The sequence below is a fragment of the Chironomus tepperi genome, unplaced genomic scaffold, assembly GCF_022539635.2.
Source record: "Chironomus tepperi strain 1889 unplaced genomic scaffold, CSIRO-AGI_Ctep_v1 contig_48, whole genome shotgun sequence".
NCBI lineage: Eukaryota > Metazoa > Arthropoda > Insecta > Diptera > Chironomidae > Chironomus > Chironomus tepperi.
Window position 1 is genome coordinate 229918 of NW_027226170.1, and position 108250 is coordinate 338167.

The window sequence follows — 108250 nt, forward strand, 5'->3', positions numbered from 1 at the left end:
TTTTTCTATATCTTATAGGGAATTTTTGTCTTATTAAACCTATTATAACATATCTATATCTTATTTTGTCTAATACCTTAATCGAAAAAAATTGTTACTTCATTATTACTTTTTTTTACATCCTCACATTTAATATGATCATTGAACAGATTTACATTGTAAAATTTAACGAGGTTTTGCTAATGTTTGTGTTCAGCTTGATTAAATTTTCAAATTATAATAATAAAAATATATGGCAAGTGAATTCTCATGAACTAAAATTATATTGGCACTAGAACATAAATAAATTGAAGAGCATTTTGCATAGCACTAAAAAAATTAAAATACTTTCCAAGAATCACTAAGTCGAATAATTAGGTACAAGAGAATTAACATTTTCTCACATTTCTAATATTTTTCAGGAATTTAGTCTGTGGAAACTTACTGGCTAATTTCTCATTGAAATTAAACGATTTTTTAGTGTCTTACAAGAGATCGCAAGGTTTCTTAATGTTTTAGGAATTTTGAAATTTAATTCTTTTTTATTAGCTCATCTCGAACCGCAATAAGTGTTCACTAGGACAACGCTATGTCACCGTATTAATGGTAAGATGCGAAGTTATCCTGACGGCAGATTTTGAAGAATTTCACGCCGCTCGGATAACTCGATTAAAATTTTAGAAATCTAAAAACTTTTTCCTTGAAGTTTTGAGTTTAAAAGTGTTTCAAAAAAGTCAAAAAGCATGGATTTATGGCACAGAAAGACCATCAAGGTATTTAAAAGCGGTCTCTTTGTCTGTTATAGATATCTTTTTTAATTAAATTAGTTCCCGTAAATTAAGGTCCACCTAGTGTCTCGATCAGTGTTGATATGGATTTCCTTTGAAAAAGGCATTGCCTTTGACCTTTTTTTTAAAGTCAAACGCAAGATATCAACACTTGGCTCGATTTACCAACCCATCATACGGCTTTAGGATTTTCAATAGCCAGAACTCTTAAAAACTCATATGAAGCAACCTTGAACAGCATCAAAGCACTCTTTAGTCTTTCTATACTTACTAGCATACAGCTAGTTTAAAAAGTATCTATTTAATGATCTGATGGATCTGATTGGTTTACTTTGTTCTCTTGTAGCAATGCAATCGTGTAAGTCTTACATGACTCTTGGAAAATATTTAATTTAGTCAAGATGTAATCACTCATAATCATTTTTAAATTATTTTAAAAAACTGAAGATTTGAAAAAATTTAATTTTAATTTTCAAAGAATTTGTAAATTTTTCTATTAAATTCTACGATGGCTTTTATGACTTGAATTTTAGTGATTGATTCTGAATGATCAAACCTTAATTTCAGCAATTGAAAAGTTCAAGAATAAGGATAAATTATGTTCGTATTCACAAAATAATAAATTTGTTAAATTTTGTTTCAGGGATTTTTTAAGGACATCAAATAGTCAAAGAAATTTCAATTGAGGAACATCAAATAATTTGAAAGTGAATCCTTTTCTATAGATATTGTCTCTTTACACATTTTTATGTTCATTTTTCTGAATTTTTAGCAAGATTTTTTAAAAAAGTTAAATTAATCAATTTCAACAATAATCTCTTAAAATGGATGGGTGGTTCCTAGACAATTTTAAAATTTTGAGTACATCCAAATTAAATTTATACAAATTTAAATATCAGATTTGATATTAAGAAAATAGAAATTTTCATTAGATCCATTAAAAATCTGAACTTTTTAGGTAAGTTCCACATTAATTAAATTTATCTACAAAATGTACAGATTTCACTTTCATCACTTCACACATTTGTCTCTGATTTATCACTTACAAATCTAAGAATTAATTTTCCCTGAATAAACAACTTCATTTCACATGAAAGCAAATATGCTTAATATATATACTCAAGTATCCTTGCTTGATCACATCTCTTGTATTTTAAATAAAAATATCGAGCATCATTTTGAATGATGCCTAATATTATTGTTGAGCATGCTGAGATTGATAATTATTATTTGTAAGAGTATTTGTTGGTGTATTATTGATGTTTATCATTAAATTTGAGGTATTAATGTTGATGGTATTGTTAATTGAAGCATTAAAATTAAGCAGATAATTTTGATCATTAGAAGTGTGCGTTGTATTACCATTTTGGTAATTCGATGATTGCTGATAAAAGCCGTTTTGTTGATTTTGTACGGAATTGGTCGTTGCTTGCGTTGGGATTATATTATTTGATTGTGGTGCTGTTGATGCAGCTGGTGGTGATGAAAATATTCCACGATTTTGATCCGGACTCATCATATGTCCATAGAAATAATTTTTATCTTGATAGAATCGTGAATTTTGATGATGGAAATAATTACTTCCATATTGATACTGGTAAGGATGGTATGGCTGATAATAATCCTCAATTGAAGGTTTCATTTGTGATGTAGGTGATTGTGACTGTAATGATGATGGATCAATAAAGCTACTTCCACTTTTTGTTGTATCTGTATAATTGGTGGATGATGAATCTACAGTAAAGATTGACGGTTTCATGTCTTCATCATCAACCTTTTCCTGCTTGATGGTAGGTGCTGATGTTGACAATGGAGTACTTTTCAACGCCTTCTCTGATTTGTCTCCTTTTTTAGACATCAACTTCTTTGCTTTATTCTCATGTGTCTTTATATGCTTTGCTAAATGATCTGATCTCATGAATTTCTTTGCACAAATCTGGCACTGTGGGAAGTAAATAAGAAATAGAAACAAACAAAATAAAATAATTAATAATCTATGATAAAAAATGTGTATTATTATTAATCATCTTACCGTGAATCTCTTTTCGCCGGTATGAGTTCGGAAGTGTCTTTGTAGCTCATCAGATCGTGTGAATCTTTTACCACAAAATAGCCATTTACACACTGTATTAAAAATAAAAAAAAAAGTTCAAAAATTAGTAATTGCGTAACAAAATAATTATATGTTATTTGGACTTACAGAAGGGACGTTCGCCTGTATGCCAACGCAAATGAGCCTTTAAATGTGATGTTTTACCATAAACTTTTTCACATCCAGGTATATGGCAGAGATGTTGACGCTTTCCTTTCTCATCAGGTCCCACAACTGGAGGCAATCCAGACAATTCATTTATACAATTAGGACATGTACAGCGTGCACAACGTCTTTGTGCTTGTGTCTGTGCATAATCCTCTAATTTAAAGCCATAAGCATCAGCGGCGGCTAAAGGAGGCCAACTTTGAGAATGATAAAGTGAAGGTGCTGTAGCTGCAGTCGTTGTATGACTAGGATCTTGAAACCATGTGTTGGGATAATAGTTACTTGCTGGATGATATTGATGATATGATGAATATGCATGTGACATTGACGATGATCTATATGAACAGACGAAAGACACGGTGATAATTGATGTTGCATTTAAAGTAACTTAGCATAACATTCATCATGCTTCGTCTTATTATGTATTTTATTTTTTCAAAATTCTTTTTTCATGTTTGAAACTCACCTTGCGGCTATGTCCATATGATGATGATGACTTGAATAAGGTGATTGATGAAAACTGTAGTTATTGCCACTTGCACCACTCGATGATGATGATGATTGTACACTATTGGATGGAGTACAATTATTTATTGAAACTGGTGATTCTGGAGTCGATATGACATCGGGACTAGCTGATGAAACATTCGATTGACTTGAGGTACTCGAAATTGACTGTGTCGGTGATAATCCAGCACTACCAATTGTTGAATGACCTAATGATCCGACTGAAGGTGCTTGTGGATATTGATAAGGCAAAATATTAAGAGGTGATAACTAGATTTTTGTTGGAAAGGATGAGAAGGAGAGAGAAGCAAGATAATTTAAAGTTATTATTATGGTTATAAAAAAAGCAGATAGATTTTTGTGCTCTATATAATTTATTTTATGGTGCGTCAATTAAGGATTAGAACTGTTTTATTGTTTATTTTTAAGGATTATTGCATATATTTTCCAATTAGAATGCTCAGCATTAGTTAATTAAATTGGAGCAATTTGTGAATGTAGTTAAAAGTATTAAATTGGATTTTGGAAACTTGGTTCCAAAAAAATAATTAAAAATGTCCATAAAAAATAATTACCTGATTATTTGAATTATTCCAATTGTACTGTGAAACGAAATTTGTAGCTGATGCCATTCTATCGAAAATTCCAAATAATGTTCCTTAATCGATGACTTTTTTTTTTGTTAATTCCCAAATGCGTGTTTGGTGTCTTATTATAGTTATATATCTAATATGCTTTAGCTTCTTAATAATTTTTGTTAATTTTCACAAATTGAATCATTTTACTGTTGCTTATAGTCTATAATTATCACTTTTATTTGTTTTATTGAAAATGCAGCACAGATCACGAGAGAACACTTAAATTTTTTTTTTTTTTAGTTCCTTATCCACAAAAACACATCTTATTTTTTGATTAGAAATTTTCTTAAAGAAACTTTCTTAATAATCCTTAATTGTCATAAAAGAACTAGCACGAGATGATCCAATTAAGTATATACTTTTTTTCTTTTAAATTGTGAGTAAGATTCCCGGGATAATAATTATAATGACGTAGTATAGTAAAGTTCGTAAAATATATATATATATAAACACTTTTTATTCGCCAACTGAATTTTCAGCAGCAGCAGCGTCTCATCGCACACGAAACTCGAACGGGTATAATTGAAAATAATTATAATAATCAAGCGAGTGCCGTATAATCGATTTCCTATTCAATCGGCAGACAAATTACAAATAAACGTTTTTTCGTAGTTTTCGAGCCAGAGAAAAAAAAAATCTCCCGAAACAGATTCGAACCACCGAAATAAAGTATATGTATAAGGTATGTATCTATGTATTGGTATGGGAAAGGAGCGATGATCATGTATGTATTGGTGAGGATTCTTTATATTTTATTTTATTTCTTCTTCATTTAATTCTTTTATGCTTCATAGTTAGCTGTAAAAAAAAGACGAGATGAAGAAGAAGAAGTAAAAATAGAAAGAATACAGATCGGGAAAGTGCCACACTCTCATTGAAGAAAAAAGTATATGTGTTCTGTATTTCTTTTTTTTTATACTATATAATAATATATTTTATTTTTTTCTACACTCATACAGATGTAAAGGCATGCGACACAACATGAAGAGATGAAATGAAGAGAGATCGTAAACACATCTTTGATACACACTGAGTTACTTACTTCAAAGAGAAATAATAAGACGAAGAACTAGTGAGACCTTAAAATGTGATGACACAACGAAAATAAGCAATATTAAGGTTTAAAGTATAAGTTTAATCATAATAATAATAAGTATGATATGGACATGCATAATATGACGATATTAACTCAACAGCATTTTATATGACCTGCAATTTCTTCCTCTCTCTCTCTTTCTGTGCGTAGTAATTACAGCTTTTTTCGACTAATTCATTAACAACCCTCAAACTTCCTTCATGTAAGAGATCGTTCCTTCATTTCGTTAGTGAAGCGAGAAAACAAATCTAAAAACTGAATTTAATATAATATAATATAACCCTCCGATTGATGATGAAAGCGCGCACACACAAATGTAATAATAATCAGATCCAATCGAATAATAACTGTTTTTAAACGGGCGTGGTTACGGGAGTTTCGCTTTTGCCTTTTTCTCGAGATTTTTTTATTTTTTTTTCTTTTCTCATTTCTTATTTTTTTTATGCTCATTGCGCCGCTTTTCCAAAATAAAAAATCAACTCATGGAAATTCTTTTTTTTTTTTAGTTCCTGCAATGTTCGCAGGATCAGCATTTTTTAGAAATTTTCTATCCCGATTTTCAATTTCTACGCATTTTTCTCGTCACTTCTTTAAAGTTTCTCTAGCTTAAATCCGTTAATTCACTTCCAATGTCAACGATTAAACGATACCTGTTTGAACTATTGTTACAACAGTCAGTAATAACATGATTGTTTCAAATAAACAAATAACAACAATATTCACAAGGTTCAATGAATAATGTTCATGTTTGATCATAGCCAATAAATCTTTGAAGCTCAATAATATTTAGGGTAGCCATCTGACATACCAGGCTAGCGCAGACTGATTAATCGATTGAAAATCCGACTCTAGATCGACATGACTCTGACTTGGTGTAGGAATCGATGACTGAGTCTTGTCCACTTAATGGTAAATTTTGACTGTGGTTGTGTTGTTCAGGATGATGCATCAGAACACTTAAAAATTGAAATCTTTACCGAAATATCGAACAGCGTAATCCTAGCGTACACTTCGCTACTTTGCCTTATTAATACTTCAACGTAAAGTTGGCTTTTTGTGGATTGGGGAAGCCGAAGACTAATTCTGAATCTGAACAAATGCCAAGTGTATACCTTCTCATGGTATTCCCTGATATCGCTCATTACGCCGCTTTAAATCGAGCAATGAGTCCGAATAACTACATCAAATGATAAAATGTTGATCTGTACAGTCAGCGAAGTAAGTAAAGTAAGCAAATGATAAAATGAAATTCTATCCAAAGGTACCCTAAGAGGTGGGAGCCCTACAATCAGGCTTGGGATGATAAAGCTTACAACTGACCATTTCCTGACCATTAACTTGTGCAAATATAGAAAGCAACTTAAGCCATAGTTGCCTTGTCTGAACTATTACGGCTGATTTCAACCCATTTTTAGGGTGAAAAATTCGATTTATCATAATGTGCTGCTTGGGACAGATTGTAAATTTCAGAAAATCGTGTAATATTTTGGACTAAATCTGAACAAATCCTACTTAACATCAACAAATCGATAGTAATCCTAGCCGTACTCAACTCAAAAACTAATAAATACTTAAAACCTTATGAATGAAATATTTTGTAAACAAAAACAAAGATCAAGGACGCTATAAAGCTCAAAAATTATTGCAGCATTGATGGATATACATATTTATGTCAATAAAATAATTTGACCTGTTTATGATCGGACATGAATGAAATGATTTTTATCAAATGAAAATGAAAAATATGATATGACCTTCAAATGAATCGTGAGTACGGAAAAAGAATTTTTTCATCTCCAACCAACTGTAATGAATAATGATTTCTGGCATTTGAGCTTGTGTCTATCTCACTTTATTTAATTTTTCAAGCCTTTAAGAAAAATTTCACACTTTCTCGATATTTTTCATATTAATTTACTGCCCACGATTTCATATTCATCATATGCCAGCCATGAATCCTATTTCTTGTTTAAAAATAAACAGCTATGCAGTTGAAAGTTATGAGAATATGTGAGAATATGGAAATTTAGTGACGCTTGAATTAAGAATTAATTCGATTACACAAGGATTATTTCAGAATTCTAGTAAATACAAGAGACAATTGTCGAAAAATATTATGCTTCAGATTAAGACATACTGTGCTGAATACAAATGTGTAGAATCAGATTATCGACTTTTTCCTTCTTGTTCCTTTATGTCTACTTTTAAGAAAACAAAGACAAAATGTTTGTGACATTCCGAATTGACCAGGTTCATTTAAATAAAATGCAAAGGCACTCAAAGATTTTTGCCGAAATGTCCAAGATGTTACATTTTTGGGTTTTTCCCGAATCTATTGGCTCCGTTACAGGCAGACAGAATTATTTAACAAACGGAAAATAAAATAATTATTGATATGAAATTATTAAAATGTACATGACATTACCTAAATAACATCATGTCGTTGCATGCATCAACTGTTAACATGTCATAAATAATCAGGTAAACAAATGAAGCAACATCAGGCAGAAAAAATCCATTTTCAGCTATAATTTCAAGTTCAAATAATTAAAGTACAATTGAAATACACTATCAGCTATGTATACACGTGCATTTAAATCGAGCACGTTCGCATTTGAACGAGTAGGAAAAGCAAAGATGAGAGTAAAGCCTCTTCCAACCCACAATGTCCTCCCTCAAACGAGGAACAAAAAAAACAAAATCTTTAAACATTTAAAACATTTGTTGAATCAGAATCAGATCTTTAACTGCTATAAGGGAAGAAATTCTTCAGTTGATAATTGATTTTTGTTCCATTATGTACTTCTATTATATTTTTTGTTGCCTGCTGCCTCATTTTATTGTGACATCATGATGATGCATCAAGAAATGTTTCTACTATTTAATTAAATTTAACGTCTTCTGGGCCGTGACTTTAAACCACCTATATATTTGCTCAATCATAACTTTAGTAAACAGTTTACCTTTAAGGTGCCAAAATGGACCAATTTCTCTTCTCATTTTTTCGGTACACAATGAGAAATTTGTCGTGGACATTTTATGAGAAATATATAAAATTCTCATTCCCAAAGGTGGAGCATCGATCATAACATTTTGATTAACTTCATTCCATTTCGTTGGATATTTAACTACAGATTGAATATTGATGGTGTAGGAAGATAATGATGTAGGATATATTGAATATCCCACAAATTTGTTGTACTTTTAATTCATATTATGGTTATATAATTGGAACATGAGAGATATTAAAATTGTCTTTTGTCTGTGCTGTTATTGTTGAGGTAGATTCAAGCACTGCTTTCGTTTTATGGTTGTCTATTAGTATTTTATAATTTTGAAAATCTCATTTTTTGAAGCTAAATATGTGGATTTATTAAGGTTTGTCCAAAACTGCATGCATGCAGCCGCAATGCTAATCAAAGTAGATACTGTTTACCAAACAGAGCAATTATTTTTTTAACAACAGCAACTTCCTTCAACAAAAACTTGCATAGATGCATTCACTCAAACTTACATAATAGATGGGGAAGGTTCAATCAATTGAGGGAATTAAAAAGTACTGTCTCTAAAGCTCACTAAGGCATCGATTTCTTCAATGGTAGTTAAAAATTTTAATTTTCTCCTTACCTGTCGAATTAAAAAACTTGAAAAACTTCCGGATTTAAGTTGGCACTTAGATGTCAAACCAGAGATGAGGACTTCTTATCATTATGCTTCTCCAATGATTTTCTTCGGAAATACAGTTTAAAGCTATGTAGCTATGACTCGAATTAAAATAAAATTTCATCAACAAAAAAAAGATTTTAAATTCACCACTTTGTTTACGATATATTTTTGAACCTGTATTTCAAATTTTGAACTTCCGTTATAACCTAAAGATTTCAAATATTATAAATACGCTAATTGATATAATTGGTTTTAAAGTTTCAAAAATTGGATATTTTTTCTCTTAAATTCTATGTTAATTCAGGTAAGTTTTTGTAAATTTTATTCAAATTATATTCAATTTACTTATGTAACAAGAAATATCATGAAGAGATGAATATCCAAACAATCATTACCTGATTAAGAGTAAATTTCTGTAAAATCCACTAATTGAACGCTAAACAATTTCATGGTTTTTGATAATTTTTCAGGTGTACAATACCAAAATTTCACTGACGTAAGAGAAAATACATTTAAATATCATAATTAAACGGAAATTAATGACAATTCATGAAACTATCAAGTGGAATCAAGCATATAAAGATAAGATTAATGAATGTTTTCATAATTAACAATACATTTACAAATAAAATATTTATCAAACGCAGTAAGGCTTACTTAGATTAATCGTTTGCTTGCCTTTAAAATTTCATGGTATTTAAAATGTCTCATATATCCAGCCAGCAACAAAAGTTTCTTTACCCATTCTAAAAAAAATTTGATAGGAATTTTCTATTTTATTATAAAATGGGATATAAAGAAGAAAGAAATTAAATTAAGCAAGTCGTATTTCACCCCAAAAGGTCACAACAAATCGAAAGTCACAACAAAAGAACTGAATGGATTTCAATAATAACAACAATTCAGCGGGATCACTCAAGAAAAACTCAAACAGTCAGTTATGTATGTACATACATATCATTTTATGCCTTACAATTGAATTGTTTGTATCATACAAGCATCTCCGGCTGTGAAACATATTTTTATCATCCATCTCACTCTCCTCACGCTTATTGTTTCGTGTCAATACTTTAAATGACGAAACGATTTTATTTTTTTGGTTTTCAATCTGCCTTTTTGCTCCTCTCTTACTTTCCAATCATCTTTTGAGACTTTAGTAATCGAATCTTGAAGAATTTTCTTCTTCTTGTCTTGTTCTTCAAATAAATTTCATCTCGTATAATAGAGCAAGCAATAAAAATAACATACATGGACTCATTCTTGAATAAACCTCACATAAAAGGCATCAACAATCGGTAGATGTCGAAGAATAGAGAGCCATCTAAGATCATAAATCATTAGAGCCACAAAAAAAGGAAAGACGATGGGGCATCATGCTGCGACATTATTACAACCAATTTTTATTTATTTTACAATTTTCGGTCAATTTTTCTTTATTCTTTATGTCGGGATGGTGCAATAATAATAATGATGATGTGCCTTTTTTGTGGTGGCTTTTTAGCAAAGACGAACATCCCTTGTGCATTCTCTTTTGCAATTTGAGACATGGGCGCGATCTGTGTTTGCCAGAGTTGTAATGTTGAAATGAACAGCATTTATTGTCATGGATGCATTGAAAACTTGCATGATTGACGCGGATTAGACAGAATTTAAAAAGAAAATTTGTTAATTAAATTTTAAACGATATTAAAGTGTTTTAAAGTTGCGAAACAACTTCTTTCTTTGAAAAGACTAGCTTGTGAGCATTAAAAGTATCAGGAACAAGAATTTTACCGTCAAAATTATTCATATTTGAAAAATTTGGGAAAAGAATCGCGTTTGTTTACATTAAATTTTTATTCCTCAAGTTATTTGAGTGAATTAATGGACTTAAAGTAATCCGGAATGCATGACGCTATATCTCTGGGAACTAGGTAAGGCCACTTATTGTGATCAAGTGATTCTTATCAGTGAATAATAAATTAATTTTAAAAAATGTTCCAGTGATTATGGATCACCTGGTTTGGAAGGCTATAAAATAGTTTTAAGTAACTAGTGCAAAGTGGTAAGCTAGCATGAGTTCAACGAACAACTCTGCATTTCGCATTTCGTTAACTAGCTCCTATGTGTACTCAATGTTAATGATGTGTTAAAATCATGCTCGAATGATGATGGATTAGCTTTGATCTTCTCATTTTCTAAATAGTAAAGTGTATCCTTGCTTCTTGAAATACGATCTGATGCAGCAGCGAGTTTACAAGTTGCCTGGAAAAATTTTGTACATAAATTTAAAAAGGACTGTAATTTATTCATGAGTTGGAACCGAAAATTATGATGTTATTTATTTTGCTATGGCAATTGTCCCAAGAAAGGAGAAGAAGAAATGTCACACCAGAAACTAGCCATAAATCATCACGAAATTTTTTTGCTCTCTTAATATTTGCCGCATTTTTTGGCAGGCGAATAACAACTAAATGTGTTTGTTAAGATATAAGGAAAGTTGAGCATTGCGAAGCAGGATAAGGAGTTGACATCCCACTGTGCATTTTGGTTTTAAGTCAATGTTCCAATTATGCATGGTTTTATCTCTACTGGACGTCGGAATTGTTTTTACAGCACATATGTTATGTAAAAATTCTCGTAAATTTACATAAATAAATGGATTTATTTACTGGACATAGGTCATGTCTGCAATAAAGATGTATGAGCACAAATTAATTGATTGTTCTGCAAAATATTGACTGGATTCAGTGAGAAAAAATCAAGAAAAAAGGAGAAAAAGTTAAAAAAATGTAGAAACAATAGAGCAAAAAAGGCACCGACAGACCAACAACAGGGAGAAGTCCATAAAACTGTCCATAAATGTAATCAAACTGATAATTTGTGTGATTTTTATATTAGGTATTATGCCCTTAACATTAAATTTTCATCACATTATTTTTTAGAGATCGAGCACACAAAATTGTCCCATATCCTTTAAAGGTGCTTCTTATTTTACAAAGAAATCCAAAGGATCGATGAATTATGAAGCAGTGTATAAAATATAAAATCGGTAAAAATTGCCCTTGAAGATTCTTTATGACAACATAAATTTTCACATAAAAAAATGGATATACTTTGGATTTTTTTTCAATTTCCAAAATTTATCGATTTTTGATTTTTTTTTATTCCCATTCTATCCCGTGAAATAAATTTTATTGATATAGAATATCATTTTTAGGCATGTAAAGAAATCTATTTGAAACGCTTGTTGATGAAAAGAATGGAACTAGAAATGAAATTCACTTGATGTATGTCTCAAAATACCTGTACAAAAGAGGTATGGGAGATTATCAAAGAATAAATGTGGGAAAATTAGCGAAATTTGATATTTTTTACAAGTCTCATTGTAATCATGTCATGAATAAGGTGCTGGTTGTGTCATGCAATATGAGATCATGAATGAAATCACAGAAAGAAGAGACATTTGATGATTTTAAGATTATCGTACAGGAAACTTTTGAATGATATCCTCATGGGAAGTCTATTGTAGCATTCTATAAATATGAAATTGTCATAAAGTAACAGATTCGTCAACTGTCTGTAACGTCTGAACTTTTATTCATTTATTTACACTTTTCTTTTTTGCATTTATGCACATTTACTGCCCTTAAGTATGAATATTTGTCAAGAATAATAAATGGGATTATCATAATTGCTTTATTCAGCCTAACAATCACCTTTTTTTCTTTATGTCACATAGTAAGCATTGCTCTTTTGTCGACCATAAACATTTTTTGCGACAAATTTGTGCTCTTTTCTCTCTTTCAGTTGACTATAAACTAATTTAAATCATGAAATTTCCGTAAACAAATGCCATTGTTGTTTATACTTTTATTATGTACTTTAGTATAGAAAGTTATGCTAGGATTTTTGCATAGAAGTCATTACTGTAAATACACAAAAACAAACGTTTTCTTTTATTGTCTCAAAATAATCATAAAAAAATTTATGAAACGGTAAATTGTTTTATTATTTTTCGTTTTGTTCCAAACCTCATCAAATGAGAGGCACCGGCAATTTATTCTCTAACTGACATTTAAACGTGATAAACTGTTTCAGATTACTAACTTCCATGCTGGGAGTTTTATCACCATAATTGAATTCTTCTTGAGATCGATGATCTGTTGTAGCATCCCAAAGCCTGGGCAGAATGCCTGTGTTCTCGGTGAACTCAGAGTTTGTAGCACAAAAGTTTCGATAGAATAATCAGCCAATGAAAATGAATGTGAGTCGAGGTGGCTCGGTGGCGGAATGGTTTAGTACTTCGGTACATAATTATTGCAATACCGATCTAGCGATCATGGGTTCGAGACTCGGCATGGGAAATTTTTCACATGTCCTTTTTCGAATCATATTTAGTGGAAACGCGACTCACAGCCTACCTTTGAAGGCTACAGGCAGTAATGTCATCAAAGAAGTGGTTCGGATTCCACTATAAACTGTAGGTCTAAGTTTGAGTGAGAGATCTGTCGAATTCTCACTCGTTAAACTGCCAATAGCCAAGAAACGCATATAACGCGCAGCTATGGATCTTAAGGTCTCCAAAGCTAATGTTTATTTTATTTTTTTTTTTTAATGAAAATGAATAAATATTTTTGATCCTGGATCTCTTTGTTTATTTCCACTGGATCTTTTGTAGGTGTGTTTTGAACTTAACCTATCCAGTGAACATCTAGAATCATCATATTCATAATAATTGCATCCAGTTGACATACTAAAATTCACCTTGACATCGACGAAACGTTTATAAATAAAAAAAAATTGCGGTTCGACGTACAATTTCATTTCACGTCAATTCGGCGGCATTTTGTACTGCAAAGTTCATTAAACTAAAAAACGGTCATTTTTATTTTGAAGTTTTGGTTTTTTCCAAAAAAATCTGCACATTGAATTTTTGAACAAAATTTTAAAAACCACACCAAAGTGAGAAAGATAAAAACAGAAATATTTTATTAATTAAAGTATATTGCAGCTAATAAACAACATATAACGAAGCAAATACATGACATAGGGCAGCAAAAGCTTTGAAGAAGTAAGTAAATTAAGAGAAAAATCATTTTTTGTGAAAATATTTGATCTGTGGAATCATATTAACATCCAGTACGAAAATTTTTTTGTCCACTATTAGAGCTATCTATGTTGATAATCCTTTCCTAAACTTATCGTTCCACTTTTTTGACATTAGATTCATTAAATTTAAATCTCAATGTCATAAATTACTACAAACAAATACGATTTTCTAATAATAATAAATATTCTTTTTGTCCATAGGATGCTGAGACGAAGGTATTGAGTGAATTGAGACACGAAATCAATTCAATTAAATGCATGCTGGAGAAACAGACCGATTTCTTGGTGACTGTTCGAAATGAACTTCGTTCAATAAACGAAAGGATTGAACTTTTATCAAGAGGTGGAGGAGAACCGGTTGAGAAGATACCAAGACCGAAGATGATTACATGCGTCGAAGACTTCAACGAAAATGAGGAAAAATTTGCACTAATGGATGCCGAATATTTGAAAATTGTAAGTGTGAAATATGTTTTTTCAAATTATATGCAATGGATTTTTGGTTAAAATAAGAGCAATAAAGTGTAAAACAGATTTTAAGATAAAATCAGAACTACTAAATATATGTTTATTAACATTTTTATTTTTAGGTAAACTTTTACTCTTTTAACATTTCGCTCCCAAATCACGCATTCGGAAAACAGAATGGTCTTGTCGCTTATTTAATATGTATTTCGAGCAAAATTTTATAAAAAAAATTGGCTGGACTAGTATTAAGGGTAAAAATATAAACTTAAAAATCTTTAAAATACTAATTGTCATTTTTGCTTTTTTTTATAGGAAGAATCCCTTTTGAAAATTTCAAGGCACATATTAAATTTATTTTTGATATCTGCAACAAGAATTCACCTGGAACCTTCTTGAACTTGGACAGTTGCGCAGCATCTTGTCGAGAATTTTTCAAGAGATTTCATGCCGCGAAACGTACTGGAAAGAAGGAGGTCATTGTTGTCCAAAACGAAACATAAATCTAGCTTCGTTTACTTATTACGGCGACCAAATCGGTACGAAATCCGCCTTCAGATAGACGTCTCGGCGCCGCCACGTCAAATGCTCGGTTTTGTGTCACCGTCACGGTATTTTCCGTCGATTCGCAGTGCGTCGCGCCGCACTTTTTTGGACGTAGCGTCGACGTGAAGGCAAAGCTGTGCTGTTCGGATTTGCTGCCTAGTCAATTCTAATTATTTAATGGTCAATAGTTTTGTAGTTCCAAATACAATGGCTTTATGGGCAATTATACTGGACATCAATATGTTGTCATATGCTGAAAATTAAGAACAATTAAGCTACGAAACTTCGGTTCACATAATTTTATTTTATCACTTTAATCTGATATAAATTAAAAAATTTGTTTTAAGCAATTCCTATTTAACTTAATTTACTTACTGAATTAGTGACAAAAAAAAAATAAAAGAATTAACAAAAAGTAGTTAAGTTAAATAAACAAAAAATTTCTTGGCAGAAAAATAGGCCGAAAACTCGAAATGCATAGGAAAAGGCTTGTTGTTCAAATAATTTCTGTTAGTTAGGCAATTAAAAACTATTGGACGAATGTTTAAAGCAGCATCCTTAAGGTCAGAATATGTACAAGATTAATTCAGTGCAGTTTGTTCCAAGCATCTAGTTTAGTCAAATAAGGGTTTTAGCATGCAATCTACACCAGATTTCCTCTGACCCCACATGGAAGCCTTTAACTGTAAAATTTTAGGGGGTCAATTTTATGGTTATTAATGGATATAATAATTAATAATGCTCATTCACTTCAAAATTGTAATGGTTTAATGCATGCGAATTCGCATGCAGGAAAGCATTTCTATTTTCTAGTAACTCATAGAGCATGCATGCATGCAACTTTGGTTTTTTGAGATTTCATATCATATAAGGAGGTATCTATTTTTAGAAATTTTAAGGTCATTCATTCATATGTGATGTCATTCATTTCCAATAGAACTAGATGGGTCTGTTCATTTATTAAGTAACAAAGTAATTGAATTTAATTTAATTTTCTTTTTTCTGTATGGAATAAGTGAATATATGCCTACTTGAATAGTATCTAGGGCTCGTTCATAAATGATGTCATTTATGTCCAATTTCCTAGCTAAATCACGTAATAAACTGACATTCGAGTTTTCGGCATAATCTTGAAAATTGGAACCAAAAAAATAATGACGTACGAATATCGTCAATGTTTTGCATATCTGGATTGCTCTAAGCTCTGTACAAAAGGGTCATAAATAGTGATGTCTTCCTCCCTATTGCAAAATTTTAGACCAGATCAGCAATTACTATAAAATTTGACTTTCTGACTGAATTTCCTAATTTGATTTTTTTTAAAGATTAATATAAGTTATTTGGACATTGTTCAGTGTCATCGGAATTTGTCTTTCATACAAGCTTAACAAAATGTTAGCATAGTTTAGTAGAAAAAGAAGATTACATGAATATCAATGTTACATTAGTTATACAAGGCATAGAAATATTATTCCTGAAAATTTTCATTAAATTAAACTGCATGAAGTCATTTTTTGTGCACGTAACATTTAATAAGGTTTTGATAGTGAAGCAACTCTAATAATTATTATTCTTTTTAATAATAAAAGTCATGACAAGTGTTTATCGGCCAAAGTGTACGATAAGAAATTATTTTGTACAAATAACAACAGTAAAGTCGAAAGACATAAATTGGACGAATTAATATAAATGTGCAAAACTATTTTTTACAATGTCGAACTCAATGTCATATGCTGTTACTGAATTATAGTAAGGTAAATGGTTTGATTATTAATCGAATTTGGATTTATGGATTGAAAAATTTCTTAGACGTAAGAAGTTTATTTGTGACTTTTCAAAGGATCCAAACTTTTCTATGTGAAAAATCACAAAAATTGATCTACTTTATGTTTGATACCAAATATCTCGTTTAGACAGTCACACAAGTTTATCACGTTTTCCTCATAAAAACAAATAAAATCATTCATTTACAACTCATCTCTCGGAGACAAAATGGTATATCGTTGCTTTGATGGTCCGAGCTTCTTAAATGTTGATTCTGGTGGATTTGTTGGTCGTTTTTGATCGACATGTTGCAGATGTGGAGCTTCTGTTTCTTTCTGTTGAGGCTCATCAGGACCATAATGAAACTCTCTATAAATAAATTTTACATTTAGTGACAAAATAATTAAATTAATATTAAAAACAATTATTTACCTATGAAGCTTGCCACTATATAGGTCACTAAGAAATGTTTTAAGTTTGCCTGGAATGTACATATCCTTAAAATTTGGGAACAAATACATGTGTCTAAATGAATCGATGGCAATGAGTGGTAAATCTGATTGACTCTTTCCAAGATGATGAAGTGGATGGGCAAATCGGTCACCATCGGCAATTAAGAAATTGACATTAGCTGAAAAATGACAAAAATAAATTAGTAATTAAGACTTTTAATATAACATAAAACTTACATTTTTCTGATAACAACTCATTATCAATAATAGCTTTGTAGTCCTTAATTGTTTCAGTGTCTCCAGGACGGAAGAAAAGAATCAAAAATGGTAATCCTTCCTCCGTCAATTCTTCAGCATTTTCAAATGTAATTTCTCTGACTAAAGGAACACATTTGCCTTGTACCCACTTGCTAAGATCTTCAATATTGTTATAGTTTCCAGTGTACGTCTCGTCGTTTTCATGAGAAACAGCGACATCAGGTCGGAAAACAATGATTGGTTGTCCTGGTGGATGCATTGATTGAACAATTTCTCCAAAGCCAACATGGAATTGACAATCTTCTTTTAAATTTGTTGCAACACGTCGGAAAATATGATATTCAGGTAAATCACGGCGATCAAAATACCCAATAATGATTCTCTTCTTATCGTCTATTGTTTCGAGATCTTTTAAGCTTACAAATTCTTTAATTGGATCTTCTAGCTGCTTTTTTACATATTCTACAAATGCTTCAGCGGATCTTTGACCGCGATATTCTTTCTTTGCAGTTTGGCCATTCCTTACAACTTTAAGCGTTGGATACTTAGTAATATGAAACTTTTGAGCTACAGCTGACTCGACATCGCAATTTACTTTAGCTAATACAACTTTTCCTGGCTCTGGGAATGCTTCTTTTACCTACAAAAAAAACAACACAACACAGTTAATCAATCAATAATCATGTTCAAAAGAATGTAAACAAACCTTATCAGCGGCATCGTCAAAAATGGGCTGAAGTAAATTACTAAATCTACACCAATCAGCATAAAAATTTATTAACACTAATTCATTTGAAGCTAAAAATATGCAAAAGAAAGAAAAATTGGTGAAAGTCGCATCACAAGTCATTGTCATTGATGATTATTTAAAAATGTTTTACAGTGAGTGGATTATGAAATCATGATAAATAGGTTCAAAACAAGTTTTGAATTGCTTCTTTAACAAAACGATTATCAATTAAGGAAAAAAAGCATAAATTTTCGTATGCGCATTAGATAGTGCAAAATTAACACGTGTACTTCTTGATATATGTTATGATTCATAATCCACTAGTTATATTACCTAATGTCATCTCAATATTATCATTGGAAAGCTGTAGAGCACCCGAATTCACTGGATGATAAAATAAATATATGATCTAAAAAGAAAATTAATAAGAAATGAAATTAATACATTTTGAATGCAGAAACATGCTGTTAATAGGAAGAAAATCGAACAGAAAGATGACTTAATTAAGTTTAATACGAAAATGTTTACATTCCGGTCTTTCTAAGCCAATCAAATTGAGTTTCGTGGCAATTTGATTTTAGAATTTTTTTACTTTGTAAATCCTAGCTTAATTCAGTTATCTTTATGTCCAAAATGTTTCATCACAATTTATGTACTTACCGTAAGAAAATTGAAGAGGAAAATCTTAATACTTTTCAGGAAAACCATTTTTTATAGCGTCTTAAAAAATTACTAATAAACCAACTTTTCCTGTAATTTTTTAAACCAATTTTTCTACTGCATGATTGACATGAATTAGATGAGATTATGTATATTATTGTGGAAGTTCAATTTTAAATATTTTTTTAGCCGTTACATGATTGAGCACACTCATAATGAATTTTATTTTTAGGTCAGGAATTTGAATTGGACCTTACTGGATCTTGGTTTTTAATACACAAATGACTCAAATAAAAGAAAATTAAAATAATTTATTATTAATCATATCAGTAAATGTTTTTTTAGCATACAAAAGTTCTATTTTCACAACACACTGTTTTATATTTTCCAGGAAGTTCACCAGATTGAATGTGAAGACTTGTCTTTGAAGGTTTAAATTCGGGACATTTCATAATTTTCTTTTTCTTGTATAGTTTTGGTTTTTGGACAACTTTTCTAGGTAGCATTTTACTTTTTGTACACATAATTCCACCTATCGTGCAAATACTATCATCTTCCTTCAAACATTCAATGCATGATAACAGATATCCCATAAGCTGATGTAAAGAATCAAATCTATAAAGTGTAGCACGGTGTTGTGTTATACTTTTTCCAGGAATTTCTATGCCAAGTGGATCGAACATGAAATAAAAAGTATTTGATTTCAAAATAGTCCAACAACTCCATGACTTTAAAATGAAGCATGCATCATAACATGATAGAAGCTCGCATACAATTGGTTCTAGATGCTCAATTTTCAAATCTTCATGCGCAAATTCAAAACATGATTCAGCTTTTACGATTAACTCATGATTTTTTAACAGTATTGGAGTCACGATTGACGTGATGTCCACTTCAGAAGTTCCACAAACTATAAAAACAAAATAATATGTCACGAATTGCTTTAATTTTAACTCAAAACTATTAACTTACCTATTGATGACTCAACATATAGGCTATTGCCTGATATTATAATGCAGTCAATGACATCACTATTCCAACAATTCATATTTACAACTGAATGCATAGCTGTAGAATACAGGCAGATAGCAGGCGACTGTTTATAGAAAAATCGTGATAAGAACAAATGGATACGAATAAAAACAAAATGTCAATGCTTACATGAAACTTTCTTGAGATTTCATTGAAGCTTTTTGAGTTTTTGGATAATTTTCCACAGATGAAACCACCTCGAGGAAATTTGATGAATCCCTTATCACATCCAAATCTCTTTAAATTTTCAATCATAATTTTCAGATCTTGATTGCATGGCTCTTCATCGTCCAGTTCAGTATTTTCAATTTCTCTGTATGAAACAGCTGGCATGATTATTTCTTCACTGATGGCATGTTTCATCAATCTCTTGTTATTCTTTTTAGAACATGTCTTCTGACTGGAATCTCCAACATTATCTGCCATTTTGATATTACAGGTTCTTAATTCAAAGGATGCTGTTTGATGTCTGATGTTATTGAGAATATTTTTATAAAGATCATGAACAGTTTTAAATATGATCAGTGCAACATTCCCTTTGTCATTACTTCTTTTGCCATTTCCATCGACGCGACACGAATAAAACACATAATATTCATTATTATCCTTCCAGATTGAAATAATAAATTCATTTGTAACCAGCACACCAGAACAATGAAAATCAAAAAATTCTTCAAGTACAAAAATAAGATTTGGTAATGGACATGGTTCTTTTGTAATAATCCCACGACGGAAAATATCCATTTGAATTGTAGTGAAAGTGTCATTAAGTTGGAAATTCCAATTAATTTCATCCGGACATGATGTACGTTTGGATAAATTGAAGTCTTTAAAGCAAACTTCATCATTTGTACAGCACTCACAAATTAATTCATTTCCAAACATAATAATTCTATCAATTATGTCACTTGTATAATATTCTGCATCCAGTGATCGACATAAACAGTGAACAGCAATAGCATAACAGATTGTCATTTCAACACTTGTGGTATTTGGTAACGCTGATTTTCCATTTATCATTCTAAATTGAGGCATCACAATTTCTGGTTCCATGCTTTCAAATGTATCTTCCTCGCCTTCTTTGAAATGAGTAAGTTCAATCTTTACCTTAAATAGCTGAAATTTGTTGAATCCTTCGATTTCTTTAATATTATTCCAGAAAATCTCAACAAGATCAGATGAGTCTGTAAATCTTTGAAGGCTTGATAATCCAGCAGATTTTCGCTTTCCATCAGGTCCAATATCATGTGGATCAAACATCAAAAATGCTCCATCATTGCTTTTCCAAATTGCAACGTAATAACTCTTCGAAACTAAAATTCCTGTATTTTTGTCAATGTTAAGGAACTCGTTCACAACATTTTTGAGATTTTGTAGTGGAAATTCATCACCGTACTTAACAATCAAATCATCATGTATCATTTCATGATTGCAGTTAATAATGAATGGTCGTATGAATATTGGACATTCCAATTCAGAGAATTTTAATTTAAGATCTTTAGCACTAATAGAAGTTATGCTCAATTTCTTTGCGAGTGATTTCCGGAAAAGTCGATCACCAAACTTTAGAATCACGTCAAGAACTGTTGTATTCCATTCATCCTCATTGCAGAATTGTGTGAATGCCAGTGCCAATATACAGTTTGCAACATCCTGGTTATTTCGATGAGTAACTGGAAATTGTGAATCATTTTGAGAAAATGTTCCACGAATTATACAATGATTGTCGTGAATCTTTTCAAAATTATTCCACATTGAGACTTGAGTACACTCAGCATCACATTTTGATATTTCAACAAATTTCACTTCAAATTGCTCATCCAAAAATCGTTCAGGGATTTTATTGATAATATGTTCATGCAGAAGATCAACTGTTGAGAACCAAGCAACATAAGCACATCCTTTCTCACTTATATTTATTTCATCTTCACTATTCATTGCCCCATAGCTTGACGTATATACAATTTGCACTTGTGATGGCTTTACAGTCGCAGCACCAAATACAACTTTACGTCCAAATATCAGTTCCTCCATTTTTTCTTCCATTGAAATACGTTTAAAATTATTTGATTCTTTTAGTTTGGCAAGAAGCATTTCGTGTTCCTTCTTAAGATAATTATTAATAAAATCTTCCAATCTCTTCCGTGTCAACATTCCATTCATCGATGCTTTTGGATCAAATATATAGAAGAAATTTTCAATTTTGAAAATTGCAATTGTAAATAATGATGAGCTTAAAATGGCAAATGACTTGTCATTTTCTGTTAAAGTTTGAAGTACATTTTCCAATACAATACTTCCTTCTAAATGCATAGATTGGAATATTGATGAACGATCTTCTCGTTGGACATTCGCTTCAGCATTGAATTGATCATCATCAGTTGATCTATTGATTTCCGAAATATTTGTTATTTCCTCAACGACTTCATCTAATTTACTGAGACCTGACAAGATTCTTTCCTTGACCATGAAAATTCCTTGCTGTTCTTCTACAACTTCTAGTTTTAATTTGGATGAACAAACATCAACTTGCTTAAGCATTTCCCACAAATCATCATTTGAAGTTTTACAAAGGAATTTCCATCCAATCTTAAGAATTTCATTCAAATCATTCGGTGCCCAAAATCGAGGATTAAAAATATTGGCATAGCACAAGCAAGACATCAAGTTGCACATTGTTTTTAGTGATGATTCACATTTGTATTCATCGCAATCTTCATGATAATTATTGAATGCTTTCAAAATGGCACCATAAGGATCTTCTCCAAATTGTTTGTAATTGTATAGACATGGAGCTTGTGATGATCTCACAGATACATCTATTTTGTTGATTGTGAAAAGTGGAGCTTCAAAATTCATCATCAAATGATTCGAAAGGTCTTCGATGTTTATAAAACGAAGCATACATGCGGAACCTTTGACTGTGCATGCATCAATAGGATCTGTAAAATAAAATCAATGATTAGAATTGTTCTGTATGTTATTGAACTTTTGACTGAACTTACCAATTGTTTTGTAATTTCTTCCAAACTCATCGCGGCCACTGCTATCAAATAAGAAAAATGCGTCGCTGTATTTTAAAACAGCTACTGCTTTTAGACCAAAATTAATGATTCCTAAATCATCTTTTTTAAAGAACTTTTTGAGTCCATTTGTTAATGATGAATTTTCATGTGACATTCCTTCAACCACTGCTTCTTCATAAGTCAAGTCAACAATTATATTTTTAAGTTTTAATGTGCTTCCGATTTCATTCAATGACAAGTCGTGACTTTCAAACTTGTCATGCTGCTTTAGTTCTTCGATACAGACCGAATAAAACTCATCGCCAATTCTGACAACTTCATCAATTTCACTGGATGTCCATGAAGATAATCCAGTTTCTCGTGTTTTAGCTATTGCAGTAACTGCTATGCATACTGATTGATGATTTCGATTTACTTCTTCGAATTCAATAGATGAGTCAAAAATATCACCAGAGAGGATCCACTTATTATTTCCAATTGATTTAAAATTTTGCCAATCTTCAGACTTTTCAGTGTAGTTTCTGGAGTCAATTTTACAAATTTTATAGATGGCATTACGTTGACATTTAGCCAAATTCTCAATGTATAGTTTAATAAGATCATGGAGATTTTTAAAGCAATTTAAGCAACTGTTGTAAGGATCTTCATCTTCATCATTGTATCTTCGATATGATTTACATTGATTCGGATCAAACATAAAATAATGACCATTTTCACGCCATACAGCAACAACATCAGGTCCAATTATTAAGCCATAATCATAATGTTTAAAGAGATTGATGATTCCACATTCCAAATTCAATTCCTCCCGTTTTCTTGATTCAATCTTTCCGATATTTAATGTCTCAACACATACTTCATATTTAAGGTTGCCAATTGACACTGCAGGCTTAATTTCAGTTATTGGAATTTCTTCTTTAACTTTGATCTCTTTTGGAGGCTTTGCTAGTCTTTCTTGCCTCATAGCTCGTATTTGTTCTTTAGTCAATGGCTTTGGCTCATCATCATCGTCATCATCATCATCGTCGTCATCGTCGTCTTCTTCTGCATTTTCATCTATTAGCTCTGGTTCCTTTTCTTCCGGTTCCATTGCTTTCAATCTTTCAAGCAGTTCCTTTTCTCGTTCTGTTAGAACTTTCTCGACATTTTCATAATAAACTTCATTGCCAATTTGAAAAATTCTTTCCAAAGTTCCGGACATCCATAATGATGACTTGCAGATCTGCAACATAACAACTGCTACTGATGAAATAAATGATGCACGATCCTTAGTTTCTCTATTAAGATAATATTCACATGTTATAAACATGTGATTAGACAACGATGAATATTGGAAGCTATCACCAAAAGTTGGTTCAATTTTATGTCGAAATAGAACTGCTGCAAGTCCAGTTTTAGGTGCTGGAATTTCTTGTTCAATACAGTTTTTATCTTCAGGTTCATCAATTGTTTTACTGTCTTCATTTGCTACACCACAAGCTGTGCTAATTTCTTTTTGTGGACATTCCAAATCTTCAATCATTAGCTTTTGATTGACACGGAAGGAGAAAATTTCATAAAGCTGCTTTATAACTTTAAAGTTGTCAATCAGATAGTCAATAATTGTAGATAAGCTTGTTGAACGTATTGCACAGCATCCACCTCGATTTTTCTCAATTAATTTTCCATTTTCATCTGTATCCTCTGAATTAAAGATATAGTAAGCATTATCCTCTTTCCAGATGGCATAATTTTGTCCATTATACAAAATTATCAGTGATGTAAATTTATTAAAGATATCCTTCACATGAGAGTAGATAGCTGCAGCACTTTCTGGATCATAAATTCCTTTAGCAGTCATCTCGCCAATTTCAACTAGAAACTTTGCATATCTCAAATATATTTTATGATAGACATTGGATGGCTTAATCACGCTCTTATGCTTCATGTGCTTTAATTGACGTCGGAAATTGATGTCACCATATGAAATTATCTCATCAAGAAGACAGCTTTTCCATGACTTCATTGGATGTAGGTCATAAGTCGACAAGGCGACGACAGATATAAATGCACTCTGCAAAATTTAATAAATGATTATTAGTGGGTAAAAATAAATGAGTCATGCTTAATGGCGTACCTGTTTTCCATTACTAGTAAAGCTGAATTTCTTAGAATATTGTGAAAGCTTGCCGCTTAGTATTTGTTTTGTCGCCGATAAAAATTTAAATGAATTCCACGTTTTTCCAAGTGTTGAAACAGAAAATGGATAGAATAGCTTTGACGTTCTATAAATTTTCTTTTGCGACTTCTTTTTCTGTGCTGGATTCCATGGTCTAGTTAATGGAAACAAATAGTTGTATATATTATTGAGAATCTGTATACTACACGTCAGGGTTACCCGAATGGACAATTAGACATAATGTCTTGCTAATAACTTGATATGTGGTCAACTTATGACATTTTCTATCGTACGTTCCTTTTCCTCCCAGTCGACCATAGCTCTAGTTATTAGCTGGACTTTATGTCAAGTTGTCTAATACGGCAAACACAATGTGCTGTTCAGAATTAGTAAATACACTTACTTCTTTCTTAATTTCAAAGGAGGATATTCGATAACAACTTTAGGCTTTATTGGTTTTGGACGAGAAACTGGAACCCATTTGCAAGTTTTGAATGGCGGAATGACTATCACAGGATATCTTGATTTCTTTTTGTCTTCAGTTGGGACTTCTTCCTTCTTTGGTCTCATTTTCAATGGTGGAATATTGATGACTGGTCTCTTGTACTTCAATATCCCTTTAAGCTTGTCCTTTCTTGTTTTAGATTTCGAACAAGATTTTGATCTTTTTTTGTCATCATTGCATCGCAGGCGACATTGATATTTTGCCTCGAAAAGTTTTTTCCCTTCTGCTTTTCTTGAGCTTTTATCAGCTGCTCGTGACTTTGCAAGGGCTTTAATATATTGCATTTTGCGAGCATTTTCTCTTGCCTTTTCAATTTTCAGTTTTCTAATTGCTTCGTTAAATACCGTTGTGTCTCTTTTAGTAATTGTTGACACCTTCACCTGCTTTCTATTCTTCTCTCTTTCTTCTTGCTGCTTCCGAATTAGGTACAATTCAAATGGGATTTTAGTATTGCGTGTACCATCCTGATTATATAATGGATCATTGAAAATATCAACAGGAATTTCTAACGATTTTTCACTTTTTCTAGATTGTCTACTTTTAGCACTTTCTGATGCGTCTTCATTTACAGAAATGATACTTGAAGTTGCTGTAGATGGTCGAGTACTCTTTGAAATTCTGTAAAAAATTATCAATTAATTTTCTGTTTTCAAATTAAATATTTTGCTTTACTAACGTCGATCGATTGCTGATAGAGAGAATACTCGATTTTTGTGAAAACTGAACTGATGCTTTTGAATTTGATTCCATATTGCCAAAATTTAATTTTGATTCCAAAATTGTTAAATTTTAAAATTTTGATCCGAACAAGTTCATGAAAATTTTTAAACTGAAGAAAAATATTTTTCAAAGCTTGCTGAGGAAAAAAATAAGTTGGTAATTAATACGAAGAGATTTTCACTTTCGGAATTGAAAGGTTAAGATGTCTTTATTAAATCTCAAATGAATGTAGAACAGATACAGCAAATTGGTACATAAATAATCATAAATTAAAATAATTGAATTGCAATCAAGATGATAGCTGCAGAGAGAAGAATTTTTGAAATTTGATATTTTGATGATGATGATGGAGCTTCAAATAATTCTTGATGTTCTTCAGCGTTATTGGCATTTTCTCCTTCTGTCATTATATTAGAATTGCCATTTGCATCGACTTCCGAATTTGGATCATCTGTGGGTGAATATTCTTCTTCAGAATTTTGACTTTCAGTGAATTCAACACCTCCTTGTACTTTGTTCTCTTCCAAGCCAAAAGCATTGTTTGTTGAATTTTCATTATCAGATAAAGGATTGCTATTTTCAGCATTAAGATCAGGGTTTTCAACATTTCCAATATTTTCAGCATTTCCAGCATTGTCTTCAAAATCTTCTTCCTGAACTTTTGGTTCAACTGGTTCCAATACTTCTTCAGTGGCACTGTTAGTATCAATATTTTCTCCAGTTGCATCGGCAGTTATATTTGTAGCAGTAGCTGTTTTATTGTCAATGCTAGTTTCATCAGCAACTGTTTCATTGTCAGGAAATTTGTTTGCAACTTCTACGGTGGCATTGCTGCTTGCTTCATTTTCAGTATCTTTTTCCTCGTCGTTATCGGATTTTCCCTTTGGCTCCTCTACATCTTCTTCTTCTTCTTCATCAGCTTCCTCTTCTTCCTCAGGTTCTTCTTCCTTACTCTTGGACTTTTTGCTTTTTTTATTCGTCTTTTTCTTTTTGTCTTTTTCAGCTTCTACGTCTTCATCATCTTCTTCTTCACTTTCTTCTGGAGTTTCATCAGTTTCATCTTCATCCTGCTCATCATCCTCTCTCTTCTCCTTTACTTTTTTGTCTTTTTTGGTAGGTTTGACAATTTCAACATCGTCTGGAATGGCTTTAAGAGCTTCATCTAATGTGTTGCAGTCATTGTCTTTGCAACATGTATAGCATTCTGTATTGTCACTGTTTAAAAATATTTACTTAATTACGTTACAGCTTAAAATTTGCTTGAACTTACTCATCATAATTACATTCGTCTAATCCATCTTTAAGAATAGGATCTGCCGTACATTTTTCTTCTGAGGCACAGGACATTACAACTGAATAACTTCCCTCAACCTTTGAGACTAGAGTCTCACAATATTTAACTCCTTTATCGCATTTATATGACAGATCACATGTCTCATCGGTATTCGATGTATCACATGCTATACATTTAAGCGCAACTGATTGCTTGGCAAATATTAAAATTATTAAAATTGAAAAGATTTTCATTTCAATTCCTCGTTTTTTTCCTTTAAGTTAATCTTTTCACTTTGAATTAAAAACGCTGACTGAGCTAAAGTTTGAAATTATTCAAGGAAAATTTTCCACAATTTTATTAGTCACGAGTAAGTAGCAATATAAAGGAAATTAAGCAATGGATTCATTATTAAAACACATTAAAATTGACTTCAAAATCATGACTGAGTTTATTTTAAATGTATTTATTTATTAAAATTGTCATCAATGTATTCACAGATCTATAAAATAAGATCAGATCTAATGGAATGTTAAAATCTTTCTAAAATCTAAAGTTTGGACGGAATTGATTTTTGAGATTCTTGTAAAATTTCTTAAATTATTCTACTGATTATGTACGTTGTGATCATCATGACAAATGATGCTATTATCTTTGAGCTTCCACTTATTACAAAGTAATTGCACCGATCGCCTAGACAGCATTCTGAACAGGACCAATCTTCATACCAAATATGAGTACAGTATGGCATATACTTCTTTCTTATTGATTGACACTTTTTCTTTGTTGAACAACTCTTTGATACGTAGTATTGCTTTGGTGCTCCAAAATCCCAATATGGTGTTGAACCTGAAAAGGGAAATGGTCACATAGAAATCAAATGTTGATATTATTTCAAACTCGACCTACCCCATCGAATTTCTGTTTTGCATACATCCTCATCTGGTTCACAAGTTTTAATTGTGTTAAGGCACTTTCCAGCATTATCTGATTGATTTGCGCAAACATAACATTCAAGAGCCGTTGCTGAAAGATCATGTAAAATATTTCATTAATAAACAAAAAATTCAGATTTAATATTTTGAAGCTTCCTGAACTTACTGGCTTGAAATAATGATATTAATAGGATTATCGTGGCGCAGGCTTTCATAAAATCCATGTTTATGCTGGTATAAATAACTTAAAAGCCTAAAAAATTAAAATAAAAACAAAAAATACTTTTGTTGATTACACACCCAACTTGGATTAAGTAATTTACATGGCAGGGTTTGATGATTTTCAAAAACAAGTGTTTGTTACTTGTAGAAAACTGAATATTCCTGAAAATATAGATTTAGATGATTTGAAATCATGATTATCATCAATTAAATTGATTTCTGGATCTTGAATTGTATTCAATTAAGAATTCAACCTAAAAACGCCAGGAAGTTCCTGCAAAAACTTAAAAATTCATTTTTATACGCATCTTAACATTAACAGCGACTTGAAATAGAGAACATGCTGAAACTGAAACATTTCAAAAATATGAGGAAAGCTGAAAATTGAAGGAAAAGTCAGGAATAACTTTTAAAATTTGTTTTATTTTTAATTTTTATATGTTGAGTTTTGAAAGTGAAAGATTTTTCATTAAACATAACATTCTTCCAATGACATATGTATATGTGTGAGCCATAATAAAATATCGATACGCTAGAACCGATATATGTTAAATATAATAAGATATATGTATCTCAATCACATCAGGTGTATTTAATTGATTTAGATAAACATTGTGATAAAAGTTTTTATTCTAGACAGTGTTCCATTCGTTCATGTTGTGATATTGATCTAGATTTAGTAGGTATGTATTGTATGTTAATGTATATAACGTACTGATATAAATAATTATCATTAGTTTATGTGTTCAACATAATTAATATATTTATTTTAGATAGTATGAATTATTGTCGTTTTTAAGTTGATTAATTGGTAGAAATACTATGTGATGCTATGTCACGTATGCTATGGCAAGCATGCAGAAATGTTAAAATGGCTGTAGATTACTTAAATTTCAATCATCAATGTGATTAATTTATTGTAGGCATTCATACATAATAGATCATCAACATGATAATTATCAGACTGAATCTGCATACATAAATCAAGATTAATGATAAGGTACATGCATGTCCTAAATTATGAAATTTAAATTCCATTCTCGCGAGATTAAAAAATTCTAGGAACTTAAAATTGTGGTTTTGTTGCCGCGTGATATTTAGTGAAATAATTTATCTTTTGACTGTTGTTCCATTCGTTAAGCATAGGGGTTGTCCACTTATTACGTAACATTCTAAGGGGTGGGTTGGTGAAGTGCCCTCAAGGAGTGGGTCGTGATTTCGCTACGCTTCACTTCTATCCTTAATTTCTTGGATATTTTTGAGAAAGGAAAGGGGGGAAGGGAGGTGGCAGCCAAAAAGTCGTGTTACGTAATAAGTGAACGTCCCCAAATTTGAAGTAATGAATGTTGATGGTATTTTTAATGACAATTACTAAAAGCTGTGAAATCAGTGACAGAGAGAAGTTGTGCATAAATATGTTTAGAGATAAAATGTCAGATAATTTCAATAAAAATTCCTTAAATTTGCGGTTGTGCTTGTAAATGCCAAAATAAATTTTCTCGGTATGATTTTTGCTTCCATAATGCCTATAGTTTGGTAACAATTAACATAAATTTTTGATGTTTATTTAATCATGTATGAATATGTATTTTGCGTATATACGAACAAGATTTCATGTTGATACATTACATCATGTAAAACATTTTGTAAATAAGTGGTTGAAATACTCGAGTCGAGATGGATATGCGAATGTGTAATTAATTAGACATTTAATCAACATGATATTCATTTCTTTTTGCTACTTATTGTAATACTTTTTTTTTTGTTACTTTATTTTATCATCTAAATGAAGATGGGATGCTTCGTCTCTCATAACGGTGACACAAAAAAAATATGAAAAGAAAGTATATTATATCCTTCTCAATTTACAAGTTTTAAGTTGCTGTCACTTATACATACATTCTCTATCATGCGCTTCATAAATTTATGTTCTATGTAGAATATGTTGAATGCACTAATGATTTATTATCAGTTATATAAATTCTGCAAAAATTGTTATGTATTAAGATGATATGACTTCTTATTATCAAGTACTTCCACTTCGTTTTTAGATATCATTAATTATAACATGGATTTTATAATTTATAAGGAGACTTGCATACTAATTACTTTTTAAATGTTGCAGGAATAAAACACTTAAAATTTATTTCATTTTGATGTTGCGCGCTTTTGGTCACGTTTACTTCCTATTGAAATTAAAAACAAGTGTACTGTTTTATTGCAGTATGATGATGCTGTTCTTGTTGTTATTCTTTATGTAATTAGCAACTAGATTTTCTTTATCCTTATTAAACTTAACTTTTTTAATAAATTAATACTTTTTTCAACAAATCATCAAATTTTCCTAATTCTTTTAAAGCTCTTTTATAGCTTTACATTTTTAAAAATTTTCTCTAAATTGATCTCATAAATTAGTTCTTAGAAATAAACACAACAATGTTACATATGTTATAATTAGTGTTATTATCATTTAATTTTGCAACAAAATATTTAAATATCACATGCAAGCATGCAATCACATTCACATATTTTATGTTTGACATATTTTATCTATAATTTCATTTATCTTGTTATCTTACACTTATATTCATAATATCAGTACTGTCCAACTTAATCCTATAACACAGATACTTCTGAACGGATGCTTTTCCTTCCTTTTGATGCTTTAAGGAAAGGACCACTTTGAAAAACCAAAAGCTTTGTTTAATTTTTAGCTAATTTATTTATTTAGGTTATTATTGGTTTTGGATACAAATCCCGAGCGACGACACAAATCAGAACTCGAAGTTGACAACAATCTTGTATGGAAAAGTTGATTTGACTCGAATTAAAATTTAAATCAAATCGACTTAACTCCATACAATAGTCACATCGATTCAAGCTCAGAAACCAATAAAGAAGGCTTCTCCACGGAGTATTAAATTCTGTCCTCCCCATGAAGCGTCCATATAGTTGCTAAATTTACGCAAACAAATTTAAAAATTCCATGACAGACTCTTCTTCATTTGATTCGCTCGGGATTTATGAAGACTCTACATTTTGTGTACACGATGATGAGTATGGTTAACAGAATTTTCGATAATGGTTGTGCTAAGCCACAGATTAATTGGTAACAGATTGCTGATATCATTTTGATTCAATACAGATTCGAATGATTCAGTGTTCAAAAATGACATAAATTTTTATAGTAATTGACGATGTAATTGACACCAAAATAATTTTTTGTTAGGGGTCGTTCACTAATGGTGGGATGGGTAGGGTTGTGTTTTTAGGAAGTTTGTAACAGCTTAAACAAAAGAAATTCTTTTGTATGAACATTTTGTAACGAGGGAGGGAGGAATTCGATAGAGATGGTAATGCACTTGACATCGCTGATTGGCAGTCGATTACCAGCGATAGAGCCAGCTTCGAACCCAAACTAAGGGAGTCCATGAATCACAATTGATCTGTACGACCAGCAAAGTAGATAAGGAAGTAATAGTCTAACAGCCCCTTACTAAAACCATCAAAATGCTGTGATTTAGTCGAGAATTCCGAAAATAAAATTTAGTAGCATTAAGTTCATTACATTCATGAACTACATATCTGATTGGAAGGCAAAACAAGTTTGGACAGCACTGATTGAACTAATAAAACAGATTTAGAACAGACTAAGTAAATATTTGGTGTAAAAGATAATAATGAGAGAATTATACGAGATAAAATACTGAAGATTACACCACAAAATAAATACATAAAATTTCAATTAAAATTGTTCACATTAAAATTAGAATCTTATGGAATTAAGTTGACAAATTATGATATTTTCATTTCCCACTACCAAGTATTGTATAATGCTATAGTAATTTATTTTAACGCCCTGCAGCTCATTAAATACTTTTTTTCTTCCTCCTATAGGGAATATTGTAATAGAAAATGCGATTTATGTATTCATCGTATAATAAATTTTCCGTTCTACACAATATTTTAATTAAATTAGTTCCTCAATTTTTTTTTATTATTGTCGACAATCATTGATTTGAGAAAAAGGAAGATAAAAAGGAAAAGATCTTAGAGATTCCTTTTTAATTAATACTTCCTTAAACGAACCATTCCTCTTTTTGAGTACGGTGTGATTCGTTATCATTTAAATGATTATTTGACAATAAGGACGGATCTCCCCTGTTAATTTTCGTTGTAAAATGTGGAGATAATCTAGAGGGAATAGAAAGAATGGAGGGATTAGCATTGAGATTTTATATAATCAGATAGCGTATTGGAAAATATTGTTAATTAATTATCGATTCAGGTCGTATGATTTTCTACTTAATTCTTTAATGAACTCATTTGTTATGCTTCTATTTGTTGTTAAAAATGTAGGACATTAAAGCCATCAACATGACAAACAATAAATCATTCTGTTTAAAATTTAATCGAGTACTCACCTAATACTGCAGGGCGATAGAAGTTTAAATGTTTCTGACCATTGACATCATGTGATGTTGTTGTAGTAGTCATCTGACTTCCTTTCATTATTATATTTCGATTTGTATTTCGTCGACAAATACAAATACCGATGCCTACACCGCACGCTACCATCATTAATAACAAGCAAATTGTTATCACAACAATCCACTCCGACGTCATACCGAAAACGGTATCATTGATAGGCGCTAAATAAAGGTTCAAAAAAGAAAATTTCATTTAAAGCGCATAAAAACGATGATGAAGGAAGCATGTAGGAATGAGAGAGAAAAAAGCAAAGAGAAATAAATCAAGACATCATCATAAATTTTCCAGCACATCCTCACTACCTTGCTCACCTGTTATGAACGTTAGGGTAGGAAAATAATGAGGAAAGGAGAGTGAGAAAGAAGTACAGTACGCACTCAACAAATTATAGCAATAAAAGCATAATAATAAGCAGAGTGCGGCTATCTGAAAAATTTCTGTTATTTTTTTGTTTGAATTATTTTTTTCGTTACTTTTTTCAAAAAATAAATTTCCGTTATGAAAAAATAACCGATTATTCCAAAACACATTGAAAAATTTTTCAATGTTTACAAAAAATTTTTAAGCAAATTTATGCACAAAATAACGTTAAACCACGTCAAGTGAACTGTATTAGGATATTAGAAGCTTCAAAATTTGTATTAGAATGAGAATTTCTAATGAAAACTTCGTAAATATTTATTTTGTTACAAAATTGCTAACTGTCAAATTATTTTTAAATTTTCTAATGAAACATCGAATTTTGAGAAAAAATTCGACAATCAAATGTCGAATTTTCGATTTTCAGGTTGCCGCACTCTGATAATAAGAAGATATAGATGGATGGAAAAACTTACCTTCACATAACGTTCCGATAGCTTCATCAGACCCATCTTCACAATGATTCACGTTATCACATAGCAAATCAGGACTTATGCAAAACTCCTTTGTTACACAACGAAAATCTTTACACGAGTGCTCTGTTGAGTATGAGTAGCATGTAAGAAGGAGTACAAGAAAAAAAAAAAAAAAGAGGAAATTGATGATTGAGACTTATAAATTTTCAGCGTGCTCCAGTAAAGCACGCTTAATATTCATCACGCATTACTTCCATCCTTGATAGCTGTTATTATCAGCTTGAAGCTATTGTCACTACCCCAGTTATCTGTCACGTACTTTAGTGTGATATAATTTGTGCGAGTAAAGAGTGTTCCGAGATTCTGTTTTGTATTACGACAACTAACATCCGCTTTATGTATACCAGAGCTATGTGCACCATCATAAATGTACAAATGATCATTACAATCTAGCTTTAGTACTTCAAATCTTAACATAAAACGTTGCAATATCGAATGCGTTTGAAATGTCAGTGTACAATCGAGATTTCTCTCATTTTTCGATATGATTTCGGCGCCATCGATTTTACGATATGTTGATAAAAAGTTATGTGATCTCTCACATAATTGACCGATTTGATCTATTAGGATATAATAAGGATATTTAATTCAATAAGGACATACAATAAATCATTTATAACTCACATGTTATACTCGGATCCGATGAGCATTCTTGCACAAAGAAGCTAAGTAAAAGTGCAGGTATAAAGTATGAACATAATGATGCCCAAAGGATATTGCGATGATGGCAATTAGGATGAAAATACACTTCCATTTATTTTCACTAAAACGGTGATTTGTTATTTTTCTCTCTTTTTTATCGTTCCTTTTCTCAACTACGACTACGATGCCATTTAATACATCAATTTCCGTTTTGATGAATGCTTTTCTATTATAAAATGAAATCCCATCTTTTTCATCATTATCATCGATGACTTTCAGATGCTATTTATTTCCTACAGTTTCTCTTCCTATTTTCCATATTTTTGTTGTTCACAGCGATGACATTTTATTGTTATTGTTGTTGAAGTTTCAATGAAATAGAAGAAAAATTACTTATAAAGAGACATTGTAAGAGCTTAGAAATGTATTCTTTAAATGTCCATCAAAAATCACGGGGAGTCATAAAGAAATAAGCTATCATTTACATTTCGTTTAGAATATTTATAAGCCAGAATGTCTGGATTGACATGTTTTGCTGGAAAATGTCACTAACGACACAAATGAGGTTAGATTGAGGAAGCTTCCAGAGCTGCGCTCCTTAAATAAATTGAGGAAGCTTCCAAAGCAGCGAATCAGCAACCATTTCTAAGTGGTCAGAGCAATTCTGTCCCAACTTATTCGTGTCACGGCACACTTTGATGGCACGACCAAAACCGTACATAGCACACGGTTCATGGCAATTCCAAAAAAGTTCTGCGACACACAGTTTGGAAAATAATGAGTTCGAGTATCACCCAATCTACCTTAACGACCATAGTTCCCCTTAGTTAGTTCCACAGGGAAAGTCTAATGAATTTGAATGCTTTTTCGATGTATTTTCCTCATTAACACAGTTTGTGGTTATGTACATTACATTCATATACCCTGGGTCATTACAATCCCTGTGTCAAAGGACAACAAACAGCACAAAAAAAATTTCATGATGTCAATCACACTAATATCGATTCCTGTTCATTTGATAGATTTCAAGAATTCGAAAACACATGAATTTCAGTACTATCTTACTGTTAATCTTTTAGTTACTGCTCTACTCTGACAGTTCAAACTTTTTATATCTGAAATAACTAACTATCTACAATTATACACGCCCTTGCAATCAAAAACTCATTATTTATAACTAGCCTAAAGCTAGCGGTCAATTTGTTTCGAGATAAATCGTTCACAATGCTTCCTGAATGTCACTCGACTCAAATGACAAAAAAGTATAAAGAATACATTAAGTTATTCTCATCACGAATAGGCCTAAATTGCTTTAAATTCCATATAAATTTATTCTCAATTACAGAATTTTTCACATCCAGAAGAACTGGTTTATATCATTACCAAGGAGCAATAAAATAATAATATCAATAACATGTACATGCTATTGCCTCTCATTTTCTATTCAAAATCTGTTGAAGATGAAGAAAGTTTTTCGTCTATTATGTCAAGGTTTCAGTTTGATTGAAAAACAGCGAAGTAAGAAAATTGATCAATTGAGGAACAAAAAGGAGAGAGAAGAAAAAAATTAAGTGAGGAAGAAATATTCACGGATGATGATGATGACATGTCGCTGCTTTTTGATAAACTTTTCTTTCCCTTTCTATCCGTTTATATTCAAACAAAATAAGAAAGAAAAGGAAAACCTTTTTCTTTTTTTGATGAGGGTACAGTGCACAGTTTTGAATAGAGAATGTTTAAACAGAATAAAGGAAGGAGGAAAAATCTTGGACAACTCTGTTGATGACTCATTAAAATGCTATTTATCAATTTTCATTTGCATTTCATGGTGACAATTTGCAATTTGTCGCTCACTTTTTCACATTCATGACCATTCATGAGAATGTCTTTTTTTTCTTCTCTGTGTAGCTTCTCTTCTGCCATTTTAGGATTGCCAGTACATAGATATAAAATTTACGGTCATAAATTAACAAACCCTGAATAAATCAGAATTAATTACTGACAATCCAGTTTAATAAATTCAAATTTCTACAAAAAAAAGTCTCAATTAGCTATGGAAAAAGTTCTCAATGGATCTTATTTAAAATGTAAGAATTGCGAGGGGAGTTTAAATCTTTTTTCATGACGGTAAACATTAGCATTCAGATTGAATTCACTTTTTTGTTTGTCAGCAAATGGAACTTCTATTAGGGATTTCAAGTTCCAGCTTTAAGAAAAATTATACAGGAAGGAGAGAATTTGAAACTTGAAATTACATTTTCTGGGAAGTTTTGAGAAACTTCAGGATGTGTTTGGATGTTTTTGACAGCCTCATTATTGTGATTTTTTCATCTCAACATCAAAGTTTCAAATTTTAAGGAAGTTCTTGATTTATTTTCGGAATTAATTGTGACTAATTTAATTTGAACAAGTGAATATCACTTCTTGGTAATGACATGAGACAAAGGAGATTTGCGTTTCATGTCTATAATTAATCCGAACAGACAAAGAGCATGCTCATGAGTATACTTGACTCTATTAGCGGCTTGATGACGGAAGCACAAGTCGTAGAAATAACAGAATATCCGGCCACAGACCAATTTGACTCTGAGCTAAGGCCGAATTTCTTCGAATCTGGCTTGGGAATAGAGTCGTGCTGGCTTGGAAACGGATTTTCGGCCATTTCTGCATTGTGTGCTTTTCGGGTTTAGTAATTGGAACATGGATTCGAGATAATTTGTGAATCATATGAAGTGGAATGTAACTTACAGTCTTTCTCAAACTGTAGGTCTACTGAGTACAGAGATCTGCTGCACATTCACTCGTTAAACAACCATTATTAGCCACGAAACAACTTAGTGCAGCTCTTAATCTCGATGATCTGAATAGCTTGAAGTTATTTCATTTATGATGTCCTCAAAAAAATATGTTTGCATTGGTTTTATTTCTTTTTTAAAAATGTCATGTTTTACATCCAACCTCTGTCCTATCAAAGTTACACGTCATGAAAACATGTGTTTTTGCATTTACACGAATGTCAAAAGTTGGTTATTAAAAGATACGAGAATGTTTATGAACATCAAATCTTAAGATCAAGGCTTCTAGCTAAAGCTTACGACGTTCTGTATTAAAGTGTCTGTTTGTGATTAAGGATCTTCAATATAAGTTGTAGACCAAATCAGTGATAAAGTTTTAGGAAAGAAATTTCATATTTAGAGACATAAGACTGTTGAACCGAACTAATGAAAGCTTGCTATCAGATGATTTATGTGATATTTCATTACATTTAAGCTGTTTGTTCAGAATAGTAAACAGATGAATGACATAATAAGTTAGAATTTTGCCTTAATTCAATTATGAGTTGTCTGACTAAAAGTATGTTGTCATTTGAAAAAGTCGGCATGAAATGAACAAAGTTTTCCTTTCGAATTTGTCATAAGCAACTGCAATGAAGACACGAAAAAAAAGGAAAAAGTTTTCTATCCCGAGTGTACAAAGAGCACGCTAAGAGCATGCTCAAATTTTCGCTGAGCACGCTAGTGTGAGCATGCTCTTTCATACAAAACCTGATGTCACTACTTTACGCTTCTGAGCACGCTCAGAGAGCATGCTCTTTTAACGTGCTCAGAGCACATCGTGAGCATGCTCTAGAATGTGGTGTGACATAAGACATTTTTTGAAAAATGTCATGTGACATAAAGTTGAGCATGCTCAGAGCATACTTATGAGCATGCTCAATGAGCATACTCAAGAGTATGCTCACTGAGTATGCTCTAGAGCGTGCTCACTAAGCATGTATAAATATGCAAAATTTAAAAAAATTAATTAATTTCACTTAGGGGAGAGAGAGAAAATGCACTTTTTTAATCCTATAATATTAGTACTCTTAGAAAATGTTATTGTAATGAATCCTGTTTAATTAATAATCTGAAAAAACCAAAGTTAGAAAATTTCGCTTTTACCTGGATTCGAACCTGAGACCGCTTCGTTGCTATATGAGACCATCGCCTTAACCATTACGCCACCGCTGTATTTTACCTAATAATTTATATATGGCAAAAACCATATATAAAAGTTTTTTACTGATTAATTTTAAGAGTTTTTTGGTTATTTTTTTCGGTGTTTCACTGTATTTTCAGGTGGATAATTTTCATAGATTTTTCCAAGATTTTCCACATTTCCACGTTGTGCTCAGAGTATGCTCTTGAGCATGCTCAACGATGTGCTCAGGTGAGCACGCTGAAATTTCATAAATCACATTTCCTCGTTGTGCTCAGAGTGTGCTCTTGAGCATGCTCAACGATGTGCTCAGGTGAGCACGCTGAAATTTCATAAATCACATTTCCTCGTTGTGCTCAGAGTGTGCTCAAGAGCATGCTCAACGATGTGCTCAGGTGAGCACGCTGAAATTTCATAAATCACATTTCCTCGTTGTGCTCAGAGTGTGCTCTTGAGCATGCTCAACGATGTGCTCAGGTGAGCACGCTGAAATTTCATAAATCACATTTCCTCGTTGTGCTCAGTGTGTGCTCAAGAGCATGCTCAACGATGTGCTCAGGTGAGCACGCTGAAATTTCATAAATCACATTTCCTCGTTGTGCTCAGTGTGTGCTCAAGAGCATGCTCAACGATGTGCTCAGGTGAGCACGCTGAAATTTCATAAATCACATTTCCTCGTTGTGCTCAGAGTGTGCTCTTGAGCATGCTCAACGATGTGCTCAGGTGAGCACGCTGAAATTTCATAAATCACATTTCCTCGTTGTGCTCAGAGTGTGCTCTTGAGCATGCTCAACGATGTGCTCAGGTGAGCACGCTGAAATTTCATAAATCACATTTCCTCGTTGTGCTCAGAGTGTGCTCTTGAGCATGCTCAACGATGTGCTCAGGTGAGCACGCTGAAATTTCATAAATCACATTTCCTCGTTGTGCTCAGAGTGTGCTCTTGAGCATGCTCAACAATGTGCTCAGGAGAGCATGTTAAAATTAAATGTGACATAATACATGAGCATGCTCAGAATGTACTCATGAGCATGCTCAACGATGTGCTCAGGTGAGCATGTTAAAATAAAATGCGGCATAATACGCGAGCATGCTCAAGATATGCTTAGGAGCATGCTCAAGAGTACAAAAAAAAAGATTGCTCAGATGAGCATGCTAATATTTAAAATGCCATTTTGCATGAGCATGCTTAAGATGTGCTCAAGAGCATGCTCAGCAGTGTGCTCAGGTGAGCACATCAAAATTTTGATTTTGAGTATGCTCATGAGCATGCTCAGGTGAACGTGCTCACCTGAGCACGCTCAAAAATTTTTTTTATTTTTCGAGAGCACATTCAGAGTGTGCTCATGAGCGTGCTCAGTTGAGCATGCTATAGTGAGCACGTAAAACGATGAATTTGAGCATGCTCAGAAGCGTGCTCACAAAACTGAGCACGCTCTTTGTATACTCGGGTATCTTTCACATCCTTTATGCTCGTGTCGTTTGTAGTATAATGGATATACACTTACATTTCAATTTGTGTCATTTCATTTTCGAATCCTTTCACCACATACAGAATGATTCTAGGATGCAATTTCAATTAAAATCTCGAAAATTGTTAAAGACCCACATAATGAAAAGTTTTGCTAATTTCTACCTTATTTAATCATTTTCATCCTCGTTATTTAACCATAATTCTAGTTGAATCGTCTCAATCATCATTAAAAGAAGAGGATCTTTTGAAGTTTTTCTCTCTCTTTTTATCTAAATCTCGTTTGTGTGTACTTAAATGTGCGTATATGCTCTTGACGTTTACCCAAAAAATGAAAAAATGAGCCAGTTGCATGGATTCTTTATGGGAATTTAAACTGTCTACAATGAAAAGATGGAATGAATATAATACGGAAAATATGCTTATAAAGAGACATAGACAGAAAGAGAGGAAGGCAGGCAGCACAAAAAAAGGTCAAAAGAATTTTCATCGTCTTATCATCTGAGATTTTATTTCCATTTAAACAAAGTCATAGAAAGCATTAGTTTAAAGAGACATGAAATAAAAAGAAATCATTACATGGATGTCAGAGAATGAGAAGTAGCAGATAGATACTTAAGCGTGCTAAACCCAAATATTTTTTTTGCCTTCATTTCCAACCAAAATATCCTCAAAAAAATGGAAGAGAATGCAATATTAAATCATAATATCTCTATTAAATAAATACAATAGAACAATCTCATGGTTATAAATTTATGGAAAGCCTTATCCATAAAATTGATGTTTCTGAAAATTATTTGGAGAGACACGCTAAGAATATATATATTTTGAATGAGTAAATGTAGCATCCATTTCACTAAATCCGATTGAAGAGATGAATAAGAAAGAAGAAACGAGGGATTGTTATAAAAGAAGCCTCAAGAGGAATTTCATCACATATGAATCCCTTCTTTAAATTCCACCATTTTTGCCCTTGCCTCATTCCAAAATTTTCTCAGTCATTCTTGCTTGCTTGGCTTAAAATTCTCTTTCTTTTGTTGATAAGAAAACCACAGAATTATATTTAAGAAAAGAGGCAAATGAGATTTGTTTATGGAACATTCAAAAAGACTTAAATGTGTATGGCAATATGAATGGAAAGCTCGTTAGTAAGCATAGTTCTGGGGTGGTTATGTGCTTTGAAGCAATCTTTTAAAATTCTAATTTTCAAGAATAATAGTGAAATTTATTTTGAATATATTCATGTAGTGTTTGCATTAAAAAGGCTTTATCTATGAATAGAATGATGAAGATACTCTACTAAAGTGATTGGATGTGATTACTGTTTAAATAATAAAAGAAAATAAATAAATAAATAAAGAATGCAAATTCAGATTTTAAAGATAATATTATATTCGTCCGACATACTAAATATCCTCATCATTGTTATTTCATTATACATACATAAAGATTATGCTTAAAAAAATGATATTCTTTCCTTCACAACTATATATCCGCATCCTATACCTTACATGTGCTGTGAGGCGAATGTTTTGTGGTTATTATATTATGTTTTTTTCACATCTAACTATGTAAAAAGCTACCTTTAGTTTTCTCCTTTCTTTTTTTGAACAGAACAGAGACGAGAATAGAGCAACAGTACATGTTGGCTTTATGTATTATGCAGAGGTAAAAACAATATTGAGAACATCTTCCGGAAATTTTTAACACTCATTCTGAAGAAAAATGGTTCCTTTTTTAACAATTCTGTCCGATTTTCATGGCTATCTTCGTTAATCGTATATGAAACTATAGAGCAGTGGTAGACAACCCTTTGTTTTTCGCGGCTCACCTTGATGGTGTAGTAAACATAGGCAGAACGCCACCCAGGAAGTAGATCATACGCAACCCATAAGCTTCGATCAAAAAGACACACGGCATACTGTATATGACCTTTACCAAAAACATTAGCGGCATACTAGTGAACCATGATCTACAGGTTGCCCATCACTGGTAAAGAGAAATCAGTTCGGAAAGCACATGGTATAGAAATGACCGAAAATCCCGCCTCAGGACAACATACTACGTGACATATGACTAAAGATGGATTTAATCGAATCTGGCCTCAGGGCAGATTGCATTGTGTGTTTTTTGAATCAGTTTTAATCAGGTTAACGACCACTAGGATCAATGAGTCTCTATAAGTCAACAAAATGCGCCAAAAACATTTGAGGATGAATTTTTAAATTGAAGGAAGAGAAATAAAGCAATTTTCTTATAATTTACGATACTGGAAGTACGAACAATGGAATTATTTTAGATTCATCTGTGGGAACCGATAAAAGCTCTCATTTTTCCATTCATTAATGATGAAAACTAAATACTAGATAATTATAGTTAACTTTTTTGGTCTTGAATTTTAATTAAAACTTCATGTTTTAGTGCTTCCCAATTAAGTATTTATGAATGGAGACTCCAACACAAATTGGTTATTGTAGTTTCCAGCCCTTTCATTGAAAAGGGATTTTCATTTCTACTGAATGCAAAAAAAAACCATAACATTATTTAATACAGCAGCCACAAATGGCATTATACACAATAGAGAAGATGAAAGACAAAACAAAAACAACAATAATGTTATGTTATGCTGCTACGACTTACGATATGAATTTGAGTGAGAGAGTAAGAAACTCAATGAATAAATTGTGTGGATGGAAGGGGAAATCAAATGAGTAAAGGAGAAAGTTATACATAAAAAAATATAAAAAAAATTCTAGTTTGTTGGAAGAAATATGTTATATATGTAGAACAGCATTAATCTATTTGCAACGTGTGGGAGAGTATGAACTAAATTTTACACAATTTTCTTGTTACTGCGTACCTCCTATATATCTTAAAATTGTTTTTGTAAAGTTCCATTAAATATAAATGTGCCATTTCATTTTTCATTCTCATTCACTGTTTTTCATGCTGTTCATTTTCTTCTAGCGTAGCAGCACCAAATTTTGGTGGTAGAAAAAGAGCTGTAGAAACTAAAATACGTTTTGTGTTTATATACTTGAGAGTGAGCTAAGAAAAATATGTATGAAGGAAAACAACAATAAAGCATGACAAACAAACAACATCGATGACAAAAAGCCATTGAAATCGATAAAATTTTCTTTTCGATATATGAACGCTCATTTCTTTATATTATTATATTTCATGATCGAATGAGATTTGTATATGAATTTTGTCACACATGACGGAAATAGATTTTTCTTGTTATATAATTTGAATAATGGCATAATACAGAATGAGTATATAAGAGATAAATCAAAAAGCTTTCGAGAAAATTGATCCACAAGCAGCAATCACAAATTCTCTTCATCCTTTTAATTTAGCAATTAAGGTTGCGCCTTTGGATATGAACAGTGATAGATAAATTTTTAATTATTCAACAGATTTAGATGACTTTTTTCACATCCTTATCCTCAAGAGAAGTGAAAGACGAACATAGGATAATATTTGTCAAAAATAAGCAACGATAAATTAGATTTTAAACTTCAACGGTTAAAATTGTTTTGAATTGCAATGTGTTCTAAGTTTAGTACAAAAATAAAGTGTGAACAACAAACAAATAAAATTAAAATTGAATGCAATTAAATTGTGAATAGAGTTGATTGTGATGTGTCTTATTAATAGCTGCTATTCTTGACGATGTCATCACGATATCCTTCGTGACTTAAGGTATGTGATATATAATATTATAACGTTGAAATCAAAATAACAACTTTTCTTATACAAGTGTGAAAGCTGATTATTTTTCATGAAAAATTGAGTTACCTATGAAAATATACTATCCATGGATACTAATTCCAAAAGCAGTCTTCACAACCTTTCAACGCCTATATTTAAGTCAAGTGTTTTTTATCTCGATGTTTGCTTGTTGCAAAAAAGCCCTAGTTACGATGGTTGAGAATCAAATATTGTAAAAGGATCAAAATAATACATGTATATGCTTTCAAGGAATCCCAACATTTTGCCTAAAGATGTTTGCTCAGCTTTTTCGCGGAAATTATGTTAAAAAATGTTATCTAAAATGGGTTTAAAGCATTATCGTGTTACTGATCTTCGCTTGTGCATTCTATTTTTGACATCCTTCAAGTGTATACTTATTCCGAATAAAATATCGATTTCCTTAAAATTACAAAGCTTTGCCGAATAGATAATGAGACACAGTGGGGGGAGCATCATGAAAATAAAAGTATTTAAAGTCTATAGTGTGAATTAAGTTAATAGAAAACTACGTCTGTAACTAATCTTGATGCAGAGAAATCTAATAATAGAAAATGTTGTTCCGGAAGAGCTGGCAATCATGTTATCATTGGTATCATACCATATCTAACTGCTTTATAGCAAGAAAAGTTTTAATAAGAACTATGCAGTATTTTCTTTTATAGCCCTAAACTATATAAATGTCTCAGTGATATAAAACTTAATATTTTTTTTATATACTGCAAACAAACAAAGCAAACTTTCATATTATATCTGTTCCAATGCTTGCTTTTAAATGGAACTTAATTTATAAACTTTCCCTAATTTTTGCTGTCAATATGATGAGATTTCAAGATAGCTTCTAGCAATGAGATTAAACAGTTGAAGGAGAAGAAAAACTTTTCCTTTTAGCTCTTCCTCTTTATCTATATATCCATCCCTTTCCCCTTCACTCTAACAAATTTGTACCGTTTTTATGAAATATACAAAAACACACAACTGATTCCTTTTATTATATATTAAAGCAATCACAACAACAATTGAATCCAACTGGAGCAACAACTTTCTCATTTACAATCATATACTTTTTTCCATTTCCATTTTGGCCTACTATGATCGGTTTTGGATTATTGAAATGAAATTAGAGAAAAACACACATATAAATTATGGATTCAACGGCTGCTTTTTTCGATGTTGGGGTTATGGAAAGAGAAGCACACACAAAAAATATATGGAGAGTGAGAAAAAGTTGAAGGACTTTTTTTCATATTTCATTTTCTACCCTCCTTGGTATGTCAAATATGAAATGCTATACGCAACTTTTCTTTTACTCAATTCTTATATTTTTGTGAATAGTAAAAACAAGAATCTGAATGAATCACAAAATTGTATGTGAAAATGAATGAAAGGTTCATAAGGTGAGTAAGAAATCTGAGGATATGAGCATGAAATTGGAAAACTTCCGTTTCCATTATATCAATTATGACTTAATAGATTTAAAAAGTCTTCAGCACTGTGATTTTCATTAAAGAATGTTTTATCGATAAATAAGTATAAAAAGGGATGACATATTACTGCCTTAACTCATATTTCCTTACATACTGTGTTAATAAGTAATTTCATAAACCACAAAGTCTATAAAGCTATGAGATTTAATTCATCATAAAATTTTTTTCACAAAATGTGAGATTAATAAGCGCGAGAAAAAAGCTCTGTTGGAAGCAATAAAAAGATTCTCTAATCTGTAATTGACCTAAAATCTTTTTGAAGATTAACATTAGCTCTGAATTTTTCATCTAAAAAACACTTCACAATATTATAAATTCATTTTCAATAAATCCTCTTTCACAGCAATAAAAATGAACATTCTGCTTACACTGTAAAGTCTTTAAACTTTTCTTATTTTTCCACTTTTCTTATGATAGCTTATTTCTTTATTAGAACTTATTATAAAAACTTATTATAGCATTCTGAGAAAAGAAATTACCATTTAATGTGACGGTTCGGAATTGACTAAAGAACTGCTCAATCAAATGAACACTTTATCTCACAAAACTTTTCATTTTTACTACGCGTTTGCGCATTTACAATTTTTAATACATTCACTCGCAAGAAGATTCTTTCATCATCTCCTTTTTCTTTATATGAAATTAGCTTTGGCGCCTAAAAAAGCATTGATTTGATGTTCAGCGGAAAGTGCATGACGAAATTCTGAACTTCCAAAAAACAACACATAAGATAACTTGGAATTGCCATTGGAATATAAACAAAATAAATCATATCCGTGTCATTCATACTTAACGTTTAAAGTCCATCCATTCCAGTTATTAATTTAGTTCTACGCGAGATTTTGATTGAAACTGATCAAAAAAGTTTTACTCGCGCGTACTTTACTCGTTAATATTAATTTATACAGTAATAGAATCAGCTGATTATAGATGTTCCTTACACCTATATAAGCAATAAAACGTTTTAAGTCTTCTAATAATATGAGATTGGTGATAATAACAAAAAAATTAATAGGAGGAATTTAAAAAATAATTAATAATGGCAAATTTAAGTAAATTAACACAACGCAATGAATTCATAGCCATTTCTGGTATTGCCGCAGCGGGAATATTGTTAGCAATTAGTAAATATTCTCGAGAGCAAAGGTATTTACATAAGATTTTAAACAAAACAAAAATAAAAAGTGATTTTGAAATGTTTTTAATTGTAAAAATGGTCATGAAAAAGTTTCAAAATAATTCACACAATGCTAAACATCAGCAGTGGCAAGCATGACTTTCTTCTGTTGTTTAATATTGCATAACCTTCTCACTTTCGAGACTTGAAAACATAATCAAAGGTTCGCTGTTATTAAAAGATTTGTCTTATCAGATTTTTTTTCTGAAGTGAGCAGCACAAAAAAATAAACTTAAAGGCTATAAAATTGACCCTTGTTTTCATCATGCGATATACTGAACTTGAAAGGAAATCCAAATTAGAATAAATTTACATTTTTTGGCAACTGCCAATAAAAGAAAGTAAACTAGTTCCAAAATTATAAATGGACTTTGTGATATGATATCTTGTTCTGTAATGCAATAAAGTTGTGTTTGATCTTATGTCGTAATCACACATAATACAGCCGTTCATTAGAAAAACCGGTTTAGAATGATGAAAATCGAAGGTGATTGAAAAGCTTGCGAGATGATGATGTAGTTTGGAAATTCAAACAATGTGATCAACACTTTTGGATCTCACAAGATTTATGAGAGCGTCCAAAATAATAACTTTCGTACCTTAACAAGCTTAAGCGTTCAAGTGTGACGTCACGCAATGAGATTTGTATTTCTAATGAACAATATTCAGACATTAAGCAAGGCACACTAAGACATGAATTTAAAATTAAAAACAAAAACTTGTTTTTTGGCTTGTTGTGATTTGTGTCCTCTACATCTTAAGTTAATGCATGACTTGATATTTCTAGGCGAAAAAATTTACGACCAGAAGATAAAATTGAATACTTTATCAATGAGAAGAAGGACACAAAGCGAGTTAAAGCTCATGTCAATTCAAAATTCTTCAGCCAGTTGAAGTTCCTACTTGGTAAGTATTCTAAACTTCATTACGTCGTGAATAATGATTGTCGGCATATTAATTATACCTTAACAGTAACCTATGTAAATTTGTTAGAATGTGACTAAAAGCTTTATAGTAAGTTTAAAATAATGACTTTTTCATTGAAAATGACTAACGATGTGAAATATGAATGAACTTTGAAGTTCTACTTCTAATTTATCAATTACATCATCATTTGTGTTGATAAGGGCATTATCGCAATCAAAACTGTTCACCTGGAATCAGCATTAAACTCCATAAATGAACAAAAAATTTTGTAAAATCATTTGGACTTTCCAATATTCAAGATTTTATCTTAGCATTTCTTAAAGAGCTTAGCACAGTATTATTAATCGGATATGACAATGATTGAGACAACGAAAAAGGAATTGCATGTATTTAAGTTCTAGATTTGTATTTACAAATTAGTTAGACTCTTGCGGTGGGATTTCTTGAGAATTTTCAAGGTCTTCTAAAAATAAACTGTAAAATGGTCAACAACTCTTTAAGCTCTCTAATTTTGATCAGAAACTGATTTATAATTGAAGGATTATTTACAAATGATGTCCACAAAATATCCAATTTCACGAAGATAATACGCCAAAAAAGCACAGTGGTGCGCAACCTTTAATTTTCTGCTATACTCCCAAACGGTAATCCTGGACCGAAACCGCACACGTCATACAGTTCATGGCATTGAAAAGCAGAAATGTCGCGAAAAACAGGTTGTCCTCCACTGCATTAGAACAAATCTTTTATAAACATTCTAAAGAAATGAAGACACAACATTTACAGAAATAAAAACTTTGCCCTCAAGATCAAGGTTTAAATACAAAACGAACGCTTGCCGCATCAACAACATTTATGTACAATGTCGTTAATCTCTTAATAATTTTTTCTTTAGGAATTTTGATTCCGAAAAAGTTTAGCGCTGAGACTGCACTTTTAGTGACAATCGCATCTTCCTTAATTCTCCGTTCGGTATCTGATATATGGATGATCCAAAATGCAACAGTTATCGAGAGTGCAATCATTACAATGAATAAACCTAGATTCCGAACATCGTTGGTGAAGTTTTTAGCCGCAATGCCAGCTGTAAGTAGACAATAAATGATTATTTATACAAATTACTTTTATTACACCTTAATTTACTAGATTGCTGTTGTTAACAACGTACTAAAGTGGAGTATAGGAGAATTGAAAATTCGCTTCCGAGCAAACTTGTCAAAACATCTCTTTGATCAATATCTTAAGTAAGTATTCACCTAAATATCATCCACAAATTCCATATTAATAACTTAATTACTTTAAGGGGATACACCTACTATAAAATGTCTAATCTTGATAATCGTATTGCAAACGCCGATCAGCTTCTAACAACTGACATTGACAAGTTCTGTGAATCAACTGTTGATCTTTATTCAAATACATGCAAGCCTTTACTAGACGTATTTATTTATATTTATCAAACTACAGCAGCCATTGGCGCCAAAACTCCTCTTATTATCATGATGTACCTAATGTTTAGCGGTGTTGTCTTGACACATTTACGTAGACCAACTGGAAATCTTACAATTCAGGAACAGAAACTTGAGGGAGAATATCGTTATGTAAATAGTCGAGTAAGTCATCACTTCTTCATGCTGTTGCACATTAAATATAATAAGCTTTTTTCTTATAGCTGATAACAAATTCGGAAGAAGTAGCTTTCTATCAAGGAAATACACGAGAGAAACTTACAATTCACGCTAGTTTTAACAAACTTACTGCACACTTGAGGAAGTTCTTGGAATTTAGGGTTGCAATGGGAGTTCTCGATAACTTAGTTGCAAAATGTAAGTAGAAGCAAAATATACTCTATGCTGCAGTATTCAATAACCGAATGCTTTTTACAGATATTGCAACTGGCATTGGTTTCTATGCTGTATCTATTCCATTCTTTGATAAAAATAATAAATTACTTACGGACGATACCGATGGAGAACGATTAAGGGTATGTAATACACAATAGAAAATTGGAACAAGATATCTTATAAAATTTATTTATAGCATTATTATACATTTGGAAGAATGTTGGTGAAACTTGCAGAAGCTATTGGTCGTCTCGTACTCGCTGGACGAGAGATGTCTCGATTAGCTGGATTCACACAAAGAATGGATGAACTAATTAGAGTTCTAAATGAATTAAATAGTGGCAAATATGTGAGAACAATGGTCAACAATTCAATAAGTGCTGATATGGATATTGAAGTTAACAAAGGAATCATTTCCTTCCAAGATAACATCATTAAGTTTGAACGAGTTCCACTTGTTACACCAAATGGAGATATTTTGGTGAAAGAGCTTTCGTTTGAAGTTCAATCAGGAACAAACGTTCTTGTTTGTGGTCCAAATGGTAAGATATCATTTACATTTTGCATATCTGTTCATGTTGTAGACCAATAATTCAATCCACAGGTTGCGGCAAGAGTAGTTTGTTCAGAATATTGGGAGAACTTTGGCCATCATGGGGAGGAAAAGTTACAAAACCTCCTCGTGGTAAACTCTTCTACATTCCACAACGTCCTTACATGACCCTTGGTACACTACGTGATCAGATTATCTATCCTCATACATATGAAGAGATGAAACGACGTGGAAAATCCGATCAAGATTTATACAAATTTTTGGATATAGTTCAATTAAGATTATTGGTGCAACAACGTGAGAAAGGCCTTGACTCCATTGAAGATTGGATTGATGTGTTAAGTGGCGGAGAGAAACAAAGAGTGAGTATTAAGCATGCTAATTTTTTTTCACAATGTATACTATGTCTTTTAATTCACAGATTGCAATGGCACGTCTATTCTATCATCATCCACAATTTGCAATCCTTGATGAATGCACAAGTGCTGTTTCAGTTGATGTTGAAGGAAGCATGTATGAATATTGTAGAGAAGTTGGAATCACTCTATTTACTGTATCACATCGAAAATCATTATGGACTCATCACGAATATTTCTTAAGATTCGATGGTCGTGGTAGTTATGAATTTGGAAAGATTGATGCATCAAACGACCAGTTCGGTTCCTAAAATGATTATTAAAAGACATTCCTATTGAAGAAAGAACAAAGATTCTTTGTCACAGGTTTCATTAAGCATTATCGGAATTAAAATCTAGGTTTTATGGGTTCTATGATTAATTTTTTTTTATTTTCTGTTTGTGATGCATTTTCATTGAAATTATACATTGAATTTAATAAAAAAAAGATGGATTACTATGTTTAAAATAAATTCCTAATATTGCACAAGGTTAGTTCTTTTATTACCCATTCTGTCACCAGATACAATTATAATTCATTGGTACAAAATTATTACTTCCTACATATTGTTGATGATTATAATTATAATGTCTATAATCTACATTTGTGTTAATATCATGTGGAAATGGAGCACATGAATTTAAATATGGAGCTGGCGGCGGCACATGATTGGGTATATTTGCAGGTGGATAGTAGATAAAGTTATTTGGATTATAATTTATCATATGTGGATATTGTGGCATAAATATTGGCCAAACATAAAATAAAGGTGGATGCTTTACATATCCATACATCTTCATGTCTGCAACTGCTGAATTGTTCTCTGTAAAAGCTAAAAACAAAACAATATTTTATTAGCATAAATTTCTAACGATCATTTTAAATTTAAATCAGGTATTTAATGAAAATGGAAAATTACTTGGGAAACTTTTCGGTGTCGTACTTCCAATTTTCATATGGAAATTATCGTCGTTATCTACAATAAAATAAGGTTCCTCTACGCTTTGTTTAAATAATGAGTACTTCATAATATCACTCTGCTCGTCGTAAACATACATACAGCATTCCTATAATGAATAACACAATATAATTAATGTCATCAATCTTAATATTTAAGTACGTACTTTAGCATGAGAATGCTTGCAATGCTCGCAAATATTGATATGATTAGGCGTTGATGTCCGTTCCAATTGAAATGTTTCGAATTTCAAGTCTATTGGATCTTCTATTTCACTTTTTGCAATTTTAATTTCATTTCTAAATGCCGATTTTGACGTTGTCTTTCTTTTTTGTGATTGCTTATTTACTTTTTGGTCATCAGCAGATGGAATAATAGTTTCGTTTGACATCACGGGAATCTAAATTGCAACTGACGAAAAAAAAAAATTAAGAAAACAATAAATAAACTTTTTTTTGTAAGTTTAAAGCATAATAAAATGTTTCAGCAGGTATATTACTCAGGTACCTGAAAGTTACAAAAGATATGAATTGATCATACATTACATGACAATTATTGTATGTAAAAGAAAAGAAAGCAATTTAAATTTTATAGCATTTATTTTACTGAATTAGGTATTGTGACAGAAAGGAATAAAACGATATATTTAAAGAGGTATAGGCAATACTCTTACTAGTGCCTTTAAAACATCTTCGGTCTTAAATCGCCAATTTGCGATATCTTTACTAACTTTACACCATTCTTCGCCATGTTTTGGTTCGGCTGCGATACATCTCTTTAAGACTTCCTGTTGTTGCTCTTCTGTCCCTAAAAGAAGCTCAAATTTATAGAAATATCCCCAAGCGTCACCAAAATCTGGCTCTATTTTAATCGTTCGATGAAACCATTCACGACATTTTTGTGTCTTTCTCTCACTCCAAAATAGTTTCGATACAGCAAGCAGGACATGTGGATCATGTTCACATTTTTTCAAAGCATCAACTGATTTAGACTTTCTTAATGGCCTTGATTCAAGGAAAATTGCTTCAGACCACAGTTCACCAGATGTTGGACAGTCTTGAAGTGCTCGAGCCATTAAAGTATTTGCAATCTCCTTCATTCCTGCACGAATTTCGACTCGAATAGCTGCAAGCCATAAAAGTGCATTTTTGGGATTTTTCAAGCGACCTCTTTCGAGAACAGATCGTGCCTTGGTCAAGACTCCTCGTTTCTCTTCTAGAGCTGATAAAAGTAGCCATAAAGGTATTGAATTTGGACACTGTTTAAGTCCAGTATTGTAGGCTTCAATAGCTGCATCAATTCGTTCTTTTTGTTCCTCAATTTGTCCTTTCATCATCCATAATTTCGGGAACGATGGAAAGACTTTAACAGCTTCATCCAATAAATTCAAAGCTTCTTCAAGATTATTCAATCCCCATTCCAATTTTGCAGACTTCATCATAACTCGAGGTGTTGGTGCTGAGCTTCGAGCTTTAGCAAGTAACTTCCTGGCTCTTTCATATTCAGCATTCTCAGATTCAAGCTTAACGGCTGCCAACCAAATTTCCTCTGAATTTGGATTAGCCTGGAAAGCATAATTTAAGATACTTCTTGCAGCAGGAACATCGCCAGCAAGCCATTTCGATTTTGCTCCCATGAGCCATAAAATCTCTGCTTTTGGACAATTTTGAACAGCTTTTTGAAGTAATGTCTCTAAACTTTCACGAGTTCCATATTGTTTTTCAAAATGTGCAGCACGTAACCAAATGCTCTTCTTTGTCGGAAAGACTTGTAATGCATGAGCATAAATAGCTCGAGCACATTCATATGCATTTTCCTTAGCACAATTATCAGCTTCGTCAATCCACGTCTGTTTCCTATCTTCCTCCTCAATGCCAATACCAATAACTGATTTTATGATAGCTTGACATGTACGGACACTTCCTGACTTTTCAGATTCAATAGCTTCTTGTAGCCACTGTTCACGATTAATTTCAACTCCATTAGCACTAAGTGAATTTATAGCACGATCAATAATTTTCTCAACCATTGGCAAGTTTCCGTTTGCTTCCTCTAATTTTGCAGCAGTTGTCCAAATTTGTTTGTCTGTTGGAATATTTTCACGTGCCTTATTTAAAACTTTTCGTGCATTTTCATATGATTCAAGACGAGCAAGAGCTAGCCACAATTCGACACTTGTGTTACAGCATTCGACAGCACGTGATAACAAGATTCTTGCATCATTTGGATTCTCAATTTCAACAGCTGCTTTCCATAAACGAACTGAATTCGGGATGTGCTCTAATGCCTTACGGAACACTCGTCGTTTTGCTTTCGTTTCTGTTTCTAAATCTGCAGCTTTAATCCAGATTCTTACAGACGATGGGATATGACGAACAGCTTGAGCAATTACTCCTTTAGCTGTTTCTGGTGGTTGTAAACGTGCAGCTTCAAGCCATAAATCTTCACTTGTTGGATTTATCTCGCAACCACGCATAATTAAATTACGAGCCATTTGAACTTTGCCTGTAACTTCCTCTAAACGACTACTAGCAATCCATGCTGGCGGATGCTGTTGATTTGTTTCGCGTACACTTTTAAGCAGCAATCGAGCTTTTTTAATGTCATTAATGTCACCTCCATATGTTGGAATCATGCTCTGTAAATCAGTCAAATATCCTTTTGGATCAACGACAGTTTGTCCAGTAACGGAATCAGAAACTTGAGATAATTTAACATTCATAAGTGTATTTCTAGCTTGTCCAATTTTGCGTAAATCTAAATCTCCAGAAACAGTCAACACTCCTGGAACCATTGAAGCTAACCCAGATGTTGGATCTAGTGTCGTTGCTGATTCCCCGCCTAAATTTCGTGACAAAACGCTGTCAGGCAAAGGAGTAAATTTCTCAGCTCTTGGATTTCTTTGTTTACGATTTCTTGCATCACCGACTTCTGGAAGTGACGCCCATTCTGATTCCGATACTGATGCTAATGTTCTTTTAATGTCTGAGAATTGTTGCTGGATTTTTGGTCGTTCTTGACGATATTGTTCTAAAAATTCTTTTTCTTTTTTCTCACGATATTCACGACGCTTTTCATCCATTCTTTTGTCAATTGATTCATAAATTGCGTCAGCTTCCGCATCATCTTTGTCGTACGGATCTTTTGAAAACAATCCACTTCCTGAATATCCAGAAAATTCATCGTAATTTGAATCATTTAAATCTTCATCATCTTCCTCTTCAGCTTCATCCTTCTTTTTTCTTTTTGTTGGCGGTGCATGTCTGTCGTCGGATACATCATTTTGATCTCTTGCTGGACCAATATCGGATCGTGTTGTAAATCCAGTTGCCCTAAATTAAAAATTTATTTGGTGATTAGTTTTGAACAATTTTATGAATTAATTATCAACTCTTACCCTCTGCCAACACCAGCCACATATCCTAAGGGGGCCGGAATTCCCAGAAAATGCTTTTTGTTCTTATTTGCAATAGCATTTGATGACATTTTTATTTAAAATTAATCTTGGATTTCTCTCACAACTTTTCAATGTTTACAATCGTTTAAAGCCAGAGTTGGTAACACAAAAATTTTAATCTAGGAATCGTTGATTTACTACGTTGGAGAATATTTATATTATTTGAATCTGAAAATAATTGTGTTTGAAATTTAATGATTTATTAATTGTTTGCAATGCCTTATTTAGATTATTTAATAAAACAGAACGCTTTTACCAACTCTGGATTTCAACTTCATCACAACATTCGTCAAAAAAGAGATTTAAAAAATTTAAAACCGTTAAAACTTAACGAAGAACTTTTAAAAATGTGACACTCAAATGAACCTCATTGTCTTAAAAATTATAATGAAGATGCTCATGATTCATAATTTTAATGATCTGTGAAGCATTTATTAATTTTATCATATATGTGTAGGTAGATCAAATTCAATCAATCTTTGTTACAAGTGCATTCCTCAATAAGAACAAGGAACCGTTATGGAATGTATACTGCCTTTTTCATTCACTGTACAATCAGTATGAATACTTGGCATGCAACAATAATGAGAGTATAAATAACCAATGGTATATTCATTAAATGATAGTCATAGATGCATTAGCTACATGTACTTACTTAGGTATATTAAAAATTTAAATTATCAATATAAATATTTAAAATCCTCTCAGAGCAGCGAGAGATAATATGAGAGGAATTGTAATTTGCGAGAGTAAGCACATAAATGAATGAGTACATATCTTCCAAATAGACAGTTCCTAATCAGCTGTTCGTACTACAAGTTCAACAATTACAGTATTCATTGGTGTAAATTAGTCGTTCTTTATTGTGAATAATTATTTAGTGCAATTAAATACTACGTTAATTAAGGAAAAATCAATTGTGCACGAATATGTCTACAACACAATTTGAATCATCGCCAGAATGGTTAAATAAAGATTACATTAAGTTAATTTTATCAAAAATTGAAAGTCAAGGCAATCCAGAATTGGATGATTTTGAATTAAGCGCTGGTTCCGCACAAGGGCAAAATTTCGCTGGGGTTATAATTCGCGTGACCATTAAGTATACGTTAGATGGAAACAATAAGCATGTTACTGTAATTTTTAAAACATCGCCCACTGCTGGAGCAGTTAGTGAGCTTTTAGAAGATCTCGATGTTTTCGGTGGAGAATTGTGCGTCTATAAGAGCATTTTAAGCGGATTTGATGAACTTTTGCCGGGATTTAAAATTGCTCCTAGGTATAAATTTTAAATTTAGATAACATATCTGTTAAAATAACATTTAATTCGTAACTAGATTATTTTATGCCGATGATAAAGCTATGGTATTAGAGGATCTTACAAAATTAGACTTTGAACTCGCAAACAGAAAAAATCATTTTGATTTAAAGCAAGCAAAACTTGTGCTGGCCAAAATAGCCCAATTCCACGCACTTACAGCAACAATGTACCAAAAAGATCAAAGTTCAATGGAACGTCATATGATTTCTGCTCATGATGCTGAAGAAATGACACCTTTATCCTTCTTCTTCAGTGCGAGTCTACAAGAGTCTTTAGAAACTATTCGTAACTGCAATGACCTTCAACAGTTTGTTGCATTTTTGGAGTCCTTCGATATCGTACAAGAAGAAAAGAGTATTTACACACGAAATGATGACGACAAATTTAGAGTTCTGAATCATGGTGACCTGTGGATCAATAACATTTTCTTCAAATATAATGATGCTAAAGAGCCGATTGACGCTTTGCTTGTAAGATAAACTTAATTGCTGTATAAAATTACCAGCCCGAGCAGCACAATATAGTCGCTGTGTCGCCACCTTGACGGCATGACATGAGGGTGTCCTGACAGTTATGTGACAATGTCCAGACATTATTGTCCAGTGATTGTCATTTAACCTATGTGCTGCTCGGGCTTTTGATATTCATAGTTCATGCCACTATTGCTATGCTCATAAAAATTATCGCATCATTTACATCAAGTATTTTTACTAATTGTCACTTCATTTTAGGTCGATTATCAAGAAAGCTATTTTGGTTCACCAGGTATTGATTTCAATCATTTTCTCTACACTTCCTGCAATTATGAGGTACACAATAATCACATTGATGAGCTGATCGTGTTTTATTATGACAACCTTGTATCAACATTGAAGCTGTTAAATTATGGAAAAATTCCATCATTAGATGACATCAAATACGAGATAAAGAATAAAGCTAAACAGGGGCTAATTGCATTGTTATCTGTTGTTCCAGTCCAAATGATTGAAAATCCAGAACATGCAAATCCAGAGTATTTCCTTGCTGACACCGAAGAGGCTCAAGTTGTCAGACGTGAAGTATATGGCAATCCTCACTTTGTTGAGACGCTTAAATTTTTCTTACCAAAGTTATCAGCTCAAGGCGTTCTTGGTCAAGATTGACAATTAATTCATAACATTCCTAAAAATTTACATGCAAAACTATAATTAACTAAAATATTTATATTTACACATTTTAATAAGCATTAATTATTCTATTCCGCAAATAAATTGTTATTGTTTACCGACAGAAAGCATTTCATGCAGTTTTAGTGCCCAAAAATGTAAACTCTCAAATTCTCTTCTGGATAAATTAAATTTGAGAGAAAATTCACCACAGCCGTGAAAATATTGTGGTGAAAAATTCATTTGCGCAAAAGCATATCCTCCACAGTTCCTCTCCTTTCGTTCATAACATCGCTTGTGACCGTCAAATTATCAGTTCATTGAATTGTAGAAAAAATTGTTTATAAATCACAACTGATAACAATAATCTTAAAAAGATAGTACTACGGTAAGTTGAGTTTGTTATTTTATTCATTTCCGATTTTTGGTAAGCACCAAGACATTGGCAAAAAGTGTAAGAAAAAAAAATGCATGAATAATAAAAAATTTGAGAACTTACATTCTCTCTGTATCTGCGCATGTGCTATAATGTGAAAATAAAGAACAGATGTTTTGCTTCCTCCCAATACTATAGTTTACTTTGTTATCTCTACATGCTTTATTTGATAGGTAGACTCAAATGTTTTTAATAAGATGAGGAAGTGGCTTCTGTGTCATGACTCACTATGCATTTATTTACCTCCATCGAACTTTTGGAATTGAGTTCACAAAATTTTACAATTTTATATGCTAAAGAACAGTTATAACGGAACACAGGATAAATTTAATATTTTGATGTTGACCTATACCTACTTTAAGTTGATTTGAAAAATTGATGCGCTTAAAATTTTGACCGGTTATAAGAAGTGGACATTAATTGTAATCAAATACAAAGGTTCTTTTTTTGATTTTATTTTTATGGTAAAGGGTACCACTTCTTTGATGACATTTTCATTCTGTTGACTCAAAATCCAATAATCACTACATGTGGATTCATGCATGTTCAATAATGCATTTTTTCTTCGCAACAATTAAGTGCGGTCACAATCACTTGATCACATCTACTTCTTCAAAAAATTCTTTACAATTCCCTTGATTAAGGTCAACTTACCTTTTTTCACAGAAGAAATAACTTCCGCTATCGAATTCTTAGAATAGAACAATAATATAGGGTTACATATAATAATTTACACAAGCTTTAAACAAAATCGACACTGCGATCAATGGATCTGTTGTGATATCCCAAGAAATTATTTAATTAAAGTCACATTAAGACAGTGGTACAAGCACTGTGTATCATAATACATCTATGAGCAAACTGAGTAATACATCCATGAGGTCTTTGAGAACATGCTAGAAAAATTGGAACTAAATCAAAAATTTTACGAGAATTTCCAGAATTTTTCAAATAACAATTTTCAATTCATTAACTTGTCGCTAACTGACTATATTTGACTAGACAATGATAAACGTACGGAAAACAAGGAGATTCTGTTTTTTTTTTTTTTTGTTGAGGTAGAAACAGTTGTAATTATAGTTTAACCAACGCATTCCCGAGCAGCACAACATGTTTGCTAGAGCTTCGCTATATCGTCGTATTAAAAGAAGGACGAAAATTTGCCTTGACGGCTGATTTCGACCCATTTTACGGTTCACCGAATTGTGTCACTCGGGAAAACTATTTTTAGAGTGGTTTAATCTAGGTGACTTATTATCAGATTTTGAAATTCTTTAACCGTAACTAAACATCCAAAATTGACATTGATTATTTAGACTTAATAATTGTTAAACATAACTATCCGGAACTAAAAGAAAAGATTTCTAGAAAATGATCAAATTTTAATATCATCTGTAAATAACAATTCTAATCATCACATGTTTAATTCTGTTATTGTATACATAAAGTACTTATATTTACTCAACTTTAATACTCTCCATGCGCACTATACAAGTGAATTTCTCAAAGCAATACTCACGAGAAAATATAAACATTAAGCTTTGCGTTTATTTCACTTATTCTGTGTACTCAATTCGACCGCATCACACGTACATTCAGAAGGAATCGCGAAATAAGAAATAATAATAAAAAGTTAATTTATTTTTGTTCTATGTGTTGTAAAGATTAATTTTCTCATCGGAGCGAGCAACGCAATTGAGAACAAAGAAGTTAATAAAAAAAAGTTCAGTGTTAGTTTTGGAGAAAATCTTAAAAAATAAATAAAATCGTTCCTTAAACTTATTATTTTATGGTAAGAGCATGTCGATTAAGTTTATGCAGTCATAAATTTGCACGAAAATCGTGAAGTGATACTATTTATAGTGATTAATAATGAAAAGAAGAAAAAAATAAATCAGACCTGTGGATTCGTCAGACAATGACATATAAATGAACTACTTAAATATCAAATAGAACATAGAAAAGTTTACACACATCACGGATCAGTTGTGGGATTAATAAGAAGTTGTTTAACATTGATCTACAAAAAGTTCACATAGAATAATTAAATATTTAAACTGTATAGTAGTAATGTTCATATTTCTGATCATAGATCTTGATGCATAAATTAAAGTGTTTGTATAGCACAAGCTATAGAAATAGAACATAAAAGTCTCATGATTTGTGGTTGAAAATACAACAAGCTTCTGAAATATTTAAATCCAGCTAGAGTAAATACAAAATTGTTGACTAATTCTATTCTTCTTTGTGTTTCAACTGGAAGTGCACACAATAAGACTGGAATTATGATTTATATTTACCTCCTGTGCTTAACAAAAACTGTTTGTCGACATTATGTCTAGATAATTTACTACTTTTTTGTTCAACAAACTTACCCACTAATTGAGGAACCATCTGCTTTTACAACTCATAAACATTCAAATTTTGTGGCTTTTTTGTGTCATTGCAGATTATTTAAATGAGTACAAAAGGAAAACATATGTGCGATTTGTGACCTTAGCCTGTCATACGCAATAATAACTATTTAAGCACTAATTCTAATGTTCTTAATGAATACATAATCAGATTTTGATGGATTTAAAAATTGACATTTATGTATACTTCCTACTTTAATCGACACGTGTAATTTACTGATTCTAAAATTAACTCCTTTCGAAAGCTACACGCTGTTAAGTACGCACTTTAGTAGGGGGTTGATTACTAATTGAGTTCGTGCTTCAGGGATACAGCTCGACATTTTTTGAGGAGGATAGGTCTGAAATATTTTTGTATGGATTGAGAATATTTAGAGGAGGAGGGAGGGCAGGCGGATTTGATTAGTATTTTTTGTATAGATTTTATTCCAAAAAGATAGTGAGTGTCGGGGTTTTTTGACCCATTGGTACTCAGCTTGATATTTCATTTAGTTATAAAATGATAGGCCATGAGTGCAGGTCTACAGCCTTGGATGAGGTATACGTTTATAAACTACTTTACGTAATGAGTGGACGTCCCTCTATCATTTATTAAATACCTTCCTAATTATCGAAAATAAATTTCAATAAATTAATGATTTATAGTAACTGCATCAATACTCCACTAAATTTGTTGACGATTCGTGTGTTAAACATGTTATTAAAATGTATTGGTGCAATTAAATTTTAGTAAAATTTATTTTATGCTGTATACTTTTCCTGTTGAATGATTGATATTAATTAATTACGGTATCGTTAATTTCATCCAGATTTTTCCATTGAACAATCGCGTCATAAATCTCTCCAAATACAAGCAGAGTCTTATCAGTACTCAGTAACGTTGGGAAATGAACTTTACAACCAATACACAAAAAAAAGCCCGACGAAAGCTTTTGTGCCAATGAGATTATGATAAGTCAGTCGTATTTATTATTATGACATATTCAAGGGCAGAATTTTATGGATTACTGATAAGGAATTGATTTGAGGGTAAATATTTGCACTCTCAGCTGGTTGAGATATTTTTAAAGTATTGTCGTGCTCCAAAAAAAAAAAGCTTCATCATGACTGACTTTTTTCACATTTTAGCACGATTGATAAACATCAGAATAATAACAATAATTCTAGTTATAGCTAAATAGCAAATTATCATTCATGCTTCCTGATGAAATGCGTCACATTTTTATTAGCACATTAAACTCAAGTGTCGGACATAGAGAAACGATTTGCATTTTGCAAGCCATAATTTATTTTCTTTAGATTTCTCTCGAAGTTTTAGAAAGCGCGGAAATTGAACTTTGTCGTTAAAGTCTTCCTGAGGCTTGGTAAATTAGTCTCCATCATTATTACATGATGAACATAAGTCACATTATACGAATCACGTTATTTACATCACTTTTATACAATTATTATTTCTCTGTACTTTTTATTTTTGCTACATTATTATTATTATTTTCACAACTTTATTCCATTGGCATCAGAGAAATCCGTGAACCACAAAACTATTATTAGAGATTGAAAAGAGAAAAAAAACTTGTTTAGTAAACACAAATGCATTAAATTGCACTCGATTGCATAAACGTTGACGGTATTGACTTAGACTTTTAAGCTAACGTTTTTTTCTCAACTCAAGGCAATTTTATCCATCGTTTTCAAGCAATGAGCAATGTTCTTGCAATGAGTATCATGTTGGAAACCCGATCGACACATATTGGAATGATGTTATCAAGGTGATTAAGTGAAAGTTCTAAGCATACTATGGTTAAAAGTAAACTACCAACTCGTCCCCCCTGGATACCTTACTTTAAACCTATACTTTGAATACTTACGATATTGTACTTAGAACAGCAACCTCGGCGCCATTTCAATATGTGCAGATCGGGATTTTCAACTTTCGTACCTACTTTGAGCAAATTTCAATAATAATAACAGATTTTTTTTCTGTTTTGTACATGATTGCCTTAGTTAATGAGTAGCTGCTCACCAAAATAATTACTGAACATTTCCTAAGATAATATTTGCTTATGAATCGCGATTAGCACACAAAACAAAGTATTCATTCAATTTTTTTCAAATAACAGCGACTCGTGCAACACGAAGAAAATTTTAGAATTAGTATATCTCGGTTATTGCTGTTAAACGGTTAGAAACAATCATTTTCTGTTGAAAATTGATATTCTCATGCATATGATGAATTTTGCATTTAACTATTTTATTAGATTTCTATAAATTTGACAACAAATTCCGCAATAAAATGACAAATGTGCTAAAAATATATAAAAAAATTGAAAATAAAGTTTTAGTGCCGTGAAGGAACTGAATTTTAATATTTTGACAATTCATTGTTTTACATGCATAGATCAAAGTAAGCATTCAAAGTGGACATTTTTGGTGCTCATAATGAGATGTCAAGGAATAATATAAAGCAACTACGGTTAACATTTGGGGTTACTGTATGTCAATCATTACCCAGACCTGGAATTTAATGACTTTACTTCCTTAATTTGCTGACCTTACAAATCATTTGTAATCTATTGCTTTTCTCAGTAGTGATCTATTACTAGATTCATCATTGGATATGATCTTTAAATATTCAGTGCCAATAACAATATTATTATTATTTAAAGCTTCCTTACAAAGGAGACAGAGAGAGAGAATTAGTTATTTATCAGATCTCAAAGTCAACTTTGATTGTGTATCGAAAAGTCAACGTGAGGCTGATAAATTTCATACAAAATTGGAGTCGATTTCGAACTATCATAAAAAGTTAACCTTAAAATTTAAGTGAAAAATTCGAGCCAAAACATTAATTTTTGTGTTTTTTCCAATTCCTTCAAATCTGCTCCATGCATCATCTTTGAATTATGATAATTTCAAGCCAATCAATTATTGTCAGTTGACAATGCTTTACGATAGCTTAACATAAAACAAATTAATATGACAGATTCACATGCAGACAAATTACTCGAAATTTTGTTCCTAGCTGAAAATCAAATATCAAATAACAATCGCCAAAAAAATTATTGCCTCTTAATAATCATGACCTTCACAAATGAAGGCTAAACAACGGATCCACAAGATGAAGTGTTTTAATAATTATTCGAATATTTTTTCTTCAAATATTCTTCATCTGAGCTTTGAGTGTAATACACATGCACTTTAGTTTGTGAATGAACAAAACTTTGTTAAAAATAACATCAAGTTTTATTCAGATTAATACTGTCATATATCTTGGATGAAGAAATCCTATTATCCACAAAAAAAAAAAAATGCAAATTCTTGTATTGCTAAAAGTCAATCGGAACTTCCTAAAATTCTTATTCCGAGTAGCACAAGTGAAATAGTCTCCGCTACGACTCGCTTAAGGCTCCATCCTCTAAATGGCAATTAGTATACTCACCTTAATGAGGGTGCTTATGAGTATACTTAATCAATATAAACGAGCATGTTCAATTTTGTTAACATACTCATGAGCATGCTCTTTGTATGTTCGGTGCCATTCTAGGGAATCGTCTATTGACGTTAATTACAATCAGCATGACAGCTAGCCAGCATGCAATTTGAGGAAGTAACCATTGGTGTTAGTAAATGTTTCTGTAACTGATCTTCTTATGAGCCTGACGAGACGAAGCCTTTTTCATTTGTATCGTTCGGGTGTTTTGGAATTTGTTGCCAATCTTTTGTAGAACTAGGAAAAAAATAAGAACGGATGGTTAATTCCGATTTTTTATTTGACATTTCCTGAATTAAACGGTTCTCTTTGGGTATTTCCATCTATTTTTAACACTTAGTTTTTTTTGCCTACTATTTGTGCAAAGTTCAAAAGTCATGCGTAAATCAGTGCTCTTTCGAAATATTTTTGAGAATTGTTTGATCAAGTATTACTTCATTCCATTCCCGAGCCACTCTAAACTCAGTTTTAGCTCCCATTTGAATCAAAATTCAAACGATGTAAACGACCAACAACAAACTGTCATCCATATGAGAGAAGATACTCGAAACACTTCAAATAAGTATTTTCTAAGAAATAATTCAAGGACATGATTAAGAAACACTGCTTGCTATCTCCTATTTTGGAACTTAATGCGTGATTTGTGTTGTTTCTAATAATAAACATTTTTTTCTGCAAGTCATGGTACGTAAAAAGAAAAGCCATACAAAAATAATACATAGCTGCACTTTCAACAGCTGTAGGTCATGATAGTTAAAGATTAGTCTAAATATACACTTACACATTGCAGTAGTTATGCTGAAATGCACGCGATAATGATTGATTACGAAAGCAAAAGTGTATGTCATTTTACAGTCACTTAATTCCGCTAGTTGCACAACTTTCTATACTTTCATCTATTGCAACAGAGAGAATATTTTCATCGAAAAGGAAAATGATATGCCGCAACTGATTTTATTGCTAATTTAGAGCTAAACACTCTCATACTCATACAGTAGTACTCAATAGTATGTAGTGATGATTATTATGAAAAAGTTGAGTAATATCGGATTGAATTTTTTTTTCTTCTACCTCACAATGGTCTTTAATAGACTTTTGAAAGCATTGAATTTTAGCTGCTAAAGAAACGCTTCGATTGCCCTTGAATCAGCAAAGTTAGAAATTTTATGGGATTTTTTTTTAGACTCAAAAAGCGGTGAAGCATTGAGCGCAAAAATGAATTATTATTTTTATTTCTTCTTGTATTATTTCATACATCTACAGCACAAACTTCAATGTGAAGGTTTCACGTGTTTTTAAATAGTAAGAAATCTCCTTTACAAGCTTAAATAATTTCTAAATGCCAGAATGATCAAAGGCTAATAACTTAATAAATTGCTTTTGATTCCATGTGTATATGATGATGATCTGCCAACAATGTCTTGTTTTAAACAGATTCACTTCTTAAATGAGCAGCTAAAAGCTCTCTTAATAGAATAAATCGGTTAATCGATCCAAAATCCGGTACCACACCAACGTGACTCTGACATGGAGTTAGATTCTTGATCGACTATCCGATTTGTGCTATTCAGTTAATAAATTTGTATTTATCACTTGTGTAGAGATCCTATGGATGATTAGATGAACTTTATTTGATAATTCATTTCCATTGGATTGCCCTTTACACAGAAAAAACTTGCAATTTCCATACTACATCTGCAATCAATGTAAATTGCACTAAAGTGCATCTTATCCCATTACGCTTGCTCTATGTGCAATAAAAATCGATTGAAGTCATCATTTTGCGAAATGAAAGATTTGTTGCTGACTAGTTAAATTACAGGAAGGTCAAAAATAATGAGTTGAAAATTAAAATTGTTAGGAATTTCAATTAAGAATGATGCAGAATGAATTTCTTCGTGCTTTATGGCTGTACTGCATAATAAAAGTTCAAAGTACTAAAACAAATAAAATACAGTCATCTGTTGACTGAGTGACACATGTCTGCAACTTGTAACAAAGAATTTATTTCAATAAATTTTATAGTCAATGAATTTTGCTTTACAAAAAATTTGGAAATTGTAATGGAAATATAAACTAATGTTTTGAACTTTTTGGATGTGAGTCATGCATTTATTCTTATTATATCATTGAGAACAAGCTCGTTGAAGAGATAAAACAACAATTCTTCTTTACAAATAAGTTTAATTAAAGAACTTCTTTATAGATTAAAGTAAAAATATTTATTGTTTGAAATTTGTAAACAGACTAAATATTTACTTGAAGGGGTCAACAACTTTAAAAGGGGAAAATCAACTAATTCTAGTTGCAAATACAGTTTGAATAATAAATGACAATGGATCTATTCTTAACAACATTTGGTAAGGAATGAGATAAAATATTTTATTGCTTCTGTGTGCCAAATTAGTGCGATATCAACACATCAATCAAAGACTAAAAACTCATCAAGAATCTTTTACAATGCACGTTTCTTAAAACTTAAAAACTGCATTAGACTAGTATTCATTTTAAAAGCAACCTTGTCATAAAAAACAGTCAGATATTATCACCTCCGCAATTTTAATTGCTTGAAATACATTTGAAACAGCCAATTTTATAAAGAACTGACTGTTAAATTCAACTTCCTTAATTTACTTTATATAAACAAAATTTTTCGGACGACAAAAGACTCTATTCGACTGTTAATTGGAAGCCTTACTTAGCTGGAGGTTTATTACGTTCCATTGGAATTAGACATGGTTGTTATAGTTTATTTGTGTCGGTAGGGCTTGGAAATGCAAATTTGGTTTATCCTTCAACTTTATAGTTTTAAACAAATTTGACAAATAGCTTCTGCCATAAACTTTTGATTTTTTCTAAAAACAGTCAAACTTTTTAAGATCAGCTGACATTTAACATGCTAATTATTTGATTATTGGCTATTTTTCAAGCTGCTAAAAGATGGTAATTTCTTAAAAGTTTAATAAATTAGCAAATTTTAAGAAATTTTTAAATGAAAGCTTGGAAACTTGTTAATTTCTAAGCATAACTACGATTTAACATAGAAAATAATATCCAATTAGTCGAGCAATCGATGAAACTCCAACATTTCAGTTTACTTATAAAAACGATCGATAGACATCCTGATTTGATTTCCCACGAACCTCAATTTTATAGTCTATTAAAACTTTACATAATTTCAATTCATTATTTTATAGTAAAATCATGTTTTAAGGCTTTTCCGGCAAGTGCGAATAAATTTGCTTAACATGTGAAGCGATTCCACTAATTGAGATGAATTTATAAATCAAATTTTAATTTAGCATGCATCTGTACACAGTGAGATAATAGCATTTTAAATAAATTAATCTATGTGTTTGTCAAATACACTAAGCAAATATAATACACAGGTCTCAGTGTAACTTGTCGGCGAAAATGAAAAGAGAGAATATTCAGAATTAGCATCAGATAGTGCGATATATTCTCGACTATTGTGCGCATTGTAAATAACAAAATAGAAGCTTTCGTAAGTTCTTACTGTTAAAGACAAAAGAAGTATAGCATTTTGTTGCACATGAAGTAATTCATCACAAGGTGCCCGGAGACAATTGATTCAGATTCTAATGTAGATCCAGGGGGCATTTAGTTAGGGACCCTTTTTGGACAAAACCCTAGAACTTGATAGCTAGAAACATGATTATTACCAAATCACAGCTGAAAGCCAATAAATTCTTTTAAAGCTTTCAGGAATAATTTAGATCTTTTATAAGTGCCTAGTTGTTCAGAACCGACACCAATCATAAAAGGTGTTAAATAAAGGTCATTAAAAATTTCTAAAAGTAACGACTCTAATACTATTTTTAAAATTTTCCAATGTCTATAATGAATAGTTCCATACACTGTCAGCTTGTCAGGTGCTTCATAAATGATTAGCAGATTATTGATTGCATTTACTTTGTATACCTTAGTATAGACTTCAATTAACTATCTTCATTTTTTACTACATTTTCAGAATAAAAAATGACATTGAGGTGATGACTAGTGATGTACAGCATACATTGTCAATCTAAATGCAATGGGTTGATTTATCAGAAGTCGATAATAGAAACTAATTTGGAGTGAGACGACTAGTGAAAATATTTTTATAAGTCTAAAATTACCGTATCTTAAAATAAAATAATATCAAAATGCCTGCTGTGGTATCAAAGTTCTTATCGAACGCTGTGGACACTTATGAGCGTCGAGGAAAAAACGTCGAAGTTATCTCAAAGACTCTTTTATCAACAGCCGTACTTGCCTATGTGATAAAGATATCATATCCACATATTAAGCGTAGAATTAACAAAGGAAAGAAAGTAGCAACAGCAAATGGAAATTGTGCAAATCATAATAACAACAACAACAATATTATTGACAAATACAGTAAGGATGAGAAAGCCAGTCAGCTTGCGATTGAGAAGATCAAAGAAAAAAAGCTTAAGATTATTGAGAAAAAGCTGAAGCAACCTGGACTGAATTTAGAATTTATTATGCAGCTTAAAAAGCTCGTTGAGATTATGATACCAAAATTAATATGTCACGAAACTGGATTACTAAGTGTTCATACATTGTGCCTAATATCAAGAACATTTTTGAGTATTTATGTTGCGGCCATGGAAGGTGCGATCGTCAAGTACATAGTTCGAAAGGATGTCAAAAATTTCGCATGGATGTTAATGAAATGGTTTGGTATTGCAATACCAGCGACATTCATTAACTCCATGATTCGATACTTAGAAAATAAATTGGCTTTAGCATTCAGGTAAGGCATATTGGGGTCATTTATAAATGATGTCAAATTGTTTTTTGGGAGAAAAAGTTCTGAATCACTTAAATGCTAGAGATAAAACTGGAAGAAAATTTAAGAATCCTAATTTTTGATTGACGTCACTTATGAATGACACCTTTATTAATTAATTTTTTTGCCTCTGCGGAATTAAATTTGCCAGCTGATTACAGTATGCAAATATTTTCGAGTTATTGACACTAATTATAAATGAAATATGAAAGAAAAAGAAAGAATTTCGACTATGTATGTACGTGCAAGTCTTGCAAGGTCAATGTCGAAATCAATGATCATATATATTTCGATTAATTAAGAGATTTAGACTTGTTTCAGTGCAAGTATGTACCTACTTTCAAATCTTTTTTGCAAATTCGGAACCTCCTTCAACTGTCATCGACATTTAAAAAAAAAAGCATATGTAGTGAACAGTTTATTTTTAAGTGTACACATTTCGTAAGAGTACAATTGAAATGCAAAGCTTTTTAATTTGTACTTGAATTAAATTTTCGATTTTCATGCTATGTTGTGTACATACATTTGTTAGAAATGTTTTATTTTGGGCTATTTTTAAATTTCATTCGGATACCATTGGTACCTGACAAACATTATGAAATATTCTTTTGGCTATTTATAAAGTAGGCCGGTGATTTTTTATGAACTATAAAATGACACTCAAATTCGTTTTAATTTTGGAAGTAATATGTTGTAACGTTCATTTGAGATTTAAATAATATTTATTTTTCATAGTTCAATACCCTTTTCTGATAAATTATCAGTTTGTTATTGAACTCCAAAGAGTGAAGATTATCGTGAAGAAATAAATCCACTTGTATTTCATTTTAATTAAATATAGAGTTTCAAAATCATTATCAAGTACTTTATTGTAATACTTTCTTTGTACATGCTTATCAAATTGTGATATGTAGATTAAGTAAAGAGTGTCTGAAGCAACGACCCAAATCCTTGAATTGATCATTCTTGATCATTATGATAAATGTATTATTATTTACAAAAGGAGGTTTACAGCTTGTTTTTCATTTTAAACGTGATTGCGACAGTTCCAAATACCAGAACAGCATTCAATCGAATTCTTTAAGTCTTTAATTTATTAATGCCTTCATGTTTTTTTGCGAACGGTTTGGAATCTCATTAGCTATTTCCTTCAGAATAGTTAAAAACATTAAGAGTGACTTAATTTATTCAATTTGCAGGCTTAGTTACATTAATGAGTCGTGTTAAAGTTTGTTGCGTAACTTGTGTCTCTACGTGCCTTTAAATACATATGCTGAAGAAGACACTATAAATCATTTTAAAATTTCCTTTTTGAGCATCCAGCACGTTAAAGTTTGAAACTAAAAGCATCACTAAGTATACAAACTTGAAATCCATCCGCTTTAAAAATGTACATGTGCTTGTAGCTTTTCATCATGAAAATCTAAACCGCTATAAAAACCATATTTCTATTCTGCACATAAATGTGGAATGCAAGTCATGGCCACTAAGCCATTCTGCAGTTTTGACATTCACTCAGTGCAGATGCATATCATGCAATTTGTGTAGATGAAATACTCGTCGACCATGCAATAGAACTTAAAGTTACAGTGTCAGCGGGATCATGAAAGCCTTGAGTTCTTCGTCTATTTATCTATAATTGTTATTATACAGGTGTTTACTTAAAGCCAACATGTTTTCTATCTTTGGCTTTTAGGCTTATCTTCATAAATAATTACAATGCTAGTACAGCGTTGCTAGCGAATTTTTTACTTTCAATTTATTTGCCAATTATGACATTGAAAATGCTACAAAATCACAATTATTTCAAGCTTAATGCAAAAGAAGTCTAGTTATTCCTTTCAAATGATACAAGATCAGATATTGAGTAACATACATATTTAATCCTGACCTTTCCATTTTAGTGACAAGACTTTCGTTTCTAATAATTTACAAATTTAATTCCAGAACACGTCTTGTGAATCATGCCTACAAACAATACTTTACAAATCAAACGTATTACAAAGTGTCGAATTTAGATGGAAGGATAGAAAATGCTGATCATCGATTGACTGAAGACATTTCAACATTTGCAAGTTCCGTTGCACATTTATACTCACATTTAACAAAGCCATGTTTTGATTTGATGCTTATCGGTCTTGCATTAGCACAATCGTCATACAAAATGAAAGGTAATGATTGCTTCTTTATGTCTCATTCCATGTTCCTTAATATTATTTTTAATCATCCAGCCAACATTGTCAATGGACCACTACTTGGATTCTTTGTTATCAGCACCACTGCACATATTATGCGAATTGTATCACCAAAATTCGGTCAACTTGTGTCTGAAGAAGCTAATCGCAATGGATACTTGCGACACATTCATTCGAGAATCATTACAAACGCAGAAGAAATTGCATTCTATGGTGGACATAAGGTATAATTCAATTATTTTATTATCCGTCCTAATAACAATAATTTACGTTTGCAGGTTGAACATACACAACTAAGTGAAGCATATCGACGTCTATGTAGACAAATGAACACTATTTATTCACAAAAACTGTGGTTTGTCATGCTCGAACAGTTCTTCATGAAATATGTAATGACTTTATAATTTTATGACAATTTGTTGTCTCACTGATTCTCTTCCATTATTAGGTATGGTCGGGAACTGGCATGGTTATGGTTTCTTTGCCAATTCTAACATCAAGTCAAATTAGCAACGATGACAAAACGGGAAGTAAAGTTAGTGAACGTACACAATACTTTACAACAGCTCGTAATCTTCTCATATCAGGCGCCGATGCAGTTGAGCGACTTATGTCTTCTTACAAAGAAATTGTCGCACTTGCCGGATATACAAGTCGTGTTGCAGGCATGTTTCAAGTTTTTGATGACGTTTCAAAAGGAATTTACCAAAAAACTCTTGTGGCTGATGAAAACTCTGCGCAAGGAATTATTGAGTTTAAGAATGGACAACCAGTCGCTAATGGTAGGATTTTAAGGATCTAAACTATTGCTGTAAACTAAACTATTTGTTTGATTTCCAGGACAAGTATTTTATGACGAGGAAAACATGGCAATCACATTGACGAACGTTCCTGTTGTTACCCCAAATTGCGATATTGTTGTACCAAATTTAACATTAAGAATAGAACCAGGAATGCACTTATTAATTACAGGACCTAACGGTAAAAGCTTCAGTTATCCTTTTAAGCTCTGCATTCTTAAAGCGTTGCTTATTTTCAGGTTGTGGCAAAAGCAGTTTGTTTAGAATTTTAAGCGGCCTTTGGCCAATTTATGGAGGAGAACTTCACTTACCAAAAAGTTGTGAGGAAAAGCCTTGTATGTTTTATATTCCACAGGTAAGGAACTAATTGATTCTTAACAGGCAAAGAGACCGCTTTTAGGTACCGAAGTAATTTCTGTACAATAAAAGCATGGTCCTTGCCAGTTTGAGCAAGAATTAAGGAATTGAAGCTTAATCAATATATTTTTAGCGTCCATACATGTCAATCGGAAGCCTTCGAGAACAAATCATTTATCCTGACACACTTGAAGACATGATTGAGAAGAATGTCACTGAAGAAAAGCTTAAGGAAATTTTAAGAATGGTATCATTAGAGCACATAGCCGTTCGTGACAGCTTCGATGAAGTTAAGGATTGGAAGGATACATTGAGTGGTGGAGAGAAGCAGAGAATGGCAATTGCTAGATTATTTTATCACAAGTAAGCTTTGGCACAAAACATTTTATTATCATTGACTTACAAATGTTCTTTCCAGGCCACATTATGCTCTTTTGGACGAATGCACAAGTGCAGTGTCTATCGATGTTGAAAGCTCAATTTATGAAACAGCCAAAAACATGGGAATCACTCTTTTAACAATTACACATCGACCAACTCTTTGGAAGTTCCATTCTCACATTCTTAAATTCGACGGAATGGGTGGCTGGATATTTGAGCAATTAAAAGAAGAATAAGATAAATTCTAAATACCTAATTAAATGTAACTTTTATAAGTTTTAGTTAATCTTTTTTTTGGGTAAAATGACTTGACTACATCACAATTACTGAAACATTAAGCTGTGATGTTTGTGGAATTTATGTGATTAATAAAAATTCTTTATTTAAATTAATAAAAAATATAATTAGTTCATTCTTATGCTTTTGCCTGACATTTCATTAATGTCTTCAGTGCTGCGGAATGGATGTTTTGATCGAGTTTGTCTGGAAATAGGAAAATTCATTATTGGACATTCTTAATACAGAATAGACATCAAACTTACAGATTTTATGCATTCCTTTGATAGGAAAGCGAATTGGAAGTTCTAAAGGATTTTCACAGATAAACACAAATGGACTTTCCGATTCACCGTCAGGGTAAATTTTACGATATTCCTCTTGTGGTAAGCATTCAGTGACATTGACACATCCCAAGAGTACACCTGACGGGTACTGTGTTGGGAAATTAAGGTTTTCATCATGATAATGCATTCGATAAAAGTTTTCTAGTTCCTTCACTTCATCTGGATTTACTGGCTTAGCAGTCGATGCAATCCATAAACGTCCACGATGTGAAGTGAACCAACTTCTTCCCTCATGTCTCTTAATTCCAGCAACTAGAAGTGATGCCCAAGGTTGATGCATTGAAATGCATGACTTCAAATCAGACATTTCTTGGAACTCTTTGTCTTGTACACGATTGTAAACTCCATCGAAGCCAGTCTTAGATTTTTTGAGTTTTGGGAAGTTCTTTGCGATATTTTCATCAAATATTGGCAACTCATTGAGCATTTCTGGATTAGCACCGCCATATGAAAAATTGTCATTTGATGTTGCATCCATAACTTGTCGAAGAATTTGTTCCTCAATCTCTTTTGGATATTCTACATCTTCTGTTACTTTACGTCCAGCAAAATCTAAATTATATTTTTTATGCAAGCGACTTTCATGCTTATGCTCTCTTAATTTGTCTTCTAAAGTTTTTAGCTTCTTACGCTCTTCATCAGATAACCAGACTGAATTAGCCTTAAAGTAGTCAGACTCATCATCTATAACAGTTGTTCTCTTCTCACTATTCTTATCATATTCAAGCAGTTTGTCTCTTTGAGCTAATGCACTTTCTAATCCCTTTGTATTCATCAGGGATCTCTTTAATTGATCTCCTTTCTTAGTCTGGGAGTTAATTATCTTCAGTTCCTCTTCCGTACATACTAAATTTCCACAACATAGACAATTTCCGGATCCTTCTTGCTCACAGACAATTCTTCCACAATATAAACAATTATTAATTAATTTATGTTTACTAGCTTGACAATCACATTTGACTCTTCCTTTAAGCATGACAGTATCATTAAGTTTTCCATCTTTTCCATAGAAGTTATAATATTTAGTCTTCTTCTTTGCACCGGTTCTGACTTCATCATTTTCAGACTTTTGACTTGCTGTCAATATCATCTGTTTTGTATGATTTGATGGAAAAAGCTTCAGTTTGAGAGCGTTAAAGAAGATACAGTGCTTCTCATTTGTAAGATCCAGTAATGTTTCGCAATGTTCTCGCAATTTTTCCTCCGAATCTATTCCTATAATATAACTAATCATAAAAATTAGTGGTTTTTATAGATTTTTAAATTTAATAGTATTTACTAAATCATCTCATCCGTAACTTCGAATTGTAATAAGTTATTTAACTTCTCTTTTAGCCACGAATCCATTTTAATTATTCTTTCTTAGACTTATTAACAAAAATAATGAAATTCCAATAAGACTGTATTCTAAAATTTCATGTATAGAACTATTGTGATGTAGACGTTTGATGTATTTGATGTGTAAATGTATTGGTGAGTTTTTCAAAAATTAAAAATACGTTAAAAATAAACCGTTGTTGCAGAAATTTAATCAACTTTAATTACAGTTTATTAATGCAATTAAGCAAATGTGATGCAACATTTAATTGAAAACCTTTAATTAACTTGATTAAAAACGTTTTGTCAATATTAAGTGTTATTTAAAAAATATTGTCGATTCTACGTCATGCAAAGAAAGTGGAAGAAAGCAGGAAAGACATCATCGCGCAAATATTCACTTAAAGCCTAATTTAATTATATGCGTACATTTTGCTTATTTTAAAATATGTTAAATAGGATATTATGAGCCTTTGTCACGATAAGCAAGTAATACTTTTTGCAGCACGCTCACAATTTGAATAAGAAATTTATTGAAATTTTTAACCATTTTCGCACGTGTGCTGTGTATTTACTTCTATATTGTGCTTACATTGTGCTTCACTCAATTATTTATCATTAACTATAAAACCATTTTTCCTTTTTACTTTACACTACGATTATTTAATTAGCACCTACCTGTTATTACATAAATAATTCAATTTACGTAGAATTAGTGATTAGCCTAGTAAATCGTGTTTTAAGTGATATTAAACTGCAGAAATAGAAGCTTACTTCTGTTCATTATAGTCATACACAGGAAGAGAGTTTCTGAGATTTTGTTGTAATTTTAGCAGTTAAATTTGATTACATTCTTTATTTAACATGCAATTACAACAATGTTACATTCAGAATCGTTAAGGAACTTTGTACAAGCACTTAAATTCAATTTAAAGCTTTAACGGCTGCATTAAATTAAAAATTTGACGTTCTTAATTTTTGGTTTGTGTCTTCACTAAATAAATTTTCAACATGAAGTTCAATTTTTGAACTTTTGCTTCAGTTCAATCTAAATGATGCAAAAATTCAAATACCAGAAATCCTTTAATAATTTAAATTTCAAAATGTCGTTCGAATTCAAATTTTGTTAGAAATTCTGAAAAAAGAAATGAAATAACACAAGTTAATTAATAGAAAAAAACAACTTTATTTGTTCTCCTCTGATTTTCCTCCTTTTTCATATTAAATATTTTTTGTTTCTTGATTCACTATGAGTGTTTAAATTTTTACAAATCTTTATTACTTGTTATATGCATTTCTACAAAATATAAAGAAGTTTTTACTTTTTGTTTGAAGATTTTCCATTAAACATTTGTAAAATGTCTTGATATTTCCTATCGGTTCATGTTCATCATCTTTGCTTGAAGACTAAGTCTGTTTATATTTCATACTAGATTATTTTAATTTTGTGTGTTAATATTTTCTAACTATTAATTTTTTTGTTTAAGATATATATTGGAATCTGTTGCCAGTCATGAAGAATATTCTCAAATTGCTCATTATCCTTGCTGGCTGACAACAGATTGAAACTTGAATATGGAGAAAAATTCATATCTATTTAGGTATTGGATTGTTCCTAATTATATTTTAATATGATAAAAAAAACTTTATGTTGTTTTTCAAGCTCCTCATATTCATTCATTTTAAATAGCCCATAATATCAGTACAAAAAAAAGAGCATAAATCATCTCATTTCCACATAATTTTTTATTTTTTTCGTTTGAACACAAAATATACGATTGAAAATTGTGACATAATTTCCATCTAAGCATAAATTATCATTTTTTATACATTATGTGAAATAACAGTTAGTTATCACTTATTATCAAATAAAAAGAATTAACAAATAAAAAAAAAAAGAGAAGCTATAGTCGGAAATAATGAAAATTGACGAGACTAATATCGCACATTAGCATAGTATGGAAAAACTCAGATTAGAAAATAGAAATCAAAAGTTGTGAAATGACGTTTGATATCTAATTGAACTCTTGATTAGCAGATCACATAGCAATTTAATCTAAAACGATTTCGTTCTATTTTAGACCATCATTCATTTCCACTACTCAAAACATAGATTCTATGATATATATTTTCGTTAAAAACCTTTATAATAAAAATAATGGAAGGACTTTTTATACTTGGCACATTTTCACAATAAATCGTCCGGTTTTTCTCATTAAGAGAAAATCAATTACTATTTTCTTCCTACTTCCTCATCATCTTCTACATATTTTCTAATTTTCCCGCTTCATGTCTTGAGAAATTGATTTTTTTTTTGGGTAGGAAAATGACAAGAACTATCAATTAGTGAATAACTAATAACTTTTAATTGTCACTTATATGTTAAGTGTCTCAATTATGACAAGCTTCACGGTTTTCAGTTTCTTGAGCTTTTTCGGCATGAACAAAAATCTCTTCTTATGCTGTTTATGGATTCAATTTGATGAAATTCACTAGAATATTTGTTGCCATCGTTAAGAGTTCTTGATTCTCAGAACAAATTACTGTTTAGCACAAAACATACTTAATGGAAAAGTTCCTTTCATAATGAAAGTTTTGGGGCAGAAAGTGTGAGGGTTGGATCGATAAATTCAGTAATCAAGTCAGCAACTCCACCTCTATTTTTCAAGCCGTTATTTTGAACGACCCCAAAAACCTTATGAAAAAAGTGAAAAGTTGACAAAAAATTGAGAAAGCAGTTAAAAATATTATTTTATGTCCATTTCACTAACTGACAGTCCTTCTATTTTCGTTCCATAATTTTTATTGCACAATATCCGAGGTTAAATTCATGTGTAATATTTTGTTTTATATATTGTGAAAACATTCTATAGATATTTTTTTGACGATTATTGATCCTCCAATTTCTCCTTTTAAATTGGCTAATGTTAATATTTTTTTTTGGTGCATTATGAGAATCATAAGTGTGATGGTTTATTATTTTGTTATCGAATATTCTCTAAACTAATCAAGATTTTTAAGAGGAACGAAACTCTACTTAGAATTCGGAAGAAAAGTGAAACTATAGCAGTGCTTATGTCTGCTTTGATTCCATGCAAATTTTCTACTTTATTGATTTTTCTTGCAACTGCAACTATTAAACAAAAAAAACCCTTTTGCAAAAAAAATCATACAAAAACATTTTACTGTGCATTATTGAAGAATTGCAATATAAGTATGTCTAGAGGGAAACAAAGGATAGAGAAAAAATGTACATAAATTGGCAAGAAGGAAGAAATCGATACGAGTTTTTTTTAAGAACAAAAAAATTAAAATATCGTTTTTGGGTAAAAGTTTAGAATTTGTCAGAAGGAAATCATCTATAAGATGAATTCATATTATTTAGAGATCATTTACAAATGACGTCAATCACTTTTTTTGGTTACACTGTAAGATTAACGTCATTTGTAAATAATTCCTTATCATTCATTTACAAATTAAGTTAGTCAATTTAATTAATATATTCATTTAAATATTTTTCCCTATTTATCTTCACTTTTCCATCCTTAATGCAACTCTCAACAAAATTAATTAGAATTAATTAATCTTTATACACTTTTATCATTCCTAAATAATTTAAGGCGAACTTGATGGTGAGGCTAACCGATAAAGTGGATTAGAGTTTTTGATTGGAAGTGGGTGAGCCTCAGTATTAAAAACCCACTCGTCTAATGGTAGTAAGGAATCGTCGGAAAATAACAAATATAAGTACTGTAAAGGAAAAGAAAAGAAAGAAAGAAAAATGAGTTAATTAAGGTTGCTATATGATATTCTTCTATGAAAAGGGTTTGAAAACATTTATGTGCTGATATTTGTGTATTATGCGCATTGAAATCATTCATTTCAAGATTGTGCGCATTTAATACGCAAGTATTCACACATTGTGCGCGTATTATGATAATATTACGCTCTGATATGCGCACAATTTTCAAATCCCTATAAAAAAAGCTTGTCAAATAATTACCTTTAAGCTTTCAGCTAAGAAAAAGCTTTGTTGGACGTCATCTTGTTGAGGTGGCTCAAGATAAACATTTTTAATGCCACTATAACCCCCATCGGATCTACAGTGCTTTTCAAGTGCCTATTATAGAAGAAAATTATCACACATAAGAAGTCTGTCAACAATTTTTTCCATTAGTCATAGCTTACTTGTATAGCATCCCAACCCCAATCACGATATTTTTGATCATGCGTTAATCTCCACATGATGAAATAACTTTCAAAAGTCTCTGGACGAAGAATGTAATATTTCTCTTGTGATTTTAATGCTTTGGCTTCTACTGCGTCACTAAACCTAATTATCAAATAGATAATAATTGAATGCATAAATATTGAGGCATAACTAGATGTCGTTTAATTATAAAGTCATTATAATTTAAATTGCAATTCTTACCTAAATGATTCTGGTCCCAAATGTGTGTACGCTCGAATGTAACTCTCATGACATGTGTTCGTTATTCCTTCGGCTACATCCATATACTTCTCGGCGTATTGATTTTGTAACGTTCTTGCACCAAGACCAAACAATCCACCAGCAAAACATGCAAGATGGTCCATTTTATGTTCAAGGCGATCAAATTTCATGTCAGAGACATATGTAAGTCCACCTGGACTACTCTTCCGCACCATATGTTCCATGATGGCGACCATTGCTTCATCATACATTTCTCTTGCTTCTTCATCAGTTTGACCTGATTGAAGCCAAGATTTCAGAAGATATTCAAAAAAGCTATCGCCGAGAGCACCAAGGGACATGTGTTCTAATTGGAAAACAGATATTAATATGTAGAGTCAAGTAAAATTGAAGCAATTAGTTATAACTTACGTTGACCCCATTTTCCAGTCTTTGGATTTAAATAATTTGGATAAAGTCCTTTTGGCTTCTCTAAATCTCTAAGAATTGATCGAATGTTCATGACGCGTTCACGATAAACGGAATTTCCAGTGATGTCGGATAAATAAGCAAACTCTAAATGCAATGTTCCAAATTCTGATAAAATGCTACTTCCACCACTAGCCCATCCATAATTTTTACTACTTCCAGTACGGAAATTTATAAGAGCAAATGGAATACCCGTTGGAGTTTGAAATGCTGGCAATAACTTATCGGCAACATATTGTGCTTTTTCTTTAAAAATTGGATCACCCGTTAAAGCATAAGCTGCTAGCAATCCACCCACGAATCGAATATTTGTCTCAAACACTGATATATCAGCAGACTGAAAGGACAGCGGTAATAAGGGATGATAAAAATTAATATTAAATCATTTTGATACATAACAGTAAGACACATACCACATTATCTAATGTAAATTGTTTAGCAATCCATTCTCGGCCTTCGTCAAATTCATCCTTCATGCCCATAATATAAAGAGTATCCATGGAATCAACAATTGTTGCACCGAGCTCGTAGGAGCCAAATATACTCCCAGTATGAGCTCTTTTTGAAATTGGTTTAAGCTCGTTTTTACCCCAAGCGTAAAGCTTGTAATTGCTCCAAGCATGCTGCATCATCTAAATGGCGAAAAAAGAATTCAATTCATTAAAATGTTGTTCCTTTGCAAAATGTCTCGCTTTGGGCGAAATCATGAATATAAAAGGGGTCAATAGATAATTATGTCACGTTATTTTTAGAAGTGCTTGTTAAAGATTGCAGCTTTTAATGTGACAAATTGTCCAAATATCCCCAAAAGAGTTTTTGATAAGCATAAGAACGAACGAATGTACCTCTTTGACCTTCTGTCGCCGCAATTCATCTATCATCGATAAATTTTTATCAACAATCGAATAATCAATTCGAACAGCGCCATTTGAGCGCTTAACGACCCTTTTCTCATTCATAACTGACCCATTTTGATTGATATTGTAATGAAGTTTTGGATATTGTAATGTGCTATTGAGACTAAAATCATCATCATCATAGTCATGATAATTATCAACAAACATTTCGTCTTCATTTCCATTTTTGTTGTACTTTAGTGAAGTTAAAGTTATTCCCGTTAATGCAATAACAGTTATTGCCGATAAAATTAAAGGTGAATTGGACATATTGATTATTATTATGTTAATTCTACTATAAATACAGTTCTCAACGTTAAAGCTATTCACAAATATGTCAGTGTCAAATTAATTAATACATTTTTTTTACATAAATGCAATTTAATTAACTGCTTCTCTCTCTCAAGATTAACGTCTATTTTAGCCTATTATAAACACAATGAACTCTCATTAAGCATCACGCGATCGAGATCGTTATCAAAATTAAAGTTACAGTCAATCTTTTTTATTCGATTAATAAATTCACACAACTTTATTTACACAAATATTTATGTCTTTTTTTTTTTCTTGATTCAGTATTCAATATCAATCCGAACAGATTGACTCTCAACTTACAACTGCTCAATTCATTCATTGAAATTCTCTGTGCTATGAATTTTATTTTTAAAATTGTCACATAAAGAGCTTTGTGTCTCTCACGATTAAAATCATCTTTCTTGCAAAATTTTTCTACAATTACAAGCATATATGCTGTGAACGCGCTCGCATAAAATGAGAATAAACAGTGAGAAGATCGCTCAGTAAAAAAAAAAATATGAAAATCATTGCCTAGCTACTTCATGATAAGGAAGTATATGAATATAAAATTCACAAGAATTTAAATACAAAATGAAACATTGTAAGTTCTATACTTAAAGTTATTTCATTCCTAACACGCACTTTAATTGAGCAACTATATTCATTAAGACATAATCGATAACGCTTAAGGCTTAATGTGTTTTAACAAGATCACTATCATAATAAATAGAGTAGAGTAGTTTCTAAAGAACTTCGATAACTTTAATTAAATTTTAAATCATTTTCATAACTTAATAGCAAGTATAGTCTCTATTTGGGAAATTTAAAGCTAGAATTGAACACAAAATGATATAAAATAATTTGGAACGAATTCAATAATTGGTTTGAAAACTTTGGGATAGCTAAATGTATTACTTGCAACTTAATTAGTAAAATGACGGTAAAATACACAACTATTAAAAATAACGTAATAAAGATTCGCCGACTAGTGACTTAATTGGTTATGAAATTTCATCAGGAAATTAAGTTTATTACGTACTTAGCTAATTGGAAGTTTTACGATTTAAAGAGTTCAATTCCGTGGAAAAGTAATTTGCAAACAATTCTCTGACTAGAATAATAGATTAAATTCTGAGCGATTTAAAGTAGGTAAATTACAGTAAATCCTAAGGAATTCATACTCGAGTGGCAAAAAAACATTATAACTGGATAATGGCAAGTTAATGACTTGTTCTAACATATTTTTGTCCACTCGGGATATAGGGACCTATTGGATTCTGATATCTCATATGTCTCTCAGATACCTCTAATATCCGAACAGACAAGTAGCATGATCTTGAGTATGCTCACAAAATTGAGCATGTACAGTTATATTGATGAAGGATACTAATGAGCACGCTCATTGTTTGTTAGGGAATGTCTCTCTGATACGCTCTCTGGCACCCCAAATGGAAGCTTTTTAGTTGCACAAGAATTGACCCTAAATTTTCTAAAATTGTGAAATAACTTCAATGTTCAAACCTATTTTTAATATTACTAAATTTTAACATTATTTATATTGCACACAACTTAATTAAAGCTTTCTTTGTTGATAGAAGTATGTAGGAAAATATGAAATTTGTGTAGCTGGAACTAAATTATCAGTTTTAATACACAATAATTCAGAGGCATAGTCAGGATTTTTCAAAGAATTAGCTCATTTCTGTGTGTCAGTCATCAACATTTTAGGGAGCTTAATCACCCAAAAATCCTTTTTTCAACCACGCGCCCTTCCCAATCCACATATCTAGCTACACCCCTGTAATAATGCAGCATTTATACACATCAATTTAGTATTATTTAAGCTGAGCTATTTGCATGTAGGTAAGTGACCATTACCATTCCTACATAAAAAGTGTTTGTAGAAATTTTGTCCTGATTATTCAGTAACACGATTCAGTATACATATTTATAAAGCCACAAACAAGTCAGATATTTTTGAATGTTGTATACACTTCAGCACTCAATTATTCATAAACAAATGAAGTCATAACATTCAATAAGCCAGGAAATCCAGTAATTTAAAGTAATGATTTTGTTGAAAGAGTTTTATGATGATCAATAGCTGTTCATTCTTCTATTTTCGCCGAAGTAATAAGAATTTCCGAAAAACTTTTCTCTTAATTTCTGTATAACATGACTATAACATCACATCTTTATTTAATTGCTGACATCATTGGAATTTCCGATTATTTGAGTCATTTATAAGGAACGTCCAACTATTTGGGAACTGTTCAGGAATCAGTGAGTGGAACTGGAGGAATCAGCAAAGAATGTGACTTAATTATGGTTAGGGAATGTTCGGAAATTACGTCAAGCTTTGGGAAAGAAGGGCTTATAATTCAGGGATCATTGGATCGAATCTTACAATTCCTTAAATCTGTGATTATTTAAAAAGTTAAGTGACGTCAACTGCTTAATGTTCGAGGATCATGATGAAATTGGAGCTCCTAGCTTTGTTGATGTAAGATTAGGGAACGGGTCATGAACTTGAAGTGATAACGAAAAATCGGAATGAGAGCATCCATATTACCTTATGAATAATACAATATTGCTAGATCAGATTGTATAGAAGAAGTAATGAACGTCATTTAGGAACGATCTCATTTAATCTCATGACTATGCAAAGTAATTATTCACAGACAAATGTGCATGCTTCAGAAAAAGAATAAATCAGCTCGTTTATTTTCTAATTGAACTACATAAATGGTCTTTTGTTTCACTTCTTCAGCACATTAGCATAAAAATTTAAAATTATTTAATAGAAAGTGTTGAGGTTGGATTCGCAAGACAGTATTGTATTTCTTTTGTTGGCGCTTCTATGGAATTTAAACTATGTGAGAACACGTTTAGCTTTAAATCAGGCAAATGCTCAACTGACATGTAAACTAAATATGTAATGATTGTAAGTAGATATCAATTGATAGCAAGTGTCATGCTTACATGTTCTCACGTGTAAGCATATTTTTAGATAGCCGGACATGCAACTAAACATAAAAGGAATCATGTATAGTGTAATTGACAAGACATTAATAAAATTGACATATATTGATCACACATTTGGCAATAAAATTCAGCTTGGTCATTGAACTTTAAAGCTGTTTTGAATTTTCTATTATAGACATACTGAATATAAGGCATAATAAGTGCTTATCGTATCTCATTAATATGTCAAATATGATTTATCTTCCTTTCATAATTAAAATATTCTTCTCTTATTCAAGAAAATGTTAAGCCTTTCTGTACGTCAGGCATCAAAAAAGCATAAAGAACTATGAATTTAATCTTAATTTAGATGTTTTAAGCGCAATTGGGACTATGATATGATTTATATCAGCACGATAAGGTTCCAATTGATTTACTTTTTACCGGCAAACCGCATATTTCACCTTGAAAGTGGGTCAAAATCAGCCGTCAAGGTAGCTTCGCGTCTTACCGTTAATACGGCGACTTAACAATGCCCTAGAAAACACGCCATGGTGACAAATTCGCGAAGATAACACGCATATGCTAAAAGCATTAGTCAAAATGCCAACTGAGAGTTTATTAGAGTCAAAATGAATAAATCATTGCCATTGCTTAGGAAACATGTTGACGAAAAAAAAGATGTCAGTAATTAGATGAAAATTATAATTTCCTCTAAGAATTGTAGAAAGTAATTAAGTTTAATGTTATTAAATTATGCTTTTAATGATCTGGAAAATTTATTCAATTTTGTTATAAAATCCATGGCTACAGTTCTGTGATTGACAAAAGTAGTGGAATTTTTTTACAGAAATGAAGCTTGTCATGGGTGGAATTTTTGCTTTGTGGATATCGATTTTAATCAAAATCTCCTTACAAGCTGTATACTTCTTTAGAATTTTGTGCATTTTTGGATTTAATAAAAATATTAAAATTATTTTACAGAAGCAACAGCCATTAAAGCTTATTGTTAGAGAAGCAGACATGAAATTTGATGCTAATTTTTGCAACGTTACAACGAACCATGAAATTAGACCTGGTGAAATTTATTCACTTAGCTTTCGAATGGATCTTTATGCTGAATCGAAAACATTTTACGTAAAAGTTGGCATTGCACTTCCTACCTCAAGTGGAAAATATGAATCGTTTATTCAAAATAGTGTAACTGATGTTTGTAAATACTTGAAGCGAAATAATAGCAATATTATGATGAGGCTCTTCTTTAATGGACATTTTGGTGATAAAAAATTTCCAACAACCTGCCCTGTTAAGCCTGACGTCTATTATATTGAAAATTTCCGTATAAAGGAGAATATGCTAACTATAAGATCAATACAAACTAAAATACTAATTGCTGTAGACTTCTGTATAGATTTACCTCACGAAAAAATGCACTGCATATTAAATACAAAATTTCAGGCAGAAGTCAAGGACCGTCAAAAATGGCTACAAGAGGTCGAAATGAAACGAAAGAGTAATGTCAAATCATGAATATATCCGGACTGTGCTTATGAAAAATTAAACTATTTTAAATGCACTGAAGGTTGAGTTAGAATAAAACAGACGGTCATGGTTCATAGTTTCAACAATTTCATCACAAAAGAATGATTAAAATAAAGCACATTCTATACTGATCTTGTTCATTGCCTCTTCTTTTTTCATTAATAAATGTCATTTAACATGAACACATATGTAGATACTTGAGAAGTAAATTCAAAACAAATGCCTGCGTCTATTTTAAGCATGTTAAGGCATTATCAAATGAATTGCGCACAAGGCAATCAAATAAAGCTAAAATTTTGACTTTACTGAGTGAAATTCATTATCAAATTCTACAAAACAGCGTACCGATAATACATGTTTTAAAACGACGTGGCTTTAATGCGTCATCATATGTGAACTATCAGCTTAGTTTTTTTAATGTAGATATGTAGTCGTTTACGAGAGAATCTAATCATTTTGTGCATTGTGTATGGAACTGAACTTACACAATCTGTGTCATCGAGAATGAAAATTGAATTAACACTTGAACTTGTAGGCTTTAAACATTATTTTTACATGAATTCTTTAGTTCGAATTGAGTTTAGAGCTTTAAATAAATGTAGTCATCACAATACAGACAGCTTAGCAGTCTGACCCAATAAAAAATATTGTCAGTGTAAAAAGTAGGTAAATAAGAAAATTTAAAAAGGGACGTAAACAGTTTAATTACAGTATTTCGTGTAACAAAATTATTTATAGACGAAAGCACAAATGAAGATTCTCGGTACCGTTAAATATGAGAGATCTTTGGACAAAGATATGGAATTCACTTCGTTCAAGCTAATTTTTTTTATGTGCGCTTGTTGTGGAAAAATGATATAACAATTTTAGATGATGTGTACTTACTTCCTTCACCTTGTCCCTTCTCTTTCTTGCTGTTGGATCTTGATCAGCGCCATTGACATGATAAGTTAAGTCACTTGACTCTGTTGATACTACTTTCTTTGTTTGCGGATGATTTTTATTATGAACAGGCACTGGAATTGGAGCAATTGGAACTTTTGGAGGCTCTTGAACTTCGGGTTTTTCTAGTAAATCCACATCATTTAATTCAGATTTGATTTTTTGATCTAATCGAATTTTGTCTAAATCAAATATATCACGATTCTTGTCTATTGGAGGTGCAGGAATAAAGATTTCAGGTCCTGCTTTCTTGAACTTATTATATGCTTGTATAACATTTGTTCCTCCAAAATCAGGAAGTAGGAAAAATCCAAAGAGAACGATTATTAGAAATGATATAAAAACCAGGAAAATTAAGATCCTTTCAGACGCCCGGAATGATCGTATTTTGCCCGAACTTGATGCATTAAATCGCTGATAAGTAGGTAACATTCTCAATGGATTGTAAACAGATGAATTTATTAATTAAATACCACTCTTCTCGATTCGTAATTTTTCTCGTTTTGCATTTTCTACTTAAAAATCTAAAGAATGCACTACACTTTCCTTATTATTAATTACAATTAATGATTAGATACACTATAATATGCACAATTAATATTTTCCGAATTTCACGAGAGTTATCCACGGAGGAATATTTTTAAAGAAATTAAGAAATTTCTTAGGTATGTAGTTGCTTAAATCTCGAATTGGGCAACTGATCTAGTATAAAAGTCACAATTCCAGATGTAAAAGATTTAGACGCATTTTGCAATTTTAAACTAGCACAGCTAGGTTTGCAAAAAATTATTAAGGATTTAAAAATTTAAAAATCCCATGTCCTAGAAGTGACGAATAGGGCTTGGAAGCCTTAAAGTAAAAATTTCATGGATTTAAAGGCACTTTTTATTAGTCAGACAAAATGACAAAATTTTCTCATATTATGCAATAATTTGCTAAAAAAGACGAGTTGCTTAATTTTAAATTTATTTTGACTGTTATTTTATGTTTGCACAAAAGTAAATAAACAGTGAAATCAGGCTATATTGAGCAACACATAAGAAATTAATTAAGTTACATAAATCAACATTTAATTTTTGATGAGTCAATAATCAAAATCCTTTGGGAAACCAGTTAAAATAATAAAATTCAAAATTTAAAAACATCACAGCAACCTCTCTAATCCGAACAAAAATAAAGGTCACTATTTAAAGATAAGTAAAACAAACACTTATCATGCATAGTTATTCGTAATACTTTCCACGGTGGAACTAATGGAATTAACTACTGAATTTACCTTTGAGGAGCAACATCACATCAAAAATGAATTTAAACGCTTAAAAGGTAATAAATTAGCAATGTTAATATAAGATAAACAAGTATTTTAAAGAAACATTTATGTTTTTTGATAGGCACAACATATTTGGATTCTGCTGGATCGGTCCTTTATGGAGAAAATCAATTGAAAAATGTTTGTGATTTGTTAACTCATAACTTTTATCCAAATCCTCATACTTCAAAGACATCAGAAAATTTAATTGACCAAGTTCGTTTGAGAATATTGAAGCATTTTCATGTCAATAATTACGATGACTATACAGTTATATTTACATCAAATTGCACTAATGGCCTTAAAATTGTCGGGGAAACATTTCAATTTGACGATAATGGCAGCTTTTATTATCAGTCAGATTCACACACATCTGTCCTTGGTTTGAGAGAAATCGTTAATACAAAAGACATCATTCCATTATCAAGAAATTTTTTCAAAGAAGATTGTGCACTTGAGACGATGAAGAATTCATTAATTGCATTTCCAGCTCAATGTAATTTCAATGGATACAAATTTCCATTAAAAATAATTGAGAAAATACACCTGGGAGATAATAATTATGTATTACTCGATGCGGCTGCTTATGCATCATCAAATGATTTAGACTTGAATTTATGTAAAGCAGATTATGTTACAGTATCATTCTATAAGATATTTGGATATCCAACTGGATTAGGTGCCTTAATTGTTTCTAAAAGAGGAGCAGAGAAATTAAAAAAGAAATATTATGGAGGGGGTACAGTAAAGATTGCTTTGACACGGGAAAATTGGCATCAGAAAAGAGATAATCTTCATGAAATTTATGAAGATGGGACTATTCCGTTTTTAGAGATAATAAGCCTCCAAAGTAGCTTTAATTATATGGAAAATTTGCTTGGGGATTCCTTTATGAAAAGAATCTCAAGACATGTGTTCAATTTAGCAAAATATTTCTATGTGCATTTGAAAAGCATGAAGCATTACAACAATGAAGACGTTGCAGTATTATATCATGATACCAGTTTTGAAGACATCACAACTCAAAGTGGAATAGTAAATTTCAATTTGAAACATGCAAATGGTTCCTTTATTGGATTTGCTGAATTTGCATCAATTGCTGCACTCCATAATTTGATTGTTCGTACAGGCTGCTTTTGCAATCCAGGCTCCTGTCAAACATTTCTTAATTTAACAAACGAAGATTTGCTGAAACATTTTAATGCTGGTCACGTTTGTGGAGATGATAACGATTTAGTAGATAATATCCCAACGGGATCAATTCGTGTCTCATTTGGGTACATGAATGACAAGGTAGACGCTGAAACAGTTTTAGATATTATACGAAAATGCTATGTTCAAACTGAGGAATCGTCCTTGGATAAGACAAGTGCAATAAAGGAATCAGAAAGCAAGAATGTCAAACCTGTTCTACAGTCAATTAGAATATTTCCGATAAAATCATGCGGACCCATGATTATTAACAAAGAATGGAAAATAACGGAAAGTGGTTTACAGTATGATCGGAATTGGATGATTATAAATGGAGACAATGGTTCTGCTCTTACACAAAAACATGAAACAAAAATGTGCCTTATAAGACCATTTGTTGACGAAACAAACAATACCCTTAGACTGGAATTCCCTTACATGGATTCCATTGAAATACCATTAAATACAAAAGGAGAAGAAATAAGAAGTGCTTCCGTATGTCAAACAAAAGTATGCGGTGATTACATTAATGGACATGACTGTGGGCAACAAGTTGCAGAATGGCTGAGCAATGCTCTCGCCATTAATAATTTACGATTGATAAGACAAAACGCAGAAGGAAAGGAAAGGAAAAGTGGAAAAATTGCATTAGCAAATCAAGCCCAATTTCTACTTATCAATAAAGCTTCGGTTCAATGGTTGATGGATCAAGTTGAGATTTGGGACTACAATAAAGATGTTGATAATGTTATAGATAGATTTCGTGGGAATTTTGTCATTGAAAATATTGAAGCTTTGACTGAAAACTCTTGGAAGAAAATAAAAATTGGAGAGTCTACCTTCGAAGTTCAAGGTCTGTGTACGAGATGTCAAATGATTTGTATTGATCAAAGCACAGGAGAAAAGACTGCCGAACCATTGAGAACAATCGGAAAAATCTTTCAAGGTAAAACAAAATTCGGTATTTATCTTAGATTGCCTTTTGGACTTAAAGAAGACTGCTCCAATCTAGTGATAAAATGTGGCGATGAAATTGTGGATATTTCAGAATAACAGTACTTAGTACTTAGATACATAATAATAGATATATCAATGGATATTACAGAGAATTATATTTTAGGAAAATATACCAAAAAGCAACAAGTGTCTATTAAAGAGAAGAGAGTATTAAAAAGAGAACGAACTTTGTTATTTGAATAAATCTGTTTGAGCATTAATGAAAATGTGTATTCATTCGGATTTCATTAAATCCTTTCTAAATATGACCAGAACTTCATGATTTTGATTCTTTATTTTTAGATACAATTATTTGCGCATTTAAGAAACATTTAAGGTCTTGTTTACAGTTGATTTACTTCCATATCACAATTCAATTAAGCTTGTATGTGATGTATTTCACAGCACCATTTTATGCCTGAAATACAAGCTGAATTCCATCATTAATTGTATCCAAGGAAGTGTAAAAACAGCATTAAGTTTGGATCATTAATGTGACAGTTGAATCTCACAGGAACTATACTTCGATCATAAAATGACTCCTAAATGCGCCTTATATTTCAGAAGACTTTTTTTTGTCAATTTTGGCTTATAATCTCAACTCAATTCCTATCTAATGTGAAAGTAAGCACATGTTAAATCCTTGAGGACAATGCTACGCATGACAATGATTTTCTTATATAGAAAGGGATACCTAGAGAGACGAGAGCAGAGAGAACTGAAAACCATAACAAGAGAAAAAGTAATGAAAATGAGAAAGCATTTTTGCCTTTTCAAATGCTATATTTTCATTTACATCCTGTTGCTCGTTGCGTATAGACTTAAAATAAAAGACAGTTTGCCAATTTATATTTTGTTTTCCAGTATGAGTCCATGCATTAAATTACATTTAACACTGAATAACATAGCAACACTGTGAATATTTGAGGTGTTTGAACCGTTATTGTGTATGGTGGCAGTGATAGTGTATTGTATTGTGAAAAACTAGTTCAAGGAGAATAGCACTGATGGTCGTTGCTACATGAAAATGCGACATTGAAACAGAATAAAGTTCTATTCATATCAACAGTTTAAACAATTTTGTTTGTGAGTTTCTTTTGTTGCAAATTTGAATGAATTTTGATATGGCTGTAAAGCTATTTCTTGATCTCATTAAATCCTTGCAAGATTATTGTACATGGAGAAACCTTTAATGGTAACACGAACTGCTTGACTGCTATGATAATTAAATTTCATCAAAATTGCCATTTCCTTCATTTAATAAGCACAGATACTTGAAATTTTTTTCATGAAAAAAAATTAATTAAATCATGACATAAAGTAATGATAGACATGGTGGGCTGTATTCAAATTATTTTCTATATCTAATGAATTAATTAAAAGTCTGTTGTTTTCATAAACAAAAATAGAATTGGATAATTGAATTTATTCGATCATATAAATATCATAAAATGTAGGTAAATAATATGACAGGCACTATCATTTAAACATCCATCACCCTTAAAATGGATGAATGAAGCCACCTACATGGGAAATTGTGATATCAATAGACCCACATCAAATAAATAGCTAATTCTATTTTTGGATATATCGAGGTTTGCGTAGAAATTTATTGGAATGGGAAAATGAGAGGAAATTGAGTATTGTTTTTATTTCAAGTTCATATTAAAGTATGTATATGCTTTCCCCATTTTGAAATATGTATATTTCCTGTGATTAATGTGATCATTTTCATGAGGAAATACGACACTTCTGTTATGGTTATCTCTCATGGCAGTAATAAAGTCGTTAATTTGATGAGTTGTTGATGATGCATAATTGAATTTTATTCAAGATGTCTCGATCCTGAATCAGATTATGTGGATAGTTTAATCTGTTGCTTATTACTTTACGTCTTGTGATTCCAGAGTTGTAAACTTTTAGTTAACTTACATAATACGCATAAGGATTTAAACAATAGAAATTTCGAGAGTTCCGACAATAAAGTTTGTGATTCTGTAACGTAATAAGAAGATGGTCCCTAAGCCTTCCTATACAAAATAATTGGAATTTAATTTCTGAGGCTGTTGTTGTGTACCGAAAGTTTAATAATCATAATCAGCTTTGCAGTACATTATCAGAAACAGAGTTTAACGCCCGAAGTTATCAGATATCTAGGTCAAGAGCATGCATCCTTATTAAACTTTCTGTCCAATATCAAACGGCTATGCTTTAACTAAACGTACGGAACTTTTCGAGTATTATAAATAGATTGAAGCAAGTTTTAAAAAGTTTATAGTCATGAATTGACGATATCATTTCTAAGAAAAGTCACTCCAATTATTTTTGTCTCCATTACCATGACAAGACTTATATAAAAAATCATTCCGTTTTCCATTTTGTTTATTGAATTAAATATGATTTTATTATGTACATTTTCCATCCCCAAAAATGATTTTTAACGAACGGAACCAAATAGGGAGAATTGTTAACAGAGAGGAAAAAAAGAAGCTTAAAAACATGCCGCCAATGTATTGTGATTACGATTATTTAATAAAGGTATGTATATGTTTTTCAGTAAATCTTCTGTTGCACAGTGACGTAGCTTAATGTATATATACAGAATGGAAATGATTATAATATCACAATGACATGCAACATGTGATATCTAAATTTACACATGTCTATTGTTATCATGTATTTTTAGTTGCGAATGAATATTCATACCAAGGGGATGCAACTTTTAAGTCATAATCATGTCATTCACTTCAATTATTCAAGACTTAACTGTAATTTAAATTAAATAAGATATCATATCCAATAATGGACACATTAACTACGCTACTGTGACATGATGTTTATTTCCATATTACTTATTATTATTATGACAGAAATGACAACTTCCTTCATATACTTTTACCTATGTCTACATTAAATTACTGTCGTTTACATTTATTTTTCGATATTTATTTTCAGTTGTTAGCTTTAGGAGATTCCGGAGTAGGAAAGACTTGCTTCCTACATCAGTATTCGGAGGGTGTTTTTCATTCTCGATTTATATCAACCGTAGGAATTGATTTTCGCGAAAAAAGACTGGTAAGTGAATTACATGTATGTTGATCAGATAACGTATGTGATTTATCTATATTATTATGACTGAACAGATATACAACTCAAAAGGCATCAATCATCGCATTCATTTGCAGCTTTGGGTAAATTTGAATAAATTTTCAAAAGGTTTCATTCATCATGAATTTCATAAATTTAGGATACGGCTGGTCAAGAGCGTTTTCGAAGCCTCACAACATCATTTTTTCGAGACTCAATGGGATTTCTTTTATTTTTTGACATTTCAAACGAGAAATCATTTTTGGAAGTGCAAAACTGGATTGAACAGTTAAAGATTCATGCTTACTGTGAAAATCCTGATATTATTTTATGTGGCAATAAACTTGACTTGGATTATTTACGTGTTGTTAACTCACAGCGTGCAAAAACCTTGGCAGAAAAGTACGATGTACCTTATATCGAAACGTCTGCGTATACAGGTAAGAAGAAAATGCCGTTTTCTTTTCTGATTTTCATCCTTAAGGGCTTGAATATTCTACAAAGCGTTAATTATTATGGTGGAAATCCTTTTACGCTGTTACCTTTTTCGTTGACTTTTCTTTGATATCAAAATATAGACTTGTTGAACACCCCAATTCTTAAAATTCCCCTCTAATTAGCTTTAAATCTGGTAGAAAAAATTAATCTTTTTTAGAACCAAACTTTTTTATGTTCAAAAAAGGCATGTTGCCATTGTAACAAAATTTTATGCTGATTATTAACATTAACATCCAATTAACATCTAATAATATTAACTTTTAATTAATTTTTTGTCATCTAGGTGAAAATGTGAATAAAGCTGTTGAAATGTTGCTTGATCGAGTCATGCTAAGAATGGAATCACTTTCATTTCCCGGACGAATACTTCCACCAATGTCACTACAACCATTACATAATGGCCATGATGCACCTGATGATCGAATCAAACTTGAACAAACTGCAGACAAAACCAAATGCAATTGTTAATCATCTCACTTTATATACCTAAACTTTTTTAATGTCGATACATGTAATCAATGAAATTTATGACAAATAATGAAATTAATTATAGAGTTTTATAAATGTTTCTTTTATGAAAGTCTTAAAATGTTGATGATGGATAAAATAAATGTTATAAATTGATGGAGAATGGTGTTGATAAGAGGTACATTAAAAATGTTTCTTTTTTTGTCAGTTTTTTCAAGGCATTGACACTCAAAATTATTTCATCCGATACAAAGACAAACTTTCATCCAGAACAATAGAATCTTTCATCCGCTTTCATTCGCTGCAATAGAATCTTATCGGAACAAAATAAATTGCATCTAGATTAAATTTAGTGTCAATGCATTGATTTTTTTGGTATCAATTAATTCATCAATAATGCGTAAAAATCACACTTGTTGATACAATTCAAAACTTGTTTGACAGTGCGTGTGAATCTCAGATATGAAATTATCAAAAGAGAACATACCCGAACAGAAGACTGTGTTTCCTAGGACATCGCTACGTTGCCGTATTAAGGGTAAGACACGAAGTTGTTTTGGCGTCTAATCAAGGGCATGTTCTGTAACATTGTGGTTCAAAATCCTCTATTTTTCGAAAAAAAATTTTTTCAATTTGCTAGGGCTTTTCGTGGAAAAAGAAACCTTTATCTATTCAAATCATTGAGATTCAGAGCTTCACTAGGGTGTTTCGCAACTAATTATTGCTTAACGAGTGTGATGGTGCCTCAATAGACCCACTAGAGTTATAGTGCGATCAGTATCACTCCTTGGATGGCGCTAAGAGCTTATTGTCTTCAGCCTACAAAGGGAGGGTGGAAGTCGTGACTCAAGTTTCGTTTTAATTTTTGCGATCCATAAAATTCAAGCTTGAAATTCTGGCCCTGAAGGCATCGTGACACTTGACGTCGTTCCATTTTTTACTACGAAAAATGTTGTTTACCCCATTAGGCTGCTCGGGATAATTTCCACCAACTATTTAACAATTAATCATTTTGGAATAAAAATATGAATATTTTTGGCATAAACCACTAAATTTCTATTACTAAAGCACTTCTTCCAAAATTTCTTTCATGTTCTTGAATGAATAATGATCCAATGAGTAAAAGATTGAATACCACATAAAATAACCCTTAATCAAGAGTCTTCTTTTTGTATAAAATTTTGAGAGCATTGCTGAATTTTGCTTTCCACATTTTCACTATCTTATCAAACTGCACACACCCAATATATTACTGAATATTACGATAAAAAATATTTTTTTTTTTATTCACATAGCAAGAGAAAAAATATTATTTTGTTCTCAGTTGGACGGGAGATATAGCACAGTAGAGAAGTTTTTTGTAAAATTTTGACGTATTTATCAGATAGACATAAAATTCTAAAACTCTACTCTAGCTTGATTAGTTGTAAATTAAGTTCTAATTATTTTTAATGTGTAAAAGCGCTGTATTAGCACTAAAAGTGTGATCTTACCACGCAGTCTAGCAACAAGTGTCGTTCGATAACCTTGATTTTTTGTTTGAAAATTTACCTTGAAACAATTTGTGATTTTATATATATACATACAGAATGGACACAAAAATTACATTCCAAAAAACTTCGTGTTATTTTTGCTCAGAATGGTTGGATGATAAGACTGTCAAGGTAACTATTGTATCACATAAATATGAGTCATTGTTTTTATTTACAATTGATAACGCCGTTGCTCGTACTACTCGTAAAAAAAACTGAATTGTAACATTAAGCACCAATTTTATTCGAGGAATTGTGAAGTTTATTTGCCAAATGACTGCTGTAATCAAACAGCTATAAATATATTTTTAAACTGTTTGCGGAAAATGGATGATGATAAGCTTTAAATTATTATACCTTTTTTTTTATTTAACTAAAGACATCGCGATAAAAAATCTGTTGACATAAATTGTAATGGAGTCATTTGTAAATAATGTCGCAATGTTGAGTAGATCAGGTTGCGATTACTCGACCGTATGATAATATTTCAGTGATGGGCAACCTGTGTGTTGCGGCACACCAGTGTGTCGTCAATTTTTTTGAAAAAGGCATGAACCGTATACCATGTGAGGGTCAGTCGAGGCTTACGACCAATGTGTACCGCGACAAATAAAAGGTTGCCCACCACTGGCATATTTAATTATTAACTTTACATTTTATGACAATTCATACAACAGCAAAGTTTGTAACTAACCATGCGGTCTACTAATCACATCCTGTTCCGATATACACCGGACCGAGTATACACCCGATACTTTACCTTTTTTTCGGATGTCACAGCTTCACAGGTTCCTCCCCTTAACAATTACTGAACATGTTTCCCGAACGTGTCCTATGTTAATGAACATGTCAACATTTTTATTTGTAATTGAGCTAAACATTAATTAATTATGAGGAGCAACGTAAAGCATTTATTTAGGATGTTGAACTTTTTTTCCCTTATTTTAAAAATGATACCTTTAGCAAATTGTTGAGCTATTGGGCATTTTTTAAGCTAGACCATGTTACATTTTTAAGGATTCCGGGTATGATGAGCACATTCCTGTTAAAGCTTTTCAAATTGTGACTTGTGCTTTAATGTTTTTTATTCACTACGTACCAATTAAAGCTTTTTAATTTAGCAGTGATTAAATAATGAGAAGCATGAAAAGAAGTAAAGAATTATTGGTATACCTAAATTTATATAAATTAACTTATTAGCACTAATTCGATCAATCTATTTGATCAAGTTGAAACGGATAAAAAAAATATACTTTCCAAATGACTTCCCAAAAATCTTGCCTTCTAAGAAGGCAGGGTAGATATAAAGCTTCTTTTATGTCTGCTCCTATATGTGAATGTACCATTAATGGGATGACAACCTTTAAGAAGAATTACAGATTTAAAATCACGACATTCTAACGATATACTTAATGGGAACTGTTCATGCATTAAGTAGCATGACAATTTGACTTTTCTGTCCATCCTCATCGTCTGAGGCGTTACAAAATATCATATCCACCTCCTCCCTCGCCTTGTGCTATTTAAAAAGTCATTGGCACCTTGTTCGTGAAAAAATTAAGTGACCTTTAAAAGGCACAATGTGGCCATAACAATGCGCTATATCTCATAAAGCTAAACTTATCACCATACTTTTCAATAACTGTATTGTGCTAATGCCAAAAATACAATAGATTATTGATTATCGAAATCATTTTAGGACCATTTATTAACATGCGGTCAAGTGCTTGAGAAATGTCCTTACAATTGCTTGTCATACATCCAACGTAAAAACATGGATAAGCACGTAAAAAATTGTGTAAAGCGAGATGAGAAATCAGTCCCAATTTCGAATGGATCGGATGATTTTCAAAATGAGAGATTAATGGCAATTGAAGAGAATTTGACATTTTTAAGAAAATCATTGAATGAGGAAATAAGAATGAGACATGATATGATTGTGGAACTTGGTCATTTGAAGAAAAGAAATCAGGTCTGTTTTTGTATTTATTTTTACCATTTTGAAAATCTCAATCATTCAACTCAGCATTTATTCATGAAAAGATAACAGATGAATGGACAAGTAAAGTTAGTGAAGTTCTGAATCTCTTACAAAAAAGGATTGAGGAAGAAAAGGAATGTAGACAGCTGGAGATAAAAGATTTTCATGGAGTTATTGACAATTTACTAAAGCAATTTCAAGTAACAATGTGATTCCTTACTGCTAGATAAAATTTTATATACAGTATTTCGTTTAGGAAATCAAAGGATTTCGTAAGGATATATCACGAACGTTAGGAAGCATAGAAACAAAAATTGTCTCAAAAACTAATATAGATCCGAATGCAGCATATGACGATGATGTTCCCGAATGGAAAACTACATGTAAACGTCTCGGTAAACAATTGAAAATTTCATTCGAAATTCAATATCCTTCACATCTGTTCTTTATTTACTGAATAGAAAATGAACTTGAACGCCTACGTTTTCAATCATCTGATGATATAAATGATTGTGTAAAATATATATCAGCTATAAATGATAAAATGAACCAAATCGAGATGCAGCAACAGAATCAACATAATATCACAGAGTAAAATTGCAGCATTGAAAATATTATCATTCATGATGTTTACTTCCATGTGACTGAATTTGTAATGCTATACAAAAATGAAAATTTTTTGTATTCATATGTCATATTCAGTCACATGAAAGTTTATATTCCTTTATGTTTCAATTTCTTTTTCTTTCAACATCATTTTAGTGATGGATTAATGCATTCGCTATCGCGTTTAGACAACTTTGAAACGGAATTAACGACAACGTCAGGATTGTTGAGTAACGTAAATGATCGAACTGTCAAGACAGATTACAATGTGAAGCAGGTGTTAAATACAGTCAATGAAATTGAAGATAAATCTGATAAAGTTATTAAGCAAGTTGAAATCTATAAGGAACTAGTCTATGAGACCAAACAAAGCTTAGCTGATCTCAAAGAGCATTTGCGTGTTCAACGGCAATTTAATATGATAACAAATATTCGAGGGCATTTAATATGGCGTATAAATCATTACACAAGGAAATTAAATGAGGCAAAAGAATCGGAAGTGCCTCTCAAGAGTCCACTTTTTTCAAACAAGCATTACGGATATTCACTTCGACTTGATGTTCATTTGAATGGCATTGGGACATGGAAAAATCGTAATATGATTGCTTGTCTCACAGTCGTAAATGGCGATTATGACACCCTCCTTCCATGGCCGTGTAAATTAAAAGCTGATATAATCCTTAGAGATCAGCCTGAAAATATAAATGATGCGACAGACATAACTAAACTTGTAATCACTAAAAAACGTAATGATAAATTAGAATACCAAAATCAATTCATACATATTCCTCATCAAGTCATCAACAGGTTTGTAGACATAGCTGGATTATATCCTTAATTGATTGTACTATTTTCTATTTTTAGTGGAACTTACATTCGTAATGACTCGATTGTATTGGAGGTCAAAATTCTTAAAACTTATGATTCATACGATTCGTACAATGGCTCTAAGTCAGACACACCAACAACCCAAATCATTTAATTTGCCCTAAGTCACTTGCTGCAATACAAAATGTTAAGCTATAATTAAATTTAATTTTAAAGTTAATTTTTGATTTTATTATTCATAATATGATTGTATTTTACATTAGTTTTTTGTACAACTTGTCATGATAACATGAAATATATATTCTTATGATTTTTTATAAACTTTAATAAGTTAATGACTTTTATGTAAGATGAACAGCAAAATTTGTATGCGCAAAAGTCTTTAAGATAAATACAAGAATAATGAGAATTACTTTTTTAATTAAATTTTTAAACTCAAGATTTATCTAGTTGTACGATATAAGTCTTTGCTTTTTTCAGAACTCTGCGATTTAATGAAAAGCTGAATATTTTGAAAAACATCATCATAAGAATAAGGAGATTGCACGTTGTGAATTTAAAGCTAATTAGTAAATTAAATGCAAAGCTTTTGTTTGGGAATATTCTCTTTGAATTGAGATTTAGTTGTGGTCGAGCAACACAAATGAAGGAGGTTCTGATACGGAACTTCAAAGGCTTGCTAAATAAAGCCAAACTATTTACTAACTGTTACCATGTTCCTTTGTGAAACTTAGCCCTTACAATTGAGAACGAGCTTTCAAGAGCAGAGTAAACTAAGAACAACTCTCACGATCCTGTCCAGCTACTATAATTAAGGTGAGCAAGCTCTCGAGAACATAATCTTTGCTGGTTAGGGTAGGCTACAACAAGATGCTTTCCATTTGACTCTGTTGCTGGCTCAATTACCTACTTCAAGGCATTGACACTTAATTTCATCCGAATGAATGATTCTATTGTTCTAGATGAAAGTTATTCTTCGTATCGGATGAAATAATTTTAAGTGTCAATGCATTGACCTAGTTTGTACAAATTCTCTGTCCGCACGTTAACCTGACATTGTTTCATCACATGCATTGTGTTTGCGGCATGTAGATTTTGGGGTTCCATGATGTCTTTTCCCTTGAGGATCCCAATCAAGAGCGATTTTACGAACTTGTGTTTCTGTTCCAACATTGACACTTTACCATACTAGAGTGTTCAAAAATTAGTTAGAACAAGTCATTAACTGGTCATTTACTTGCCATCAACTAGTTATTTCTTATATTTGTCCTCTCGGGTTTTTTTTGCCATATTAAGACTACTTCCATTTGGTGTTAGTAAAGAGTTTTAGCAAAGCCTTTAAAGCTCCGAAACGATGCCTTCTTCATTTGTGTTCCTAACAGACAAGGAAACATAAATGAGCTCAATATTGTAAGCATACTCATGAACATGGCCCTTGTCTATTTGAGTGTCGCTCGGGGTGTTGAGATTCAATTTCTTTAAAATAATTCGATTATTCTAGGACTATGAAAATTTCAACTTAGGAATAATAAATCATATTCACACCAAATTTTCAATTTGGGTGAATATATTGCTTTTGGTATTTTGATATTTCAGTTTTTTTAATTTCCTGCATCAGACTTACAGAATTGACAAATATTTCCAATGGTGGAAAGTCTGTGCCTGAAAATACCAATCCAACAGTGAAAACCGCATCTTGATTGGTGCTTCCAGTGCAGAGAAATCGCAAAAAAACACTTTCTGTTATTTAGTTAGTTAGTTAGTTAGTTAGTTAGTTAGTTAGTTAGTTAATCAGCACGATATCTCTCTTCAAACTCAATACTAAGACTTCGGGTTTTTTGCATCTGGTAGGGAATGGGTATGGCAAGAACTGTATTGTTTTTGGAGCCATAAGATGCTTCCACTGAGGCACAAGATGTAAAAAACTGTCTTTTTTTGGGCCAAATTATAGCCGATTATTGCAAAATAAATTTTTGTAAACAAACGAAAAAATAAATTAAACTGAATTTTACTGGATCTCATTTTGATAGTCTGGAAGTGAACTGGATCCTACTGGATTTTGTTTTTATGTGCCTGGAAGTTATATGGATCCTACTGGATCTCACTTTGATAGTCTGGAAGTGAACTGGATTCTACTGGATCTTGTTTTTGTGGGATTGGAAGTTATGTGGATCCGACTGGATCTCATTTTGATAGTCTGGAAGTGAACTGGACTTATTTTTATGAGTTTAGAAGTTATATGGATCCTACTGGATCTAATTTTGATAGTCTGGAAGTGAACTGGATCCTACTGGATCTTATTTTTATGGGTTTAGAAGTTATATGGATCCTACTGGATCTCATTTTGATAGTCTGGAAGTGAACTGGAATTATTTTTATGGGTCTAGAAGTTATATGGATCCTACTGGATCTCATTTTGATAGTCTGGAAGTGAACTAGATCCTACTGGATCTTATTTTTATGAGTTTAGAAGTTATATGGATCCAACTGGATCTCAATTTGATAGCCTGGAAGTGAACTGGATCCTACTGGATCTTATTTTTATTGGTTTGGAAGCTATATGGATCCTACTGGATCTCATTTTGATAGTCTGGAAGTGAACTGGATCCTACTGGATCTTATTTTTATGGGTTTAGAAGTTATATGGATCCTATTGGATCTCATTTTGATAGCCTGAAAGTGAACTGGATCCTACTGGATCTCATTTTTATGGGCCCAGAAGTTATATGGATCCTACTGGATCTCATTTTGATAGTCTGGAAGTGAACTGGATCCTACTGGATCTTATTTTTATGGGTCTAGAAGTTATATGGATCCTACTGGATCTCATTTTGATGGTCTAGAAGTGAACTGGATCATACTGGATCTTATTTTTATGGGTCTGGAAGGTATATGGATCCTACTGGATTTCATTTTGACAGTCTGTAAGTGAACTGGATCCTACTGGATCTTATTTTTATGGGTCTAGAAGTTATATGAATCCTACTGGATCTCATTTCAATGGTCTGGAAGTGAACTTGATCCTACTGGATCTTGTTTTTATGTTTCTGGAAATTATACGGATCCTACTGGACTATAAGGCTTAGCGATTTTTAAAAGCACTGTAATCTACTCAAGTCGAGCGAGCGAAGCTCAGCCCGGCTCGTATAGTGATCTATAAAAGTACTGTAATCTACCCAAGTCGGGCGAGCGAAGCTCAGCCCGGCTCGTATAGTGATCTATAAAAGTACTGTAATCTACCCAAGTCGGGCGAGCGAAGCTCAGCCCGGCTCGTATAGTGATCTATAAAAGTACTGTAATCTACCCAAATCGGGCGAGCGAAGCTCAGCCCGGCTCGTATAGTGATCTATAAAAGTACTGTAATCTACCCAAGTCGGGCGAGCGAAGCTCAGCCCGGCTCGTATAGTGATCTATAAAAGTACTGTAATCTACCCAAGTCGGGCGAGCGAAGCTCAGCCCGGCTCGAATAGTGATCTATAAAAGTACTGTAATCTACCCAAGTCGGGCGAGCGAAGCTCAGCCCGGCTCGTATAGTGATCTATAAAAGTACTGTAATCTGCCCAACTCGGGCGAGCGAAGCTCCGTGAGTAGAGAAATGGTTCGAGCGAAGCTCGAACTTTAATAGTTCGGAACCAGTTCATTCATTTAAATAATTTTAGTTAATGTGTAAATAATCATTTTTTATCACATTTATTTCATAAATCAATTATTTTGTTCAAGTTGTGTTTTTAATTCTCACTTTTCTGTACAGTTTTCTGAACTACGTATGGTGTGAATATTCCCATGAAGCGTGATCCGCTTCATTACTAGTTTATATTATGAAAAGGCTTACTATAAAATTGTTATCATTCCTTAATGAAATGAACAAAGAAATGAAAGAATATTTGTTTCTATTGTAATTATCAACGTCACTTGCTTCTTCTTTCATGAACAATTACTTTTTCATTCATTTTTTCACTATTCTTTATATATTAAAATGCACGAATGCTTGAGAATGAAAAGTTTTCCTTCATTCTTTTGTCATATGCATGATATGTGAATAAATCAAGCTTTTTAATGCAAGCAAATGAACGAAGCAAGTGAAGGCATTCGTTTGAACAAGGTAACATGTTTTTGTATATTATTAAAATTATAGGTATGTATGTGTGATTGCTATAGTAGAAAATGCTTTAATCATTATGAATTACAATAAACCCGGCAAGAGGAATTTGCGAAAAAAATGTCAAACTTTAAAGCTATATTTTACAATCATTCAAAGAAATTGTATACATTATGCATGATATAAGCATGTAATTTTTATGTGCATAACCTGATCAACATATTCAATTGACTAATATTTTTGGAAAAATTTTATACAGCATAAATATGAATTATTAGATTTTCCAATGACAAAAAAAGAACAAAATTTTGAAGCCAATTTTCAATATTATTTCATATTTTGGAATGAAGGCTTATTAAATTTTCACGGCATGAACTCTTGAAATTAATTTTAATATGGAAGTGAGCGCACAAGAAAAAAATTCTGAATTTTTAAATTTCTAGCTACATTCGGGTAGGAATATTTAGGCATAAAATATCTAAATATGTCTTTAATATCAAAGCTCTATCTGCGATTGTCTCATAAGCATCATTTTTTATAAGATTTGATAAATTTATTAAATATATCCTAAGCTATAGAAATGAAAAAGACTTAGCCATGAAGCTTTTCTCGAGCAGCAAAATGCGGTTGAAATCCGTCGCTACGGTGCCGTCAGAGCAACATCGCTTCTTATCGTTAATAGGGTGTGCATGTTGTGCCTTTCGGTTTTACAGCTGCCCATTTAGCATCCATAAGGCTACCAACTTGAACTGCCTTCCATTTGATGTTTAACAGAATCTCAAAAACGACTTGGCGGTGACTTCTTGACTTCTTCATTTCTGCAGCTCAGGATATTGATTAGACTCATTTCAACTCCACAATACTTAGAGTAGTAACATCTAAAGATAAAATGAGTTGAATAGCTACTGATGCTTAATAAAAATTGAATAAAATTCTGAAACTTTTCCAACTTGTGTCATATGTATAATAATCTTTAAAAATCTCCATGATTTAACGATATAGGATATATCTATATGATTTGTTTTACCTATCTACATTTCCAAATAAAATTTAAAATTTGGTAAAATGTTAATGAGCATTTAAATGTAATGACCCGAACAGAACAAATTGGTTAATCGATCATAATTCCGGCAGGCGTAATTCACTCTGAAATGGTGCAAGAATAGATTCAAATCAGACTAGAGTCACGGTAACCTGCTTCCAGATATTCGAACGATCAACCAATTTGTGCTGTTCAGATAAATACAAGATAAATATGGATCAGAAATCGAAGTCGACTTGAAATTTGAATGGAGTCAAGTCAACTTTTGCAAATCCGAGTCGACTTTGAGCTCTGACAAGGATAAATATGATTACTGCCATAAATCCTGATATTTGATTATGAAAATGCGTATTAAACTGGCAGTTACAGTTACGACGTTTTAACTGTCGGGTAAAATAATTAAACACTGATTTGTATCTTCTATCATTAATATCATAAACTTGCTATCCATTTTTCTGTACCTATTATTATAGACTGACTTTGCTAAATCTTCATCATAAGAACTAAATAAATGTGATTTAACAAATAAAACTTAACAATTTTTTTTGTATTTGCTTGACTTTTTCCTTCTTTGGTTTAAGTTTTAATAACATAAGAAATATGGAAGCAATTGTAATGGGAATGAAGTTTAATGATATTTCCGCTGTTTATAAACTTTATTATGTTCCATTAGAATTAAAAATTTCATTATCCTTTAAAGGATTTTTTTTAATTACTTTTCCTTCTTCAATCATTGTTTTTACACGATTTTATTGGACTTGCTCTGTCTGTCCTTCTGTCTTTCTGTCTTTCTGTCAAGTTCAACATTTTTGAGCAATTTTTCGACCACTTCTACTGCATCAATCATGCTGATTTTTTTATACGTGTGTATTCCGGAGGGCAATTTGATATTTTGCCATCATTAAATCGCTAACTCGCTTCCTTATATTTTAATTAATTATTTAAATTTTTATATGGGAAAAAATATGAAAAAAATCCATTGTCAATTATGTGTATTTTTAATTTTCATTAACCAGACTGTATATCGAACCGGTAATTAATTCATATGATTAACTAAACATCAATTAATAATATAAATTGTTAATTATATTATAATATCATTCTGTTCAGGATATTTGAGTAAAACAAAAAATATAACAAGTGATTTTCTCGCGGATATTCTTAGCAAAAATTTGAATTCTAAGAAAACCGTTATATTCAAATCTTCAAAATCCGTTAATATTGATGGAATTTCGTTATGTATAAATATGGTTCTGGATGTTACTGGATCTTGATAAACTGTATAAATATGGTTCTAGGTGTTACTGGATCTTGATAAACTGTATAAATATGGTTCTGGATGTTACTGGATCTTGACATACTATGTAAATATGGTCCTGGATGTTACTGGATCTTGATATACTGTATAAATATGGTCCTGAATGTTACTGGATCTTGAAATACTGTATAAATATGGTCCTGGATGTTACTGGATCTTAATATATTTAATAAATATGGTCCTGGATGTTACTGGATCTTAATATACTGTATAAATATGGTCCTGGATGTTACTGGATCTTAATATATTTAATAAATATGGTCCTGGATGTTACTGGATCTTAATATACTGTATAAATATGGTCCTGAATGTTACTGGATCTTGAAATACTGTATAAATATGGTCCTGGATGTTACTGGATCTTAATATGTTTAATAAATATGGTCCTGGATGTTACTGGATCTTAATATACTGTATAAATATGGTCCTGGATGTTACTGGATTTTGACATACTATGTAAATATGATCCTGGATGTTACTGGATCTTAATATACTGTACAAATATGGCCCTGGATGTTACTGTATTTTGACATACTATGTAAATATGGTCCTGGATGTTACTGGATCTTAATATACTGTATAAATATGGAACTGGATGTTACTGGATCTTGTTATACTGTATAAATATCAATATTGTTGACTTCTCATGTGGAAAAATAGCAATTTGAAGGGAATTTAAGAAAGTATGGAAATAAGTATAAAACTGTTGTACGTTTTTAATACAAATTTGATTATACTTCACAAGACAAAGCAGTACGTTTTGGAGTTTTATATATTGCTTTCGAGCGAAATTCCAACTCGGTCCAAACATTATATACATAAATATACGCAAATCACGAGTAAACTGAGCACATATAAAAATATGTAGTCTTTAGTGTAAAAATATGTGTTCTAATAACAGTCGGGCGAACGAAGCGAAGCGAAGTGGAGTCCGACACTACTGTGACCTAATAACAGTCGGGCGAACGAAGCGAAGCGAAGTGGAGTCCGACACTACTGTGACCTAATAACAGTCGGGCGAACGAAGCGAAGCGAAGTGGAGTCCGACACTACTGTGATCTAATAACAGTCGGGCGAACGAAGCGAAGCGAAGTGGAGTCCGACACTACTGTGACCTAATAACAGTCGGGCGAACGAAGCGAAGCGAAGTGGAGTCCGACACTACTGTGATCTATACACAGTCGGGCGAACGAAGCTAAGCGAAGTGGAGTCCGACACTACTGTGATCTATACACAGTCGGGCGAACGAAGCTAAGCGAAGTGGAGTCCGACACTACTGTGATCTAATAACAGTCGGGCGAACGAAGCGAAGCGAAGTGGAGTCCGACACTACTGTGACCTAATAACAGTCGGGCGAACGAAGCGAAGCGAAGTGGAGTCCGACACTACTGTGATCTATACACAGTCGGGCGAACGAAGCGAAGCGAAGTGGAGTCCGACACTACTGTGATCTATACACAGTCGGGCGAACGAAGCGAAGCGAAGTGGAGTCCGACACTACTGTGATCTATACACAGTCGGGCGAACGAAGCTAAGCGAAGTGGAGTCCGACACTACTGTGATCTATACACAGTCGGGCGAACGAAGCGAAGCGAAGTGGAGTCCGACACTACTGTGATCTATACACAGTCGGGCGAACGAAGCTAAGCGAAGTGGAGTCCGACACTACTGTGATCTATACACAGTCGGGCGAACGAAGCGAAGCGAAGTGGAGTCCGACACTACTGTGATCTATATACAGTCGGGCGAACGAAGCTAAGCGAAGTGGAGTCCGACACTACTGTGATCTATACACAGTCGGGCGAACGAAGCGAAGCGAAGTGGAGTCCGACACTACTGTGATCTATACACAGTCGGGCGAACGAAGCTAAGCGAAGTGGAGTCCGACACTACTGTGATCTAATAACAGTCGGACGAACGAAGCGAAGCGAAGTGGAGTCCGACACTACTGTGACCTGATAACAATCAGACTTAGTTGAGCGAAGCTCCCAAATTTTGCGACCTGAACGGAGCGAAGCGAGTGAAGGCGTGAAAATTTTCCAACACGTAAGAAAACTTTATGCATCATCGTTAGTAAAAAAATAGTTCGAGCGAAGCTCGAATATAAGTAGTTCGAACGAAGTTCGGACTTGGTTGAGCGAAGCTCACAAATTTTGCGAACTGAACGGAGCGAAGCGAGTGAAGGCGTGAAAATTTTCCAACACGTAAGAAAACTCTATGCATCATCGTTAGTAAAAAAATAGTTCGAGCGAAGCTCGAACATTAGTAGTTCGAACGAAGTTCGGACTTGGTTGAGCGAAGCTCACAAATTTTTGCGACCTGAACGGAGCGAAGCGAGTGAAGGCGTGAAAATTTTCCAACACGCAAGAAAACTTTATGCATCATCGTTAGTAAAAAAATAGTTCGAGCGAAGCTCGAATATAAGTAGTTCGAACGAAGTTCGGACTTGGTTGAGCGAAGCTCACAAATTTTTGCGAACTGAACGGAGCGAAGCGAGTGAAGGCGTGAAAATTTTCCAACACGTAAGAAAACTCTATGCATCATCGTTAGTAAAAAAATAGTTCGAGCGAAGCTCGAACATTAGTAGTTCGAACGAAGTTCGGACTTGGTTGAGCGAAGCTCACAAATATTTGCGACCTGAACGGAGCGAAGCGAGTGAAGGCGTGAAAATTTTCCAACACGCAAGAAAACTTTATGCATCATCGTTAGTAAAAAAATAGTTCGAGCGAAGCTCGAACATTAGTAGTTCGAACGAAGTTCGGACTTGGTTGAGCGAAGCTCACAAATATTTGCGACCTGAACGGAGCGAAGCGAGTGAAGGCGTGAAAATTTTCCAACACGTAAGAAAACTCTATGCATCATCGTTAGTGAAAAATAGTTCGAGCGAAGCTCGAACATAAGTAGTTCGAACGAAGTTCGGACTTGGTTGAGCGAAGCTCACAAATTTTTGCGAACTGAACGGAGCGAAGCGAGTGAAGGCGTGAAAATTTTCCAACACGTAAGAAAACTCTATGCATCATCGTTAGTAAAAAAATAGTTCGAGCGAAGCTCGAACATTAGTAGTTCGAACGAAGTTCGGACTTGGTTGAGCGAAGCTCACAAATTTTGCGACCTGAACGGAGCGAAGCGAGTGAAGGCGTGAAAATTTTCCAACACGCAAGAAAACTTTATGCATCATCGTTAGTAAAAAAATAGTTCGAGCGAAGCTCGAATATAAGTAGTTCGAACGAAGTTCGGACTTGGTTGAGCGAAGCTCACAAATTTTTGCGAACTGAACGGAGCGAAGCGAGTGAAGGCGTGAAAATTTTCCAACACGTAAGAAAACTCTATGCATCATCGTTAGTAAAAAAATAGTTCGAGCGAAGCTCGAATATAAGTAGTTCGAACGAAGTTCGGACTTGGTTGAGCGAAGCTCACAAATTTTTGCGACCTGAACGGAGCGAAGCGAGTGAAGGCGTGAAAATTTTCCAACTCGCTTGAAAACTGTACATTTCTGTTGATTGTAGAAAAATAGTTTAATAAAAATTTTCCTTGGATTAACAAGACTAAAAAGTAGTAAATAAAAAAAAACGTTAAAAAAAACTTTTTAAAAAACACGCTTTTAAAAAAGACTAAAAAACTTAAAAGAAAAATG

At 32.0% G+C, this 108250-nt stretch overlaps 14 protein-coding genes across 18 annotated transcripts; 6 read left to right on the forward strand and 8 right to left on the reverse strand.

The window, feature by feature from the left end:
• Positions 1-1648: 1648 nt before the first annotated feature.
• On the reverse strand, positions 1649-4747 carry LOC139099954 (transcription factor btd-like). Its single transcript, XM_070652501.1, has 5 exons — positions 4110-4747; positions 3494-3804; positions 2968-3362; positions 2800-2891; positions 1649-2709 (listed from the first exon to the last, which is right to left on the reverse strand). The coding sequence occupies exons 1-5, from the start codon at positions 4164-4166 to the stop codon at positions 1963-1965; spliced, it is 1602 nt and encodes a 533-aa protein (XP_070508602.1). The 5' UTR covers positions 4167-4747; the 3' UTR covers positions 1649-1962.
• Positions 4748-15320: 10573 nt separating this feature from the next.
• ERp44 (Endoplasmic reticulum protein 44) lies at positions 15321-19030 on the reverse strand. 2 transcript variants are annotated; one of them, XM_070651987.1, is made up of 7 exons: positions 18901-19030; positions 18574-18649; positions 18217-18308; positions 17490-18150; positions 17233-17431; positions 17008-17169; positions 15321-15719 (listed from the first exon to the last, which is right to left on the reverse strand). In XM_070651987.1, the coding sequence occupies exons 1-7, from the start codon at positions 18946-18948 to the stop codon at positions 15716-15718; spliced, it is 1242 nt and encodes a 413-aa protein (XP_070508088.1). In that variant the 5' UTR covers positions 18949-19030; the 3' UTR covers positions 15321-15715. The 2 variants fall into 2 exon arrangements, with proteins under 2 accessions (XP_070508088.1, XP_070508097.1); XM_070651996.1 differs by lacking the exon at positions 15321-15719 and having other exon boundaries at positions 16334-17169.
• Positions 19031-19241: 211 nt separating this feature from the next.
• On the reverse strand, positions 19242-25905 carry LOC139099278 (uncharacterized). The gene is made up of 6 exons (XM_070651701.1): positions 25520-25905; positions 25075-25270; positions 22938-25011; positions 20062-22874; positions 19873-19996; positions 19242-19810 (listed from the first exon to the last, which is right to left on the reverse strand). The coding sequence occupies exons 1-6, from the start codon at positions 25903-25905 to the stop codon at positions 19242-19244; spliced, it is 6162 nt and encodes a 2053-aa protein (XP_070507802.1).
• Positions 25906-32300: 6395 nt separating this feature from the next.
• LOC139099949 (uncharacterized) lies at positions 32301-45984 on the reverse strand. The gene is made up of 6 exons (XM_070652493.1): positions 45972-45984; positions 34783-35108; positions 34350-34718; positions 34099-34221; positions 33196-33423; positions 32301-32965 (listed from the first exon to the last, which is right to left on the reverse strand). Exons 2-6 carry the CDS (start codon positions 34910-34912, stop codon positions 32898-32900), a joined length of 918 nt encoding a protein of 305 aa, XP_070508594.1. The 5' UTR covers positions 34913-35108; positions 45972-45984; the 3' UTR covers positions 32301-32897.
• Positions 45985-46332: 348 nt separating this feature from the next.
• On the forward strand, positions 46333-50878 carry Abcd3 (ATP binding cassette subfamily D member Pmp70). Its single transcript, XM_070652482.1, has 10 exons — positions 46333-46638; positions 47457-47575; positions 48492-48682; positions 48743-48840; positions 48900-49209; positions 49269-49422; positions 49483-49580; positions 49637-49982; positions 50045-50355; positions 50415-50878. Exons 1-10 carry the CDS (start codon positions 46532-46534, stop codon positions 50658-50660), a joined length of 1980 nt encoding a protein of 659 aa, XP_070508583.1. The 5' UTR covers positions 46333-46531; the 3' UTR covers positions 50661-50878.
• Position 50879: 1 nt separating this feature from the next.
• LOC139099288 (uncharacterized) lies at positions 50880-51738 on the reverse strand. The gene is made up of 3 exons (XM_070651713.1): positions 51514-51738; positions 51309-51456; positions 50880-51221 (listed from the first exon to the last, which is right to left on the reverse strand). The coding sequence occupies exons 1-3, from the start codon at positions 51736-51738 to the stop codon at positions 50905-50907; spliced, it is 690 nt and encodes a 229-aa protein (XP_070507814.1). The 3' UTR covers positions 50880-50904.
• Positions 51739-51927: 189 nt separating this feature from the next.
• Prp6 (pre-mRNA processing factor 6) lies at positions 51928-54911 on the reverse strand. The gene is made up of 2 exons (XM_070652495.1): positions 54745-54911; positions 51928-54679 (listed from the first exon to the last, which is right to left on the reverse strand). The coding sequence occupies exons 1-2, from the start codon at positions 54831-54833 to the stop codon at positions 51994-51996; spliced, it is 2775 nt and encodes a 924-aa protein (XP_070508596.1). The 5' UTR covers positions 54834-54911; the 3' UTR covers positions 51928-51993.
• Positions 54912-55584: 673 nt separating this feature from the next.
• Positions 55585-57401, forward strand: LOC139099614 (uncharacterized). Its single transcript, XM_070652130.1, has 3 exons — positions 55585-56083; positions 56142-56595; positions 56857-57401. Exons 1-3 carry the CDS (start codon positions 55734-55736, stop codon positions 57265-57267), a joined length of 1215 nt encoding a protein of 404 aa, XP_070508231.1. The 5' UTR covers positions 55585-55733; the 3' UTR covers positions 57268-57401.
• A 102-nt stretch (positions 57402-57503) lies between these two features.
• On the forward strand, positions 57504-72577 carry Abcd1 (ATP binding cassette subfamily D). Of its 3 annotated transcripts, none has more exons than XM_070652111.1 (10): positions 57504-57658; positions 67602-68390; positions 70374-70597; positions 70658-70845; positions 70900-71010; positions 71070-71403; positions 71462-71602; positions 71661-71776; positions 71912-72141; positions 72197-72577. In XM_070652111.1, exons 2-10 carry the CDS (start codon positions 67777-67779, stop codon positions 72393-72395), a joined length of 2157 nt encoding a protein of 718 aa, XP_070508212.1. In that variant the 5' UTR covers positions 57504-57658; positions 67602-67776; the 3' UTR covers positions 72396-72577. The 3 variants fall into 3 exon arrangements, with proteins under 3 accessions (XP_070508212.1, XP_070508203.1, XP_070508219.1); XM_070652102.1 differs by lacking the exon at positions 57504-57658 and adding an exon at positions 59281-59498; XM_070652118.1 differs by lacking the exon at positions 57504-57658 and adding an exon at positions 62398-62524.
• LOC139099623 (activating signal cointegrator 1) lies at positions 72507-74183 on the reverse strand. The gene is made up of 3 exons (XM_070652140.1): positions 74062-74183; positions 72702-74008; positions 72507-72642 (listed from the first exon to the last, which is right to left on the reverse strand). The coding sequence occupies exons 1-3, from the start codon at positions 74127-74129 to the stop codon at positions 72575-72577; spliced, it is 1443 nt and encodes a 480-aa protein (XP_070508241.1). The 5' UTR covers positions 74130-74183; the 3' UTR covers positions 72507-72574.
• A 1082-nt stretch (positions 74184-75265) lies between these two features.
• Positions 75266-86349, reverse strand: alpha-Man-Ia (alpha-Mannosidase class I a). 2 transcript variants are annotated; one of them, XM_070652072.1, is made up of 7 exons: positions 85605-86349; positions 79434-79652; positions 78964-79357; positions 78532-78898; positions 78288-78432; positions 78103-78219; positions 75266-77849 (listed from the first exon to the last, which is right to left on the reverse strand). In XM_070652072.1, the coding sequence occupies exons 1-7, from the start codon at positions 86091-86093 to the stop codon at positions 77715-77717; spliced, it is 1866 nt and encodes a 621-aa protein (XP_070508173.1). In that variant the 5' UTR covers positions 86094-86349; the 3' UTR covers positions 75266-77714. The 2 variants fall into 2 exon arrangements, with proteins under 2 accessions (XP_070508173.1, XP_070508182.1); XM_070652081.1 differs by lacking the exon at positions 85605-86349 and adding an exon at positions 79866-80493.
• Positions 86350-86835: 486 nt separating this feature from the next.
• Positions 86836-89364, forward strand: mal (molybdenum cofactor sulfurase). The gene is made up of 2 exons (XM_070652207.1): positions 86836-86984; positions 87053-89364. Exons 1-2 carry the CDS (start codon positions 86915-86917, stop codon positions 89212-89214), a joined length of 2232 nt encoding a protein of 743 aa, XP_070508308.1. The 5' UTR covers positions 86836-86914; the 3' UTR covers positions 89215-89364.
• Positions 89365-89966: 602 nt separating this feature from the next.
• Positions 89967-93394, forward strand: Rab27 (RAS oncogene family member Rab27). Its single transcript, XM_070652452.1, has 6 exons — positions 89967-90243; positions 91616-91695; positions 92113-92232; positions 92301-92348; positions 92405-92684; positions 93026-93394. The coding sequence occupies exons 2-6, from the start codon at positions 91657-91659 to the stop codon at positions 93208-93210; spliced, it is 672 nt and encodes a 223-aa protein (XP_070508553.1). The 5' UTR covers positions 89967-90243; positions 91616-91656; the 3' UTR covers positions 93211-93394.
• A 1151-nt stretch (positions 93395-94545) lies between these two features.
• Positions 94546-98566, forward strand: Traf-like (TNF-receptor-associated factor-like). The gene is made up of 7 exons (XM_070652511.1): positions 94546-94874; positions 96442-96714; positions 96786-96923; positions 96980-97118; positions 97185-97314; positions 97486-98136; positions 98194-98566. The coding sequence occupies exons 1-7, from the start codon at positions 94800-94802 to the stop codon at positions 98309-98311; spliced, it is 1524 nt and encodes a 507-aa protein (XP_070508612.1). The 5' UTR covers positions 94546-94799; the 3' UTR covers positions 98312-98566.
• The last annotated feature ends 9684 nt before the right edge of the window (positions 98567-108250 follow it).

Excerpts from the sequence above, each read along its gene's own strand:
- LOC139099954 (XM_070652501.1), bottom strand. The coding sequence starts at position 4,166 with ATGGCATCAGCTACAAATTTCGTTTCACAGTACAATTGGAATAATTCA. Across the intron at positions 3,363-3,493 it reads CATATGGACATAGCCGCAAG|ATCATCGTCAATGTCACATG; the intron begins GTGAGTTTCAAA and ends CTGTTCATATAG. Across the intron at positions 2,710-2,799 it reads CCGGCGAAAAGAGATTCACG|TGCCAGATTTGTGCAAAGAA; the intron begins GTAAGATGATTA and ends TACTTCCCACAG.
- ERp44 (XM_070651987.1), bottom strand. The coding sequence starts at position 18,948 with ATGGTTTTCCTGAAAAGTATTAAGATTTTCCTCTTCAATTTTCTTACG. Across the intron at positions 18,151-18,216 it reads TTGACGATGCCGCTGATAAG|GTAAAAGAAGCATTCCCAGA; the intron begins GTTTGTTTACAT and ends TTTTTTTTGTAG. Across the intron at positions 17,432-17,489 it reads TGAGTTGTTATCAGAAAAAT|CTAATGTCAATTTCTTAATT; the intron begins GTAAGTTTTATG and ends GTCATTTTTCAG.
- LOC139099278 (XM_070651701.1), bottom strand. The coding sequence starts at position 25,905 with ATGCAATATATTAAAGCCCTTGCAAAGTCACGAGCAGCTGATAAAAGC. Across the intron at positions 25,271-25,519 it reads CCTTTGAAATTAAGAAAGAA|ACCATGGAATCCAGCACAGA; the intron begins GTAAGTGTATTT and ends TCCATTAACTAG. Across the intron at positions 25,012-25,074 it reads TTACTAGTAATGGAAAACAG|AGTGCATTTATATCTGTCGT; the intron begins GTACGCCATTAA and ends TAAATTTTGCAG.
- LOC139099949 (XM_070652493.1), bottom strand. The coding sequence starts at position 34,912 with ATGGAAGTGTATTTTCATCCTAATTGCCATCATCGCAATATCCTTTGG. Across the intron at positions 34,222-34,349 it reads AACAGCTATCAAGGATGGAA|AGCACTCGTGTAAAGATTTT; the intron begins GTAATGCGTGAT and ends CATACTCAACAG. Across the intron at positions 33,424-34,098 it reads TATCGGAACGTTATGTGAAG|CGCCTATCAATGATACCGTT; the intron begins GTAAGTTTTTCC and ends ACCTTTATTTAG.
- Abcd3 (XM_070652482.1), top strand. The coding sequence starts at position 46,532 with ATGGCAAATTTAAGTAAATTAACACAACGCAATGAATTCATAGCCATT. Across the intron at positions 47,576-48,491 it reads CCAGTTGAAGTTCCTACTTG|GAATTTTGATTCCGAAAAAG; the intron begins GTAAGTATTCTA and ends TTTTTTCTTTAG. Across the intron at positions 48,841-48,899 it reads CTCTTTGATCAATATCTTAA|GGGATACACCTACTATAAAA; the intron begins GTAAGTATTCAC and ends AATTACTTTAAG.
- LOC139099288 (XM_070651713.1), bottom strand. The coding sequence starts at position 51,738 with ATGTCAAACGAAACTATTATTCCATCTGCTGATGACCAAAAAGTAAAT. Across the intron at positions 51,457-51,513 it reads GCAAGCATTCTCATGCTAAA|GAATGCTGTATGTATGTTTA; the intron begins GTACGTACTTAA and ends TATTCATTATAG. Across the intron at positions 51,222-51,308 it reads GACACCGAAAAGTTTCCCAA|CTTTTACAGAGAACAATTCA; the intron begins GTAATTTTCCAT and ends TTTTGTTTTTAG.
- Prp6 (XM_070652495.1), bottom strand. The coding sequence starts at position 54,833 with ATGTCATCAAATGCTATTGCAAATAAGAACAAAAAGCATTTTCTGGGA. Across the intron at positions 54,680-54,744 it reads GTGGCTGGTGTTGGCAGAGG|GGCAACTGGATTTACAACAC; the intron begins GTAAGAGTTGAT and ends TTTTTAATTTAG.
- LOC139099614 (XM_070652130.1), top strand. The coding sequence starts at position 55,734 with ATGTCTACAACACAATTTGAATCATCGCCAGAATGGTTAAATAAAGAT. Across the intron at positions 56,084-56,141 it reads GGATTTAAAATTGCTCCTAG|ATTATTTTATGCCGATGATA; the intron begins GTATAAATTTTA and ends ATTCGTAACTAG. Across the intron at positions 56,596-56,856 it reads AGCCGATTGACGCTTTGCTT|GTCGATTATCAAGAAAGCTA; the intron begins GTAAGATAAACT and ends ACTTCATTTTAG.
- Abcd1 (XM_070652111.1), top strand. The coding sequence starts at position 67,777 with ATGCCTGCTGTGGTATCAAAGTTCTTATCGAACGCTGTGGACACTTAT. Across the intron at positions 70,598-70,657 it reads ATCGTCATACAAAATGAAAG|CCAACATTGTCAATGGACCA; the intron begins GTAATGATTGCT and ends TTAATCATCCAG. Across the intron at positions 71,777-71,911 it reads GTATGTTTTATATTCCACAG|CGTCCATACATGTCAATCGG; the intron begins GTAAGGAACTAA and ends ATATATTTTTAG.
- LOC139099623 (XM_070652140.1), bottom strand. The coding sequence starts at position 74,129 with ATGGATTCGTGGCTAAAAGAGAAGTTAAATAACTTATTACAATTCGAA. Across the intron at positions 74,009-74,061 it reads GTTACGGATGAGATGATTTA|TTATATTATAGGAATAGATT; the intron begins GTAAATACTATT and ends TTTTATGATTAG. Across the intron at positions 72,643-72,701 it reads CAAAGGAATGCATAAAATCT|ACAAACTCGATCAAAACATC; the intron begins GTAAGTTTGATG and ends TCCTATTTCCAG.
- alpha-Man-Ia (XM_070652072.1), bottom strand. The coding sequence starts at position 86,093 with ATGTTACCTACTTATCAGCGATTTAATGCATCAAGTTCGGGCAAAATA. Across the intron at positions 79,358-79,433 it reads AATTTACATTAGATAATGTG|TCTGCTGATATATCAGTGTT; the intron begins GTATGTGTCTTA and ends CTGTCCTTTCAG. Across the intron at positions 78,220-78,287 it reads GGGGTTGGGATGCTATACAA|GCACTTGAAAAGCACTGTAG; the intron begins GTAAGCTATGAC and ends CTTCTATAATAG.
- mal (XM_070652207.1), top strand. The coding sequence starts at position 86,915 with ATGGAATTAACTACTGAATTTACCTTTGAGGAGCAACATCACATCAAA. Across the intron at positions 86,985-87,052 it reads TGAATTTAAACGCTTAAAAG|GCACAACATATTTGGATTCT; the intron begins GTAATAAATTAG and ends GTTTTTTGATAG.
- Rab27 (XM_070652452.1), top strand. The coding sequence starts at position 91,657 with ATGCCGCCAATGTATTGTGATTACGATTATTTAATAAAG. Across the intron at positions 91,696-92,112 it reads ATTACGATTATTTAATAAAG|TTGTTAGCTTTAGGAGATTC; the intron begins GTATGTATATGT and ends ATTTATTTTCAG. Across the intron at positions 92,349-92,404 it reads GCATTCATTTGCAGCTTTGG|GATACGGCTGGTCAAGAGCG; the intron begins GTAAATTTGAAT and ends TCATAAATTTAG.
- Traf-like (XM_070652511.1), top strand. The coding sequence starts at position 94,800 with ATGGACACAAAAATTACATTCCAAAAAACTTCGTGTTATTTTTGCTCA. Across the intron at positions 96,715-96,785 it reads ATTTGAAGAAAAGAAATCAG|ATAACAGATGAATGGACAAG; the intron begins GTCTGTTTTTGT and ends ATTCATGAAAAG. Across the intron at positions 97,119-97,184 it reads AACTACATGTAAACGTCTCG|AAAATGAACTTGAACGCCTA; the intron begins GTAAACAATTGA and ends TTTACTGAATAG.